Genomic DNA, 144,179 nt, shown 5'->3' with positions numbered 1-144,179 from the left:
GCCTGTTGACTTTCAGCCAGTGGGTGACCTTATTCTTTAGTTCCTGATGGTTTTCCCGCTGGGTACTCCCAATAGGGGGGACTTTCGTGAGGATGACAACATACGGGTGGCACTCAGGGGGGAGGTTAACTGGGGGGCACTTGCGTCTACTGTTCTGAGGAGGACCCAAAGGGAGCCGATTTATAGGTGGGACGGGAATAAATGCAACCTTAGGGGTTGATGCAACACCACCAGTTGCATCAGATATAGCAACCCCAGGTTGCGAAGCAGGGCCCGTCCCTCCCTTCTTGTGTTGACTTGGGGCCTGGGTAGCCACCGTGGATATTGCTGCTGGGGGAAGGGTAGCATGCACGTGGGCAACATAAGTGGAAGCCTTCGGCTTTATCTGTCTAGGACCAACCTTAGGAGCAGCCAAGATCGTATTCCCAGGTGCAGGGAGCTTGGGCGGCTGCATCAGTTGGTCTCCCAGGGGGGGTGTCTCTGGGACCTCTATCCTATTGGACTCATCTGACCTATCAGTCCTATCCTTACTGGGCTTTGGCTGGTGCTTGAGAAGGGTCTTTAGGGCAAAGAAGTTGTCCCTAGTAGCCTGCTCAAAGCAGTCAAGCCTTTCCCCCAACCTCTTGACCTGGTCTATAAGTGGCAACACAAGAGACTTGACCATCTTCTCAAACGCCTCCATAGAGTGACCCGCGTTGTCCTGAACAGGCGTTAGTGGGGCCGACAAGGAGGGTGGTACTGTATCGATAACAGTCGGGGCGCAAATGGCTGTCCCTGTGGATACCGGTCCTGCGGTGCTCTCGGGGAAGGGACCCCTCAGGGGCAGGTACCTGGGATGGTTAGTGGTCTTAAATGGGCAACCCTTTCTAGTGTGATGTGCCCTTTTCCCCTTCCTTTTGATAGTCTCCTGGATGGGTTGCTTTTTGGTCGGTGCTTGTGGGACGGGAGCAAGAACCTCAGGACAGTGTAGGGACTGAATGCCAGGTGCACCTACTAGAGAGAGCTCGTTGCATGGATCTATGAGCACGGCACATGGACTGGTACCGTGGACACCAGGCAATGAGCTTCCTACCCCCTCTAGACCACCCGTTGGAGGTGCAATAAGGGAATCCCCAGGTAAATCCCCAAGCAAGGGTGCAGGGGGAGTAGAATTTAGAGGGGACAACACTATTCCTGGCGATGGACTTTTGGCAGAAGGGAAGTCAAGTGAAAGGCGCCGTTCAGATATGGCAAGTTCATTGTCTATGACAGCCGCCACCCTTGTCAGGAATTTGTCCATAGAGCCAAACATAGCACCCCCGGGGGCACTCTCCCCGCAACCCCTCAAGGCCTTACCGGAGCGTGTTGACATGCTGAGATGCGGCACCACAAGTTGGAACCAGTACAATAGATGGAAATGGGGTGGCCCTGCCCTGCCTCCTCCTGCCCCGGACGGCCACAGACGGCCCGCCCTTTGCCCGGGCTTCGCTCGGCGTCCCGCTCGCGTCCCGCTGAGCGATGTGCTGGCCGTAAAGTAGACACGTTGCAAGCGGGGGGCGTGTCTGTTTGTGGGCGCGTCCGCTTGCACCTGGGGAAAGCAGGGACTCCTGGACTTCTGAGTCCCTGCAGAGCACCGACGTGGTGTTCTTCTCAGCGCCTCCTTCAGCACAGCGCTTGCACACTTTCCCCTAGCCGTGAAGCGGCACCCGCGGAGCGGGTGCGGCGAGAGGCGGCGGCGATGACAGAGCCCAGCACAGCAGACAGTCCCGAGGTCTCAGGGACAGACAACAGCCTTCTCGCTCCCAGGTGGGTCCCAGCAAGTAATGCTACACGCGCCCTTTTCACTCTGGCCAGGCGGGGGGCGTGTCTGTTTGTGGGCGCGTCCGCTTACACCTGGGGAAAGCAGGGACTCCTGGACTTCTGAGTCCCTGCAGAGCGCCGACGTGGTGTTCTTCTCAGCGCCTCCTTCAGCACAGCGCTTGCACACTTTCCCCTAGCCGTGAAGCGGCACCCGCGGAGCGGGTGCGGCGAGAGGCGGCGGCGATGACAGAGCCCAGCACAGCAGACAGTCCCGAGGTCTCAGGGACAGACAACAGCCTTCTCGCTCCCAGGTGGGTCCCAGCAAGTAATGCTACACGCGCCCTTTTCACTCTGGCCAGGCGGGGGGCGTGTCTGTTTGTGGGCGCGTCCGCTTGCACCTGGGGAAAGCAGGGACTCCTGGACTTCTGAGTCCCTGCAGAGCGCCGACGTGGTGTTCTTCTCAGCGCCTCCTTCAGCACAGCGCTTGCACACTTTCCCCTAGCCGTGAAGCGGCACCCGCGGAGCGGGTGCGGCGAGAGGCGGCGGCGATGACAGAGCCCAGCACAGCAGACAGTCCCGAGGTCTCAGGGACAGACAACAGCCTTCTCGCTCCCAGGTGGGTCCCCTGTTATATATTACCCATGCAGAAGCATTACAAATTGATGAATATTTTTATTGTACTTCTGACAACCTTCCTGATGCACTGATGTGATCACTGCTGACAATCTTATATGGGCGGTCACTACTACACTACCAATATTAGTAGCTCTGGTTGATTTTCATTAAACATTAGCAGCTCTTAGTACTGAAGAGGTTGGAGATACCTGAAATATACAGTAACAGACTCATTTATCAACTCCCTAAGTATTTAGGACGTTGACTAGAATCCCCCACAAGGACCTGATCTAATGTAATACTGACCACTCATTATGAAAGGATAGGAGGTTTTACTCCTTAAACCAGACTGCTGAGACTATGCTGAAGCATTTATGAGGTTTTGTTCAGAGAGTGCTGATCAGAAGGGAGAAAAACATATATTCAAGTCTTTGTGCCGCTGTACTATGGAAAGTTTAATCACTCTGCCCTTTAAATAGCCCTCTAAAGTGATAATCTGGTGAATATCATTATCATATCTCAGAACTCAAGTAGACGTCATCAAACAAAGGAACCTTTTAGAATGCTGATTCTTGGGGACTGTTAGTGATGCAGGACTTAGAGAACTTTAATTTTTCTCTTCACTGGATCGCCTCTTTATACATGTAATTCCAGCAGGTAGTGTATAGGTTTTGGTGGCTGATGCAGCCCGCCCCGTATTCCAGGTCGGTACCTGACTATCCGCTCCAGTCCTAGTTTGTGCTTCACATTTTGAGACTTTAGAAGATTTGGAGATTCACACACAAGGAACCATTGTCACACCTTGACGGAGTAGATTTGCCCATGTAATACCTGGACACAAGCTTCATATTATCTTGGCGATAGTCTGTAAATACTAGCTCATCAGCCAGTTTAGGGTTGCTTTACTCCTTTAGCGCCTGAGATCCACTCATAAATTACCACACGATTTGTCTGCAAACAACTAAAGCATTCACAGCCCTGAGGAGAGGTAAACGCACAGGAGTGTGTAAAGCAATAATACGTAAGACATTGACCAGACAGGTGATGCTACCTGAGAATTTATTGTGACATTAAACCAATTCTCTCCTCCTTTCTGCCTCAAATTTAAATTTTCGTTTTTAGGATCAGCTGATTTTGGGTTTCCACATATGGGCACACACTGAACAATGTAAAGGTGTTTGCTGTAGAGTTGAGAGGCGAGTAATTCAGTTTTCTTGTAATGTCAGCAGTCAAGGGGGTATGTGACACCTGTATGGATGGGGAAGAGAAGGAAACTACCTCTTACCATCCTATGGTATGGGCACCTTCTTGTACAAAAAAAATCCTGAGAGGCATCTTCCTTTTTCTATGTGTGCTGCAGAATGCGAAGAGAAATAAATAGATTTGTCTTCGTTACAACTCACCTCACCTCGGAAGGTGGAAGGTGTTGTCACATCTCTAGGTTTACATGGTTTTGAGAATTTGGGGAAGTGTCAAAATCGATGGGTGTTGTGTGGGAACACCACAGCAATGTCCATGGAACACCTCCCTAGCTCCGAGTAAGGCAGCACAGTGATCTGCACTGTCTTGCCTTACTCCATATGAAAGTGGCTTGGCGTGGCCGCATAGATGTGATTTTATAGCTTGCGCCGCCAGAACATCCCAAAGAGTGATGCTCGAGGTACAAGGGGCTCATGAATTTGTTCTTAGGGATTTAACCTATTAGGTTTGATTGCATTCTGTGAACTACAGGGTACACGTGGACTCTTCAGCCAGCAATAAATGCATTACTTGTCTTACCGATTTTGGAAAATATCACACACCGGACATACCCACAATTCTGCAGGTGAATTAACCCTCAGGTATCTTATGAAATTGTACTTTCCAAATTGCAGGTTGCCACAGTTTTCTTTACCAGGTATTTGAACCTCCTGAGTCATGTTATGTGACCTGGAGTCTGTGACATGCTGGTTACACTCAGGTCTCAACTAAAGGTGCAATAGCTAAGATAATATGTCACTGTAGGACTACATTTTGATTCTGCTGAATACTGCTCCAGAGCTATATGGAGACTGGGACCTGCAAGTTATATACACATATATCTGCAGAATGTGGTCAGTTCACTCACATACCTAACCAGCGTATTTTAGCCTCTGGTCACACAAAGCACACATTATTTCTCTAGGACTGGAAGTTTAAAAAAGGGGTCACCAACCTTTTCTGCAACAAGTACTATTTATGTTCGGTGAAAGCCTTTGTGAGCTAATCATTTTTATAGTGTTGCAGTTGTGACCACACTGGACGAGAATACATTGGTGGCCACCATATGCAAGTTTACTAGCAGTGATCACCTCAGTGCATCAGGCAGGGTTTCTTGCAATAATGTAAACAAAGATTTTGTCAATTTCAAATGACTTGGTATGGGTAATACATTATCCGATGCCCTAGGTACCAAGTTTGTGGTAATAATAACCGGTCTGTTCAATACCACACGCTTTATCACTCAAATACCAGTTTTAAATATATTTTGGAAATTTTGAAAAAAAAATTCCATGGGTTCTGAAAACGCACACATTTAAGTCTTCAATATACACTCTCAGTTTCATTATACATAGATTAATTTAGTCAAGGAAATGTTTCTTATTTAATAGGCTTGGCTGCACACATGAGAGCTACCAGTACTCACAAGCTACTGGTTGGAAGAGCCTAATGTAGTGTGTGTGCTTCAAAATACATTTCTTTTTCAAAGAAAAAGCGCTGACTGAACAATGATTTAGTGAGTGTAATTTTGTGCATTGCCCAGTTTTCAGTTTCTTACTCAAAGCATCTACCTAAGTAAGCCTCAGACTCCTCTGTCTTGCTGTGCTGAAAGTCACATGCTCAAGCAGGTTCTTGGTTTCCGGTTCGAGGGTTTGTGGTATGGAGGCCCCATTGCACCTGAGATGATAAGAGAAAAGACCCCGGCTAACACAATCGGGCCTACTAGCTTAGATTACCTGGGCACCTCCAGAAATGGGTTTCTCACACCCACCATCTCTCGTGGCATTTGCTCATACAGTCCAATGCCAGGCAGAAGTAGTTTGATTTGATAACCTGATAACAAAAAGGTATCTCAACTGGCTGATGGGTGACTCACTGTTGCAAAGTAATCCTGTGCCATGGGCACTCCCCCAACTTTTTCCTGAATGTTACTGGTGGTAACTGATTTTGACTGACCCTGGTCTCTGCCTAACCAGGCCCAGGGCCAGTGCTATGCTGAAAGAGACACATTATAATACAGTTAAAACACCTACATGCACTAGGGTACACAATGGTATGATGGGGTACCCCTGTGATTGGCATGACACCCCCTATAGGCCCCTAGTATATAATAGGGCAGGGGGATTGAAACTACCTAGAAGTCCCCAGTACACTGGGGCATAGCAGTTTAGAGGTCAGCAGCCTTTTCTGCACTTGCCTTTGTGCACTGCTGAAGCCTGAGGTCAGTTTAAAAACAGGCCAGGGTGCCAGGACTGCGTTTAAAAAGGAAATTGTGTTCAAACTCGACTTTGGTGTATGGAGCACTTACAAATGTTTTGGCATATTAGGGACCCCCAGTGTCTCCCCTAGGTATCCCAGGGGTGGGGGTCAGGTATTTATATGGTACACCCTTATAAAATGAGTTTTGATATGCCTGGGTAAAGTGAAATTTCACATTTCACTCCCCACATTGTGGTAAAGTGCTGCTCAAATTCGACTTTGATGCTAGGAGCACTGTGGAGGGAGGGTTTGCAATATTTCTACAGATTCAGAACCCCTAAGGTTGCACCTGGGGTGGGGGTCCTTTAGATATAAGCAAAGTACTTATTAAATATGTTTCTGTAAGTCCTAGTGCTGGAATAATGGCCCAAGTCATTTTTCCCATTGCAAACCCCCTGCTACATAGGTTAATGATGTAGGGGAAAGATGCAACGTAGACTAAGGAGTTACAAAAGGGATATAGTATATTTATTTAAGAGCTACAGAGATCAGCTGGTGTCCCTCTCCAGGTTAGCAGGCAACTGCCACACCAGATACAGAGAAAGAACACATCAGCAATGAAGGATCTAAAAAGAATGCAGATGTCAAAGGAACAGAGCGAAGAATAAGAAATACAATTAAAACAAGATACAACAGTTAACATGGTAGGAAGTTATTGATTAATAACTCTTGATAGGAGAGGGATAGAAGTGCCATTTAAAGACTTTCCTGAATGGTATTAATAAATTCAACAATATGATACTGTTGAATTTCTCCTAAAGTGTACATACAAGAAGTTATACGACTTGAAAGTAAGTCCAGATTCAGCCTTCCAGTTGTCTGCCCTGATTGGTCAGAGTTAAGTGGATTAGTCAGGCTGCCTTGAAGAGGTGATAAAGAGGCCATGGGGCCAGCCAGCTCTGCTGGCAGGGCAGTGTGCTGTTCCATAGGAATGCCATGCCAGGGAGAGGGAGAGTTGTAAACTATGTTCTTCAAAGCACAGAGCAGAGAACAGTTTCAGTTACAACTCTGAACTTCCCACCTTAGGCAGATGGCAGGATTAAGGAAGGTATGAGCAGATGCCCCTTTGCTGGGGCAGCTTTCGCGCTTTATAAGACACGATAACATAACATGCAGGGGAGAGTCTAAGCAAATTAGCCATTCTAGGGGTGTGTTTAGCCAGCTCTTACCTCCATGCTGGAAAATCAGCTATTATGGATTTGGAGGATTTGATGCACTCTGGGACAGAATAATGCCACACCCTACAGGATGTGGTCATATCTTGGAGGAGTTAACCTGCTCCCATTGGTCAGAAGTGACCTCCTGCTTAACCCAGAGAACTGGGAATAAGTATATGAGAGAGCAGAGCCCTCCAGATCTGCTGCTTGAAACTTACTGAAGCAAGAAGTGCCCTGTTGAGAAGTTTTGCTGTGCAAATATTTCTAAGGCCTAACCTCTGAATACTACACCACCTGAAACTACAGCCCTGTGGATTATCTTGCTGAAAAAGAACTAAAGAGTGGACTCCCTGAAAGCTACAGGTTAAAAGAAGATCATCTGGAACATTACCAACTAAATCCGCACCTTGGAGAACCACCAGTGGATTTGCAAGAATTTTGTACCAGTGGATTGTGGGAACTGGGGTCCTCAACTTTCAAGGACCATCTTGGAGCTTCCAGACCCTTGGAGTGAGTTTCAGACACTTTGGGACCTCTTGAGGAACTTCAGGAAGAAGTTCAAGAAGTTTGGAGAACTTTGAAGCAACTTTGAAAAAAAGCTCCATAGAGGGACTTACTCAACTTGGGCAGCCAGGCCGCCTGCCTTCAACCGCGAGCTGGCCAAGACAACCAGGTTTGTCTTGCTAAAAGCTCCTTTGCTCCAACTTCCAGAGATTGACCGGGACTAGAAGAAAACTGAAGCCAGCGAACTTTCACCAGATCCGGCTACATGAGGAGCATCGAGAGACCCAGAGAGAAAAAGCTCCAGAAAAGTTTCTAAGTTCACTCGTAGAAAAGGTGAACAGGAGCAACTGCAAAAGCCAAGCCGCCTGCCTTCCATCGCGTGCCGGCTAGGATTCCTGGGTTGCCCAGCTGAAGCGATTTTGAGAAATTTTACAAGTCCGCTCCAGGGAAGTTGACCGGGACCTCGTCACAAGTCAAGCTGGCGAACCCTCCAGAATCCAGACTGGCTGGTATCTTCAAGAGGCCTCGAGATTCGAGAAGAAAAGCTCCAGAAAAGTTTCTTAGTGTGAAGGTAGAACCTGAGACCGGGATCTGCCGCGAGCTGAAGCCACTCAGGGCTCCATCGCACCCGGCCTGAACCTTTGACTTTGGCCCGGTATATCACAATATGCTATATTTTATTAAATCTTGGAAAATGCATATCTCAGGTGCCCTACATTGGATATTTGTTGTGTTGGTGTCATTTTAAAGATACAAATATTTCCTATTTTTATAAATTGGTGTTGGATTTTTATTATGTGTTGTGTCTTAAATATTTACTGAAATGGTGTTTTTAAATGCTTTACATACCAGTGTTTGAAGTTAAGCCTGTCTGCTCGCAGCCACGTTACCTAGAGTTGAGCATGGGAATAATGTTCTAAGACATATGCTGAGTCCTACCATATGTTAGTAGCCTTATTGCCAGTGGCAGACCCACATTTGCCCCTACCAATAACCCACTTTCCAACACTCACTTTCTGCGATGTTAAGAAATTCCCTTCATTTCTGGCTCCAGGTTGAGGAATACCTTATATAATATTCAACAGCCTATTAAGAGGATTTATTAAGAATTATCCTTCCTTTCTCCAATTTTTCTTGCCTATACTATGGGATATGGATTGGCATGTCTCAGTAATTCCAGTGACGGATGTCTTTGACACCGTGGAGTATGTGCATTTCCCATCATTTTGCTCCCTATTTGCTTCAGTAGGAGCTCGGTTAATGGATGCACTTCTTAAACTCTGGACCCTGGCTCTGATCTGTGCTCTCCTCCTGAGTTCCCCCTTATGCCTTAGCTTCTCTCCTGTATCAAGAGAAAAAGGCCACTTGTTTGAGCAGTTGAACTGCTCTAGAGGATTTCTCCTCCCTCAGCTGATGGTGGTATCCCAGGAATGGAAACTGCCATTTCTAAACTCACATCCATTTGCAGTTGATCTACCACAAGGTTATTGGGAGACTTTGGCTGTTAGTGTGGAGGGTAAGAAGGTGAGGTCTACCTAGGTTTATTGACTATCTGTATTGGACATATTGTTGTATGATTAGGTCCTGGGCTGGTGCAGAAGGCAGTGTCTAAATTCTATAGAGAAGAGGCAGTTCTGCTCATTGTGTTTTTTCTAAACTCACCTTGCCAAAGGAGGAGAAAAGTGGCGTCCTTTATCTGTCAGGGCATTTTATAGGGTTGTGCCCTACTATATGGGTAGAACAGAAAGCCTTCTGATTACATTTTAGCCTGGTAGAAGTGGGGGACTTTGACTATGAATCATTGAGTCAGAGTATTGGTACCCATGGTTTGTTCTACAGTTGGCAAGTTCTCTCTTGTGGTATTCATTGTTGTTCTACCGGTGGTAATTGCTTCCTAAGTCAAGGTATTGTGCACTTCCTTTTCAAATATCTATAGTATGGTAGCCTTGCTTTCTGCTTTGCCCTTTTTCAGCTGGAAATGTGGAACTCAAGGAAGGTAGAGTATGAAACAATGCTTCTAACAGCTGTGACTCAGAGTGAGGTGCTCTTTAATAAAGCCAGCACTGACTGGGTGTTTGCTGGATAGATGTTATCACAAATGAATGTTTCAACCTTGATATAACCTTGACAGGTTAGGAGGAGGAAAAGAAGAGGAGCATCAGAGCATTACTAGTGATGGTTGAAATCAGAAGTTGGAGTAGATGCCATATGCGTGTTCTGGTTGAGTGCATTGGTGCCAATATTGCTGTTATTCACATGTGTTACACGGACATGTGAGGGAGGTGGCGTTCATATGTGCACGCATACCACACACTCTAGAAATACTGCCTTGTGGATGCTTTTTTTGTTTGATATTACAGGAAACATGCCTGTATAACATTGTGGGTGCTTATATTAGGGGTGGGCGGAATTTGCGAAATTGACTTTTGCAAATTATTGCGTAATTGCTCAAAATCTCCGCGAGCACTCAAAACTTTCGCGAAGATGCGGAGATTGCTTTCCCCACCCGTTTGCGATGTGTTTTTGCGTGCTCGTGGGGAAATTTATCTCTAACTTGCCCATGCGGTCGCTAATGGGCGCGGCCATCTTGCTCGTGATGCTTATTTCCTGTTCCGGGTCTAATGACGTGTTTGCAATTGCAAACTCACGTAGGATAGCGCGACCGCTACCAACAATCCAACATCTCGTGGCACACAAGAACAGATAGGAAAACTCGTTGGCGAATGCAGGGACCCAGTAAGTCGCTACCGCGCGCGTGAGAACGCATTTATAAAGCGCGAACAAGAAAATACTTCCGTTTTGCTGCAGATTGCGAAAGTTTTGACATTTTCGCGCTCTCCACAGAAAGCAAAAATGTAACAATATCGCAAATTCCGCAAGCTGAACGAAATTTACCGTCCAGGCCTAGCTTATATGCTTATTAGCAACGTTAGAAATCCGTTTCCTTCCTGTGTTCTGCGTACACTGTAAGGACATGCAAAACTCGCTCTCAGTACGGGATCCTTATTAGAATCCTTGCTGTGTTCTGACCATTTTTAAATTGCTTTGGACATTTGTGACTCCAGAGTGCAGTAAAACATTTTTAGGAATATATTCAGAAATTAAGTGGCTATATTCATACTGAGGACCAGATGTATCAAGCATTTTTTGGGTTGAAAACGGACCGATTGGCAAAATGAGCTATTTCCGACTAGAAAAATTGAGTTTTGTATGTATCATTCCCAAATTGTGATTCGGTAACGTGTTACCAAATTGCAATTTGGAATTGCAAATACATACTGATTAGGCATTAGGAAGGGGTGTGTTTAGGGCATCTCTTCCTAATACCAAATAGCAGTGGTATATAGGAATGTTTAGCGACCGAAATGTCTTTGCTCAACATTCGCATTTTACCACCTATTGCAAGTAGGTGGTCACCCATTCGCAAACTGGATCAATTTGCGACATCCGTACCTGAATGATTTAATTGGCGAACGCTCAATGAGAAAGCATATTTTAACTACAAGTATCTTTTTTAATGTTCCCTAAACCGGATAGACACTTTAGGGCATATTTACAAGCCCCTATCGCCACAGGAGCATCACTTTTTTTGACGTTCCTTTGGCAATATGGGTGTTGCCTTATTTATAAGGCAGTATTAAGCCACTTAAGTGGCTTAACGCTGTCTTGTAAATAAGGCACCCTCACACGCTATACTTAGCGTGAAAGGGGTGGGCAATGGGTGTTGCGATGGGCGTTTGGCCGCAACACCTATTAATTTTGACTCTGTCCCATATTTACAAGCGTGGAGTAAATATGCGGCAGTGCCAAAATTAAGACCAAAAAATCCTGGTCTTAACTTGGCGCAACAAGAGGAAATGCTTTATATGTTCTTGTTATTTCTCGCCCTACTCAACGCACATGCGTTGCATATGAGGGAACCTCATGTAATTGACTTGCTTTTTGGGCCAAAAAACTTGCACGCATTGCATTGCCATCAATGGCAACGTGTGCACGTGAGGCGATCTACTTGCCGGAGCATGCGCCGCATTTTCCAGGAATTATCGCTCCCGCAAGTGCAGGCCCCTCCTCCACCCTGCTGCCTCGCCTCCTCCTGCTGACGCGCAACCTTGTTTAAGTTTGGACTGTTTGTTGCAGTCGCGAGTATTTGATTTATAGACATAACATACCATTTCCCCCTCTGCTTTTTATAGACATTTCTGTATTTAATGCGCCTTAAATCATTTTCAATATGTCGTAGGCTGTTAAATTAAATTTCACAGGAAATCTTGTACATCGTGAATGTCAAAATCATTCTGGTAGCCATAGTTTACTTGCTATAAGGCGCCAGTAGATGACGCTAGTTCATAACTTTTACGTTGTTTGTGCTAGACCCTCAACTTTTTCTCCAGCCATCGGTATCTTCAACAGATTCCGGTAAGATCCTCCGGAGCTTTACACTGACAGTGGGACCTACTTCTATATTGTGTTGTCATTTAAATTGCTTGCGTTTTCCTATCCTTTCCGAAGACAATTTTTGGGGTATCTCCTCCACATTTGTTTTGCATGATTCTGTGAAAGTGGGGTTTGGATATGTCAAAGGGTTTGTTGTGCATGGCCTAGCACTATGTTGCATGAAGTAGGGAGCAAAAGAGAGAGAGGTGGATGCAAGGAATTCTTTGCTGCCAAGCCAGGCTCTACAAAAGGGGTTGGGAGATACAGCAGTAAGGTATTCCAGCGCTTGAGGTTCCACCTTTGTTGCTAGAACCTGGGGGCATATTATCAAGGGGGTTTATCTCCGCTTTTTTGGCTTTAAAAGCCAAGAAAGCGGAGATAAAATTATCTCCCTATTACCTAGCTGTCGCTAACACCAGTTAGCGACAGCTAGTAGGAGATAGCGACCATCTTGGGCCCCACTTTGCATGTCAGTGATATTAATCACTAATGACATGCAAAGTGGGCGTACCAAGATGTTAGCGACTGAAAACAGTCGCTAACATCGCTATCTCCTATTACCAACTTTTGGAGATATTCGCGCTAAGCGCGAATATCTCCAAAAGCTAACACCTGCCCTGAGCAGTTCTTAGCCATGTTATCCAATGGGAGGTGGATAACATGGCTAAGAGCATTAGCTCGGTAATGCATGAATATCGCTGACTTTTCAGCGATATTCATGCATTGCAGCCGATTTGTATCGCATTTGCGATAAACCTTGGTAATACCAAGGTTTATTTGCGTTAAAAATCACCGCAGCTCTGCAGTAAATTTTTGTCTCTAACCAAGCAATAGCGATAATTATCGCTATTGCTTGGTAATATGGCCCAATGTGATCCTATAGAATAGGTCATGTCCCTTAAAAGTCCTAACAGGCGAAGCTTTGAACCAGATGCCTCTAGGAACAGGGAATTTGACGGTAGAGATGTGTAGTTAGTTGTGTCTGCTCAGGTTAGTATTTGTCTAGCCACAGTTTTCTGGATTTGTTGTGTTCGGCTCTTTCTCGCAGGCTAGGATCCCCAGGAGAGGCTGTTGCAAAGTTGAGGTGTGAAAGAGCTGGAACCGACCCAGATCTGTCCATGGAAGCTTTTGGCCCATGACTCTGGGTCGAAGATGGAATTAGCGAACAGCCCTCGGAGGACCCAGTTTGCTCTAACTGAAAGGAGTCAAGGCTGCTGCACTTCTTTCATTATATGTAGTATTTGTGAATGATGCCAGTGAACAGGGGAGAGTGATGGGCAGCTTGTTTGCAGTGCTCATTCCAGGTGATGTGGCTAGTTCCAGTAACTGTAGTCTCTTCTTAGGAGGAAATACTTGCATCAAGAGTTTTGGCAGGAGAGTTTTTGGTGGACGTCGTGACCTTCGAAGTTAGTGATAAGCGATGTAGTGTAGTGCAGTTCAGGTTTAACGAGGAGCGAATATTTTGTGGAAGTGGTTGCTCCTAAATTAGCACATTTTCGGGAAGAGTCTTAAGGGCTTTAAAAATGTATGTACTTCAGCACGATCACCCTTCCCCCGCCATCTCAATGAAATTATCTTGCTCCAGTGTTTGTGAATTTTACTTCTTCAACTTTGCAAGAAAGGCACAATGGATCATAAATATTAAATTGCCTCCAAAAAATCAAATGGGAGTTGCCAGAGCATCGCTGTGTCTTATGAGACCATTTGTGCTGTATAATCCTGACCACTTGATCAAGTTTGATATCAATTGGTGCATATCTGCTATGATCCGAACCACTGGAATTATGTAGCAGGTTTGTAAATAAATTTATATAGAGCTTACAATCCCTGATGAGGGACTGAAGCGCCCCTCATCAGCGACTAGCACACAACTACCTAATCCAAGTTAAGTAGATAGGTTAGTTTCTAAAATTAATATGCCCTTGTGAATTCTCTTAGAAGCCCAGGTTAACACCAGAACCTAGGCTTCTATGGGAATTCACAAGGGCATATTATCAAGCCCATTATCGCCTCTTTAGCAGCAGTTTCCTGCCAATAAAATCAGCGATAATGTAGTGCCCTTTTTGATAACATGGCCCAATGTTTTATTTGGGGGGTTAAAAATTAGATTATGCAGCAGATGACTGTTTGTGTGGCAAATCCATAAATATGCGGAAAACATGGCTGCTGGAAAAATGCACAATTTGTGTGAATCTGTTTACTGGTTTTCAAAATATTTACATAACCTAAAGATGCTGGGCTAGAGTCGAATAATTATTTGTAATGATAATGTGCAAATTATTTGCAGATCCGAGGATGAATTTAAAAAGAAAATTGGGATTGGTCAATGAAGCATATGCTTCAATCCAGCCTTTTAGCAACTGTAGTAATTTGATTGGCTGGCTGTGACTGAGAAATTGTTTTGCCACCATTTTGGTGATTTATGGTGTTCCTGGAAAGTTGCTGATCCTGCGTCGCAGACAAACTATTCGGTGCAAGTACGAGGAGGAGTATAAGGGCTCAACCATCCTACGAACAACTGAGGATCGTGTATCATGCCCTCAAAATAAAACAAGCATTGGCATAGCCAATAGGTCTCGCCTTTGGGACCTTATAAATGCTTAGCCATGCAATACTTGATGTTGTTGCAACAAGGATATTGCGCTTTATAACTAAAAACGTATAAGTTCCCAAAGGCGAGATCTATTGGCTATGCCAATGCTTGTTTTTTTTCTCTTTTTCTATGTGTGCTGCTTTGGGCAGCACACTGAAAAACAGCCAAACACCATGCATGATTGTTTATGTGCAGGAAGGCTTACCTTCCTGAACATAAACAATCATTTTAAAAATGATGAGTTGCAACTTCAATGTGTGCTGCACAAAGCAGCAAACATAGACGTTACAAATCACCATTTAGGATTGTTATGTGCAGGAAGGCAGGGTCGGATTGGGATTGAAAATCGGCCCGGGCACACAAAAAAAATCGGCCCCCATTTGCATAATGCCTGTCTTCAAATCACAGCTTCAGCGTAAGTGCATTGAAAAGAAGGAGGGGGGGCTTAAAAAAAATGCACGCATTAGTTTACACTAGTGAAACACACCTGACAGCAAGTGAGGCCACTTCTACTGAGGCCCCCTGCTCCGCTCAGTATCTGCATACATTAAGGGGCCGGCCAGCGAGACAAAGGGAGTGATAGCTCTGCCTGTTGCTAAACCAGGGGTTGGGGACCGGCGGTGTTGGTGGCAGGGGGGGAAGGTGGTAATGAGCGCCTATCTGCCTGCAGAAAGGCCACTCAGCCACCCACTGGGCCTCTGGCTGTATTCCGAAAATAGAGACACCGGCCAAATCGCCCCCAGACTGCTCAAAAAGCAGCCCACAGCAGGAACTCAGACACCGGCCCCTCGGGCATTGCCCGAGTGCCCGCGTTACCAATCCGAGGCTGCAGGAAGGGACACCTTCCTGCACATAAACAATCATTCCCACAACGCAGTCATCCTTGCATTATGATGCAAGGGGTGCCTGTGTTGGCGCTAGGCAGCTGTAATTTGCTCCAGTGCTAGGGGAAAAGGAGGAGTGCACCGTATTGTTGTAAATACGGGGCACGCCTGCGTTTCAAAAGTGTCGAGGCTGCGTTAAGCCAAGATGCTAACGCCGTGCTCCATCACTTCTTTGTACATATGCACCGTTCTTTTTAGAAGGTGCACTGTAAGCTAAAATGCCTTTCGGCGCTGTCATTGCATTGCAATTAAGAGATAAATGCAGGAGGCACCTATAGTATTTCATCCAAGATCACAGTTTTGAAACGCAAAACCTATATTTGAAATTGTATATATTTTCTGAAAAGGAATTTGTTTAGTTATAGCGCCACATCTCATCTCTTTAGGATGTGTGACAGAGATGTCTATTTTACAGAGCTTAGAAACGCCATTAAATGCCTCTATGAAGTGCTAATTAAAAATGATGTTTTCCCGGATTGTCAGGGCTGGCAGTTATCTCCGTGATAGCCCTCAGATGCATGCAGTGTTTTTTTGTTTGGATCACTGTTGTACCACAGAGCGGCTGGTGGATGAAATGCTGCCGAGGCTCCTGGAAGAGCTTTCATTAACATTAAATATCAGCCATCTGCTCGCGCCCTCCGCGCCTCGAGAGTTAACATGCGAAAGGCATGCTGGGACTCTGCAATGGCTCGCGCCTGTCAGGGGGGCGCTGGCTGCGCGCGCGGCTATTCTGATCTGCTGTGACATAATACAAACCAGCATTTATTGTCTGGGTAATCCAAGCAGCTCTTCAGAATTCATGAGGTTTAAGACCAGATAATTACATTTATTGATCCCTGCTGTGCGCAGAACAGGTCCAATCTGAAGAGAGTGCTTACATGTGGAAACAGGAATCAGCATATCTCGGAATTTTGCGCACAGTTTTTTCTCTCATGGCATTAAAGCAGCTTTAGTTAAATCAAGAGGCCTACAAATCACAGGGTTGTGAGGTGTTGTGACTCAAATATGAGTACCCTGGGCACGATTCACAATTTGCGCTTGTCTTCACACTAATGTACTTTACACCACCTCCTCGTTACACAACTACTGGTTGGTCTAGTTGGGGTAAACCTGCACAGAAGCGGGAACACTTCGTTGTCTGTGTTAAGTGTATCAGGGACACACTGCATACTGTGTATTGTCCTGTACTTACATTTAAATAAGTCTTCATCCCAGGTGTGGTCGCATTGTGTGTCACATGGAGCTGTGCTCCAGCATGCATTAGGGCAACCAGGAGACACTCATCCTTACATACCAGTGTTGTGAGTGTTTGAAAGAGGGCTGATTCTAAGTCTGGAATTCGTGGTAAGTGGTATAGTTTCATGCTATGCTGCTGCCTGTATCTGCGCATGAGTACCTATGTGTATGTGTGGAGTGGAGCAAAGAGGGAGAGGGGGCTGTGCATGTGGTTGTGACTACCATTCTCATGTGGGGATTGGCTCTGGTACTTGGATGGAAACAATCCTGAATTATCTCATGTGGGAGAGCCAGGTGTATGCCGTCTTATAGATTCCAAGTAATCTTTGATGTTTCTCGCCATTGCCAGGTGGTAAGGACATATTTTGCTGCCTGTACAGAGAACAAGTGTAGTAAGGACACATGAGAGAGCGCAAACTGAACAAAATGTATGAGTACACCAAAGTTACAAGTAGTACACTCAAATTATAAGAGAAATGCTATGAGTGCTGAAAATATATTCACCTATATTTCGAATGTGTAGTTAATCTAGAGATTTCATACAGGAGTGGAACTAATGCAGAAATGTGTGAAAATGTATAACCTTATTAGACGTGATTAATCATGATCCATGTTATGTAGCTGCTAAAAGAAGAATGTCAGGTTGCAAGGCATAGAAGGGAACGGGCCTTATGGCTAGGCCAGAAGGGTTTAGAAACGTATATACCTTTGCATTGATATGGATTGCACTAATACTATAATGATTTGGTTTATTCGTTGGATTTATATTCCATAGATGTGTTTTTATTAATTAACAATAAGATGCTAACATGTTATTTTAGTTTGACTTTTGCGAGAATTGTTGTAGGCCTGAAGTGATGAAAGGGTTTCTGATTTGCACATACTGGTACAGGCCGAGCTGTGTCAGGAAATAAGTTGCGATTTCTGTTAGAAGTCTATGGGAATGGAGATTCAGCTACGGATGTCTCTCTGCATATGTGAGGGGGATCCAATTAATAATTGGATGAATAGAGTTCTGTTCAAGAGACTGGTGCAGACATGGAGGAGGGTTCAGGAATGCTTTAGGGGGTATCGGCGGGCCGGAGAAGAGTCTGAGAAGCAAGGTCAACGCTAACGCACGAGGCCCAGAGAAAGATCATCATGGAAAAAGCCAGAATCGACACCACGTGAGGGGCGTCTCACGAGGGGCGTCTCAAATGTTGTTGTGTTTTGTATTAGGGTCAGCACCCCGGGGTGGAGTTAGAGCAGATGCCTGAGGACCCTTCAGAGAGCGGATGGGTAGGCAGAGAGGGGTCATGACTGGAGATCATAGGTTTTCACTCAGAGACTAAGAGTGGGTGATCTTCTTAGGAAGTCATTCACAGCTGACACCTTTTGATAGGTTGGGACTCTGTTAAGTAGGGATACCATCTAGAGCAGGGTAGGGACAGCCTAACCTGAAACCTTCCCTCCTCCTGTAAATGACGGAGAGATCACAATTTGTGTCTATGCTTGCAGCCCTGTTAATTTTGGAACTAGTCCTAGTTGTGTTCTTTGCTCGCCTGAGGGCCTTTCGAGAGCACATGTTTGTAGTGGTGCCCATATATCTTTTGAATCTCATTTTGAGATGTCTGTACTTGCAGTTATCCTTGACTCTGTAATAAATCTTTAAAAGCTAGAAGTGGTTTGTGGTTTTTCTGAGTCGAGTCCATCATTAGCAAAGTTAACCTGGTATTGGATGCACTTTCTTTCCTTAATGACAGGCAATAAAGGTTCAGCCGACCAGAACGGGGTTTAGATCTAGAGTGATAAGATAGAGATCTAAAATCTCGCCCTTGCAGTTGGTAGCTATAGAGGATGGTTGCCTTCTTGAGGAAGGTGATCTAGGCCAGGTTAGATTACCCCAAGGCCCCTAGAGATCGATGACCGGAAGAACCGCCCACCGAAGAAGGTCCGGATGACGTGAGACAGAAAAGCAGCAGTATCGGTCGAGAGTGAGTATAAAGGGTCATGCGTGTTAGATTGCGGTGTTTTTGTGTTGTATCTATGTTGTAATGTCTGGCGGAGTTGAATGCCTGTAGAGTGACTGCGGAACAGGTTGTGAGCGCGCGCAACCGGTGCAAATCTTAAGTTCAAGGAGAGCTTAAGTGGTTGGGTGTATCGGACATCCAGAGTAATTGTCAACCAGTGTGAAGGGGGTCATGAGGTACCATTGATCGCCCGCAGGACCGAGATAGGGGGAACGTAAGAGCGAGTGCGTGAGTAACGGACGCTGGTCGGAAGTTACTGTGTGTAAGCAACCTATCAGAGAGACGGAAGACATTTCGTCAGTTGTGGTGACAATTACAGATAGACTGTGGACGTACAGTCAAGAGAAGTGACGGCTTGGTCGGAAGTAGTCATTTTTCGGTGTATGAATGGGACGCATGTGTGCCCGGGAGACGAGCTGAGAAAGGAGGGGTGCTGCTGCGAAGCAGAGATGAGTGACGTCAGAAAGTGCCGCGCTGGGATTGGCCGGCCGGAGCAAGACCGCGCTGTGATAGGCCAGCTAGCAAAGCCGCGCTAGGATTGGTGGATTGTCATCAGGAAGTAAACAGAATAGCGAGGCTAGAAATTGTACGTTAATCATGAAATGTTTTAAATGGCTAAGAGCAGCGTTTAAAAGAGAGAGGCGGAGATCTTATGATGGGGAAGAAGCCCCGCCGGAGGGTACGCCGGCTTATTATATGGCGACAAATGTTGGATTACACACTATATTGTGGATTTCAGAGTGGAGTAAGATTACAGAAGGAAATGAGGAACTGACGTTTCCAAAGTACGGGACGTTCAGATTAGAGGTGCTACACCGATTAAAAGCAGTCATGACCTCAATGAGACCTATGCCCAGACCGACCCAGTTTGAAGCTCTCAATGCATGGATTAGGGCTGCGCACGAGAGGAATCTGAATAGACGACAAGAAAGGGTGAAACGATCGGTAAGAGCAGTGCAGGATGCCAAATGGGATGCGGATGCCAAAAGATGGAGAGTGCATAACCTTGAAGTAAACAAACTGTACCCAGTATTAGAGGTGACAGGAAATAAGAGCCCATTCGAGGAGGACGATGAGAGCGAGACAGAGGACAGCCTGATAAATAGGTTACTAACAGACAGGCCGCCCCCGTACAATAAAGAGACAGGAAATGTCGAGCCATGCAGAGAAGGGGGACCTGGGATAGGGGAGTATGGACCGCTTCCCACTACAGATTGGGATCCCACGGCAAGTAAAGAGTTGTCTCAACCTAGTCCGGTGCAGAAGGTAGTCGGAAGGTTTGTGGTACAAAGGGTGCCAGAGACGGAGTGTGCCACTTCTTACGCACTGCCAGATGCCCTGCAAGTACCTGTTACTATAGGTCCTATAGTATCGATTTATGATCCAGAAAGAGCCAGAGGGGAGGAACAGGTACGACTGGACAGGGAGAGAGCAGAAATGACAAGGAGGAATGATACAATCAATTCCCCAAGTCAGTTGACAAGACCGAGAGATTGGAGCACCCCAGTACATACAGCAGTAGAACCACCAGGAGATCCGGGGGGCCCTAGATGGCCGAAGGATCTGAGGGGAGCAGAGCCGAAATCCTTTCAGGAACTAAGTGAGTACATGAAGAAATGGGATGAGGCAGTAGAGATTCACAAGAGCATCATAGCAGCGGAAGCTGGAAGGGAAAGCCAGGACAGCAGGACCCGGACTCACTGTGGGGCTGACGAAAGCAGTCCGGAGTGGGACGGGAAGGGTCAGGATGGTAGCGGAGACACTCGTCATACCAGGAGGGGAAGTAGACCAGACCTGGAAAACAGGAACCCTGAGTGGGGGGGGGTGTCCCGCCCAATTCTCAGCGAAGGGGATAGGAGAACGCAGGAGTACAGGAACAGTTTTAAGTGCGCCCACTATGCGTCTGGCAATAGTGGACAGAACGAGAGTTGCGAGAGGCCTCGCCATAACCCCTGTGACTACGGACAAGAACGCAGTCCTGGGGAGATGGGGAGCCGAGAAGGCTCTTACCAGATACTGAGTGACACTAGGCAACGAGAGAAAAGCGACAGGGTGGAGAATGGCAGAGAATCCGGCCATGGAGCAAGGGAGGCCAGAGAGAATGGACAGACTGGAATTGGGGGAAACAGGCCCGTGTTTCACCACCTTCCAAGGCAGGATGGCCGAGCATGGGACTTAGAAAGATGGGAACAAGGGAGGACTCTCCTTAACTCCCCCGAGCCTAAGCGTAGGGCTCGAAGCTGGGACGGAAGGGAGACAGATGAGCACCCTAAGAAAGACATATTGAGAGCCGAGATAAAAGCCAAGAGACTTGATGTTGCCAGCTTAAAATCAGACCTAGATGGCATGGTAGATGGTACCTTGCCCTTAGAGAGAATGGACATGTATGAGCAGGACGAGATACTGTTCATGGCAAAGGACATCACTCGGAAAGCGAGAGCGGCACATGAAAAATTAGTCGAACTGGCAGGAAAATATATGGTAGACCTGTCAAGGACCAAAGCATTACAGGGTAACCATAGGCTACATTATTCAGATCAGGACCTAGATGAGAGAAGAACCATAGGACTAAAAACACACATAAGGGAACTGATCATGGGAATAAGGACATGGAGAGCGCTGGATAAATGGGAAGAAAGGTGGTCCAAGAAAGGGACCGTTAGGAGAAGCATGCTTGGGATGACCCAAGAGGGAGGACTGCAGAGAGTAGAGGCATACCCTTTGCGTGAGGTTGCAAACGGGAACTATGTGCATGTGCCATGGAGTAGGGGGGACTTAGCAGCCTTTACCAACTCCTTCCCTAAATTGAGGGAGAATCCAGTTGAATGGTACAAACAGGTGGAGAGGTTTGTAAAGATCTCCAAAGTACTATGGATAGATCTGAATACACTGTTAGACATTGTAGTACCAGGAGACTTGTGGACAGCATGTAAGGTTAGTGCTGAGTGGCCCACAGCAGAACCAGAGAGAGATGCACGGACCAATGGACCGTCCGAGACAGTAATGGTAAAATACGAGAGAGTGATGACTTGGCTGAAAGAAAAAGTGCCAATGCAGGACATAGATTGGGTCAAAATAGATCGAACTAGGCAGGAACCCAAAGAGACAGTTCATGAATATTATGAGAGACTGCTGAAGGCGTTTAAACAATATAGCGGGTTGGATGTAATGGACCCAAAAGACATAGGGCAGTTTGTGTCTAAGTTTGTCTTGGGTTTGAGACCGGATATTAGTTTAATGATTCAGCAACACTTGATTTGTTGGCAAAATAAACCTTTGGATGAAATTCTGAGATATGCTAGGTACTGCTGTGATGAGATAGACTCAAAGGCAAAGAAGCTAAAAGAAAAACTGATGGTGGTGCAGATGCAGTCAGCTGGTAAGGGTGGACAACAGCAACAGCAACAGGGAACAGGGACTGGGGGCAAGAAACAGTATAGTCAGAACAAGAGCAATGAGGAGAACTCCACCTTTAGACCTAGGGTAGACATTGCGGCATTGAAAAAGACGACCCGGTGCCACCAGTGTAACGAGGTGGGGCATTGGAAACGCGAGTGTCCCTACAACGTTGAAATTGGGGAACAAGAAGTAGAGGAGGAAGAGGTTCAAAGCACTCCAGGAAGCGGGGTAACGCCGTACCAAGGAAAGGTGGTCAAAGGGGGGACTCCAGCTCCGCGAGCCCAGTTCCCGCAACCACCCAGAATAGGGACAACGGGAAAGACCTATAGACAGATGCCTCTTTTCGTAGGAGGAGAGGAATGCTATTACGTTGATCCTTTAACAGGACAGAGAGTAGAGAGAGAAGACTGTACCCTCGGGGCAGCCTTAGATGTGGACCAAAGGGGACCCTATGTTGAGGCCGAAGTAGCAGGGTGCCCCACGACATTTTTAGTAGACACAGGAGCCACCCGATCCACGATAAGATCAGCCGCAGTTCCAGGCCTGCCTATGTCTGGAGAGACAATCCAAGTGGTGGGGGTCGCGAACAGGAGAATAACAAGCCCATTGACAGAACCAGTACAGGTGAAAATAGGGAAATACAGCGATGAGCATCAGTTTGTGGTTTGCGATTCTAGTCCTGTATGTTTATTGGGAAGAGACCTTTTGTGTAAATTAAATTGTACAATATACTGCACCCCGCAGGGAGTGGAGGTATTAACTAATGACGATGATGCTGACTTCAAAGTCGCAAACTCAAGAATATGTGTGGAACTGTATCCCACTTTGACAGTGGATGAGCTCCCATGGGATCTAAGGGAGACCGTGGCACCAGAAGTGTGGGACTTCACTGGGGAAGAGATTGGACTGGTCAAAGGAGTGGACCCAGTGAAAATCATAGTAAAACCGCATGCTGAGTTTCCGAGAACACCACAATATAAACTGACTCCAGAAATGATTGCAGGTATAAAACCCGTGATCGAGTCCATGATTAAGCAGGGAATACTGAAAGAAATCGTGGGTAGTCCGTGTAACTCCCTGATTATGGGTTTGCAGAAACCTAATGGGAAATTCAGGATAGTGCAGGATCTTCGAAAGATTAATAACATAGTTGTCTCATGTTGTCCAGTGGTACCGAATCCATCAGTGATATTGTTTCAGATACCGTTCCAAGCTGAATGGTTCACTGTGATAGATCTTTGCCAGGCTTTCTTTTCGATCCCTCTGGACGAGGAGAGCCATTTTCTTTTCGCATTTAAGCTGGAAGGTCGCGTACTAACATGGTGTCGTATCCCCCAGGGGTATACAGAGAGCCCATCGATCTTTAACCAGCTGTTGAAGAGAAATCTTGAAAGTCTAGTGCTGCCCCAGAAGTCAGTTCTGGTCCAGTACATAGACGACCTTCTGGTGGCGTCAGAAACTGAAGAAGCTTGCAGGGAGGACTCCATTGCTTTGCTAAATCACTTAGCTGCAAATGGGCACAAGGTGTCCCCGGGAAAATTACAGTACTGCCTGACAGAAGTGCAGTACTTGGGGCACAGAATAGAGAAGGGGAAACGGAAGGTGTCCCCAAACAGAATAGAGGCAATCATGAAGATGAATGCGCCTAAAACACAGAGAGAGGTTAGGATGTTCCTAGGGATGGTGGGGTATTGCCGACAGTGGATAGCGAACTTCTCACTGAAAGCAAAACCCTTGCAAAAACTGACGCACAAGGAGGTGAGTGATCCGGTACCCTGGGACAAGGACTGTTTGATGGCGTTCCTACAGCTGAGAGAGGACCTGTGTCGTGCTCCTGCTCTGGGAATGCCTGATTACGATAAAATATTCTTGCTTTACTGTTGTGAAAGAGAGGGTTGTGCTTTGTCTGTCCTGGTCCAAATCCATGGGAATGCCCGTAGACCAGTTGCCTACTTCTCGGCTACCTTAGACCCAGTAGCCGCAGCGTTGCCTGGATGTCTCAAATCCGTTGCTGCAACAGGTGTCAGTATCGAACGTTGCGAAAACATAGTTATGGGACACCAGTTAGAGGTGTATGTGCCGCATTCTGTTGAACTGTTAATGACCAGGACCAAAACACAGCATCTGACCAATAGCAGGCTCACGCGCTATGAGCAAGTCATTCTTGCTGCAGAGAACGTGACCCTCAAGAGATGCTCTGTTTTGAACCCTGCCACCTTGATGCCACTCCCAGGTGACGTTGATGATGATGTATGTACAGACCATGATTGCCTTGATGTGACTGAACTATGCACCAAACCAAGACCCGACATCGTGGATGAGCCACTGACTGACCCCGATGAAGTTTTCTTTGTCGATGGCTCATGTGTAAGAGACGAAGTTGGGCAGTTGAGAGCAGCTTATGCTGTTTGTACAATTACTGGAGTTGTGGAAGCCGGATGCCTGGAAGGAGTACACTCCGCTCAGGTAGCTGAAATTATTGCATTAACGCGTGCCTGCCTGGCAAGCAACCAAATTCGAGTCACCATATACACCGACAGCCAATATGGTTACGGGGTAGTTCATGATTACGGGCAATTATGGTCTCAAAGAGGTTACATGACTTCTTCAGGTTCACCCATTCATAATGGAGAGTTTGTACGTTTGCTGTTAGAAGCTTTGCAATGTCCAGCAGGTATTGCAGTTGTAAAATGTACTGCCCACACTAGGAATATGGACTTCGTGTCACAAGGTAATAGGTATGCCGACGAAGTCGCGAGGTATTGTGCAGAACAAGGATACTCTTTCACGGAGGTGGAAGTGGGCGGAATAAATGTAAGAACTGAATTAGCCATGATATTGGAAACTGTAGACACTTGGGATGAGTTAAAATGTATGCAAGAAAATGCACCCGATTTTGAAAAGCAAACTTGGGAAACTGCAGGATGTGTGATAGGTGAGGCGCATTTCTGGGTTTCAGCAGATGGAAGAGCAGTGTTGCCCAATGAGATGGTGAGCCCAATGGCCAGACAGATACACGGTCCTGTACATCTAGGGAGATATGCCATGCTGAGAGTATTTAGACAAACCTGGTACAACCCTAAGTTCAGAGTAGCAGCAGAAGCAGTGTGCCAGCGTTGTGTGACCTGTCAGCAGTTGAACATAGGAAAAAGAACACCAGTTGCATTGAGTCACATAGGGAGGTCTGGAGGTCCGTTCAATAGGATGCAAATCGACTTTATTGAAATGCCAAGGTGCAACCGCCTTCGTTATGTCCTGGTGGTTGTTTGCATATTTTCCAGATGGGTCGAGGCATACCCTACACGCAGGTGTGACACCCTCACAGTAGCCAAGTTATTGCTTAGGGAACTCATTCCGCGTTTCGGGGTACCGGCCTCTTTGGAATCAGATAGGGGGACACATTTCAACAGCGAGCTTGTGAAGATGATTTGTGCGGCCCTGAACATAGATCAGAAATTGCATTGTAGTTATCGACCAGAAGCATCAGGAATTGTGGAGCAGATAAACAGCACCATCAAATCTCGAATTGCCAAAATGTGTTCATCAACGTCCCTGAGTTGGCCTGATGCTCTGCCATTGGTCCTTATGAGTATCCGTAGTACCCCAGACAGAAGAACGGGACTATCACCGCACGAGGTGTTAATGGGGAGGGCAATGAGATTGCCATCAGTACCAACTGCTGCACTGTTAAACATCACAGATGATATGATCCTGGACTATTGTAAGGGGCTGTCTGACGCCATTCATTCTGTGTCCCTTCAGGTGCAGGCTGCCGAGGTTCCATCGTGCCAGGACCTGTGCCATGACCTGTGCCCTGGAGATTGGGTACTTGTGAAGAAGCACGTAAGAAGAAGCTGCCTAGATGTTCGTTGGCGTGGGCCCTACCAGATCATCCTGATCACGAACACTGCTGTGAAGGTGGGAGGCCTGCCCAACTGGATCCACGCGTCTCATACGCGGAGAGTTCCAGCACCTCTGGAAGAAACAGCTCCTCTCTCGGATGGAAGTCCAGCTGCGAACCGAGAAGCCATAGAGGGGGACAGCCAAGCTGTAGAGGTGCAAGAAGAAGCTGGGAACGTGTCTGACCAAGCCGAGGACGGTCAGTACAACAGCGAAACGGATGACGCTACAGAAGGAGGAAGCAGCTGGGAGTACGAATCAGACTCCGACCAGGCTGAAAGAGAGCGTGAGCAAAACAGAAGGACAAGGAGCAGAAGGGTAAGGCGTGGAGAAGCCAGTTGGCCGCAAAGAAGGAGTTCTAGCCTGAGGTCAACTCCAGAGAGAACCCTTGCTCCAATATCTGAAGACTCAGACCCGGATGAAGGTGCTCAGGGCTCTGAAGCACCGGATCTAAGAAGGTCAAGGAGAGTACGTGTGCCTAACAGAAGATACGCCACTCCTGAGTGGTCATATCTGGTGACAAATGTCTTGGGAACGAGTGACAGGGAGGATACGAGCGGTGCTGGTGACCAGCTCTGAACCCATCCATACAGTGGAAGTACAGCTGTTAGTACCCGGAGTCGAAGCGGAAGGGTCACTAACGTTCACACTCCCCAACCCTCCCCGCCTAAGCAAGTTAAAGCACATGTTTTTCACCAAATTGCAATTCCCCGACTTTGGAACGAAGATAACAAGCCATGAAGAGCACATTCTTCGTCTGGAAATATTGAACTATGCTATCCAAGCCGCAGGCCCAAGCCTCATCGTAGATGCTTAAAGACTTTGTAAATAAGCAAGAAAAAGAAGATTACCTAGCGCCTAGGAAGCAGAGAATCTTAGGGACCTTCCTATAAGTTGACGGAGAAGGGCTAGGGTTGTCTGTGTTAAAACATAAAACAAGACTTTGCAAAAGGAGATTGCCAGCTTCCGATTGTGTGGTTCTAAAGACTGAAGGATCAAAAGAGACTGTAAAGGAACAGAGAAGAAAAGAATTTTGAGTTGAAATAGAAGGAAAGGACCATACTGTCTGAAGAAATGGAGGCCGGTAGCCCGAATCGTAGAGCCAAATGTATAATAGGCACACTAATAGTAGGAGTGATACTTCTAATAGCTTTAGTCGTTACTGTATCATATGTAAGGGGACATGAGAGTGAGGCAAGGGTAACAGATGAGAAGTCTGTAGTGACACCAAAACCCACTGTTGCTGGTATGAAAGGGGAAAACATACAGGAGAAAGCGCTATTAGCAGCAGAAGCCCGTAGGTTACACATGGATGAGTCCCAAGGCGACTATAGGTCAAATGCTTATGCCAAACTTTTGTATGAATACGTGGATGCCATGGAGGTCAAGGATTGCTACGTCTGCATGCAACTGCCGGCGTCTGTAGATGAAGGCATTAGATATCATCACCTCCCGTTGACATATGACATTACATGTAGCTTATTGCTTAGCATATTTTACGGAAGAGATAGTTTTGAGTATTATTTCTCTAACTATGATTCTGTGTTACCAGAAGTCCCAAATTATAAGCAGATGAATAAGTGGGACTACTGGAAGAGTGAAGACAGATTGGCCAAGTTCTTCATCCCTTGGGTTACCTTAGATACGTCACATGCCCGCAGAAATAACCTGACATGCAAAGTGTCAGAAGTTGAAAAGAAGTTTATAGGGCAGGTGGATGATCGATATAGAAGGCAAAAGATTTTGAAAAAATCAGGACAATGGAAAACAGATTGGACCGAGGAAGAAAAGGCACATAAGAGAAAGGGTAGTAGTGGTCCAATTGCGTTGGATAAAACGCAGAGAGGGAAGTTATGTCTTCACAGAAGCAAAACGTACTATGAAAATGTATTCGTAGGGGAAGTCAGTTGTGAACATGCTTTCAAATTAGAATATTACACAAAGGATTTCTTGAAAGGAATGCAAGTGATTCCAAATGTATATTTTGTATGTGGAAGAAATGCTTACGTGAGACTACCTGACAATTGGTATGGATCATGTTACTTGGCGATTGTCTTTCCCAAAATATACCATGCTCAAGACTTAGAGATCATCGAGGGCAAGGCCTCGACAAGAGGGAGAAGAGACCTAGGAGATGCTGAATTAGTTGGAGATGTATTTGGAGCTGCATTTCCTCTCTTAGGACTGATCCTCAATGATGTTAAAATCAGGCGACTGGCAACAGTCGTAGATAGGTTGTCTGCCAGCACTGCTAGATCCTTAATGCTGGTGGAAGGAGAGATGCAATCGATAAGGGCCATGGTGCTTCAGAACCGTCTTGCATTAGACGTTCTACTAGCCAAATAAGGCGGAGTCTGTAAGGCTTTGAAGGTCCAGGAATGTTGCACTTACATTCCAGACAATTCAAAACCTCTTGAGAAGGTTATTATGAATATAACTAATATTCACAAAGAGATCGAAGACCTAACTAAAGTAAATGTTTGGGAAAAAGTGGGTCATGGAATGGGGGAAGTTGGAGGTTGGTTCGCCAACCTAGGGAAGAGTTTTGTATGGTATGTACTGAAACCTATCATCATAATAGTGATCTGTGTGATCATGTTGTGGGGATTGGTGAGGTCGTATCAATGGTACAGATCGAATAGGTTGGAGAGATCTAGGAGAGAGCAGTTACAGAGATTGGCTGCAATGCAAGACAATCAGTACCGGAGTCTGAGGGCTCTAGAAACGCAGAAACGAGGGGCATTAGCAATTAGTTCAGTTTAAATGTTGGTGATGACCCCTAGAGGTCATCAAAGGGGGGAACTGAGAGAGCGCAAACTGAACAAAATGTATGAGTACACCAAAGTTACAAGTAGTACGCTCAAATTATAAGAGAAATGCTATGAGTGCTGAAAATATATTCACCTATATTTCGAATGTGTAGTTAATCTAGAGATTTCATACAGGAGTGGAACTAATGCAGAAATGTGTGAAAATGTATAACCTTATTAGACGTGATTAATCATGATCCATGTTATGTAGCTGCTAAAAGAAGAATGTCAGGTTGCAAGGCATAGAAGGGAACGGGCCTTATGGCTAGGCCAGAAGGGTTTAGAAACGTATATACCTTTGCATTGATATGGATTGCACTAATACTATAATGATTTGGTTTATTCGTTGGATTTATATTCCATAGATGTGTTTTTATTAATTAACAATAAGATGCTAACATGTTATTTTAGTTTGACTTTTGCGAGAATTGTTGTAGGCCTGAAGTGATGAAAGGGTTTCTGATTTGCACATACTGGTACAGGCCGAGCTGTGTCAGGAAATAAGTTGCGATTTCTATTAGAAGTCTATGGGAATGGAGATTCAGCTACGGATGTCTGTCTGCATATGTGAGGGGGATCCAATTAATAATTGGATGAATAGAGTTCTGTTCAAGAGACTGGTGCAGACATGGAGGAGGGTTCAGGAATGTTTTAGGGGGTATCGGCGGGCCGGAGAAGAGTCTGAGAAGCAAGGTCAACGCTAACGCACGAGGCCCAGAGGAAGATCATCATGGAAAAAGCCAGAATCGACACCACGTGAGGGGCGTCTCACGAGGGGCGTCTCAAATGTTGTTGTGTTTTGTATTAGGGTCAGCACCCCGGGGTGGAGTTAGAGCAGATGCCTGAGGACCCTTCAGAGAGCGGATGGGTAGGCAGAGAGGGGTCATGACTGGAGATCATAGGTTTTCACTTAGAGACTAAGAGTGGGTGATCTTCTTAGGAAGTCATTCACAGCTGACACCTTTTGATAGGTTGGGACTCTGTTAAGTAGGGATACCATCTAGAGCAGGGTAGGGACAGCCTAACCTGAAACCTTCCCTCCTCCTGTAAATGACGGAGAGATCACAATTTGTGTCTATGCTTGCAGCCTGTTAATTTTGGAACTAGTCCTAGTTGTGTTCTTTGCTCGCCTGAGGGCCTTTCGAGAGCACATGTTTGTAGTGGTGCCCATATATCTTTTGAATCTCATTTTGAGATGTCTGTACTTGCAGTTATCCTTGACTCTGTAATAAATCTTTAAAAGCTAGAAGTGGTTTGTGGTTTTTCTGAGTCGAGTCCATCATTAGCAAAGTTAACCTGGTATTGGATGCACTTTCTTTCCTTAATGACAGGCAATAAAGGTTCAGCCGACCAGAACGGGGTTTAGATCTAGAGTGATAAGATAGAGATCTGAAATCTCGCCCTTGCACACACGCAATGTAGAATTGGAAGTAAAGATGTATTCCAAATGAGGACCAGATGAGGACCAGAGCAGCCTTTCAAGAGCAAGTTCGGAAAGTAACTGACCGCTGAAATGACTACAACTGTCACGTAAGTACAAACACTTAAACCTATACATTCTGTGCTGCGCAAGCACAACCACTTGAATGATAACATTACCTCCTCGTCCTGTCTCCCTGTCCCATTCCTTACAAGTGAGCAGCTAGTCTGCTCCACAGAACCCCTAGCCTAGCTGAGCTGTTTGCACTTCCCCCAATATGGCGCCACCATTCCGGTGAGGATAAAGGAGGAAGTGCGTCATAGAACATCCTGTTCTTTTTTTTTCTGCACCAGTTCCTGTTGCCTGGCTGTGCTGTGCTCTTAGGAGTTTGCCTCGTCTTCTGGTGAGTTCCTTTTTGTTTTTACTTCTTGTTGGGCGGCCTGCTTTAGCGGCCTCCCCTTGTTTCTTGCTGTTTGTTCCCCTGCGCTGCCTCTGCCGGCGGTCTGCCTTTTCTCAAGCGGTTCGCGTTACCGGCCGTTTTACTTTGTCCGCTCTTACCTGGTTGCTCGGCTAGCTTCAGCAGCCATTTCTGGGTGGTTTTCTGGATTCCCCATGTGCCCTGCTTTAGCGGGCTGGGGTTTTCGGTGTGTGGAGGCGCGCCGCTCGTGCTTACACAATGTTTTTGGGGGCGAATTTGGTAGCTGCCTGTGCCTTGTGTACCAGCCCAATTTTACAGCTCTCATGGGACTTCGTGTCCTCGGGACTTAGTGTCCTTTATTTGGGGTCCTTCCTGGCTGTTTTTTTGTCCTTGCTTCTGCCTGTTATTGTTTTTTTGGACTCAGCTGGTTGCTGGCTTGGATTCCGAGGCTTCTTCCTCTACTGCCCCTCTTGTTGCCCCTCTTGTTGCCCTGCGCCTCATTTTTGATGAGGCTGTGGCTGCTGCTGACAGTTGGGAGAGCGTTAGACTGGAGATCTGAAGGTCCCTGGTTCAATCCTGTGCTTCGACGCAGTTGAGAGGTTCCTTGCTTCTAACAATGGTCCTGATGATGATGAGGGTGTGCGTGGTCGATTTGTTCAGGGTGCTGAGCTCGCTGGACTGTTCACCCATGTGCGGTCCAATTTGGACTTCTCTCCTCCTACTGGCTCCTTTCCTTTGCATGGGGCGGTACGCAATGTGCTGTCTCACGATTGGTAGGAGGTGGACGTGTCTGCTTTTCCTCGTTTCCTGTCCAGGCGTTACCCTCTTGAGGGTTTTGCTACTGAGTTCCCTCAGGCTGTGACAGTTGGCATTTGATTTGATGGCTGACCTTTCCTCTCGGGGTTTGGTCGTTTCTAAGGTCACAAATCCTGCGGACGCTGTGGATAAGCGTGTTGAGGGGGCGGTGTAGCGTTCCTATGCTGCTTCTAATTTTTCTGTCCGGGCGACTGAGTTTTCTGTCTTTATAGTTCAGTCGCTCCTTAAGGTTTTCCGTTCCCTCTCGGTTCTGCTGTACGATGGCGAGGATGCTTCGCCTCTTTGTCTCTGATGGGTTGATTTTGGGGGCGGCGGCGGCTGCTTCTGGTGCTTCCATTGCTGCCCGTCGTCGTCTTTGGATGCGTTCCTGGATGGCAGGCTCTTCCCAGGAATCGGTCCTGCTTAAGTTGCCCTTTGATGGTTCCGAGGTGTTCGGTCCTCTGCTGGGGTTATGGTCAAGCATGGGCCCCTGGAAGTGCCGAGCCCCGGGCCTCTGCCGGTGTTGCCACCCCCACTTCCTCCTCTTCCCAGTGGCTGTCTGCCTTTGCCGGTTGGTGGTCGCCTCCGGTCCTTCCGCGCCCAGTGGTTGTCGATTCCGGATGCCTGGGCAGTTCGGACTGTTTCAGTCCTCCGGGTTTTGTTCAGACTCCCCTGCCCCGTCTTCCTCTGTGACGAGATGCTTTCTTGTCAGGTGTGCGGCTCCTGTTGGAGAAGAGGGCTATTGTGGTGGTTCCTCCTCTGGAGTGGGGCAGGGGTTGCTGTTCATTTCTCTTTCTAGTCTCCATGAAAGTCACTTTGGATCTTCGTCCTGTTTTGGATCTGAAGCGGGTCGATCACTTCGTTGTCCACCGTCCGTTCGGGATGGTGACGCTCCAGTCCATCCTGCCTCTGATCCTGCCGGGGGGCTTCCTGGCATCCCTGGATCGGATGGATGCGTGTTTGTGCGTTCCTGTCCACCCGGAAGTCCGGCGTTTTCTCCAATTTGCTGTGGGGGCCATACACTGTCAGTTATGGGTGCTCCTTTTCGGCCTTTCTTTGGCGCCTGGGGTGTTCACCGGGCTCTTGGCCCCTCTGGTGGGTTTCCTTCATTCCAGGGGTTTGCTGGTATTTCCATGCCTGGATGGCTGGTTGTTTGTCTCTCCTTCTTTTTCACTGGCTCTGTCGGATGTGGATCGGGTGTGTCTTCTGCTGGGTTCCTTTGGGTTCCTTCTCTACCGCAGGATGTCCTCCCTGGTGCCCTCCCAGTCCCTGAAGTTCCTGGGGGCTCTCTTCCGCGTGGACATGGCCATGGTTTTTCTCTCGCAGGGGCGCTAGTTGTCTTTGTTTCATCACCTTTCCTGGCTTCTGTCCCGGTCCCGGGTGTATGCCCGTCTCTGGTTACGGAGTCAGGGGGAGTTGGCGTCCACTTTGCGTCTCCTTCCTTGGGCCAGGCTGAGGTTGCCTGTTGTCTCCAGCTTTCTCGGCGTCCTTCCACCTTGGAGTCGTATGTCTGGCACTGGAAGCATTTCTCCTCCTTGTGTCTTGTGAGGGGTCTCTCTTCTGCCTCCTGTGAGGCCATGGTGGTTTTGGACTTCTTGCAGGATGGTTTCGTCTTGGGACTTGCGGTTTCTTCCCTTCGGGCCCAGTCGGCTGCCATTCTTGCTTTCCGGGGTTCTTCTGTTTCCTCTGTCTCCCCGTTGGTGGCTCGCCTTCTGCGGAGTTTCTTGCTTCAGCGCCATGTCTCTCGTTCTCCTGTGCCTCCTTGGGATCTTCCCTTGGTTCTCCGGGCTTTGTCGGGTCCTCCTTTCGAGCCTTTGGACTCCGTGGCCCTGAAATTCCTTTCTGCTAAGGTTATTTTCCTGGTGGCCATTACTTCTGGGCGGAGGGTTGGTGAGATTGGGGCGCTGATGGCTTCCCCTCCCTTCTTGCGCTTTTGCGATGATAAGGTCATTCTCCGTCCGAGCCAGTTCTTTCTTCCTAAGGTGGTGTCTTCCTTTCACTGTCAGGAGGATTTTGTTCTCCCGGTGTTTTTTCCGGCTCCTGCCTCTCCTGAAGAGGTGCACCTCCATTCATTGGATGTGCTGCGGGCTCTCCGCATCTACTTGGAGCATACGGCTGGCTTCAGGAAGGTTGATTCCCTGTTCGTCACCTATGGCCTCTCGGGGCTGGGGCTTCGTCCTTCCTTGTCCACTTTGTCTCGGTGGGTCAGGGGTGCTGTGGTTTCTGCTTACAACTCTGCCCACTGTCCTCTGCCTTCTTGTGTTCAGGGTCGGTCGACTCGGAGTGTGTCGTCCTCCTGGGCCATGTTCAAGGGGGTCTCGTTAAGGGACACATGCAATGCTGCCACTTGGGCTTCTCCACATTCTTTTGTTGCCCATTGTCGACTTCTGTTGGGGATGGCGGCCTCTGCTGCCTTTGGGGCTCGTGTCCTGTCTGCGGTACATGTTTTGTGATATGTACTGTTTTCTGTTTGATTCAAATGGACCTGTTTCCTCGCACTTTTTGGTCTGTTTTTTTCTTACAATCACCGTGTGCTTGGGTATGGGCTCACTTGTAAGGAATGGGACGGGGAGACAGGACGAGGAGGTAATGCCCAGTTACTCACCGATAATATCCATTACTCCGAGTCCTGGTCTCCACGTCCCATTCCTGAGCCCTTCCCTCCCTCCCTGGTTTGGGTTTTCTTTGGGTGATTGTCTGTTTCGTTCTGGTTTTCTTTGGTATTCTCAGGATGTTCTATGACGCACTTCCTCCTTCATCCTCACCGGATTGGTGGCGCCATATTGGGGGAAGTGCAAACAGCTCAGCTAGGCTAGGGGTTCTGTGGAGCAGACTAGCTGCTCACTTGTAAGGAATGGGACGGGGAGACCAGGACTCGGAGTAATGGATATTACCGGTGAGTAACCGGGCATTCCTTGCATTCCTGCTATTCCTCATTAGGACTCGTGCGAGAATCCTCACGAGGAAGAGAAAGAAAAGAAAAGAAACACTACACATCCCCCCTTCCTTATAAACAAAACAAAGTATGAGTACATCAATTACAGATATAATCTTTCAAAATGACCGGACGTTTGATGACCCTGTTTCCAAGGTTGCCAAAGTCGTTGGTGTCTTCCTTGTGAGACACATCCTGGGGAATGACAAATTTGCTGCTGCCGTCTGAACCCTGTGGGGAATCAGAGATGTCATTCAAAACAGGTGGTACATTTTCAACAGGATCACAAACAACAGGAGAATCATAAGTAGGTTGTTTACACAATGCTACTCTTTTAATATTCCAGCATTTACCATCCTCCAAAATGACAGCATTTTTTAAGTGCAGTAATACATTGAGGTTCAAAAAAGGTAAAAAAAATGTACTTTCATTTTTTGAAATAAATCCAGGTTTTTTAATTCTAACCCATTGACCAACAGATACATTCACATCCTAGGTATTATGTTTCCTTTCATAAAACTCTTTGTATTGATCATGTTTAGTGCATAAACTGTTAATAGCATCAACAGACGACCAACTTACATCCCCAAATCCTTTGATCTAACCTGGAAACCATTTAGCTCTAGGTTTCCCTCCCCTCATAAGTTCAAAAGGGGACAATTTGGTGGAATCAAACACAGAAACCCTATAAGACCACAGGGTTTTGAATAATTGAGTTTCCCAAGGAACTGTGGGGCATATTACCAAGGGGGACGATAGGCAATTATCGCCGATTTAGCGGCCGTTTTTGGCCGCTAAGCGGCGATAATTCTATTGCCCTATTAGCAAGCTGGCGCTAACTAATGTTAATGACAGCTTTTACGCGATAGCGAGCGGTTTGCATGTCAGCGATGTTTATCGCTAATGACATGCAAAGTGGGCGTACCCAACCAGTTAGCGACTGAAAGTAGTTGCTAACGTCGCTATCGCCTATTAGCAAGGCAGGCGTAGCGTTGGAAATATTCCCGCTAAGCGCGAATATCTCCAAATACTAACACCTGCCCAGACCAGTTCTTAGCCATGTTATCCAATGGGAGGTGGATAACATAGCTAAGAGCTTTTCGTCGCTAATGCGTGAATATCGTTGTATTCTCAGCGATATTCACGCATTTCGCCGCTATCGCTGGATATTTTAGCACAATAGAGAAAAAAGTTGCTAATAGCATGTTTTCTCCGGTAACATATCCAGCGATAGGCAGCAATAAAAAAATCGTCGCTAAGCCTAATTAGCGATAAATATTGCTACTTGTTGGTAATATGCCCCATTGTTTTTAAAAGCCAATTGAATGGCACCTTTTAAAACTCTGTTGTACCTTTCCACTAAACCGTTGGGTTGTACAACGAGGTGGTCTTGTTCTGAGAGCCACATATAGGGTCATGACTTCGGAGGTAAATTGCACCCCATTATCACTAATAATGAGGGAAGGAGTCCTTTCACTAAGCAAAACCTCACCAAAAAACTTTATAACAGTGTCTGTGTCTAATTTTTCAATGACCTTGACTACAGGCCACTTCGAAAACACGTCCATAACAGAAATAATATATTTACCTGAACTTCCCACGGGCCCATAATATCCACAGCGATATGCTCCCAAAGATACTCCGGACACATAAAATCACTCATGGGTGGTTTTAGGGTTTTGAGTGATTTGTCAGCTGAACACAAAGTCCACAATCTCTTACTGCTCTCTCCACCTCCATATCCAAACCAGGCAACCAAAATCTGCTCTTAATAATAGATTTAGTTTTGTATATTCCTAAATGACCATCAGGACATGACGTTATAATCCTACTAGAAAGTGCAACCGGCTTATCACCCCTGATAAGATTAGCATCAAAATAGGATAACTCGTTTCTGACCTCCGAGAAAGCCTTCAATTCTTTAATTTCTGTTTTACGTGGCCAACCCGAACTCACAAATTCCAACACCTTTCTCAAATTTTCATCTTTTTCTTGAGCTTCTATCCATTACGCTTTTTGAATTGAGTCAACACCGTGGTCCCACAACCATGCAACAGAAACATCATCCATGAGATCATCCTGATTTTCTATCAATTGGATTGGTAAACGGGAAAGAAAATCTGCAACAGCATTCTCTTTACCACTTTATGAAGATAATCCAAGAGCCTCATGGAAATTCTTGCTAATCTAGCAGTAACATTTATCATTCCCATATTTGATAATACCTTCGCAAGAGGTTTCTGATCACATTTGATAATTACTTATTTTCCCCAAACAAATGTTCGAAAATGCTCCAAAGCCGAAGGGCACGAAAGTGCTTCACACTCAATTACAGCGTACTTACATTCTACAGGGGATAATGACCTTGAGGCGTATACAACAATGTACTCATAACCTTTTTCATCCTCTTGTAAATGTAAATGTGTTGTACTTGTATAGCACACAGCTACACCGGACCGGGGTCTCCCAGCGATTGTACTCATACCGCTAAGGAACCCTTCCTGGCTTTTCCCTGTGAAATGTCCACTCCTGGGCATCCCCAAGGTGAAGCCAGGCATCCCAGCGCTGGTGGGGCCATTGTGGAGATTAAGCAAGCTATTGCCCAGAGTTGCAGAGTGGAACCCATGATTAGAATAGGCATTGAGGTGAGAATATCAGGTCCAAGGAATTTAAGCCCAATAACCGCCGAGGCGGGAATCGAATCCTGGTCCCGGGCCAGAGCTCTGCATCAAGGTCTGCCGCTCTAACCATTGAGCCACACTTCTCTTGTGAAAGGACCACACCAATGCCAGTAGCACTGGCATCAGTAGTAATAATGTTTTTTCCACTAGGATCAAATCCCTGAAGAGCAGGAACTGATGCAATTGCATTCTTAATATCATCAAATTCTTCTTGACAAGAACTAGACATGCTTTAAGGAGTTGTCTGATATGAAATGTTCTGCTAGAGAAGTTTTAAAAAATTTTGAAAAAAACTCTACCATTCCCAAAAAAGATTTAACTTCATCCTTGCTTTTAGGATAAGGGGCTTCTGTTATGGAAGAAACTAACTTGGTTTTAGGTCGAATACTAATAACGCTAATTTGATCACCTAAATAATTCACACTGGTGGCAGCAATCTTGCATTTGGAGAACTCTACAGTTAAACCAAATTTATTTAACAGAGAAAGCACATGGATAAGTTTGGTTTTGAGGTCCAAGTTGTCCCTTCCCATAATAGATATGCATCCTTCAGATCCAGGCGAACCATCCAGTCGCCCTCCTGAAGCAGGTCCTGCAGAAGATGGATGCCCTCCATCTTGAAATGACGGTACACACTCCGCCGTTGAACTCCTTTAAGTTGAGGACCAACCGAGACCCTCCCCCTTTTTTCTCGACGAGAAAAACATTGCTGACGAATCCTTGGGGATGAGGAATCGTGGAGACGATGGCTCCTTTGGTCAGAAGAGAAGCGATCTCCGCGGACTTCCTGATCGTGTTGGGAAAAAACAAGAGGCTGAGGCCGATGATGTTGGTGAGGGTGAGCGTAAAACTCTATTTTGTACCCCTGCACCATCTCCAACACACAGGCATCGTTCGAGATCAATCGCCAATTGTGGAGAAAAAATTGCAACCTGCCCCCCAAAACCACATCGGAAGCAAGAATTAAGCTCACCTGAGGTGGAAGAATCCTGACGTCCTCCTTGGCTACCGTTGTAACCTCCTTTGCCATACTGTCCTCTGCCCTTTTTGGAAGGATAGAAATTGGATTTACCGGAGGAATAACCTTGACCACTCCTTTGGGACTTGTTTCCACGTTGAGAGTTGGAATCTGATCCACGGCCGAACGAACGTCCCCTTCGTCCGGCCCTGACAAAAATTGGGCGAAATGCCCGGCGAAGATTCGATTGGGCTTTATCCAAACCGCTGAATGTGGACACAAATTTTGTAAGCTCTTTAAGGAAAGGGGAACCAAACAGTAAACTCTGGGCTAGAGGCCCCGACTCGGAAGAAGCCAAGTCTGTGAGGCTAGGATCCAGCTTCATCAAGATAGAGCGACGACGCTCCGAAGACAGGGCACCGTTGGCATTGCCCAAAATGCAAACAGCTCGCTGGGACCACCCCACCAATTCGTCTGGATCAATAAGGGCTCCAGTCTCTTTGACCCGATATAGCCCAAGTCAGGAATTTTGGTTAGAGGACCAAGCAAATCCAAATAATTTGTTTTGGCAGGACCGCCAGGAGCGATCTAATCCCTTCTTCGGATCTTTGGAATATTTTTTCATATAAGCGACCATAGTAGGGTCTACTTCAGGGGTGTCGGCAAGTTTGTCAGCGAGGTCCGGGCGAGGACACTCCGAGCGCAAACGCGCTCTCACATCTTTCTCAAAAAAGGATGGCGTATGTGGGACTGGACATACTCCGCCACCTCTGGGGAGGGCAACCAGGATGAGGAATTTGGGTGAATAATGTCTGAAGGGTCAAAAGTAAGCAACTAGGGCGTAGGTGAGGCATCCACAAAATGTTCCTTACGTGCCTTCTTAGAAGGAGGAGGCTTAGCAGGTTCCGAGGACGAAGTAGAAGAAGAAGAGCCATCATCAGAATTGGAAGGAGGAGAAGATCGGCCAGGCGCAGCACGTTTCTTGGCTGAAGGAACAGAAGACAAAATCTTTGCCAATTTAACAAAATCAGAGTGATGGGGAGTCTTGGGAGACTTTTTGCTGCGACCAGAAGAGGGAGGCAACCATCCCTGTTGCGCAGCGTACTCAGAAAGATGTCTCTTCAAAGGAGCAATGGCCTGCAACAGTGCCTGACCCTGAAATCTTCAACAGAACCAGAAGGCTCCCCTTCATCTAGTAATACCCTTCCTCTTCATAAAAATCTCCCATGGCGACAGAAATCCGCCAATTGTTATTGTTATTGTTATTGTTATTGTTATTTTTGATTTGTAACGCGCTCAATCACCTGCAGGCCTCTAAGCGCTCGGAAATCGATGGTACAAACAACAACTTTAGCAACACAGAGAGGCATCCACTAGCCTAGATGGCACTCAAGGACCTCCTAAACAGCAGCGTTTTCAACCCCTTTCTAAAGCGTAGGAGGTTCTCTTCCCTGCGCAGCGGCTCAGGTAGTGTGTTCCATAACTGAGGAACCAACACCGAGAAGGCTCTTCCACCCTTGGTGACAAGTTTGTACCGAGGGCAGACCAATAATTGAGAGTCTGAAGATCTGAGAGTTCTCTTTGGGCTGTACACCGCCACACGGTCTTTGATGTATGCGGGCGCCATGCCATAGATGGCTTTGTGGGCTATACACAAACTTTTAAATTCCACTCGCTCCTTAATGGGGAGCCAATGGAGGCTCTGTAACAGGGGGGATGCTTTGGTTCGTCTTGGCAGTCTAAAAATGAGACGAGCAGCATCGTTCATCACAACCTGTAGCCTATTTGTCAGGATTTTTGGCAGGCCAAGGTAGAGGGCATTTCCGTAGTCTATCCTTGAGATCACGGTGGCTGCGACAATGGAGCGTAACATGGATTGGGAGATGACGGGTACTAGCTTCCGTAGCTGTCGGATAATGTTGGTGCAGCTACCCACCACTGAAGAGATTTGGTTAACCATAGATAGGTCACAATCTAATTTCATCCCCAGGCTCTTCACGTTCAGGCTGGGTTTTGGAGCCGGGCCTAACTCTGCGGGCCAGAAGAGGTCACACCATGATGAGGTGGCGGATGGAATCACCAGTACCTCAGTCTTATCTGGGTTGATTTTTAGAAGATTTCCTGTCATCCATTGGACCGTGTATCTCAAGATGTTCTGAGTATGCCCACAGGGAGGAGAATAAAATTGTACAGCCAAGGCCAATTCAGGGGGAGTGGAACCGCAAGTGCAAGCCAATAAGCAGGTAAAAACCTGTCAAAAATAAATAAATAGTGGAGGGAGGGCTTGCACAGCAACAAATCAATATGCCACTCTAGGCAGAGCCTATACAAATTTTACAACCCTCTAATTAAATTACCAAAGGGCGTGAATGGAGACAAACGACAGGCAAAAGGGCACGCTTTCTGAAAAGCAGTCTAAATATCTCTCTGAGGCAAGCGCCAGTATAGGAAAAACGAGCCTGACAGAGCTCGCATTGATAACGCTGACGCGCATGCGCGAACAGCCGCCTGCCGAAAAATGGGAGACGCGCGAGACACACGCGCGTCTCCCGTGCTCCTATCTCCCGCTCCACTGAAATGAAAAACAGACACTGACAACACGCATCTGCACCGGGAAGTGCCACACGTTCCCAAGCCACACCAGCAAGAGCCGGGAACACTGCCCAGACGCGCCGAAGCCGAAGCGCGGAACGAGCACAACGAACGCCTGAAAGCGGCCGAAGGCAAACAAAGTAAGCGCACAAAGCGGCAGAAGTAGCAATAGAAGCAGCGCACAAAGCGGCAAAATAACAATAGAATTAGCGCACAAAGCGGCAGAAAAGTCAATACAGATAGCGTAATACACTAATGTTAAAGAAAAGAAATATGCACTTAACTGGCTGCGAAGCAGCAAAGAAAGAGGAAGTTGTGACCTCTATGACTCTATATATACTGTTTATGTACTCTATGGTTACCCAGGGTTCATGGGTAACGTAGTTTTTCGTTTTCTTTACTGTATGCTGATTGGCTGCTGTGTTTTCAGTAAAGAAATAGAGAAAGCATAATCGGAGCCTCCGTCCTGACATAGAATTTATTGCGTGAACTCGGCAACGTAGCTTCGGATTTGTCAGCAGTGAAGCAAAACGGAAGTTGCATAGTAGAAATCATTGAAATTTGGTTGAAATTAACCACATGAGTTGCACAGTAGCGATTGGTGCAGAGTTGAAGAAAATGGCCAGTAGCATTGCGAAATATGAAACTATTCCGGTCGAAAAGGAAGAGTTAACTGCTTTGAGCCAATCGGGTGAGCAGTAACTGCCGAAAAAATCAGGTGATGAAAAGTGAGGAAATCCATCGAAAATATACACAGTGGGCTTGATCGTCTGGCCAGGATCGTCGCCAAATTCGTGTAGTGAAGACACACACGATGTAGAATTAGAAATAAAGATTTATTTCAAATGAGGACCAGAGCAGCCGTTTAAGAGCAGGTTTAGAAAGTAACTGACCGCTGAAATGACTACAACTGTCACATAAGTACAAACACTTAAACCTATCATTCTGTGCTGCGCAAGCACAACCATTTGAATGATAGCATTCTTTGCATTCCTGCCATTCTTCATGAGGATTCGTGCAAGAATCCTCATGAGGAAGAGAAAGAAAAGGAAAGAAGCTCTACATCAAGGTTCAATCGATGTGTAACTTGTTAAAAGGTGGGATTGTCAGCAAAAGTTAAACTCTGGAGCAATTGGTTCTATTCCGTAGGTATGTTTGAAGTTGTACTTGAGTTAGGAATGGTCTAGTGGCATACAAGACCATGCAGGCATTACAGAATTTCCTGAGGGCAGAACATCAGACCATGGGTGGCCAATGATGTATATAGAGAATTGAAGTGACATGGTCACATTGGCATATATGTACATAGGCGTTGTCTGACTGCTGTGTTTTGCACTCCTTGACGTCTTTGGAGCAGGGAGAGTGGTGCACTTAGATAGAGGCAATGGTAGCCTGGACCCTTTCTGAAAAACCTATTTGTTGGAAGATGCATCAATGTGTTTCCATGCTGAAGAAAACACTGCATGGTTCATTCAGTGGAGGAGTAGTAGGATGCAGTCCATGGCTACTTGCAGGATTCATACTTAAGTAGATGTTCTTAGAAGGGGGTCGAGTTCCTAGGGCAATTTGGCCATGGGTTTATAGTTTATCTATTTTCTGTAGGTTAGCATCTCAGTTTTGGAAATGCTCTGTTTCAAGTGGTTCCCTACCAGCTCGGAGACAATGATTTAGTCCTGTATGGGTCAATTGGCTTTTATGAATATTTTGTGTTACATCGGTGTAGCTGTAGCAATTCAAGTAGAAGAATTTCGTGAGGTTTAGTTGGTGCTGAGGTAGGCACTAAAGAGGAGTGGACTGATGATTGACCCCCAAAGTTGGTGCAGGAGGAATCTGATGTGAAAGGAGGGAGTGAGATGAAGCTTCATCTTTTAGAAAGTTAGACGAGATCCATTCTATAATGGCTGCCTGGAGGATACATTTCTTTCATCTCAGTTGGAGGGAGGGGCAGAGAACTATGTCATAAGTAAAAGAAGGATCCATCGGTAATTGGGTAGCAACTCCATACCTGCCAAGAGTGGCTGTCCGATCATCACAGATGGTAATATGGGTGAATTCATTATCTTTTCCAGGATGGAAGTCAATTTGATAGTTGTAGAGTAACTTGCTTTCTTCCATGAAGATAGGAAGTTAAGTGAAAACTTCCCTTACAGTGATACATGATATGTCTGATGTTCAAGGTCTTGATTTTGTTTCATGATTATATGTCTGATGCTCAAGGTGACCTGTCCCTTCTTGGCGGACCTGTCGCTCCACGCGCCGCATGGCTCCCCCGTGTGTGCCAGGACCCCTGACCCCTCCGCTGCTGCTTCGCTACAGCCGTGTGCCTGGAGTGCTGCTGCCAGTATCTTTAGCCTGCGACTTAGCCCTTGCCCCTGTGTTAGTATTGGTATTTTGTATTTATTTGTGCCATAGCCTGTGCCCCTGTATTGCCAGTCTACTGTTCTGTTTTCGCCGTCTCCGTGCACCTTCCCGCCGCTTCTCCCCCTCCCCGCCGCTGCTCCCATGCGGCCCGCCCACTTTTCTTTTGTGTATTCCGCCCATTGGTCACCCCTCTCCCACCTCCCAGCTGCTCCTCCCTCCCACTTTGCCATTTATGGAGGTCGCCGCACGGGAGCGCAGCGGGCGCGCCGATTTTGCGCCGAAGGCGCGCCTAAGGAAAGCCCGTCTACGCCCGTCCGTGCCTGGACCGCGCCCAGCGCCAGGACCCCTGGCCCCCGAGGATGCCAGCCCATGCAACGGACCTACGCCGCCTCCACCCTCAATGCACTCAAACCTGGCCGGAAACCCTCCTCCTGCCGAGCCCCCCCGAAACGCACCCACGTACCCTTCACCTGCCAAACCTGCAAGTTCACCTGCATCCAGACCTGCACCGCACCCGACAAGCCGAGCAGCAACCACCTCAAGTGCATCCTGCTCAACACCCGCTCCGTTCACAGACACGCCGTCGAACTCTGGAACCTGCTCGACACAACATCACCAGACGTCGCCTTCCTTACAGAAACCTGGATGAACGCCTCCTCAGCGCTTGACATCGCCATAGCCATCCCGGACGGATACAAGATCACCCGGAAGGACCGCATCAACCAGACTGGAGGAGGCATAGTCATCGTACACAAGAACACCATCCACATCACGACCAACCCCGACCACACCTTCACCGCCGCCGAACACCACCACTTCCAGATACACACCGATCCCAAGACCACCCTCAGAGGCACCCTCATCTACAGACCCCTGGGACCATGCACCCAATTCAGCGAAGACATCGCAAACTTCATCAGCCCGTACGCACTCTCCTCTGCCGACTACATCCTCCTAGGGGACCTCAACTTCCACCTGGAGAACAACAAGGACAGCAACACCACCACCCTACTGGACAACCTCGCCAACCTCGGACTCAAGCAACTGGTGAACACCCCCACCCACTACGCCGGCCACACGCTTGACCCCGCCTTCTCCTCCAGCAAGCACATCTCCTTCAACCACTCCACCAGACTCCACTGAACTCACCACAGCTGCATTCACTTCAGCTTCAGAAGAACGACGACCCACCACCACCCGCAACAGATTCCTCACAGAAACTGGAGCAAGATCACCACCGAGCAGCTCACCACCTCCCTCCGCCAGAACCCTCCCACCAGCACAACGGACCCCAACGAAGCAGCCAGCAACCTCACACAGTGGCTCACCAACTGCGTAAATGACCTTGCACCACTGAAGAACCCTCCCAGCAGACCCGGCAGCAAGAAAGCCTCCTGTTTCACCGACGAACTCAAGAACTCCAAGAAGAACTGCCGCACCCTCGAGAAAGCCTGGCACCACGACCAGACCACAGACAACATGACTGCCCTCAAGCATGCCACCCGCAAACACCACCAGCTGATCCGCTCCACCAAGAAGACAGCATTCACAAAACGACTGGACAACAACGCCCACAACAGCAAGGAACTCTTCAGCATCGTCAAAGAGTTCTCCAACCCCAGCGCCGGAAACAACAACATCACCCCCTCTCAAGACCTCTGCGACTCACTCGCCTCGTTCTTCCACCGCAAGATCACCGATATACACAACAGCTTCAGCTCATCTACCACGCACCCAACCACCAAACCAACGCCACCCACTACCACCCTCTGCGCCTGGATCCCAATCAGCACCGAAGACACCACCCGCACGATGTAAACCATCCACTCCGGATCACCAACCGACCCCTGCACCCCACCACGTCTTCAACAAGGCCGACTCCATCATCGCACCCCAACTCCGGGACGTCATCACACCTCCTTCAACACCGCCACCTTCCTGGAGACCTGGAAGCACGCCGAGCTCAGCACCCTCCTGAAGAAACCAACTGCAGACCCCATCGACCTCAAGAACTACCGCCCCATCTCGCTCCTTCCTTTTCCTGCCAAAGTAATTGAGAAGACGGTCAACAGACAGCTTGCCGCCTTCCTCGAGACAAATGGATCCCTCTACCCCTTGCAGTCCGGTTTTCGAGCCAACCACAGCACAGAGACCGCCCTCATTGCAGCCACTGTCGACATCAGATCCCTGCTTGACAACGGGGAAACAGCGGCCCTCATCCTCCTAGACCTCTCTGCAGCATTCGACACTGTCTGCCACCGCACCCTAGTGCAGCACCTCAGCAACATCGGAGTCCAAGAGAAAGCACTAGAGTGGATCATCTCGTTCCTCACCGGAAGAACCCAGAGGGTCCGCCTACCCCCGTTCAGATCCGAGGCCACCAAAGTCATCTGCGGCGTACCACAAGGATCATCACTCAGCCCAACCCTCTTCAACGTCTACATGAGCCCTCTCGCAGCCATCGCACGCAAACACAACCTCCACATCATCTCCTACGCCGACGACACCCAGCTGATCCTATCCCTCACCAACGACCCCGCCACCGCCAGAACCAGCCTACACGAAGGGATGAAAGACGTCGCCGAGTGGATGAAGAACAGTCGCCTGAAACTGAACTCAGACATGACGAAAGTCCTCATCCTGGGATCATCGCCCTCCGCCTGGGACGACTCCTGGTGGCCCCCTGCCCTGGGCACCACTCCCAAGCCAATGGACCACGCACGCAACCTGGGCTTCATCTTGGACTCCTCCCTCTCGATGACCAGACAAGTCAACGCCGTATCATCATCATGCTTCAACACCCTGCGCATGCTCCGTAAGATCTTCCGATGGATCCCCACCGAAACCAGGAAGACAGTTACCCAGGCACTCGTCACCAGCCGACTGGACTACGGAACACCCTCTATGCCGGAACCACAGCCAAACTTCAGAAAAGACTCCAGCGCATCCAGAATGCCTCTGCACGACTCATCCTGGACGTCCCCCGACACAGCCACATCTCCGGCCACCTGAGAGACCTGCACTGGCTCCCCATCAGCAATAGGATCACGTTCAGGCTCCTCACCCACACACACAAGGCCCTCTATGACCTGGGCCCCAAATACCTCAACAACCGCCTGACCTTCTACGCACCCACCCGCCAGCTACGATCGACCAGCCTCGCCCTCGCCGCCGTACCACGCATCCGCAGAGCCACCGCCGGGGGAAGATCCTTCTCCTACCTGGCGGCCAAGACATGGAACTCCCTCCCCATCCACCTTCGACTGACCCAGGATCACCTTTCATTCAGGAAGCTCCTCAAGACCTGGCTCTTCGAGCAGTAGCGGACCCCTCCCCCCAGCGCCTTGAGACCCTACCGGGTGAGTAGCGCGCTATACAAATGTCCATGATTGATTGATTGAAGGTATAGATTTTGGTGGGCATGTGACTTAGGTCTGAGAGGTGTTGACAATGGTTTTTGTTCGGATGGCTTCATTTGTGACAAGTCCTTGACGCTTTGTGAAAGCCAGAGGTCCACAAGGAAGCCTGTAGAAGTTGTGTTGGATGGCAGGGTATCTTGCTTCTGTGATGTTGTGCCAGGACTGTTGCTTTTGAAACAAGGGGCTCTTCAATAGGTGTCCCAGTAGGCTTACAAATGAGAGGTCTTTGTGGAAAGTGCAGCTGGATTGTGGAATTCATTGAGGATCTTGTGTAGTTAATTTGATTGACATTTGGTTTGGATCTTGGCTGGGAATAGTCAAGTCTTTTTGCTGTCTTGATCAAAGAGTCATAGATGCTGGTGGAACAATGAATGCATAGTTGTCATTTTGGTTATTTGATTTCCTGTTTGAATATTAATCATTAGTTGGAGGGATGTGTATCCTCCCTTTTAAGAGGCTCAGACAGGTTGACTGTGGTAGGAACTTTATTTAAGTTCATATGGAACAACCCCTAGACACGTCCTCTTCAGCAACTGACAGCTCTCCTCTGCCTGTGGCTAGGCCGTTCGGGCTGGACTGTTCCCATGAGGCACAGGGTCAGACTGATTTGCATATGGCCATGTCTGAACTGGGGTCGTGTGGAGTGCAAAAAAACGATGCATTTAGGCCCAGATCTCTGTACTGGGGTGAATGTATGGCATTGTTCTGCATTCTGTCCATCAACTGTGGTTTTTGCTGCTCTCTGCCTGGCATTCTCCAGAACTCTAAACACATTCTAGTTGCCAAGGCAGGAATGCAGAGCATGTTGCTAAGCTACACTATCAAGATACAACACATCTTCTTTCCTTAATTATAAATACAATATCAGAAACAGAAGTTATATAGGTTACAGCAATAAGGAAATATAGGTTACAGCAATAAGGAAAATAAATGAAAAAGAAAAGTGAAGACTGCATCAAAAACAGCATTACATATAAAACAGAATAATGCAATGTGTTAAAAGGGAACACAGGAAATTAATGAGTAACATAATCACTGTGCCATTTTGGAACTTTCCAAATATGTTTGTTTTCTCTACCATCATCATTGCTTTTCACCAAATGACCAATACCAGTTTTCCTTTCCCAAGCGTGTAATTCAGTATTGTTGCACATGGTGACACTTCAAATATTCCACACCTTGCCATCACTTATCCAAACATTGTTACCAGCAACTTTGGTTATTTGTTTGGGTATTGACCATTTAGATAGACCTCTTCTTTGAGTACCCACACAGTATGTCCTCACCCAATCTCCAGCAACAAATACACGTGTGTTCCTTTTCAAATTGTCATTTTGCCTTTGCACATATTTCTCTTGGTATTTTTTGACTCTACACTCTAGACTCCTCTTGTTTAATGGTCGCAATTGACCCTTGAGCATCCATCCTGGAGCAACTCTAGTTCCAGGTTGTCTGCCTTTGAGAAGGCTGAATGGAGATTCATTGGTGACCGAATCTGTGTTGTTCGGTAACTCCACACATTTCCTTCACTGCTTTTTTTGCAGTCTCTACCACACCCTTCAGATAGTTGGATACATTCTTTCAACACTCTATTAAACCGCTCAACGAGACCGTTTTCACTGGGATTGTACACAGCCATAATCTGGTGGATGATTCCCATATTGGACAAGTATGTTTTGTATTCCTCCGCTATGAACTGGGGTCCATTATCCGTGACTAACATAGCAGGACACCCTTCCCTGCGAAAACTTTGGTCACAATATTCGATAATATTAGTGGCCTTAATATCTCCAGTAAATGCTACCTCAGGCCATTTTGAATGGTAGTCAATCAAAACTAAGGCATACTTATTGACAATTCCCTAGGATGTAAATGGACCATAGATATCCATAACTACCTTTTCCCATGGTCTGTTTGGAAAATTGGTGGATGAAATATGTGAATCCTCAACCCAGTGAGTTTTATCACTGCACATGCACTCCTCACACCTACTTACATGTCTAATGTATGTGTCAGTGTAGAATCGAAATTTGCCTAGCATAGTAACGGTAAGTTTCAATTCTATTAAGGACACGGAGGCGAGGATAATGCTTTTCTCTCTTTGCTGTTTATTTCACAATACCACATAGCAGCAAGAAAAGCAACTTATTTTCTTTGAAAAAATATATGTCAAGCACCCAACACAGGGTTAAACATATCAAACATGAGACAAAACACATGGGATAAACCACAACTCCCATCAGTCAATGAACCATAGTCCTTTCATAGTGTCCATGACATTTAGGTAGGGCGTTTATCTTATGCTCCCTTCCTCTTTCTTTGCGCGAGACACACCACCTCAACCTCGGTCCTGTTTTGCCTCGTTACCTAGTAGGAAAAAACAACCACAGCGTCAGCGGTGTAAAGTCCACTGGACAGTAATCAACTCAGACAATGCATAGGCAAAGGTATAGACAAACCATCACCAGTCAACAAAATTGTTTACTTACACCAATACGGAGAGGGAAATTCCGTAGGAAAAATAGGGTGGGATAATCCTCGCCTCCGTGTCCTTAATAGAATTGAAACTTACTGTTACTATGCTAGGCAAATTTCGATTCTATGTCAGGACCGGAGGCTTCAGATTATGCTTGTTTAAAGCTGACCGACCACCAGACTCGCAATATCCGCCACTGGTTTAAAGTAAAACCGTTTGAATGTGGAGTCTGCGGACCAATCCGCAGCACGCATTAGGTCCTCCAAACGCGCTCCCAAAGAGAAAGCCTTCGATGCCATGGCCCCTCTGGCCGAATGTGCTCCAAACTGTTTGGTATCAATACCAGTCTCCTGCAGCACCCACCGCACCCAGCGGGCTATGGTGGGAGAAGACACCGCTTTATGCGATTTACGCAAAGCAATCAGGAGTTGCCGTTTGCCCGGAGGACGAAGTTCCAATGTCGCATCTTCATACGCTTTCAGACACTGAACAACACAAAGCTTGGGGACGTCCGCAAAGGCCGGATAAGATATAGATCTCGTCGCGGACTTTGTACGACGACCCACCGTAAAGGTAACCCCATCCGGGGAAAATACTCTCGCTGATATGTCCAAAACTCGGACGTCAGATACTCTGCGACAAGATATTAGGCACAAGAGCATGGCTAGTTTCGCTGATAGTTCTTTCAAAGAAAGGTATCTGTTCTGTTGCCACGACAGAAAGAGATTCAGAACCACATTAACATCCCACAGTACGGAGTATCTCGGTTCTGGGGGTAGACTAAGGCGTACTCCTCTAAGGAGCCTACAAACCAAAGGGTGTTCTCCTACCGGGTTTCCATCTAACGGCTCGTGCGCCGCCGAAATCGCTGAGCGTATAGCATTGATGGTCCGGTATGCCAGGCCACTCGCCACCAGCTCCGCCAGGAATTTCAAAATGTGAACAACGCCTGCAACCAGGGGATCCAGGTCCCGTCGAACACACCAACGAACCCTTTGGACCATGCTGACGGGTATCTCTTCGTGGTACTATTAGCCCATGCCTTTGATAGGAAGGATTCAGCCGAGCCCGAAAGTCCCGGGAGCGACCAGCGTCTCCGGAAAGTCTCCACGCCATGAGGCGGAGAGAGCCCTGCGTTATCAGGTGATGTGGGATCCCTTCCGGATTGAGAAGAAGGTGAGGGAGCTGGGGGAGTAGGATTGGAGTATCCCAAGAAAGTTCCAGAAGAACTGGAAACCACACTTGTGACCTCCACCACGGCGTCACCATCACCACCTCCGCCTGCTGGCGGCGAAGAAGGGCCGCCGATCTCCTTAAAATGGAAAAAGGGGGGAAGGCATAGGGCCGCCCCTGGCTCCAGTCCTGGAGGAACGCATCCGTCGCCTCCACCAGGGGGTCCGGCCTCCAATTGAAGAACCTCGGTAGCTGGAAGTCGAGGCGAGACGCAAAGAGGTCCACTGAGAACGGGCCCCATATGGTTTTCAACCAATGGAACACCCGAGTGTCCAGCTTCCACAGACTCGAGTCCCTCAGGTATCTCGAGTGCCAATCCGCCACTTGATTGGCTCGACCTGGCAGGTATTCCACCGTCATTGAAACTTGGTGGGCGAGACAGTAATCCCAGAAATCTTTCGCCAGGTTCGCCAAGGCTCTGGACCGAGATCCGCCCAGATGGCTGACATAGTGGACCGCCGAAATGTTGTCCATCCTCAGAAGGACGCACAACGTCGCTGTGTCTTTGGTCCAACAACGAACCGCCTAAGGAGCCTGAGAGGAGCTCCAGACAATTGATATGGAGTTGCTGCTCCTCGGATGACCAGCCTCCGCCTGTGGAGAAGTTGCCGCAACGGGCGCCCCAGCCCGATCTGCTGGCATCTGATTCTATGATTAAGTCCGGCACCGATCCGAAAATAGCTCGACCGTTCCAGGCCTCCATATGGTTGAGCCACCAGGACATTTCCTCCTTCACCTCGTCGCATAGTGGAACCAACTGGTTGTAGGACAGGCCTCGTCTGAGGTGATACGCTTTTAGGCGTTGAAGGGCCCGGTAATGCAACGGACCCGGGAAGATCGCTTGGATGGACGACGAGAGAAGGCCCACTATCCTGGCAATCTGACGTAGGGAAGTGTGAGATTTGGCGATTGTCTGTCGGAGCTCGTGTTTTATCTTGGCCATCTTCCGCGTCGGGAGACTCAAAGTGGCCCGTACAGAGTCCACTTGGAACCCCAAAAACACCATCTGCTGAGAAGGAGTCAAAACAGACTTGTCCTGATTGACAATGAACCCCAGGTCTTGCAGAAAGTTTATCGTTTGGTTGAGCTGAAGGGCCAATTTTTTGGGACATTGCGCCATTAGGAGGATGTCGTCCAGGTAGACAATCATCCGAATGCCCTGACTCCGAAGGACCTCCACCACTGGGCACAACAGTTTGGTGAAACACCACGGGGCCGAGGAGAGTCCGAAAGGAAGGGCTGTGAACTCGTAGACCTGCTCCCGCCAGAGGAATTGAAGGAATCGCCTGTGCGGCGGGAGGATCGGAACCACCAAGTAAGCATCTTTGAGGTCCAGGCGGACCATCCAGTTGTTGGTCAGGAGTATGTCCCTCAAAAGATGGATGCCTTCCATCTTGAAGTGGTTGTAGACCAACCAACCGTTGAACTCCCGGAGATTTATCACCGGTCTCTTTCCCCCGTCCGTCTTTTCCACTAGGAAAATATTGCTGAGGAAACCTGCAGCATGTCTTGTCGACCGACAGATGGCCCCTTTTCGGCATAGCGACGAGACCTCCTCGTAGATCAACTGGGCATCCTCCTGGGAAAAAAGAACGGGACGTGGATCCCTTAATTGACATGGCTGGTCGTAGAAGTCTATATGGAAACCGCGCACGGTTTGAAGAACCCATGCATCGTTCGTGAGCGATGACCAAGCGTCTGGAAAACAAGCCAGCCTCCCCCCTATTCGGACATTGTCCGCTGGGATTACACTCACCGTGGGAATTGCCGCTTCCTGCGTCATTCCTGTAGTTGCCGCAGCCTCCTCTGAAATGTTGCCCTCTGGAAGGGTAGAAATTGTTGTAACTGGCGGAGGAATTGTATCGGCCTCTGCCGGAGCCTTGCCCTTTGTTCTGCTGGTTCTGACCACCACGGCCGGTCGTGAGGCCCCTACCACGACCGGCCCCCCTGGAAAAACGCTGGCTAAACACCCTCTTAATGGTGGATTGGGCTTTATCCAGGGACGAGAAGGTGGAGACGAACTTCCCCAGTTCTTTTATGAAAGGGTCTCCAAATAGACCGCCCTGTGCCACCGCTCCTGCCTCCGAGGAGGCCAAATCCCCTAATTTGGTAACCAACTTGATCAGCAGGGAGCGTCTACGCTTAGTTGAGAGGGCGCAATTAGCATTCCCCAAAAAGATCACAGCTCTCTGCGCCCAATTGGATAGGATCTCTGGGGAAATGGCGGAACCTGAGACCTTGGCTTCTTCCGCCATATCGAGAATTTTGGGTAAAGGGCCTATGTTGTCTAGCAATTTATCTTGGCATGAACACCACGAGCGATCAATGCCCTTGCGGGGGTCCTTGACGAACTTGGCCATAAAGGTGGCCATTTTGCCGTCCAACTCCGGGGTCAAGGCCACTTTGCCCTCCAGCGTAGGCCGCGGACACTCTCCCCTTAGGCAAGCACGTGCCTCTTTCTCCAGCGGCTTACGTAGACGACCCGCCACGAACTTCGCGACTTTGTCGCCCGGCGCCCAGGCCGCCGACCTCGGATGAATTATATCATCCGGATCAAGCATCCCTGAAGCGTCGTGGGGTAACTCAGTCGCTGATCTGGATGGACGCCACGAGCGCACCGAATCGCCATCATCATCGTCCGTGTCCACTGGGGAGAGCCCTCCCGGAGAGGAAGGGGCTGTCGCTGTTGACGCTGAGGGACCCGGGGTCGGGAGCGACCCAAAGGGTTCAGGTCCGGTCGCCTTAGCAAGGAACGCGTCTCTGAGGCGTTCAAAGGCGTCCTTATCCACGCCCAGTGAGGCCCCCGAACCACCGTCCTTACATGCTCTTTTAGGTGAGGGGGCTTTCCCCTCAGCAGAGGAGGGAGAAGCCTCGTGGGCCGCAAGGGGAACCGGGGCCAACTTAGCACACTCCTCAACTATACGGGCCGAGAGTCTATCCTCCATCAGGCCCACAATTTCCTGAACACACCTATAAATGGACTGGTCAACAGCCTCGTAAAATTCATCGTCCCCCAGGTACTGGTGGGTCCCCTCCTCCTCCACGTAGAAACCCTCTGCCATGGCCAAGGTCGAGGTTAGGGGGAGGATTTCGGAACTGGTTCCAGGTACCAGAAGGTATGGGCCAACCCAAGGCTAGCAAAGCTTTTCGAATCTGGGAACCCAGAAAGTAAGAGGCAGCACCCCTCTGATAGCGCGTAGGACCTCTTAGAAAAAACCGGGCCTTCTGCCGCCTCCCTAGCGCGCTTGAAGAAAAACTGCAGGAATCCGCCATCCAACGGCAAGTGCTGAGGGTAGAGCCCGTAGGCGTCAGTAGCGGTAACCCACTGGTACAGACCCCACACGGGGCGTCAAGAGGTAATGGGGCAATACAACCCGGGATCGGGCGTCACGGTGAGGCGGCAATCAAAGGCTCCAACGCTGTCGCTCTCCTCAGCGCGACTCCCGTCAGGGGGAAATCGCGCGCGAGCCGCAACCCCGGGGACAGTCGCGTCACGGGCGAGAATGTCCCCGCGACAAAAGTAAAAAATTACGGGGCTCTGTGAAAGGAAAACACACATGTGAAACCCACAAGGAAGAGTCCCCGTTTAACCCAAGAAATAACCACACAGTGCCACCCCTAAACAATCCCACTACAGAATTATGAGTGGAGAAAGGGAAAAAGGCACTTAACTGGCTGCGAAGCAGCGAAGAAAGAGGAGGGAGCATAAGATGGACGCCCTACCTTAATGTCATGGACACTATGAAAGGACTATGGTTCATGGACTGATGGGAGTTGTGGTTTATCCAATGTGTTTTTTCTCATGTTTGATATGTTTAACCCTGTGTTGGGTGCTTGACATATATTTTTTCAAAGAAAATAAGTTGCTTTTCTGGCTGCTATGTGGTTTTGTGAAATAAACAGCGAAGAGAGAAAAGCATAATCTGGAGCCTCCGGTCCTGACATAGAATTGTATTCAGCATGATTGGTTCCCCACACTAGCACATCATCTTGAAAAACTAACACCTTGAGTAGTCCCGCCAACAACTTGCACATTACTCCTGTCCATTCCTGGCCACCAAAATGTTTCTCTGGCTTTTCTCTTCATTCCAGACATACCACCATGCCCTTCGTGAAGTTAATTAAGTAACCTAGGCTGTAAGCTGGCCGGCACAACTAATCTGCCACTTCTGCCCATTACAACATCCACTACAGACAGTTCTGTCCAGACTTTCCGAAACTCTCAAAATTCCTTCCTGAGAACAAAATTGGGCCCGAAGGATTGAACAGTTCAATCATTTGTTATGGCATCTTTCCATTCATCAATGGAGATGGCACCATCACACGACTCTGTCACACTAGCTACCAGACAATCATCATTGGAGTCAACATCATCATCATCACATATCAAAAGGTAACTGAGATAGACAGTCAGCATTTACGTTGCGCATGCCTGGGACATACTGTAGTGAGAAGTCATATCCTTGAAGTCTGTATAACCAGTTGGCAATTCTGGGAGTTGCTTTAGCAGCCCCCTTAGCGGTGAACAATTCCATTAGGGGTTTATGGTCTGACCTTATTTCAAAGCGAGTTCCCCAGATGTATGTTTTGAAATAGTTCACTCCCCACCAGCATACAAATTCCTCTTTCTCAATGACCTAGTAAGTGGCCTCTGCCCCTTTGAGGGTGCCAGATGCAAATGCAACTACACCTACCTGTCCCATATATTTTTACATGAGTACTGCTCCTAGGCCATAAGCACTAGCATCCACTACGATTATGCTGTGATGTGACAGATTATAAGTCTTCAAGACTACTGCCTTGACTAGTTGTTCTTTAATGGAAATGAAAACTTTTTGACATTCATCTGTCCACTCAGTGTTCAGCACGATTTGTTCTCCACACTAGCACATCATCTTGAAAAACTAACACCTTGGGTATTCCCGCTAACAACTTGCACATTACTCCTGTTCAGTCCTGGCCACCAAAATGTTTCTCTGGCTTTTCTCTTCATTCCAGACATACCACCGTGCCCTTCGTGAAGTAAATTAAGAAACCTATGCTGTAAGCTGGCCGGCACAACTAATCTGCCACTTCTGCCCATTACATCATCCACTACAGACAGTTCTGTCCAGACTGTCCAAAACTCTCCAAATTCCTTCCTGAGAACAAAACTGGGGCCCTTAGGATTGAACAGTTCAACCATAATTTCCTTGATAGTGGAATCATTCGTTATGGCATCTTTCCATTCATCAATGGAGATGGCACCATCACACGACTCTGTCACACTAGCTACCAGAAAATCATCATTGGAGTCAACATCATCATCATCGCATTCCAAAGGTAACTGAGATAGACAGTAAGCACTGACGTTGCGCATGCCTGGGAAATACTGTAGCCGGAAGCCATATCCTTGAAGTCTGTATAACCAGTTGGCAATTCTGGGCGTTGCTTTAGCAGCCCCCTTAGTGGTGACCAATTCCATTAGGGGTTTCTGGTCTGATCTTATTTCAAAGCGAGTACCCCAGATGTATGTTTTGAAATAGTTCACTTCCCACCAGCATGCAAGTGCCTCTTTCTCAGTGAACGAGTAAGTGGCCTCTGCCCCTTTGAGGTTGCGAAATGCAAATGCAACTACACGTACATGTCCCATATATTTTTGCATGAGTAGTGCTCCTAGGCCATTAGCACTAGCATCCACTATGATTATGCTATTATGTGATGGATTAAAAGGCTTCAAGGCTACTGCCTTGACTATTTGTTATTTAATGGAAATGAAAACGTTTTGACATTCATCCGTCCACTCAACCTAACACCTCTTTTATTAATATTCTGAGAATATGGACCTTATCAGCAAAATGCTGAACAAACTTGGAATAAAATTCTGCGATCCCCAGGAATGAGCGCAACTGCTACTTGTCACACAGTGAAGGTGCATTAGTAATAGCATTTAGTAACTTTTTTTCTGGTTTTACACCATCCTTAGATAAGGTGTGTCCTAAATAATCAACTTGTTTGACACCAAATTTGCATTTCATGACCCCTACAGTTGGACCTGCCTTTTGCAATTTGTCTAATGTTTGTGTCAGTGTAGAATCGTGTTCAGCGCGATTGGTTCCCCACACTAGCACATCATCTTTAAAAACTAACACCTTGGGTAGTCCCGCTATCAACTTGCACAATATTCGGGGGGCGTGGCTAGCAGGACATGTGAACGGACGGGCACCGCTAGAGCTCCGGCGCTGATCGGGGCATAATCCGATCAAAACTACCCTGGGGGCCCCAGGGTGGATGAGTTAGTTGGCGGAATACAGTACTCGGCCCCCGCTGCCCTCGGAGACGGCCGTTTGATGCGAGGAAATCTCGAAACACGGGGTTAACAGCGGTGAGGCCTGCAGAGGGAGTGCGCGGGCAGGAACCAGGACCCACAGTGGGAAGCAAGGCCGATCAGCCCGCGGCCGGCGATACCGGAAGTGGCCGGAGGCTTGGTTCCGAGAACAACCCTGAGGCACCGGAGGCCCAGCTCGAGCCGGGAAGTCGCAGAGGAGTGGCCATTTTTGTGGTGCATAGGCGGTGCGAGCTGCGGGGACTGCGGGAGCCGGCAGAGGGGGCAGCGCACCAGTAACCACGTGGAGGTGAACAAGAGTGGTAGGGACGCCCCGGAGCAATATACACGGGACGAGGAGGGGGGCCGGCCAGAGACTCAGGTGGACGGCACGGACATTGCCCAAGTTACAGGGCCCCCCCTTTTTCTTTTTTCTTTTTTCACTTCGTCTTCCCCCCCTCCACGCTAGTCCTCCCAACACCTTCGGCGAGAGCGGGAAGCGAGGTGCCGTTAGCTGTGCAGGAAGAACCACCCTGGACTCCCCCCCTTTTTGATTTGTGCTACGGTGATCCGGAGGAGCCTCGGTGCGCCGAGTGGGGACTGCTACACCTGGGAGGCTGAGGACCCCGACGGGGCGGGCCATGGTGTTCCCCGCCGGGACTGCCTGCTTGTGGTGATCAGGACTGTTGCTGAGCAAACAGAGAGACGCCGTGAGAGCTCCCACAATCCCTCCCACCCCCTCTCCTCAATAATTGCAAGGAGCACCGGACCTTCCCTGCGGCGCACCCAAACCCCCTCAAGGTGGACCGCGTAAAGGGGGTGCGCAAGAAATCTGGGGGTACCCTCTGACTACACTATCTGCGGGCAGCTGGGCACCCCACCCAGGCTTGGGTCCTGGCAGACGGGGTGTCACCAGGTAAGGTCATTCTCCTGGGAGTTTGCTGCTAAGGGGTTCACGGGGCTGTCCACAAGGACTGTGAGCATTGCAAACAATGGTTCGCAAGGGTGTGAAGACGGCGGAAGGCTCGGAAGGATTAACGACGGATCGCACGATGTCGCCCACGGACGGAGAGGGGGCATCGCTGATGTCCTCAACACAGCATCAAGTGGAAGGGCAACAGATGGATAAGCTGGACATCATACTGCAGGAAATAAGAGACTCTAGAGTGGTGCTGGAACAACAGATGGGCATCCTGATGACAAATTTGTCCGTGCTGAAGGCGGACCACAGAAAACTGGCGGACAGAGTGAAAGACCAGGGCCTGTCAATCAGCGAGATCACGGCAACTGTGACGGAGCACACTGTCTCCATCCAACAACTCCAAACGCAGGTTGCCTTGCTCATGGACCGGGTGGAGGACGTGGAAGGCCGCAATCGCCGTAATAACATCCGCGTCATAGGCCTTCCGGAACGTTGTGAAGGGACCCAAGCCGCGGATTTCATGGAACAGTGGTTTCGTGACCATGTCGCCAACGACGGCCTATCACCACATTTCTGTGTGGAGAGAGCGCACAGGATCCCGATGGGCAGACCCAGCCCTGGGCACCCCCTGCGCCCCCTCATAGTGCGAATCCTTAACTACCGAGACAGGGATGTCTTACTACAGAAAGCGCGGGAGAAGTCCCTTATCCAATATGACAACCATAAAATCTCCCTCTACCCGGATTACACCAACACCGTTCAAAAACAGTGCTCATCCTATCTGGAGGTAAAAAGGAAATTGCAAAAAACCAACCTCAAGTACGCATTGCTGTTTCCGGCCTGTCTGAAAATCATACATGATAGGAAAACACACTTTTTTGAGAGTCCTACGGATGTTGAGGAATGGCTGGAAGTAATGGGCATAGATGGGAGCCAGGGATCTTCACAAGAACCTAATACCGATGGACCGAGTGGCACACAGGACAGGAGAGCGGCGGAGGCCCCCAAGCCGAAACTTGGTGGACGAAGACTAGGACCTTCACGGGAACAACAAAAGGAGAAGCAGCTGGACGCTTTGGCGATGGCAGGCACCTTCAGGGAGGACCCCAGAAAGATAACAACGGACTCGGAGGACAGCACGATTCACTCTGACTCGGACCATAGTGTAATCCTGTTCCCCACTGTCACGCCCCGTACAGCAGATAATGTGAGGGACAACTGTGGGAGAGAAGACCTGACCGGAAGTAGCTGATCTGCCTCCAAACCGTATTGTATTTCCTATTACTTGATTCTGCCATGTAATGTACTGGTGTGGTGGGATTGTGGATGGGGGAGGATGCTGCACATGTGTGTGCCGATACTGCCCGGGCAAGTATAATGTTGCTACACTTGTTAAGACACTGCCGCACTTCGACATATATGTAAGACATGGGTGACTTATGTTTCTTTTTTCCCTTTACGCATTGGTAACATTGGGGCATATTACCAAGCAATAGCGATAAAAAGTGCTATTTCTTGGTTAGAGACAAAAATTTACCGCTGAGCTGCGGCGATTTTTATCACAGATAAACCTTGATATTACCAAGGTTTATCGCAAATGCGATAAAAATCGTCCGCAATGCATGAATATCGCTGAAAAGTCAGCGATATTCATGCATTACCGAGCTAATGCTCTTAGCCTTGTTATCCACCTCCCATTGGATAACATGGCTAAGAACTGCTCAGGGCAGGTGTTAGCTTTTGGAGATATTCGCGCTTAGCGCGAATATCTCCAAAAGTTGGTAATAGGAGATAGCGATGTTAGTGACTGTTTCCAGTCGCTAACATCTTGGCATGCCCACTTTGCATGTCATTAGTGATAAATATCACTGACATGCAAAGTGGGGCCCAAGATGGTCGCTATCTCCTACTAGCTGTCGCTAACTGGTGTTAGCGACAGCTAGGTAATAGGGAGATAATTTTATCTCCGCTTTCTTGGCTTTTAAAGCCAAAAAAGCGGAGATAAACCCCCTTGATAATATGCCCCATTGTCCCTAAAGACAACTTGCCGTAGAGCCAGCGGAGCCCGATAGGCTGAAAGCGAAGACTGTCATGGTGTTCGGCCGCCCCCGATGGCGAATGCACTAGACTTTCAGTCCTTTTGAGACTTGTTCTGTTGTTGGGCCCAGCTTTGTTCTTATGCTGCGCCGTTATTGTTCTTTTTTGTGAGTGGGGTTGGGGGTGGGCTGTCTCCTGGTGATTGGTACATAGAATTCAAGTTGGAGGGCTCTGGCGGCCGCAGAACATGTACACATATGATTATGGCTGATACCGTGGAATGTAAGGGGTCTGGGGGCGATACAGAAGAGACACAGAATACCCTCCTTCCTGATAAGGCACCACCCCCCACATGCATCATCCCGGCCGTTTGCGAATTCTAAATTGCGAAAAATAGCGAAACGCAATTTAGAATTCGCAAAACGGGATGCATGATCAATTTCTAATAATATTAGCGATTCGGTAAAATTCGCATTTTTTACCGAATCGCTAATATTATGCGACTTCTATTCGCATTTCCCATTGATTCCTATGGCCCAAAAGGCCCATAGGAATCAATGGAAATTGCGAGTGGCACTTAGAAAATTTCATGGGTGCAGGGGGGGGTCCAAAGGATCCCCCCATGCACCCCTGAAATGTATTTTTCGCATCATGTTTCACACACACATGTCCTAAGGACATGTGTGTGTGAAACATGAATGTTGAAAAAAAAACATTTTCGGCTGTTTAAACACTTTTTCCAAATTTACCGAGTGGTTCAACCACTCGGTAAATTTGGCTCCCTATTAGCGAATTTTCAATTTCAAAAACATTGATGCATTGCTTTTAAGAAATCGCACATCTGCGACTTCTTAAAAGCACCCGCAATTTTAGAACTCGCAATAAATGTTGCGAATTCTAAAATTGCTTCATGCATCCCAAAAAGCATTTTTGCATTCGCAAACGGCCGATTTTAAGGAATCGCACCGTTTGCGACTACAAAAATGCTTGATGCATGTGGGGGCACATGCAGATCGCTTTCATCCAGGAATCCCACCTCACTGCTTCAGAAGCTCTTAAAATGAGAAAAAAATGGAGGGGCACGATTTTCTCCACAACGTATTCTGCCTTCTCTAGGGGAGCAACAATCTGGGTCAGACACGGCACGCCGTTTTTGGAGGTGGGGAGGAGGGTGGACGAGCAAGGGCATTACATATTAGTGAGGGGCGCATTAGACGGTACACCAGTGGTGCTCGGCTGTATCTACGCACCGAATTTTGACCAGGACAAGTTTTTGCAGAGAGTAGGACTGGCGCTGGTGGACTGGACAGATATTTCCTGGGTACTGGGGGGAGACTGGAACATGGTCATGGATCTTGATCGGGACAGGTCACATCCCCCCCTGCAGGTGGCTGGGGTATCCCGACTGATGGAGCTATTCCACACATGGGTGGCGGGATGGGGCTTGAGAGACGTCTGGCGTGCACTACACCCGGAGAGTAGAGAATATTCTCATTATTCATAGATACACATGCTTCACACTAGGATTGACAGGTTCCTGTGCTCTGAATCACTGGTTTCGAGAGTTGAGAACCCAGAATATTTAGCAAAAACCTTTTCTGACCATAGGCCCCATAACACTCAACCTTCTATGGGGCAAGGTTCCAACCCCGGTCCCCTCTTGGCGCTTAGACTTGCTCCTGCTAGAGGGTGGTCCCTTCAGAGCATCCTTGTCCGGGACACAGGACAAATATTTCGACATAGCCTCCACAAATCTGGTGGTCTGGTATTCCATGAAGGTAGTGGTGCGCGGCGCAGCGATTGGACAACTGGTTGGAGCTAGGCAAGAAATACATCGGAAATTCTGAGATATAGAAGACAGATTACAAACACTAGAACGGGAAGCGGGGGTCGACCCTACAAAGAAGGATGAATAACAGATAGAGAATATAGAACATGCTGACACTCTAGAGACACTACGAGTCATAGATCACAAGGAATACCTCCGCCGACAACACATGGAGGCTGACAGGTCGGGAGCTCTACTTGCTCGTTTGGTCCGGGAACACCCAGATATCCCGGTGATAACTAGGATACGGACGAGTGACGGACATCTAGTTGACACACAAACTGAGATCAACAGGGCATTCTGTGACCACCTGACTGCTTTATATGCCCGGCCTGCGTGCGCCAACCCAGGTCGAATTTCGGACTTTCTGGCTGTCCTCCCATTCCCAACACTAACCGCTGATGCCCAAAGAGACCTCGAGGGTCCCATCACACAACATGAAATACGGGCAGCCATCAAATCCCTGAACCGCAATAAAACCCCTGGCATGGACAGACTCCCGGTGTAATTCTATGCGACCTACTCAGACACCCTGGTACCAATATTAGAAAAGGTGTACCGGACGGTACTGGAAGAGAGCCGTCTGCCTGATTCCACGATACAGGCACTTGTTGTCTCGTTACCGAAACCCGGTAGGGATAGTCTGGATATGACAAATTATAGGCCTTTATCAATGCTTTCCACAGAATACAAAATACTTAGCAAAGCTATAGCTCTAAGACTGCAGACATATCTCCATGCCCTGATCCAGAGAGACCAATGTGGATTTCTTCCAGGTAGGAGCACCTCCATGAATACACGAAGACTACATGCACTCATGGCATCCACTCCACAGACTCTCCCTAGAGCGGGTTGCATAGCCTTAGACCTTAGACAGGCATTTGATTCCTTGTCTTGGCCATTTGTGTTCCTAACCTTAGAGAAGTTTGGGCTTCCGGCCTCCTTCTTGGCATGGATTAGATTGTTATATACCGCGCCCTCGGTGAGGGCGCGCACAGGGCGACATATATCTGACACATACACAATCCACCGTGGTACTAGACAGGGTTGCCCCTGTCCCCACTGCTATTTGTCCTTGCCCTGGAACCTCTGGCCATAGCCCTACGGATCGGGTGGAGCAGAGAGGCATCCCAAGCAGTGGCATTCGTCACCTGATATCGATATATGCGGACGATATTTTACTGTACCTCCAAGATCTGGAGGTGGACCACGCTGCTATATATGAGATCTTCGAGCGCTTCACTGAATTCTCTGGCCTGGCCATAAACCCTGATAAGTCGAACGGCTTCTATTTCCGGGATACTCCAAACCCGGGTTTCATACCCTTTGGCGCCCACCTTAACTCGGTAGCTCCCATTACATTTAAATACCTGGGGATCCAGGTGTATAGACAGCAGGAGGACCAGATAGATGGGAACATCAAAATAGCTATCACGCGTCTCCGCACTTCTGTGGGGTTTTGGATGACGCTGCCCTTATCTGTCGTGGGCAGTATTGCGATCTCCAAAATGGTAATGCTCCCCCGTATTTTGTACTTCTTTGTTAACCTCCCTGTAGTCCTGCCGCAGTCAATCTTTGATACACTCAGTTCACTTCTAACCACCTTATTTTGGGGGGTTGGGAGGCGACGGATAGGGCTCTGAAATCTACAGCTGGGGACCAGAGCCGGGGGGTTGGGTGCCCCAGACTTTAAAGGATACTATTATGCTAGCCAGCTGCAGTGGCTCTCCTACTGGACGGCGGGACGGAACCTTCACGAAATTGACTACACGGCTGAAAGACTGAGGCGGGGAGAACTACACGCCCTGCTACTCCCACGGAGCCGCATTCCCGTGGATTGCCACCCGCATGGCCCTGATGTGCATCATCGACCGGGGCGTACGCGGCAAATATCCCTCTGATGGGTATCCCGACGCCACAAGGCAGACTTACAGATAGAGTACTGCGCCCATGGCAGGAGGTAGGTGTAGTGGGAGTGGGTGATTTCTTCGGAGATGACAACCTACTTACTCATGAGGCCTTCTTGCAGGCCACTGGCGCCCCTCCCCGACTGTATCTGTTACATGTCACTGTTACACACTATATACAACACAGATGGGCACCTCAACGCTTCCAACCCTCCAACATGAATTAGTCCACTTATTGTATTACATGGGACCGGGAGGACATCTAGTGCCACGCCTGTATACGGGCGTCAGGGCACACGCTGCAGTCTCGCTCACTGCACTTATGCACACTTGGGCTCAAGACACGGACAGGGTGCTGTCGGAGAAGGACTGGCACACGATATTAGAACATCCCAGGCGTGTATCATGCAACGTTAGGTTCAGATTTATACAAGTGATGGTGTTACACAGAGCATACCTGACCCCTAAACGGCTACATAAAATGTTCCCGGACTCTCCCCACAGCTGTCCGTGTTGTGGAGAGGAAGAGGCCGGATTCCTCCATATGATATGGTCATGTCTGCGACTTTGTGAGTATTGGTCGGAGGTGTGCCGGACGCTACGGAAGATCACGAACCTGCCGGTGCTGGAAGAAGCGGTGCCCTGCCTACTGGGGTTGCGCAGACGACCTAAGACACTGAAAGCCCAATGGAAATTACTGGACTTAGCACTCTTATTGGCACTTAGGACAATAACGATGAGATGGAAATCCCCTAGACCACCAGGGACACACCTATGGCAGGCAGAGGTGCTTAAGGTGGGAAGGGCAGAGGGGACAGCACTTAGATGGGAAGAAGAACGGGGCCACCGGAAATTCCCCATTTCCCAAGACTGGGAGGTTATGCTCATAACGCTGGAGAACGTGGACCTAGCCCAGGCATCAGGCCACGGACCATAGGACTGGGAAGGAGAGGCCAAGGGCGGTACTGCGTGAGTCTGAAGGTCCCAGATACCCTTACACCATACCTTATACCATACCATGACTCCGCACGCACTTGAATACACAACAGCCAGAGGAGTCCGAATCTAGATGGATGAAGTTGCTAAACCGCCAGGAGAGGGGTATATGGGGTTAACAAGAGGGTGGGGGAGGTGGGTGGGTGAGGGGAAGATTGGACAGTTTTATTGTTTACTCCCATAATGTAGATGCTTGCATGAATATGCAGAATGTACAGGATATCAGTACCATTGAAGGTTTTATGTTGGAAACAATATTGTGAGATGGGAAGTTATGTACAAGGGCGAAAATACAAAACACCGGCTGAAGTACTGCGAATACCTACTGTAATGTTATATCTCCTATGATACAGCTGTGAATAAAGTTTAAAAAAAAAAAAACTTGCACATTACTCACTGGAAAACCGCCAAGGCGGACGCCAAACCAAAAGGCATTCTAATAAACTGGAAGGCTCCTTCAGGGGTGATGACTGAGGTGAGGTGCCTTGAAGAGGGATGCAGTTTGGTTTGGTGGTTAGCGATGGACAGGTTAATCAACAAAAAGTAGGAAGCATCAGCTACAGAAGACACCATTTCATTAACCTGAGGTAATGGATATCGGTCAACTAGGATATTCCTTTTAAGATCATTCAAATCAATGCACATGCGCAGGTTACCGTTGGGTTTTCCTGCTTAAACCACTGGACTAAGCCATTCAGATGATTCAATGGGTTTAATTACCTGTGCATCACATAGTCTCTGCAACTCTGATTTTAACTTTTCTCTGAGAGTAAATTCAACATTCCTTGCTTTCTGCACACATGGAATGTTATTCGGCTTTAACACAATGTGATGTTCAAATTCTTCTAAACAACCCAACTTTTCTTCAAACAGTTTTGAAAATTTGGTGCTCCACTTGCCTTTCTCAATATCTTCAGTGACCAAAACTTGTTGGGGATGATTAGGGTCCAAAATTATGCCCAACATTTTTTGTTCATACCAACCCAATAATGCTCCCCTTTTTCCACAACATATACCTTGCTCATAGCTACTTTCCCTTTGTTGGATAACGTGCACTTGAAAAAACCTAACAATGGAAGTTTTACACCACAGCATCCTACAGGTTCAACATCTGGCCCATTTAACTGCTGACATCCTACTTTTTCTCACATGTTTATGTCTATTATTGTATAAGGGAAGCAAGAGTCTTCCCAAACTGTAATTTTGGTTCCATTGATACCTGAATCACATTTAGGTGGGTTTTAGCATTCTGATACATTGTTGATAACATTATCACAAATGACCATGACCTCAACCTCCCCATCATTGTCAGAATTATCGTCATCAGAATTTTCTCTAATAGCATTCACTGGGCGTTTCCATTTTTGGGTGGGTAATCATCCAACCTTACACATGCTTGCTAAATGTCCAACACTTTTACATTTATAACATTTTTCCTTAACTGTATAACATTTGTCCGAATCAGCAGTGTGTCCAGTACTGCCACATCTATAACATGCTCTGTTATTTTTGGGCATACTAGTTTTGGTATTACCTTCTTTCTTTTTGGGGGGATTTTTCTCAATGGCACATACTTTAGTAACACTAGTCTTTTCCGAGTTTAGTTCTTTAACGTACTTGGAAGTATTCTCAACAAGTCAAGCTACTTGAATAGTTTTCTGTAAAGAGGGTTCTTTCATTTCTTGCAATCTTTCTTGAATTTTGGCATTGTTGGTTTTATTTATGAATTGGTCTCTTATGATTTCTTCGTGAAGGTCTCTGAATTTACAAGTGGAAGCAAACGTTCTCAAAATAGAAATGTATGTATTTCTACTACTAAACTAACCTTTTTGCCGTAGTTTTCCTCTAGTGCTTTGATTACCTCAGTGTATTCATCAGTAAAAATGACTTCATCATACTGTAAACTAACATCCACATCTTTTCTCTTACTAGTCTCCTCGCCCTTTTCTTTATTCTCATTTTTGCTAGTATTCTCTTTAATAATTATTTGTTTCTGGTCTATGCCAATGGGAAGTGTTTTCAATACCTTCCTACTTTCTACTCCTAAATTATGTTTAAGTAATGCCCCTTTGCGGGAAGCTATGAAATCCTCTCCCCCAATAGCTTCCAAATACGTTTCCAACGATTCTATCGAGTCTTCCATATGGTAAAATGCGTTCTCCAGGATTTTGTAAGAATTTAGGTGGTGCTGTTACGGATGACATGTCCATATCTGCAAAAATATAATTGTGTCTCACAATAGTATTTCAATCCACAAAATGAGGTAAATACTCAATATACTATTTTCCTAGACAATAACCAATAAGAGTATTGATGGTGCTGGAAGTAATCAGTTATTGATATTAAACCACCTGCAAAAAAATGGATTAATAATGAAAAAATAAATTAACACAATTAAAGTAGCCACCGTTGTCACTAAAGTTAAAGACTGGAATCTGTGACCATGTGATGTTGCTCTTTACTTCCTAATGTTAGCACCAAAAATTCAGTTCCCTTTCAATGTATTTGTGCTCCTGTGGTGTTGCTCCTTACTTTCTTACGTAAGCGCCAATAATTCAGTTCCCCTTTAATGTATTTGTGCTCCTAACATGTCAACTTCTTTCATGCGATCGCGTTATGGCACAGTTATTGGTTGTTATGGTAACATCAAGCTTCTGTTGCTGTGCGTCATGCATCAATCACGTTGCATGTCACAACACAATGCAGTTTCCCATACTGCACCACGCACAATTGACGTGTGGCAGGTTCCGTAGGTTGTCAATCAATCAATCAATCAATAAATTTATAGAGCGCGCTACTCACCCGTAAGGGTCTCAAGGCGCTGAAGGGAGGGGGGTGCTGCTACTGCTCGAAGAGCCAGGTCTTGAGGTGTTTCCTGAAGTGAGATGCTCCTGGGTCAGTCATAGGTGGGCGGGGAGGGAGTTCCACGTCTTGGCAGCCAGGTAGGAGAATGATCTTCCTCCGGTGGGGGTTCTGCGAATCCGTGGGACGGTGGCGAGGGCGAGGTTGGCAGAGCGAAGCTTGCGGGTTGGAGTGTGGAACGTGAGGCAGTTGTTGAGGTATTTGGGACCTATGTCGTGGAGCGCTTTGTGTGCGTAGGTGAGGAGCCTGAACGTGATCCTTTCGCTGACTGGGAACCAGTGCAGGTCTCTCAGGTGGGCAGATATGTGACTGTGGCAAGGGATGTTGAGGATGAGTCGTGCGGATGCGTTCTGTATGGTATGCGCTGGAGCCTTTTCTGAAGTTTGACTGTGGTTCCTGCATATAGGGGGGGTCCCGTAGTCTAGTCGGCTGGTGACGAGGGCCTGGGTGACCGTCTATCTAGTTCCGGTAGGGATCCACCGGAAGATCTTTTGGAGCATGCGCAGGGTGTTGAAACATGAGGATGAGATGGTGTTGACTTGCTTGGTCATCGTGAGAGAGGAGTCCAGGATGAATCCCAGGTTGTGTGCGTGGTCCGTGGGTGTCGGTGCAGTGCCCAGTGCTGTGGGCCACCAGGAGTCGTCCCGGGCGGATGGGGACGCCACCCCTTCGACATCACACCATCGCGAGACCTTTGCAACTCCCTCGCCACGTTCTTTCACCGCAAGAACGCTGATATACATGACAGCTTTGGCACCCAGACTCCGCCCCCAGCCACCGAACCAACGCCCCCTACAACCACCCTCAGTGCTTGGACTCCCATCAGCACTGAAGACAGGGGTTAAACAACCCTTGCTTTGAAGTTCCAAAAGTTCAAAGCAAGTCTTCCAAAACCATAAAGCAAGAATCTTTTTTCTTTTTTCTTTTTTCGGGTCAAAACCCTTTATCAGGGGAATCTTTCTCTGAAAATAAAAATGGATCACTGATTCAAGGGCTTGAAACCTCCAATGAGATTTATAATTGTTAATCGTCGTGACCATTGAAATGCATTGGGAATATGGAAATGCCTTGTATATAAAACAGTTTTCACCATGAAATTTTCTTGAAGGCAATAACATGATCATATTCACATGTGAGAAACAACATTGTGAGTTATAAAAAAGAAAAAAATAAAGAAGGTTCTTGCTTTAACGTTTTGAAAGAATTGCTTTGAACTTTTTGAACTTCATAGCAAGGGTTGCTTATCCCCTCGGAGTGCAACGTGGGGACACTATGTAGCGTTTAAACAGTGCTCATCAATTACTATAAAGTTCTACTCCCTCAGGACAGAGGGAGATACCCACTTGCACCCAAATAGAAAATCTTTGAACAAGAACTTTATTGTTACTATTTGGATTAACTAGTGTGCCACACCAGTCTCAATTTACTGCTGTGGATAATCTCAGAGCGGGACCAACCTAAATCTTAGGCTCAGAGGCAACACACATTTGACTTGGTTGACTTGGTAGGTTAGTATCAGTCTTCTGTCCATTCTCCATGCAATAATCTTTGCAAACATTTCTAAGTCCCAGCTTTTATGATTGGGTAGGAAGACCCCAGGACCTTAGGAACACCACTAGGGGGTCAGGTCTCACTTGGGGGGAAGCAACCAGCAGGGTCCATGGCAGGTTCAGTTGGAACTGGTCAGCTGGGATCTTCAGAAAGTTGGGCTTCTTCCAGCTTTTATGCCCTTGCAGCTTAACATGAGGTCAGCCGACTGATCCTTAGAGTTCACTTCTCCGACATAGGTGCAAATGGGAGCAGGCCTAGATCTTGTGGTTTCTATCCACATGTTCAGCAGCAGTTGCAGTCCTTCTCTGTCTTCCACAGATCCAGATGTGTTCTGAAGGGAGTACTGAAGGTGCCGCATTTATGCACAGTGCCAGTCTGTTGGTGGGGAAAACTCCTGACCACTCCCTAACCAATGGAGTAAAAGTTCCAAGGGGTGCCAGTACTCAGTTTTGCAGCATTTCCTATGTGTTTTACTGTAAACTATCCCACAGTGCCCCTGTTTACCTAAAGACAACATGGCATACATTTTCTTCCCTTGTGCAGAGCTCCCGGTGTGAACTCGGAGGTGTGGTTCTGGTAATGCCAATTCTTCCCTTGTGGCCACTCAACACAGGTCCTGGGGCAACCTCTTCCCCATTGGGAATGGTGAATGACAATCATGAGGGCAGGCCTAGGTGCCACTTACTTCTGTCTGTGATAGGGTAGATACCTTTAGAAGTTTGATTTCGTTTCTGGACAAAGCCTATGTGGCCATCCTGTTAGGGAGAAAGTCCCCACACCCAACCCCTTTGTCCACTGTCTGAGAGCAATACACATCTCACCAAAGGAGCTCCATTAACAGTCAGTTAACACTGACCACTGGTCGACCTATGAATGACATATAAATATTAAAAAGGAAGGTTTATTTTGCCAGGTCGAATCTGCAGTTATTAAATCTACTCATCCAGGCTTAAAGTGCAGGCCTGAAAATATGCTTTGTGTTGTCACTTTAGCGGTGGCACATTATGTGCTACAGTCCAATAGTAACAATTAACTTACAGGCCCTGGGCACCATACACTAGGGACATAGAGGTAAGTTAAATGTACCAATCAAGGTTTGTAACCAATTCGACAAGGTTTTGATAGTCCAAGGACTGGAATCCTCCCAACCATCCAGGGGCCATACACTGGACGGTTGGGAGGATTCCAGTGTACAGAGTTTAAAACCCAACAGCATCAGTCCAAATGGGGGTGATCATGCAAAAAGAGAAATTTCTCACAATTTCCATTGGCGTTGTAGTGCACAGATTTCTGGGTTCAGCTTCTTGTGCAGTGGTCTATAGTTATGATGTGATTAGGGCTTGAGTGGTATCAGTCTGTTGAAACCTATTGTTTGGTCACCAAACATGTGCTAAGTTAGAATTCAAATATGGTGAGGTGGAATGTGTACCATTATTTGTAGAAATTCTTGTTAATGTTGTTTTAATAAACTGTTGTTGTGTGTATTTAGATAAAGGAGGAGATGAGGTGGGGTCACTCCAGTGGACGGAGAGGATTCTGGTTACAGGGATGAGTCCTCACAGAGAGAAGATTGCACATAGAGTCTGCCAAGATGGGTGTGTATGTCTATGAACTAGTTGGAAGAGGTGAACAAGGGATCTTGTTTAAATACGGTCATTCCAGTATTAGGTTGTGAAAATGTGCAAGCCTTCCAACAAATAATAATAATAATAATAATAATAATAATAATAATAATAATAACTGAATTTATAAAGTGCCTGGTTACACTAGGCTAGTGTGTCCCCGGCCTGCAGTGCAGCTTTAACCAGAGCACCTCAAACTCATATTTCATCCCACCCACCCGCTACCTAGCCCAGGCCTACTCTTTGGGAAAGAGGTAAGTTGTCTGCTTTTTGCAGAACACCAACTCTGACGTCTCCAGCCGGAGTCTTAGAGGGAGTCTGTTCCAGTGTTGAGCTGCCGGAACGCGAAAGGAGCGCCCTCCCATCCTCGCTCTTCTGAATTTTGGAACCTGGACCTGCCCCGTCCTGCTGGATCTAAACTGCCGGGTAGGCTTGTATAGGGTTAGCAGGTTATGGAGATAGATTGGCCCTTTGCCCTATGTGATTCGGTGACTAACACATAAGGCTTTAAACAGCACACGTTCCCTGATCGGAAGCCAGTGTAGTGTTTTCAGCGCCCTCTTCGAAGGGGCTCTCTTAGGCAGCATCAGGACCAAGCGTGCCTCCGCATTCTGTATACGCTGCAGCCTCTGAGTACACTTGGCATTAGCACCCAAATAGAGGACATTCCCATAGTACAGCCTTGATGTATTAAGGCATTGAACATGGTTCTCCTGGCTGTCGTTGGCAATAGGTCCAGTGTCTTCCTGAGACCCCTCAGGATGCCAAAACATGTGCCTGCCACCCGTCTTGTTTGGTGCTCAAATGAGATCTTAGTATTGAGCCATACCCCCAGATTCCTAACTTGTTTGCTAGGTGAGGATAGAGGGCGCAGCACTTGAGGCCACCAAGCCGAGGTCCACACTGATGGAGCCTTCCCAACAATCAGCACCTCCATCTTATTTCCATTTAGTTTGTGGCAATTGTTCCCCATCCAAACCGCCAGTTCCTGCAGACAAGTACTGAAATTGCTGGCTACCTGCTCCTCTGGTTGTGTCAAAGCCACAACGTGTTGAGTGTCATCTGCGTAGGACATGACTTCCACCCCAAATTTTTCCGTGATCTCCGCCACAGGTGCTACATAAAGATTAAAAAGAGTTGGGCTGAGACTGGACCCTTGTGGCACCCCCTGTTTCAGGCTGATGTCTTTGGACCGGTAAGGTCCCTGTGCCACTTGAAAACTGCGGTTTTGCAGAAAGGACTCCAGACATTCCCACGCTTTACCCACCACTCCTCCCCTTTTTAGACACTGCAGCAACGTGTGGTGAGCTACAGTGTCAAATACGGCACTTAAATCCAGCAGAATCAGTGCCGCCGTTTGACCCTCGTCCACAAATTTCCGTAAGGTCTCTGTAGACAGGAGCAGTGCTGACTCTGTCGAATGGAGTGACCGGAAGCCTGATTGGGTGGGATGGAGCAGCTTAAGAGCCTCAATGTGGGCTGTCAGCTGATTATTAACAGCCTTCTCCGCGATCTTAGCGAAGTAATGTAGAAGTGAGATAGGACGCAGGTTATCTAATTGCTCCATGCTGACATTAGGCTTTTTTTTCAAAGGGAGCATCACTGCCTCCTTCCAAGTTTTCAGCAGCTTTCCTGAGTTAGAAGAGAGCTCTAGTAGGTGTCTGATGTAAGGCTCTAGGATCTCCACACTACCTCTCAATACTTTAGGTCAGTGGTTCCCAATCTTTTGACTCCTGCGGACCCCCATTAAGTCACCACTGGAAGCCGGGGGCCCCCACACAATTTGTAGGATTTACAATTCAAACATTAAAACAGTAATTCGAAAAATATAAACACACGTGTGCACACAAAACAAATACTCGGATAAGCAAGTATTTTAGGGGCATATTTCCACCCTATCACCATGAGAATGTCACTTTCTGCGACGTTCCCATGGCGACAGGGGCTTCGCTTTATTTACAATGCAGCATTAAGCCACTTAACATGGCTTAACGCTGGCTAGTAAATAACATCCCCTTTCACCCAATGCTTAGCGTGAAAGGGGTGGGCAGTGGGTGTTGCGGTGGGCGTTACACTTCAACACCCGTTGATTTTGACACTGCCCCCTATTAACAAGGGCAGCGTACATGGGAGGCAGCGAACGCCTTTGATTGTTTATGTTCAGGAAGATGACCCTTCCTGCACATAAACAATCTTTTAAAAAAATGACATTTTGTTACTTCCATTTGTGCTGCATTAAGCAGCACATATAGAAGTGACAAAACTGCATTTCAAAATTGTTTATGTGCAGGAAGGGGCACCTTACTGTACATAAACAATCTTCCCCTGCACACAGACACACTTGCACTATGGTGCAAGGGTGCCTGTGTTGGTGCCACAATGTTAAGTTTAGCATGAGCGTCGGGGAAACACAGGGCTGCATCATACTCTTGTTAATATAGGTGCAGCCCTGCGTTTCTGAAGTGGCGGAGTGTGTCGTTAAGCCATGGAGGCCAACGATTCTCTCTGCCACTTCTGTTGAATAATGAAAGAATTCGGAAAAAATGAAGAAAATTGATGGGAAGGTTGGTGCTTCATCTCTGTGACTAACTTTTAAATGGTTGGTTTTATTTCGCAGTTGGAGGCTCTTGCTCCTGCCAGGGCCAGACTGGAAACCCAAAGCAGCCATGGCAAATGTTTTCAGACCAGTCCACTCACTGCACCAAGTGCAGTGAGTAAGCCTGACCACTACAAAGAGGGCTTTGGAATTCTCCCCCCAAAAACATTTAGGAAACAATGGTGCAGTCTAAAACACAGTTATCATTACATATTGAATTGTATTAGCATTTAAAGAATAATAAATTAAGTCCTTACTATGCACCAGATTACGACAATCTTTTTTGGGGTTCTTCAATGATTCCCCCACTATCACCCTCCAACAGTACCTCTCATCTCTCCATAGCCCCTCTGTCACATGTATTAAAGTTTTTATAGCATCTCTCATACCATTGTATGAGAGAGAGCACTTTACATCACACACATATAGAGACAGTGAATCATACATGTAAATCAGTGTATAGAAAATGTCACATAAGGCAAAGGGGACTACAAGGTGCAGAATTCACGTCATTCATACTGGTAGGCATTTTTAAATAGTGCTTAGTCTGGCAAAGCACAAAATCAGGATTCAGAACATAACACAGTGGTTAGCATTGACTTTAACAATAAAAATGTATTTCCACCCAAATAAACCTTTTTAGCACTATCAAGATAATGAAAGACTGGGAAAGACAGGTCACTAACTTGTACCTTGCAGTTTGCAAGCAGCTCTTTCATTACAGTTGATAGGTCATTGTGATAGATTACGATTGTCACTTATGAACTGCACAGCACCAAAATATTCTCTGTTTTTTAAAATGCATTATACATGTTCTTTGCAGTAGGCATGTTAACCCTCTGTGCTACTTTAGATAATTCAAAGCTGCCACTGGACAAACTCTCATCTCTCCCCAGCAGGTACATTAATCACTGGTGTTATCTTGACACTTTTATTTTTGTTCGAAAACTGCTAATTATACAAGATACTTTCAAGTGCTTTTTAAACTGCTGCCTGCGGACCCCTTGGGAATGTGTCACGGACCCCTGGGGGTCCGCGGACCACAGTTTGGGAAACACTGCTTTAGGTGATGCAGGATCTTTAGGGGAACCCAATTTGATTTTAGCAGCTATTATGCATAAGGCGTCCCGATAAGGGACCCTGTAGGTCGTTAGACACTCTGTTCCCTTTAAGTTGATAGGAGTCTCCTCTACCATGCAACCTTCTCTGGCCGCATCCGGGAAGGAGTAGATCCTCTCCACCTTGTCAGCAAAGAACTCTGCCACCCGATTACAGGATTCCTCGGAGCAACAGTGCTTGAAAGTTCAGATATTTCTTCAAATACGGAGAACAGCTCCTTCACTGAGTTATCTGCTCCCTCTATCCTCCTACTGTATTAGGGCGCCCGGGTCTTTCTAATTAGGGCATGGTATCCCTAAAGACTATTTTTATATTCACTCCTGTCTGTCGCTGAAAAACCTCTCCTCCAGCGTCTCTCAAGGTGCTTGAATGCCGCTTTCTCCTTCCGAAGTTCAGCCTCGAACCATGGGGCAGATTTTGTTTGTCTCCTGGTCCTTTACTCGACCAGGGCGCAGTGCTATCAAGTGCCTCCATAATGCGCCTGTCTGGAGCCTCACAAGTTGACTCTATCTCAAGACCACCCAGAGGCCCACTCTGGCCTACAAATATGCCTACAATAGAAATTCACTCACAAGCTGACCTGTTGCCATAATTCTTGATTAATTAGAAAGGAATCTAAGAAGCAGGGCAAAATGCAGGAACAAGCAAAGGTTTCAGAAAGCCACGCTCAGCCACTCAGGTAGACATATAAACAATTCAGTGACTCACATATATGTTAGTGATGTAGTTATCATACCCCTTACTCGATAAAGCCATCCTAAGCATGCTACTCTGAAGACCTTGCGAACAACAAATGCTTAATCTATAGACAGAAATGAAAATGCAAGAAAAAGAGAAATTCCTGATGTTGTCACACTAATGAAAACATCAGCACTGGTCTAGCAAGAAATCCATGGGTCCTAATGCAAATAAGGAAAGTAGGCCCCCAACCCCTGGTTTTGGAGTAACAAAAACCATGAATTAGTGAGTCCCTCCAAACCCTGGGCCGTGGTGTCACTGTGTCTGCTGCACTATTGATAACTATGCTCCTAATCCCTAGGCCTGGGCAGTAAATTCTGTTCCACTCACGGCATTTGGGTAATTTAGAGTTCCCCGGAGAATGCAGAATTGCCAAAAATTCTGCGATCCACGACTTGGAGGAATTTTTTGCTTGTTCGCGCTTTCAGAATGCGTGTTTGCAACATATTTCTCCCAGAGCACGGAAACAGCGTTTGCGAACAGGAAAAAAGTATCGCGAATGGGCGGAACAAGCAATCCTGCATGTTCGCGGAACCTTTGTGTGCTCGCAGAGATTTTTTACTGCTACGCAAATTCCGCCCACCCCTATCTCCATGCAACAGGTAGACAACCCATCACATCAACCAATTCCAAGTACTGTACCAACACCATCAATAAAACTGCCAACAGAAACAAAACACTCTTTAAATCAATCAACCAAGTCCCCTGAAGGCAGTTTCCTGCACCCTCCGCCTCTGCACAGCTATCTCCCTGTGGCGGAGCGTACTGGCCGGGGTCCCCCCAGTGTGGGTTCCGGCTGCCATCTCGACTGGGCGCCCACGGCTTGCTGTGCCCGGACCGACCCGCCATTTTGTCGTCTGTGGCGCTGGTCCCCGCTCTTGCCGGGAGCTCCCCATAGCGAGTACTTGCTGGTGGTTGGACATTCCCCGGAGCGGTCGGGCCTGTGCCCGCTCTTCACTTGAGGCTCTTGGAATGTCTGGAAGAGGTGGCTCGAGGAAGGGGGACCGCACCCTGCCGGATATGCTTGGCAGGGCCCAGCAGCAACGGGACAGAGCACAACCGTCGCCGGGGTCTTCCCGGGCCTCGGCGGACGCGCCCGGGGGAGAACCCCCTGTAACGAGATCTTTTATGGAAGAGCTGTTCAGTTCCCTTAAGGAGGACTTCCAGACGCTGAAGCGGGAAGTGGCTAGTGAGGTCCGTGAGGTCCGCAGAGAGGTGGAGGGCCTCGGTGAACGGGTTGAGACGGTGGAGACGGCGGCCCAACGCCGGGACGACGAGATTGTCCACTTACAACAGGACGTTCTCCGTCTCCGGGAGCAATCCGTTGAGCTCCAGGCCCACTCCGAGGACCTTGAGAACAGGTCAAGGAGAAATAACATTCGAGTGCGTGGTGTGCAGTCTGCGGACGAAGGGACTGACCTGGTGGGCTATCTGCAGGACTTGTTCCGGGAGATCCTGGGGGAGGCTGCGGACTTTCCTATCTGCATTGATAGAGCTCACAGAGTTGGACGACAGCGCCAGTCATCGGCGCCCCCGCCAGACATCTTAGCTTTCCTGCCCGACTTCCCGCTGAAGGAGCGCATCATGTCTGAAGCCCGTAGGAAACAGCCACTGACTTTCCGGGAGCGGCCTGTGGCGCTCTATCAGGACCTGTCCGCCATCACGCTGCAGAAGCGCAGGTCCTTCAGGATTGCCACTGACTTCTTGCGCGAACATGAGACGCCGTACTCCTGGGGGCACCCCTTTCGCTTGATCTTTCGTTGGAACGGAGTGCTGCATCAGCTACGCTCCTTGCAAGACGTTTGCGGTGTCCTGGGGCTCACGGCTACAGAGGAGGATGGAGCCACGCCGTCCTGGAGGCGATCAGAGAGAGGGGGCCGACGGGGGTCAGCGAGGAGACGATCGACGGCGAGCGCTGGGCGTCCTGATTCCCCTACCATCAGGGCGGATAGGGCCAGTGCCTTGAAGGCGGCGGCCGGGGACTCGGCCGGCTCCAACGGCGTGGCCTTGACGGCCTAGACTCACTCCGGGGGGAGATGACCATAGCTTCTTCGACGCCAGGTTTGGGGCTGGGGGGGTCGGGGGAGAGCGGGTGGAGGTGAGTGGCCGGACGTCCACTTTTCTATCTTCTACGGACTTGCCCGTTTTGGGGCTTGACTGAGACAATGGGTTGTTTGAGTTGGCATTTGGCTAGTTGCCGTGGGTGTGTTTGGGGTGGGGTTGGGTGTTGTTCTAGAGTTGGGGTAGTCCCGTCCGATGTTGTCCATGCCCACGCTTGGCCTGCTCTGGCCTGTCCCGCCCGGTTGCCCCGCGCCCCCCCCCCTCTGGTTCCTTGCCCGCAGCATAGCGTTCCTGGTCCCTGGGAGACATGTCGTCCCTGAAGGTGGTGACCCTTAATGTTAAGGGACTGAATAATCCTGTTAAGCGCAGGGCGATTTTGTCTCTGCTTGAGGGGACGCAGGCTGACATCTGCCTTTTGCAGGAGACCCACTTGTTGTCCCGTGACTGCCATAGATTGCGCTCTGCTAAGTTCCCCACCCAGTTTTTCTCCTCTGCAGCGACCAAAACCGCGGGGGTGGCCATTCTCATAGCGAGCTCCTTCAGGGGGGAAGTGCTATATAAATATGCTGAGCAGAAGGGGAGGCTTCTGGCATACCGCCTCCGCCTGGGAGGTATAGCGTTTACAGTTGGCTCTGTCTATAGCCCGAATGACCACCAGGAACGCTTCTTGGACTCAGTACTGGTGGATGTCACTGCCTCTCCTGACCGACATGTTATTCTAGGGGGGGACCTTAATATCGTCTTTGATTCAATATTGGATAGATCAGCGCAGCGGTTTCCACAGACTGGAGAACTTTCCCAGGCTGTGAAAGCCCGGATTGCGGACATGGATTTACACGACCTTTGGCGCTCCATGCACCCCACGGATAGGGACTACTCCTATTTTTCTCATGCGCACCGAACCTACGCACGTTTGGACTATCTTTTGGTTAGTGGGCCGATGCGCGCCGCTGCTACGGTGGCGGACGTTGGGGTCCTGACTCTGTCTGACCATGCGCCGGTTACTGGCGCGTTTGCATGGCCGGCGGCCTCCCCCTCTCGGGGGGTGTGGCGCCTTCGGGACACCCTTTTGCACAAGAAAACGGTGGTGAAACGTATCGGAGAGGCCATACAGGACTATCAGACACACAATAGTAATACAGACACTTCACTAGCGACACAGTGGGCTGCATTGAAGGCGGTTCTTCGGGGGGAGTTCATCTCCATCTCCTCGGCGGAAAATAGGGAGCGGCAACGGAAGAGGGATGAGCTGACTACTCAGGTTCGGGAGCTTGAGCAGGTCCACCGCCGTACGGGTGCTCCGAGGGTTTGGAGGCAGCTGAAGGCGGCAAGGAAGCTCCTGTCGGCGCTGGACCTGGATAGAGCCGAATACGCTGCCTTGCGCTTGAAACATGCCTACTACACAGGGGGGGACAGGTGCGGCAAGCTCCTGGCGCATCGGCTTCGGGTCGCGCAACAGCGTAACGTAGTGAAGGAACTCTTGAGTACAGACGGAGTGGCCGTTTCCGGGGACGCGGAGGTGGCGGAAACCTTCTGCAGTTTCTATGAGGAGCTGTACACTGGGGAGCCCTCCTCGCCGCGAGACACCGAGGAATATCTAGAGTCGGTGCCCCTTCCGGCGCTGGATCCCGTTCAGGCGGAATATCTGGAGCGGGATATTCACGTTGAGGAGGTGATTTCCGCTATAGCTAGGTTGAAGCACGGGAAGGCCCCGGGCCCGGACGGTTACACGTCCCTGTTTTATAAGACCTTTTGCCCGGCTGTGGCCCCTCTCTTAACTCGGCTATTTAACTCCTTCTCCGCCCCGGGAGCCATCCCACCGGATCTCCTGAGTGCGACGGTCTCGGTGATTCCGAAGCCCGGGAAGGACCGGGCTTTATGCGGCTCATATAGGCCCATCTCGCTCCTAAATGTCGACCTCAAGCTGTACACGGGGATTCTAGCGTCCAGGCTGGCCCTGCACCTCCCCGGTTTGGTTGAGGCGGACCAAGCTGGCTTTGTGCCTGGCAGGCAGACGGTCGACAATACCAAGCGAGTGACGCACGTTTTAGAGAAGGCTTCGCGGATTCCGGGGGAGCGGATGTTGCTGGCAGTGGACGCTGAGAAGGCCTTTGATAGAGTTCATTGGCCGTATCTCGAGCTGGTCCTCAGGAAACTGGGAATTGGTGATAAATTCCGCACAATGGTCTTCAACTGCTATAAGTATCCTTCAGCGTCGGTGCGAGTCAACGGGTGCAGCTCCCGTAGCTTTGCAATCGAGCGCGGCACGAGGCAGGGTTGCCCCCTCTCTCCACTCCTCTTTGCTCTCTACATGGAGCCATTCGCCCAGAGGATCCGCCACAATTCGGATGCTATCGGGATCAGGATGGGCCAATATGTCCACACGGTCAGCCTCTATGCGGATGATGTCCTGCTGACCCTGGACGACCCTAAGAGGTCCTTACCCGCCTGCATCCACGAGTTGGATGCCTTTTCACGTGTGGCCGGCTTTAAAATGAACATGAGCAAGTCGGTGGCTTTAGATGTGTCTTTGGCTGCGGACACTAGGAGGGACCTTCAGCGACTCTTCCCTATGCAGTGGTCATCATCCCTTGTACCATACTTAGGGATCCTACTGGCACCCACGTTGCCAGCGATGGTGACGGCCAATTACACTTCTCTCAGTAAAAAGATCAGGGAGGAGCTCGGCCGCTGGAATAAGGGCCTACTATCCTGGCTGGGAAGGATCGCGGTGGTTAAGATGACGGTATTGCCCCAGATACTATATCTTTTCCGAGCCCTACCCCTCCAGCCTCCAGTGGGCTGGATTAGACAAACGCAGGCCGACATCTCCCGCTTTGTCTGGCAAGGCCGCAAGCCGCGGATGAAGAGGGTTCTCTCCACGCTTGCCCCGGAGGCGGGAGGCCTTGGTATTCCGGACCTCCGTAAGTACTTTCAGGCGGCGCAGCTACGATATCTTGTGGAGTGGAGCAGGTGGGAGTCCGATAAACATTGGCTTTTTCAGGACCAGGCGGTGGCGGGCCGCACCCTACAGGAGGTTCCATTCTTGCGCCGTGCTCACCGCCCCCCAACCTTTACGCTTCTTTCGTTACGCGGGTTCCCTTGAGGGTGTGGGACGCAGTCTGCGAGGCCCGGGACCTTACCACTTTCCCTTCACCATTCACAACCATAGTGGATAATCCTGACTTCTCCCCGGGGATGGAGCCGGGCGCTTTCTCCCACTGGAGGACTGCGGGCTCCCGGGCGCTCTTTCAGGTCTATGGGCCGGAAGGCGTGGCTCCCTTTCAGCAGCTTCAGCAGGAGTTCGGCCTGACAGAGTCGGATAGACTATGTTACATGCAGGTCCGACATTGGGCCCTCCAGCCCCAGGTGCGTGACACCGCTGATCGTCAAAATGCACCGTATGAGCGGTGGCTGGTGACCCGAACCTCTGATGCTAAATTGATTACTGATCTTTATAAGCATCTACAGCCCCCACCGTTCCACTATTATAACCCGGGGAGGGAACGATGGCACAGGGAACTGGGCAGGACACTCAGCCACATGGAATGGGACCAGATCGCACACCGGGCAAGACACTCTGCGTACCATACCGGCCTTACGGAGACATTTACCAAGGTGTCCACTTACTGGTACTACACCCCAGAGAGACTGTATGAGATGAATAGGCACATTGATAAGGGGTGCTGGAGAGGTTGCAGGCAGGTGGGGACCCTCTCACATATTCTTTGGGATTGTCCCTTGCTGGCCGCCTATTGGAAGGAGGTTCTGGATGAGGTGGATAAGCACTTTGACATTGAGCTCCCGCGCTTCCCGGCGTATGTATTGCTGGGCCTCCCTAATGGCCTAATGTATCCGCTGAAGTCCCGTAGGGGCAGGCAGATCGCAATCGGGCTGGGGTCTGCGGTCCAGAATATCCTCATCCATTGGCGCACTACCACTGTCCCCTCCATCACGGGTTGGTTACATAGACTCTGGCACGTGTTGGGAATGGAGAAACTGTCGCTCACGGTGGCGGGGGAGATAGATCAATTTGATGAACTGTGGCAACCCTTCCTTGCGCTGTTAACCACCGAATTCAGGGAGCTCACCTGCCCGAGGTACCTCAGGCTTCTGAGGCTGACGCCGCCGGCGACTCCGGCAGACTAGAATGAGTGGGGGGCGGGTTCTTAGTGAGGGGGGGGTGGCTCTGGGGCGGGTAGTACTGGTGATGGGTCATTGGACGGGGGGTTGGGGGGAGTTGGGGTGTTGTTTTTTTTCTTTGGGGCGGGGGTTCTAGAGGGGGATGGGCTGTGCTTTTTTGTGTCAATTTCATTGCCTTCTTTGATCAGATTTGGGGTGCTGGATATGCGCAGAGTGGAGATATAAATTGCATTTCATTTTTTCATCTGTTATTGCTTCTCCTCTGGCCTAACGGACTGTTCCACGAGCACGCTCCTGATACTACGATTTTTCTCTTATTGTATGGTATGTAACCCTAACCTCCTGTTCCCTCTCCCCGTGTTCTTTTGTCTTAATAAAATGCTTTAACCCTAAATCAATCAACCACTCACTAGCCCCTTTACCGACCTTCCTATCCAAAAATCCACAGTTAAGTACTGTCACAGAAAACACATCGGCCTATCATGGCTGCCACCAAAGGTGTCAGTGGGCAAAGGAGAGAAAGGACTGAACTTGGCACATGTGAATAGGCACACAGGCAAAGTGCTGAGATGGTGAACAGAAAGCTGTGAGAAAGCAATAGAAAACCGTTTGAAGGCTGTTGCTAGTGGCAACATAGTCTGCAGTAGAAAAGTAGTTTATATCCCAGGATATCTCTAAATGAAACGTCTCCTTTCCTACGTATACCCACTGTAAGAAATTGGCTAATAGTTCAGAGATGTGAGAGCGCGACTCAAACAAACACAGTCCTTGTCAGGGTGAACCGCAAAAGTCACTAAATAAGCCTGTGCTAAACCCTCTGGTAGCCTGGCACAAAGCAGTCAGGCTTAACTTTGAGGCAATGTATATAGTATTTATGCAGCAGTCAAACAGCAATAAAGTTAAAACACAAGACAAGAAAAATCTCAAACCAATTTAGTAAAATAGAGTCACATTTAATAAATAAAAGGAGTCAAAATGTGCACTGGTCAGAGCTTCACATAGGTATGAAACACGGAGTGGTTGTTGTTAGGGTGAAGAGCACCGTGCAGCAGAAGTTTTGCAGCATGTACCCAGGGAAGTCGCATCTGCAGTCAGGTGCACGTGAAGTCTGCTTGTGTTCCAGAGGAAAATGGGTACAATTCTTTTTTCCGGCAAAGACCGCAGACCCTCTCCATTTTCACCTGGAATCAAATACTTGCAGTTTGTAGTTTGGAGAGTACACACTGACATCAGCTAAGGGTTCAGGACCTAGGAAGGCACTTGTTAGGGGTCAGGTGTCACTACATGAGAGGCCAGCAGCAGGGTCCAGGCAGGTCCAGTTGGTGATGGTCATCTGGACAATGCCAGAGAAGACCCCTGGAAGCTTGTTATATCCCTGCATCTGAAACATGAGGTCTGCCAACTGACCTGGGAGATACTTCTTAGATCAAAGGTTAAAGGCAAGCAGATACAGTCTCCCTTCTTTAGACAGCAGGAAAGTAATTCTTTAGAATTCTCTCAAGTCCAGGAATGTTCTGATGAGAGGTTCTGAGAATGCCACTTTTATACCCTGTGGCAGCTTGTTTTTGAGGGCCGTCCCTTGTCTAACTCTAACTGGTTCTGGTCAGTTCCTCCCCTTCCCCTGGGTCTGAATGCAACCCACGTTGGGTAGCAAAGGTCAGGGGCAGGCTTGTTGTCAAGTTGCTTTGTACGTGCTGTACGCAGGGTCTTTTCAACTATAATCAGGGCAAGAAACCACTCCTCGCCAGCCATTCCCTCTACATCAGGCCCCTTTTTGTTCGTATGGAAGGAATACACATCACACCATAGAAGAGCAATTAACAGTCGTGGCCCTGGACACTGGCATAAAAACACATTTGTTTAGGTAGAAAAATGGCAACTTTCTAAAAGTTCTTAAAAGTAAATGGGGAACCCAATTAACCCTTGACAGCTTGGGCAAACAAATATTAGGCCGCATTCCGACTGGCCGATGAGCTCTCCGAGCACGTCAGAAGCCAGCAGGAATGACCAGTTGGATTCCTTTCCAACTGCCTCCATCGTAATGAGGTGGTCAGAAAGGAATCCAAACAGCATATTACTATGAGGTCGGAACCTTTTACGATGGCATCATAATTATTATTATTATTGATTAAATTTATTCAGTGCAACAGCTACCCGAAGGTTTCCCGGCCCTAGGAATGCAAAAATGAAAAGAACAGAAAGCTCAGTGCAGAAGGAGAATCTATTGATTAAAAAGCCAAGTTTTTAAGTCCTTGCAGAACTTCTGATACTGTGACTCAATGCGAAGCAAAAAAGGCATAGAATTCCAAAGTACTGGAGCCAGATGGGAAAATGAGCGTCCACCCATTCTGGTTCTTTTAATTCTCGGAATTGGCCCCATAAAAAGGGATAACTTTAGTTTAGGAGCAGTTAGAGAAATACTGCTTCCACTTCTTTAAATTTTAATTTAAAATCCTGGGTAATGGTAAAGTCAGATTTTTTGTTAGAATCCTGAAAATGCCACTTTTAGAACGTTAGTGGGTAAATGTGCCTACAAGAGATTTACTCAATCGAATGTTCATTTAGTTATCCAAATCAATGTTAGACAAACTTAATCAAAGTAGTTTGAAATTCACAACTTTCAAAAACAAATTATAATAAACATATAATCAAAATTATCAAAGAAAGATTTATCACACTGGTGTATATATATAAAAAAACTTTTATATTAATTAAGGTTCATTTAAAAAGTGTACAAGACCATACAAAATACAAAGCAACACGAAGTTACAATAATATGTATCCTCCTGTATTTACAGTTGTGTACACCGTTTTTCAAGTAGTTACAAGCAATGTAACCAAATCTTGCAGACAACTTTGCCTTTGATACAGTGATCTGTGAAATCGGTGTGAATGTCGACTTTTCGGTCTATAACTGTTTACATCAAGTAGTCCATCTTCAGGAATTAATTTAAAAATTACAGATGAATGACCCCTGCATAGACACGGAAAAGATAATAATGACTGTGTCATCATAGAACATATTTTAATGAAACATTTTAAACGTGTGAAAGGAAATGAAAGATGAAATGTGTTTAGAAAGACAGATAAGACTCTAATCCAGACTCTATCCTTTTTTGTGTGAAAATCCTAAAGTAAAACAATCTGAAAGAAGCAAATCAAAAAGAAATTATTTTGAAAAAACTTTATTTATACCACTTATTTCAATGATATTAAGATTAGTTATGATGATTCGGATCCAGACCGATATACCGTGGCACCAGGGCTGATAGCACAAAGCGCCACTAGTGGTTATCTGATTGTGCGAGACCAGGTAAAAGTCACAAAGTCAGGCCGAACGGGATGGAACTTGGGCCAGATAGGTTAGTCTGGCTGAAAAAGTTACTTTCTAAAGTGTAGCGTGAAGAGCTCCGTTCATGGTAGAGGATGCTGCAAGTAGTAGGCAAAGCGCAACAGAGGGTCATTGCTGTAGCGCTAAGAGCAGGCTGGGCATTGTAGACGGTTCATTGCTAGAGTCTTGTGTTGGTGGTCAATGTGGGCTGCTGATGCTGTAGCAAGAAGAGTTGGGTTCACAGGAGCTTTGCTTTGGCAGTTGGCATGGATGCAAAATCTTGACACATACGGGCCTGCTCGCGGTCCTGATGAGGCTGAAAGTTCAGGATTTCTGCTTTTCTTTAAGGAATAGTTTAACTGATGCCACACCAAGGCTCCATGACCTGAGAGCCATATCTTGGGATCAAGAACTCACTTCAGCAGAGTCCAGCAGGGCTCAGACAGGTCGATTTAAGTCCAGGCAGGTTCAGTGCAGCAGGTTAGCTGATAAGTTGCAGGGAGTTCTTTGGAGCTGTTAAGTTCCTGTAGCTCCAGCCGCCACCCGTGCAGGCAAGAGCGGTGGGGTGGTGAGGCTGGAAGGGTGGGATTTCGAGAGTTGACGATGAGGGAAAATCAAATAAATAATTATTTTTCCCTCGTCATCATCTGTCAAAATCCCCACCACCCGCTCCCACCGCTCCACCACATTTACCTACACAAGCTGCGGCTGTGTAGCTCAGAGGTTACTCAGCTGATCCGTGGAGTCACTTCAGACTGGGATTAAAGGTGCTGGTCCAATCTTCCTTCTCAGCAAGTAGGGCAACAGGGTGTCCTTCATCTGTAGTGCCCACAGGACCAGGAGTGTACTGAAGAGTGGGTTTGAGGGTCCTCTTTTTCTACCTGGAGCTCACTTCTGGAGTTTTCCCCTACAAAGGTGTCTGGAGTTTCCTGTCCTGGCCCCAGTTTGTCTGGGAGCACAATAGGCTAGTGTAAAGTCCTTCAAGTGTTAGCTGAGCAGTGCCTTTGAAGTGTAAGTGTGGTAGGTGACATCTCTGTCTCCCAATCGAGTCAGAGATGGCCTATCCTGCCAATACCCAGACCCTCCTTTTTGATACTTTATAGGAAAAATACACAAAGGCCAACAACACATAGTCATGTGACCCTGGAAGAGGCTGCAGGCACCACATGTGTAGGACAAGAAAATATCAACTTCCTAAAAGTGTAATTTTCATAATTGTACTTAAAATGTGATTTTACCATTAAAGAAGGTTTTAAATGACAATTCCCAGTCACCAATTATGACACTCCTACCTACTCTCAATCAAAAGGTATCACTTACGAAAGGAAATAAGGTAATCCAACGTTATCCAATGGGAGAGGTAGGCCTCCCATTAGTGATTTTTTTAATGAGTTCCTCACTACCAGGATATGTAAAACTTAAAAGAACATGTTCAACTTTTAAAGTACAATGCACTCTGCCTGTTGAGCTGTTTTGGCCTTCTTTAGGAATGACCTATATGCATTAAAAAGAGATACTTGGGCCTGGCAAAAGGTTTAATTTGTGGAGGTTGTAATGACAGTTTAAAAGTGCACACACAGGCTGCAATGGCAGGCCTTAGACATGTTTTATAAGGCTACCCAAGTAGGTTGCACAATCTGTGCTGCAGGCCCACTAGTAGCATTTAATTTACAGGCCCTGGGTACTTGTAGTACCCCCTTACTAGGGACCTACACATAAATTAAATATACCAATTGTGTGTAAACCAATTTCGCCATGTTTAACGTAGAGAGCATAAGCACTTTAGCACTGGTTAGCAGTGGTACAGTCAGCAGAGTCCTGGGCCAACATAAATTGATTGAGCAAAACAGGTTTGAAGGCAGTTTGGGGACCATCTCTTTAAGGATGTCAGGTCTAACAGATCATATGAGTTCCTCCAGATCCTAGAAGACCCCTATCACCTCTCTAGTCCCCCACTGCTCCATTCACTCCCCCATCATCTTCAGCAGGTCATTGAGGCTTTATTCACTGATAAAAGCCTCAAAATGCACCAACATGCTATTCTACAATTCTAATTGCACGGCTCCTCCACCCCAGATACACAACACCTTCACTTCTGCCTGCTCCTAAACTAGATCCTATTATAACAATTATCATTGCACACAAATAGAAAATTTCCTCTTATAACAAATTTGTGGGGACAACATTGTTCAAATTTAAATTCACGCAAATGTGGTACTGAAAATCTTTTCCTCAGATCTTTATCAAAGTTATGCCTAGTGTATTCATCCAACACTTTGTTACAGGGGCATTTAATATGTGTTTTAGACCAATCATTAACAGTTGGAAAAGTTACCAATCGCTGAAAGATATCCATTCTAACCCCAGTTAAAAAGAATCTATGTCTCGTGTTAATACAGCATCATCAGCTTCTTTGGGATGCTTGGTTTAGTCAACTCTGTGGTCATTCTAAGATCTGCAAACAGAGAGAGACAAGCCTCTTTCAAATCTTTGCTTCTGATCATCATCATAACGTCAGGAGAATTAAAATACTCATGGTGTCCCAGGTCTGAACACTGATTCTTAAAATACTTCAACCAAGGGATTTGCAAAGCGAAACATGGCTTAAGCCAATCTCTAATAATATCACAAGTAAGAATGGTAGCCTCCGTGGTCCAGATTTTGTGCCAGAGGGGAACTGGCCCTGATCTAGCGTCATCAGATTGAAAGAGGCTATTTTGGCATTTTGAGTGACAAACTTCACAGAGCAACTTTGGGGGACAGACAAAAAATTCCTAAAAAAATATTATTTCACCATTTGTAAAGCTTGACTGACAGTGTAATGCCTCACTCCAGCCCTGTATACTGTGGTCAACAGGCGTTGTTAAATGACTTACATTTCCTTAAGTGGCTTCCTCCCTAATTTAATTGCAAAATTTGTCAGTGCAGCAATGGCCTTCATTAAATGTAGCTTTCAGGTGTTGATCTCTGGTTTCCAGGTTCCATCGTAGTCAAACATGATGCCCAGATATGGGAAAGTAGTAGTAAAATTGAGCTTGGTCTTCCCAATCATTATGACATGGCATTTCACATGCCTCCTGCTACACTTCATAATACAGGTTTTCCCTATTTTAACTAGAAGCCATAGGCCCACATGCATCAAGCATTTTTGTAGTCGCAAACGGTGCGATTTCTTAAAATCGGCCGTTTGCGAATGCAAAAGTGCTTTTTGGGATGCATGAAGCAATTTTAGAATTCGTAACATGTTTGCGAGTTCTAAAATTGCGGGTGCTTTTAAGAAGTCGCAGATGTGCGATTTCTTAAAAGCAATGCATCATTATTTTAAAAAGTGAAAATTCGCAAATAGGGTGCCAAATTTACCGAGTGGTTGAACCACTCGGTAAATTTGGAAAAAGTGTTTAAAATGTTGAAAATGCTTTTTTTTCAACATTCATGTTACGGACACACATGTCCTTAGGACATGGGTCCTTTGGACCCCCCCCTGCACCCATGAAATTTTCTAAGTGCCACTCGCAATTTGCATTGACTCCTATGGGCCTTTTGGCCCATAGGAATCAATGGGAATTGCGAAAATTAACTTAAGAATTTGGTATTTCTTTGGGATTCGGTAAAAATTGCGATTTTTACCGAATCACAAAGAAATACCGAAAAAAATGATGCATAGCATTTTGCACTTCTTAATTTGCGATTCCTTATTTTTCGCAAATTAGGAAGTGCAAAATGTCACAATGATGCATGTGGGCCATAGTTTCTGCATGTTGTTTCCAAAAAAAGGAAAATATCCATTGCAGGGCCAAGGTTTTGCATGCCATTAAGACGTTGTTGTTTGCGTACAGGAGAGACAGAATCGGATGATGGATAATCTGGGGGAGGTCTATACAAGTCTCTGAGCTTTGTATAAACTATTAATGTATACAGTGAACAAGAAAGGAGCAAGAACGCACCCCTGTTTACCCCTTTCTCCACACTAAAAAAAATGGTGCATTCCCCCATCAATCCATATCAGACCCTGGCCCTGCTCTCCAAATACAACTCCCTCAGAAACTGATTGATGGGCAGGTCTACTCCAAGCAGTGTTATAATTGTCCACAGTTTGACATACATGACAATATCAAATGTGCTGGATAATTCGACAAAGGCTACAAACAAGCTACTCTCTTTAATCTGAGTGTACTCACCAATTATTAAATTCAAATTAAGTCCCTGTTCAATTGTCCTGAGCCAGCCACGAAAGCGGTATTGCAGCCCAGTCTTCTAATCTGGCCAAAATAATATGACCAGTCACTTTCACCAGGAAATCAAGCAGTGAAATTGGATGGTAGTAGGAATGGTCTCTCTTCTTAAAGATGAGGATAATCAAATCAGGGACTCTGACCAAGTACTCAGGAAGCCGATAGTGCAGGATGCATGCTAATCTTGGGTCAGTAAAGGGCCCCAGAGGGGTACATTGCTTTTAAAGTAGGGATGGGCGTAGTTTGCGAAGTAGCGCTAACGTAGATACGCGAAGTGAACTTCGCACTACGCGAGCTACGCGTAGCACTACGCGAACTGCGTAGTAGCAAGTTTGCACTGTGAAATATGCCGTTTTCAATGATTGTGTAGTAAGGGAGCAGGATACAATTGATGTCTTGAGAAGTTTATTTGATGGTTACATGGATGATGAGCCAGCTTCAACCCAACCAGCTTTAACAGACACCAACTCAAGAATGAATAGTGGACATTCCAATGTATCTAAGGCACATAGAATGTTCTTAAAGAAACACTACACAAGAAAAGAACAAATGCTTAAAACTACAGGTTACTACATTACCTTCCCTTCTCATTACAACAAAACATATTTAAACAGAAGAAATAAAAATGACAAAACAAAATCCCATTACCTGAACCTTACAGGTTGAATAATAGTCCGTGAACTTTTCCTGCAAGCTCCAGGCCCATTCTTCATTTTGGAAGCAGCATTCAGATTAATCTTTAGCAATGACATTAGGTTAGAAGGTTGAACTTTAGCTACCTTGTTCAAGTTCCACCAACAACCACCGTCAACTTGAATAGCATTCCCAACAATTTTAACAACCGTGACAGGTGGACCAAATTTACTTTCACCTTTGTTGACATGAACAGATTTCTTTATTTTGACTGTGTCACCAACCTTCAGGATGGACATTTCAGACCCCATCTTGGAGTCAAAACTAAGCTTTTGCTTGGCTTGAGTGATAGAAGAATTCTCTGTCACAAAAGACATTAGTTTTTGTACATCAGACTTAGTGTTAAGTCACTTGGAAATCCACCCTGGACGGAAAGAGGTAATAGGCTTCCTTCCCCTCATCAGTTCAAAAGGAGACACTTTTGTTGAGGAATGAGGGGTGGTTCTATAAAACCATATCATGCTGTTAATTTGTTTTACAACATCTTTGTTACTAGCTTTCGCCCATTTCACACAATCCCCTACAACCCGATTCATCCTCTCAACCAGACCATTTCCTTGAGGGTGATAAAGAGAACTTTTAATGTGCCTAACACCATGAGTAGACAAAAAGGATTCAAAATCTTTGCTGACAAATTGCTTACCATTGTCAGAGACAAGCATCTCTGGAAAACCTTCTCTAGACCAAACTTCGCTCAAAAATTCTATAATGGCATTTGTGTCAGCTTCTCTAACTAATTTGTATTCTGGCCCTTTAGAAGTATAATCAACTAAAACTAAAATTAATCTAGAACTCCCACTGAGAGTAACATAAGGTCCCTTGACATCTACACCAACTTTCACCCAGGGACACTCAGGACACTCTACAAGAATACGCAGAGGCACAGAGGTTTTAAGGCACTTGTCAGAAGACTTGCAAATTTCACAATCCATAACAAATTTGTCAATTTCTAAGTCCATACCCGGCCACCAAAATGTGTCTTGGATGCGACGCTTGGTAAACGAAGCACCCAAATGTCCTTCATGGGGTCTAACGATGATCCCCTTCCTGAAAGAATGTGGAGGAATGAGTTTGTCATTACGTAATAAAATCTCATCCTCCACAGATAACTCATCTTCAATTTTTGCAAACGGTTGAGGAGCGGGAGACAAAACCTTTTCCCTGGGCCATCCATAACTAATGAACTTGCAAACATCTTGGAGAACACAATCTTTGGCAAAAGCTAACTTCCACTCTTCCTCAGAACAGAACCTTAACTCAGGGATGTCCACACCAGCTACAAAACAATCTTCACAATCCTCATCGATGAGGTCTGAGAAAGAAACATCCTCTTCATGGGAGTCTATAGAAGGAAACCGAGAGAGAAAATCCGCTCTCTTATTCTTTCCTCCCGAGATGTGTCTGATATCAAAATGGTACTGGAGTAATTTACTAACCATTCTCATGATTCTTGGACGACAACATTTAGTGAGGGTTCCACCCACAATATTTACTAGTGGTTATGATCAGTTTGAAGCAAGAACCGTTTTCCCCATACATATGATCGAAATTTCTCAATGGCCCATGCACAAGCTAGCAATTCCATTTCTATTACTGAGTATTGTGACTCAGGTGATCTCAATTCTCTAGAGGCAAAACCTATTGTTCTTTCTACTCCATTCTCAACTTGCGTAAGTGTAGCCCCATTAACCAACTTGACGTAACAGTTAAACAACATGGTAGGCTCGGGTCAAAGGGTTTGAGTACCGAACTCTCACCTAAGAGATTTTTAAACTCTTGGAAAGCCAAAGTACATTCATTGTTCCACTCAAACTTGATTCCCTTTTTTAAGAAGTTGCTGATGGGACGAACTATCGTAGCATAATGTGGAATAAATCTGGAATAGTACTCGCACGGTCCCAAAAGAGATTTGACTCCAGTTTTGTCTGTGGGAGTAGAAGCATTGGAGATCGCTTCTAAAAGACCAGGCCTGGGCTTCATACCATCTTGGGTGACAATATGACCTAGATATTCCACTTCTGTGCAAAAAACTTACATTTTTCTAATTTGAGAACGACACCATGTTCTTGAAATAAGCTCAATACTTTGTATAAGATAAGGTCATGTGAAGCAGTATCTTTCGCAAAAATGAGCACGTCATCCTGAAAAACCAAAACTCCGTCCACCCCTCTGAGGATGTTGTTCATGACTCTTCAAAATACCAGCGCAGCAGACGCCAACCCAAAGGGCATGCGTCGATATTGGAACGTCCCCAGAGGAGAGACGAAGGCGATGAGATGACGTGACTCAGGGTGCAACTCAACCTGATGATAAGCGCTGGCCAGGTTGAGTTTTGTGAAAAACTTAGCACCGTTGGTTGATGCAAAAAGAACATGTGTTTTGGGGAGAGGGTGCGAGTCAACCCAGATCCTCTTATTTAGGGATCTTAAGTCAACACAGACTCTTAGTTTGCCACACCTCTTCCTAGCTACAACTAAAGGAGAAAGCCATAGTGAAGATTCTGCTGGCTCGATAACTCCATTCTCACAAAGTTACCTTAATTCCTTCTCTAAATCTTCCCTGACACTATAGGGTACCCCCCTAAGTTTGCGTTTTAGAGGCTGGGCTCCATCTTTGACTATTATCCTGTGCTTGAAACCTTTAATTTTACCAAGCACAGAGCTGAAAACAGGGTGAAATTTTTCTTGAAGAGCTTGGACTTCATTAAGACAACCTACGACCTTGGTTCCAGGTTTAAGGATCATCCCAAAAAGTCTTTGGTGGAACCACCCTAAAATATTAAGTCCTTTGACAGCAACGTAGATTTTTCCTCTAATTCTCCATCCTCGTCACCAATAAAATGTAGGAAGGAAGCAGGATACAATTGATGTCTTGAGAGGTTTATATGATGGTTACATGGATGATGAGCCACCTTCAACCCAACCAGCTTTAACAGACACCAAGAATGAATAGTGGACATTCCAATGTATCTAAGGCACAAAGAAACACTACACAAGAAAAGAACAAATGCTAAAAAATATAGGTTACTACATTTTGCACAGTGCGGACAAGCATCCGGCACTGTGCAATAATTGAACACGGCATCTTGCACTGTGTGAGCTGTACTTTTCTGACGCTCGAGTAGATTTTTACTCGAGCTACAGCTTTCTCAACGTGGACTGGTAGTTTCTCATCGCGAGGGGTCGCGAGCATGCGCAACCACTCACAATGAGAAACCTGACATCCCCGCGTTGAGAATCTCGCCGGGAGGTTTATTTTCCATGCTTGCGATCGGCAACTTGATGTTGCTGATCGCGAACAAGGAAAAAGTATTGCGAGGATGTAATTTTGCTTGCTCACGGTCACCAACTTGACAATGAGGACTGCGAGCAAGCAAAATATGACCGCTGCACTACGCTATGCTACGCTACGCATGTTTTCACTGTGCTACGTGCAGTTCGCGTAGTGCGAAGTTGCGCAAACTTCGCAAACTACGCGAGCGTAGCGTAGTGCTTTGCCCAGCGTTATTTTAAAGAAGTTGCCAGGAATCCCATCCAGGCCTCGTGCTTTCCCACTTAGAGCCAGATTGACCTCCTCCAGATGTAGTCACAATTAGCGCCCTCACCTATCTGGCTGACAAACTCACCATCTCCAGTTACTTCAGGCACAGCCACTGCCAGAGCACCATCAGACTGGATACAAAGAAGTACAAAAAAAAGAAAAAAAACAAGGCAACAGGCCTTCACTTAAGTTACCTGGATCTAGAACATTATGTTTGTGTCACTCAGGACCCACTCATCCCAGTTCTAATTTAGGAAAAAGCTGGACACATTTCTTTAAAGAACACTGTGTGACAATACAATACTAGTCAACGTCTCAGCCACGCTAGTTCTTCTATCATTTGTTGACTTTACCTTTGCCTTTGACCCTGCACAGCATCCATACCCTTTTAGCTAAGTTTACCAACACAGAGGGGATTTCCTGATAGGATGACTTCGAGAAGTGTCTCACATCTAATCTGGGCAATAACTAAATAGGCAGGAAATCACATCTAATCATGTGAGCAGGTGTGGGCTGCCCGCCCCACATCTTTTCTCCCTCATTGCTAAACCTTTGCATCATGTTCTGCCAGTGATTCCTGTATGTGAAAGCCACTCAGCAATAGATGTGGGTCGAGTACATGTTGGTAAAATCTCTCTCTCGCAATCTCAGTATTCTCCCAGTGTAAAGTGGCTTGCCCTCAATTTGTCCATTGGGTTGGTAACCCTTATGGTGACTCACTTTGAGTTGCCCACTCATTGCCTACCCGTGATTGTGAGTTACAGTCCAAGAACATTTCTCCCACCACAACACCTGATTTTACATTCCGAGGCTAGGCAGCTCGAGGACATGGAGAAGACCTTTTGGAATCTGCCTGCCAGAGGCTTGACCAGACATAATGGTGGTTCCTCAAGCCCAGCTCCTCTTTCTCTCTGGCAGGAAGACCAGCGATAATATGCTTCACCCCCCACGTTTGGTGTCAGATCATAGCCAGCCATGCCTGGTATGATAAGGCAGAGACACCACTGGCTGTCCTGTGGTCTGGCTGGCCTCATGAGTGCTGATCTGCTCTCTTCAGGGCCTGCTCGTGGATCAACTAGCTTCTAAAAATGTAACTCACACAAATACTCCTGTAAACACAACCGTTCAATCAGACAGCAAGGGCTGCTACCAGGAATCCCAGAAACTCTTTACAGCATTCCTGCTTACATCATCCTTCTTGGAGGAGATACACTGTTAGCTTCCAAGAGCTTCTAAACACGTGGCTAACTTTGTGGACAGCTATCAATTCACTTGCTGCAGTTACATGGCTCTTATGTACACCTTACCACATACTGGTAGGGAAGATGGGTCCTCATAACATTGCCTTAAGTGCATGGCGACCTTCAAGTAAAAGTGCAAATTCACGTTCCTGAATAACAGTGATTTTGCACTTATAAATAGATTTGCTCACATGATCTGCTAGTGTGGTGGAAAACCTTTGTTAGCAAATGTACTCACAGGTGCCCTAGAGTACACGACAAAAGGTTGTCAACGCCCCCAAGCTCTCATATTGGATCATATAAGTTGCACTTGATCAGCTGTAACTTACCATGTGCATTAATCATGTTTTCTGAAGTAATCTCATTCACATTAATGTTTGAACCATGTACCACAAAGGTATCACTGTCATGAAATTGACTGCTGTGCTAAATGCCATTGTATGTTAATTAATCAATATACTCCCTTTAGAATGTTTGCCCCCATTGTGCTGCACATTGTCTTGGGCATCAACATTGTCTAAGCTCCATTTCCACCTTTTCCATCTTTCACATTTGTTTACTTTGGACCGCCTTTGTTCTAAATAGTACTTGCTGAAAGGAAGTTTTTTCTTAAATGAAAACTGGCATGTTATGCCCCTCAGGGATTTCACAGATATTACTGACTGTAACTGTTAATGACATAGCTTCTTTTTTAATTTGTTAATGTCCTGATAGTTGACAGGACTACTTTTTTTCCAAGTCGTGGTCTGCAGCTTAAAACTGTGCCACACTTTAATCACTGCTGACAACAATGAATGTTGCATGATATTGGACAGCTAATCTTTTATCTTAATATTCTAATACCGCCAACTAAAATGTGTTTATTTCATCAGGTGCAAGCATGCGTTCTAAAACATAACGTGCTGACTGGTAGATTAATGGATGTACATTGCCAGTGGTGATGGAAGCGACATCCCACACCCTTTGACCTCAGATGTCTTCACAGGAAGTGCTGACGAACTATTTTCGATCCCATGAGATCACAGAAAGTGATATTACTGACGTTAATAACTCTACAAAATGTGTAAGATTAATATGGTTCTGCTCAGAAGGGAGGTACATTTTGAAAACTTGTGATGCTTGTCCATTATGAAAATCACAATATATTTGTATTATGAGAGTTACTCAAATGTCTCCCTACTGGCATAAATAGCTGTTGATGTTGAAGTTCGAAATAGAGGTGCAGCCTGTACAATCTCTTGTCTCAGTGGTAGAATAGCAGTGCATGTTGCAAGTCACAACAGATATGTATATATATATTTGGTATAACGAGAGCACTAAGAATGTCTTTTTACTGCTCTATCAGAGCATGGTGCAAGTCGAAACATATATGAATCAAAATATATAATATATATATATCCTACAGCTGGGACTAACGTTATGCCCCACCAGCAACTTTGAGTTTGTAAAGACACAAATTGATGTCTTCAAACTGGTGAGGAAAATGAAAACTACATAAATTCTTCAAATTAAAGAACGCTAACACATCCGAAATCCCACAAACATCGAACCAGAACACTATAAATGAAAATAAGATGGAGCTCATGGCAATCATGGAAGATCTTAATTTGGAAGGCTTAACAGCCAGCCAAGAGGAACAAGACAACCTGGAAATGACTCTTAATACCTGTCAGAAATGACAAACAAGTCCATTCAAACCAGTCTCGAAATTTGTTCCACCAACCACCATGAATATGATTGATGTCTTTCACGAAAGGGTCATGCTTGAAAATCCAACGGAGAATAACAGACCAAAATGGAACTTGACATTTGATCAAAGAAATGCACTAAGGGATCTGGAAGCAGACAAGAATATCGTAATTAAACCCTCAGATAAGGGTGGCAATGTGGTGTTACAAATTCGGAAGAACTATTGTAATGAAGCACTCTTACAAATCAGTAATCGAGACAATTATGTACCTATCACCACAAGAGAATACTTTGAAAGTATTACACAATATGAGGCACTGACGCATAAATGGCACCTGAATGAAATGCTGTCAGTAGAGGAATTCAAATTTTTGCAAGTTCCTAATCCAAGGATACCCACCTTTTATCATCTGCCGAAGGTGCATAAGGACCCCACTAAACCCCCAGGGCATCCGATAATTTCATCCATTGGGGGCTTGTTGGAGAACATGTCAAAGTTCATAGACTTCTATCTCTTTCCATTTGTGGAGGAACTGTCCAGTTACACTAGAGATACCAAAGATTTCCTACGATATATTGAGGGAAGTCCATGGTAGTCTGATTTTCTAATGGTGACCCTGGATATAGACAATCTATACACGAGTATTTCTCACGAACAGGGTCTGGACGCTATCACTCAGATTTTGCAGCAAAGACCATCCAAATACAGAGAACACAGTGAGATGTTAATTGACTTTCTTCGCTTCTGCCTGTTTAATAACATTTTTATGTTTCAGGAGCAGATCTATCGACAGAAATGGGGGACGGCCATGGGAGCCTGCTTCGCCCCCAGCTACGCGAACTTGTTCGTTGGCTGGTGGGAGAAGCAGGCGGCCTGGCCGGACAAGACTATAATTTGGAGGCGTTACATTGATGACCACTTTTTGGTCTGGAGGGGCGATAGAGAGTCAGTAGAGGAATATATCAAACATCTCAACAGCAATGATTTAAATTTGAAGTTCTCTGGGGAAATCAGCAATACTGAGGTTACCTATCTAGATGTCAGAATTTTTGTCACAGAGAACAAATTACAAACAGCACCCTTTAGGAAGCCTACTGTGGGAAACTCAGTGCTACATGCAGGTAGTAGTCATCCCACAAGTCTCAAGAACAGTATCCCCTATGGGGAACTTTTGCGCATTAAACGCAATAGCTCTAGGCCAAGAGACTTCAATCAAGCTGGTGCCTGAATAGATTCAGAGAATGTGGCTAAAAAAGAAAGAGTACTGAGTGAAGCATGGAAAAAAGCCCAGGGCAGGAGTAGAACAGATTTAATCAAGGAAAATCCTAAAGATAAGACTGCAGGTAACAACAATCTCAGGCTCATCACTAACTTTTCTAATGCTGCCAAGAGCTTGAAGAAAATCATATTTTCCAATTGGAATATATTAAGATCCGATCCTATTATTGGTCGTGATATTCCTGCACAACCATCTGTTACTTTTCGTAAGACCAGATCACTAAAGGACCAACTAGTACAGAGCCATTTAGCACCGATCAACAGAGGCATACAGGGTCTAGGAGGATTCCATCCCTGCAATAAGTGCAAGGCATGCGCAGATAGCAAGAGAATCACATGCTATCATGTGCCTGGTAGGAGTGACCCAGTGACTATTAAGAAATTCATGAACTGTCTGACACCATTTGTAGTATATTGTCTGAGCTGCCCGTGTGGCCTTAGATATATAGGGAGTACAAAACATCCAGCCAAGATCTGCATTCTGGAACATCAAAGGGCTATACAAAACAATGATAGTAACTATCCGGTAGCGCACCATTTTCACACCCATCACAATATTAAACGCAAACTTCTGAGTTATTTCTGTCTAGACCATGTAGCTAGAGACTCCAGAGGTGGAGATCGAGAAAAACGCCTCAGGAGAATGGAGTCTTGCTACATTATTGATTTGGCGACCAAAACCCCTTTGGGTCTGAATATGGGGGAGGAATTGAAAGTACACCTGTAAACATTGTATGAATTGTAAATAACATTTGACAATAACTTTTTTACCTCACACTGGGACCTAAGGCCAAAAGAGATGAATTGAATTTCTAAATTTCTAAATTGAGGATGTATTTGCAATTATTAGTTTTGAATTGAATTATTTTCATTGGAGATGATTAGTAACATGTTGACAATTTAACCTTTGAATTGTGTACAACAATCTTTTCATTTGATATTGTGTTTTATTTGCCCATCCGAGGGCTTTATCAGTTTTTTGGTTCAGACCGGGATTGACCGAGCCAATAAGCATTTGCTTATTGAAATTTTGTGAAACGTCAATGAACGAGCTAATTGGTCTCCCGAAACTAGAACCAAGCATATCTATGCTATGTACACATTTATTTCATTGCTATATTAATTGGGCAATTTTGTTTACTTAACTCCAATGCCAGTAAGTTGTTTACTTTACGCCGATATCGATGTTGCCTGACTTTGAAATGGCGTCTCAGAGAGACAGATCCCGTGAGATTGTGTTAGGAAACATTGTTTATATTTTGTAGCGTCACGGCGGCCGCCTGATATATATATATATATATATATATATATATATATATATATATATATATATATATATATATATATATATATATATACTAGCAGCCCGCCCCGGCCTTGCCCGGGGCAGAAAGGGGGCAGGGGCTGGGGGCAGCATTGCAGCAGGAGAGGCGCAGCAAAGCGGCCGCTTCTGCCCACGCTTTGTTTCCCCCGATGTCCCGACTTTGTGCTCACTCTCTGTTCATGGCCCCCGCCTGTACCTCGCTGCGCACCCGCGGCTGCTTGACTTACCTCATCCGCCGCTCCTCCCCGCGCTGCTGTGTTTACCGCTCCACTGCTCCTCCGCTTCTCGCCGCTGCTGACCGCTTGTCCGCTACCTCATCCGCCGCTCCTCCCCGCGCTGCCACATCTCCTCCGCTTCTCGCCGCTCCTTTTCACTTGTCCTCCGCAGCTCCTCCCCGCGCTCATGTCCTCCGCTCTTCCTGTTGCTCCTGAACACCGCTCCTCCCCGCGTTCCCGATGTCATCACGCAGACGTCGCGGCCGGCGCTACTTTCTAGGGACTACTTTATTTTTATTCATAAATGTTTTAAATAACGTATATTTTTAATTTCTATATCGCCTATGTCCTTCTGATTGCCCTGAGGCTTTCATAGATGTCTTGGGTGTTTAGATTGATGGTGTACTTTTCGAGTTTACCTGGCTCAAAGGACAGACTTCTGTCTTTATAATAGTAGTATATATATATATATATATATATATATATATATATATATATATATATATATATATATATATATATATATATATATTCAATCATAACAGGTAGCCTTAAGCGAAGCACTGTCACACGAAGTTTTTCAATGAGCACGTTTATTTGAATCCATTTCACTGCTCGCTCCCAGCTGTTTTCAGAGTCTCCTTCGAACATAAAAGCCTGACGCGTTTCAGGGATGACCCTTTCCTCAGAGGCAATGTTCGTGAAGGTAAATCAAACAGTTTCTGGTAGTGTCTACTCAAATAGCTCTCACCTGCCTCTATGGGCGTGTCTCAGGCGCACTGCATCCTGGGCTTTGTAGTACACTGTCCTTTAACCCACAGTGGGGCTGCTTCTTCAACCTTGCAATTTGAAACCAATGTTCTCCCAGTGGAGCGAGGAGGGCACTGGAACCTTCCTGGAAGCGCACTTGCAGCAGTGAATTCGTGTCCAAGGCAGCACCACCTGCGTTGGCGCTGCGCCTGCCTTCGTTCCATGACTGGAAGCTCCTACCAAAAGCCTGCATGGACCCTCATTCAAGGTGGGACTTGCTTCTCGACTGGGCAACAGCCGAAAATATTCAATCATAACAGGTAGCCTTAAGCAAAGCACTGCCACACGAAGTTTTTCAATGAGCACGTTTATTTGAATCCATTTCACTGCTCGCTCCCCAGCAGATTTCAGAGTCTCCTTCGAACATAAAAGCCTGACACGTTTCAGGGATGACCCTTTCCTCAGAGGCAATGTTCGTGAAGGTCAATCAAACAGTTTCTGGTAGTGTCTACTCAAATAGCTCTCACCTGCCTCTATGGGCGTGTCTCAGGCGCACTGCATCCTGGGCTTTGTAGTACACTGTCCTTTAACCCACAGTGGGGCTGCTTCTTCAACCTTGCAATTTGAAACCAAAGTTTTCCCAGTGGAGCGAGGAGGGCACTGGAACCTGACTGGAAGCGCACTTGCAGCAGTGAATTCGTGTCCAAGACAGTACCACCTGTGTTGGCGCTGCGCCTGCCTTCGTTCCATGACTGGATGTCTGCCAACTGTTTAAAGTTGAACGGGAGCAAGACCGAAGTGCTCGTGGTGGGGGGTGTACCGTCGGCGTGGTCGTCGGCGTGGTGGCCACCCTGTTTGGGGGAAGTCCCCGCTCCCTGCCGTGAGGCTAGGAATCTGGGCGTGTGGGTCGATAAGGACCTCACCTTTGGCCCACATATCGGTCGGGTGGCGGGGTTATGCTTCAGCGTTCTGAGAGCTCTTAGGAAAGTCTTAGACCTGCTTCCAATTTCTGCTCGTCGGACGCTGGTGCATGCCTTGGTCACCTCCCGACTTGATTACGGGAACCTGCTTTATCTGGGGGCCACAGGCAGGGTCATCGGTCGCCTGCAGGTTCTTCAAAACGCGGCAGCGCGGTTGGTCCTCAGACTCCCCAGAAGATCTTCCGCCAAGCCAGCCTTGCAAGCGCTCCACTGGCTCCCCATTGAGAGGAGAGTAAAGTTTAAGGCCCTTTCCACCTGCCACCGTATTCTGTACGGCAAGGCACCTCTCCCGCTCCAGAGCCTAGTAGCCTACTACGAGCCTACACGCAGTCTTCGGTCCTCGCAGGTCGGGCTGTTAAAAGTACCAAGAATATCTAAAGCTCGTATGGGAGGCAGGTCTTTCAGATACCTTGCTCCCAAATGCTGGAACAAACTGCCACTGGAACTTCGGCTTGAGCCTTCCGAAATCCAGTTTAGGAAAAAACTTAAAACTTATCTTTTTCAGTAGACAGCTGGGTTAGGAGGAGGGGGGACAGTCATTTCACTTACCATAGCGCGGGGACACGCCAGTGGCGTAACCAGGCGCTTAATAAATGTCCAATAATAATAATAATAATAATGACTGCAAGCTCCTACCAAAAGCCTGCATGGACCCTCATTCAAGGTGGGACTTGCTTCTCGACTGGGCAACAGCCGAAAATAATCAATCATAACAGGTAGCCTTAAACTTTGTATAAACAAATATAGTAAAGGTTATTCGAGTGCTCTAAATTAAATAAACAATATTGACATTCTGTGCTGGAATGAACACAGGTTGACCAGACGATCTATGCAATTTGATTCATTGCACGCACCGCTTCATCATTCTAGGAAAAAAGTGGGTATTTCATCCTTAAGTTCAGAGTTGTAATTCATAGCATTTTTCTAAAGAGTTCCATTGTCCGTAAATTAATACACAGTCAAAACACAGTGCAGTAAACAACTATACATCTTCATTCTCAAGTGAATTTTATAGGTGTCCCTATTTAGCGACATACTGTGTTGTTTCACGGTGCCTATATATTCTAATCACAATGCCAAGAACAATTATATAGAGCAATGAAAAATATATCATCAATTGTTTAAACAAAAGGAAACCGTGTTGTGTTTCCTTTAGTAAAAGGGCACCTCACACGAGCCTCTTCTCCTAGTGGAGTAAGGTAAGTTAATACTCACACGAGCCTCTACTCCTGGTGGAGTTTAAGTTAATCCATATATTCAAACATTGTTTGCACAATTATTACTGCATGAACCACTGAATATATACTGCGTTGGTGGGTTATGTTGTATAACTCTTTATATGTATATATTATGTAACTCACTCATAGGTTTTCAAAAATTAATCATGTGTCAAAAACATAACGTGACTAATCATACAGCTAAAAAACAAAAGTATTTACATGTATTAGGTTGCAGATATGTTACTGGAGTGGATCTCGGATTAGAAAGAGGTATTTGCTGGTTTATAAGTACACTGTTAGCGCTTCGTTCGAGTTTAAACCATTGGGGATCTTGGAATCTAGTAAGATAATATATCTAGATTCAAGGCGTCTAAGGGCCAGTCTGCGATTCCCCCCTCTGGGATTCTTGGGGACACTGTTAATTACAAAATAGGAGAGATGTTTGATGTTCCCTTCATGTAGTGTATTAATGTGGCGGGCCACTGGGTACGTTTGTCGTCGTTAGTAATCGCACGTAGATGCTGTAGGATCCTAATATGAACTTGATGAATCGTGCTACCCACGTAACGCTTCCCACAGCTGCAAACAAGTACGTAGACGGCGTACTCGGCTTACAGGAGTAGCCGCCTCTAATGATGTAAGGTTTGATTCTGAAGGGCACTGTTACCTCTTTGGTATTTACACCTTGTTTGCACACTTTGCATTTTGTGCACTTTCTAAAGCCTTTCTGGCTCGGAGGCCATGTTACTGGTTTGACAAATGTCGGTGCATTGCAGACCAGTTGGCTCCACATTGACTTCGCCTTCCGGAATGTGATTGAAGGTTTGTTGCCACTCAACTGTCCTATCACTGGGTCATTGCGTACTAATGGCCAATGTTTCTGCAGGATTCTCCTAACATGGTTGTGATATGTGTTGTATCCCGTTATCATCCTGGGGATGTTGGATGTGGACTTAGATTGTTTATCTTTGTTTGCCTCTGTACTGGCAAATAAAAGATCCTTCCTGTTCTTAGTTTTGCATTTCTGTTCCGCCTTCACCAGTGTTTGGGGTTTATATCCTCTCTTTCCTAGTCTTTCAAACAGATCGGCTTTTGCCTTCTCTGCGCCTGCTTCTGTACTGTAGTTGTGGGTCATGCGTAGACACTCTGCATAAGGAATAGATTCCTTGAGTCTGACAGGGTGAAAACTTTGTGCATGAAGCACTGCATTCCCCGCTGTAGGTTTTCTGTATGTTCTGGTTTGTATTTTGTCATGTTCTACATACAGTTCTAGGTCTAGGAATTGGATCTTCTCTTTGCTTGTGGAGCATGTAAATCTGAGATTTAGAGCATTCTCATTTAATTCAATGGCAAAAGCTTCAGCACTGCCTATTGACCCTTTCCATAAGATGAAAATATCATCTATGTAGCGCTTGTAGAGTATTACGTGTTCTGACATGTTGATTGCCTGGGTGGTTGCCAGTACTTGCTCCTCCCAACAGCCCATATGCAAATTAGCATAACTGGGGGAGAAGCAAGTACCCATAGCTGAACCTTGTTGTTGTTTATAGTGCAGTTTGTCAAACAAAAATGTGTTATGGTGATATAGGTCTTTTGTTCAGGTAATGTTGTAACGCTTTTAAATCATCTGTGGGTCGAATGCTTGTATATAATGACTGGACGTCCAAGGTCATAAAAACGAATTAATCATTCCAATCAAAATCATACAATTTTATCAGAAAATACCCACTATCTTGTATGTAATCTGGTAAGTCTTTCACAAAAGGCTGTAAGAAATGGTCCACATATGTACTGGTATTCTCGAACAGGCCGCCAATGGCCGAGATAATTGGTCTGCCTGATGGTCTATTTGGGTTTTTGTGTACTTTTGGTATCAAGTATAATTGGGGTGTGGTGGGATAGTTGTTTTTCAAAAAATTAAGTTCTTGCTTATTTATTAAGCCCAAGTTTCTCCACCTGTATAGTTCGGCATGATACCGTTCTTGTATTCCAACAATCAAAGTGGGGCTCACTCTACAGTAACATTTGTGATCCTGCAGCTGTAACATAGCTTCTTCATTGTACAGTTTGAGCGGCCATAACACAATGTTCCCACCTTTATCGGACCATCTCACTACAATATCAGTTCTGGCTTGAATTTTGGATATAAGAGCATTATATTCTTGTCTCTGGTTTGAATTTTTAGTACAAAAGTTTCTTGTGCTTAGAAGCGACAACTCCTTTAATTCCTTTATTACATTCTCGGAAAAAAGGTCTAGGCCATCTTTCAACAAAATAGGCATGAACACGGATCTTGGTTTAAAGTGCGTTTCTGATGTCTGGTATGTATTCAAATTTGCTTGGCCAGCTATCTCACCCGGCGTCAATTGACTTGATGATTCCTCATATTCCAGAGCACTCATGTCACCTAGGATTGCCATATCCGTGGTAGATAAAATATTCTCTATATCTGGACCGGACTCTTTACCAGTTGTTTTTTTAGTGGTACAATTCAAAAAATGTTTTTGTAATTTTAATTTTCGTACAAAATGAAATAAATCCATTCTGGTTTGGGCATAGTCAAAATTTGTCGCAGTACAGTAAGTTAGCCTTAGTGAAAGAATTTTTGTTTCTTGGGGGGTTAAAACCAGGTCAGTTAGATTGATAACCGTATTGTCCAAATTACTCTTAGGGTCCTCATCCATTAACGTTTCTTGTTTTTTCTGTATTTTGGCTTCGTTTGTTTCGTGGTATCGCTTCCCCAAGCGTCTGTCTTTTCTTCGTCTGCTTTTTTTTTTCTGTCTTGATTTAATTTGCCTTTGTTCCACTCCTGCCTTGATTTTATCCGAGGCCGTAAGGTTTTGAGGCTCTGTAAACAAAAATAAGCTAGTTCTTGCGCTGGATTTGGGATTGGGCCCATTGCTCCCAAGGAATTGTTTCTGTCTAAGTCTTATTCTACTGATGTACTTAGGTCTGTACCACTCGTTGCCGGTGTCGTTTCTAATCCACTTGCTGTGGCTGAAAGTTGCTGCCTCTTAATGTTGTCGAATTTCCTAGCAAACATATAAATTCTTCCATTAATGTAATCATTCCGGTCTCTTTGGAATTTTATTGCCTTGCGTTCTTTAATTTCTTCTTCGTGCTTCAAAAGTCTGTTTTTTTATCTCTTTAAGCGCATTGGCTATTTCTTCTTTATTTTCCCTTGAATCCAAGTCTTTTAAGATTTCTTCAATTCTTGATATCAGCTTATCTCGGTCACTCGCTGCATACTTAATCAGTATTTTGAGCATATTCTGAGATGCTTGTGCATTGTTATCTGCCCAATCCTGCAGCATGGCCGGGTCCGGGTTTTTGTATGTTGGGGCTACTAATATTCGGAGTCCTCGTGGGACCCTCCCCACATCGAGATACCGTTGTAGGGACTTGATTTCCCACCATTTAGCCACTTCCTTCTTGCGCAATTTCCCTAGTTCTGCACATAGATTTTTTGTACTATTGTCTTTGTCAGATATTATGATTGTAGCCGATTTTTTGCCTTTGGCAGACGTGCCTGTATCTGCATCCACAAATATATCCAGCGCGGCCTCTTCCCGCTCCTTCTCCCACTCCGCAGTCATGTTTTAATTTAAGAAATAAAATGTTGCTTGGGGAATTCACTGCCCGATCTATCTGATTTTACAGATCGGGACTACCTCTCCTACAAACCCTTGCGATATTGCTGATTACTAGTACAACAGACTTTCACCTTCTTACCTGAACACCCGCAATTGCCCTCCAGCCTTCGCAGGAATTCGGCCAGTCAGTTACCAGTCCGTGCACAGTTTCATCAGTCTCTCCACAGATATCGGTTTCGGGGGGCGCTGCGTTTCTCTCTCCTCAAGAGTTAAACCAAAGAAATGTTCCGGAGGCACAGCGCAGCCAAAGCGAGGAAGGTCAGTGTAAGGATTCCCAGGAACACGAATCCTTCGTATTGTTTACCAATCCAGTTCCCAAACGATTGAAGGAAGGCACTGACACCGTGAATTCTACTCAAAAAAGGTATTTATTTCATCATGCTGCACAGACGCGTTTCGGCGGAAGCCTCCGCCTTTCTCACCCACTCTGCAAAAAGTGACACTGCCATTATATAAGCAGTACTGACACATTGCAACAACACTATGGCGTGACTGGTGGTTTGTTGCCATAGGTACTATGAGTCATGCTGTTTACCAAGATGGACATAGAAGAGTTTAACAATGTAAGCATACTTCTAGTAACACATCGTGTTTAACCACTTGAGCAAAATGAAATAAACTTTGTATAAACAAATATAGTAAAGGTTATTCGAGTGCTCTAAATTAAATAAACAATATTGACATTCTGTGCTGGAATGAACACAGGTTGACCATACGATCTATGCAATTTGATTCATTGCACGCACCGCTTCATCATTCTAGGAAAAAAGTGGTTATTTCATCCTTAAGTTCAGAGTTGTAATTCATAGCATTTTTCTAAAGAGTTCCATTGTCCGTAAATTAATACACAGTCAAAACACAGTGCAGTAAACAACTATACATCTTCATTCTGAAGTGAATTTTATAGGTGTCCCTAGTTAGCGACATACTGTGTGGTTTCACGGTGCCTATATATTCTAATCACAATGCCAAGAACAATTATATATAGCAATGAAAAATATATCATCAATTGTTTAAACAAAAGGAAACCGTGTTGTGTTTCCTGTAGTAAAAGGGCACCTCACACGAGCCTCTTCACTTAGTGGAGTAAGGTAAGTTAATACTCACACGAGCCTCTACTCCTGGTGGAGTTTAAGTTAATCCATATATTCAAACATTGTTTCCACAATTATTACTGGATGAACCACTGAATATCTACTGCGTTGGTGGGTTATGTTGTATTACTCTTTATATGTATATATTATGTAACTCATAGGTTTTCAAAAATTAATCATGTGTCAAAAACATAACGTGACTAATCATACAGCTAAAAAACAAAAGTATTTACATGTATTAGGTTGCAGATATGTTACTGGAGTGGATCTCGGATTAGAAAGAGGCATTTGCTGGTTTATAAGTGCACTGTTAGCGCTTCGTCCGAGTTTAAACCATTGGGGATCTTGGAATCTAGTAAGATAATATATCTAGATTCAAGGCGTCTAAGGGCCAGTCTGCGATTCCCCCCTCTGGGATTCTTGGGGACACTGTCAATTACAAAATAGGAGAGATGTTTGATGTTCCCTTCATGTAGTGTATTAATGTGGCGGGCCACTGGGTACGTTTGGTCATCGTTAGTAATCGCACGTAGATGCTGTAGGATCCTAATATGTTATGTTATGTTATGTTATGGGTTTTATAGAGCGCGCAGCTGCTCCAGCAAAGGGGCGTCCCGGCGCTGATCCTAAACAAAACACAACAGACACAGAAAACCGGAATTATTAAGGAAACAGAAAAGTTTTGATGGCCTTCCTAAATTGGTACAGATCATTAATTTCTCGCAAGTTGGAAGGGAGGGCATTCCAGAGCTTGGCTGCCAGATAACGGAAAGAGCGTCCCCCAGCCCTAGCACGATTGAAACGGGGGATTTTAACCAGATTCTGTTTGGCTGAGCGAAGGGCTCGCGTAGGCACATACATCCTTAGGAGGGGTTTTAACATTTTAGGATTAGGATGTTTTAAGATTTTAAAGGAGATGCATAGCGCTTTAAATTGTATTTGTTGGGCTACTGGGAGCCAGTGTAGCTTACGAATAGTGTTAGAGGTAGAACTAAAGCGGGGCAGGCCTACTACAGCTCTTGCAGCTGCATTCTGGACGCGCTGGAGGCGAGCCGTTTCTGCTTTATTAGTCCCAAGGAGCAAAGAGGACGCATAGTCCAATCTAGACAATATCATTGACTGAACGATAAGTTGTCTGGTATCAGAGTCAAAAAATTTCAGAATGGTTCTTAAGCTCCGTAGAATACCGAAACATACGGCGGCCACCTTTTTAGTTTGAGTAATAAAACTAAGGGAAGGGTCTATCCAGACTCCCAGGTTTTTAACTTCTAGTTTCGGTTTAGGAGTCACTCCCAAGTTGGAGGGCCACCAATGATCTCCCCATTGTTCTGGATTTTTTCCCACCAGTAGTACCTCCGTCTTAGAGGCATTGAGCTGTAGACAGTTGGCCGTGAGCCATTCTGCTACAGCCGCCAGGCCTGAACTGAATTTGAGAGGGTCCCTTTCGTTTCCATCCGATAAGGCAACGGCTAGCTGCGTATCGTCAGCGTAGGACACGATGTTAAGGTCCCACGCTTTGGCGACAGCGGCCAGCGGCTGAACATAAAGATTGAACAGGGTGGGGCTCAGGGCAGAGCCCTGTGGAACCCCCTGTCCAATTGAGTGCGCCTTTGAAAGGAAAGGTGGAGTTGACACTCGAAAGGACCTGCCGGTTAAAAAGTAACGAAACCAGGCAAGGGCCATATCAGTAACCCCAGCTTCTTCAAGCCGGCGAAGCAGGATCTGATGGGACACAGTGTCAAACGCGGCACTCAGGTCTAATAGGATGAGTGCCGCTGTTTGACCACGGTCAAGGGAGTCCCGAAGGTGCTCTATCATAGCCAGGAGCGCGGTCTCTGTGCTATGGCCAGCACGGAAGCCGTGCTGAGTGTCATTCAGAATGTTGTTGATGTTAAGGACACTGGTAAGAGTGGTGTTAACATGGGCCTCCGCGATCTTCGTGGCCCAGGGGAGCAATGATATGGGCCTATAATTTTCGGGCTTCTGGGGATCTAAGGTGGGCTTTTTTAGTATGGGGGAAACCCATGCCTGTTTCCATTTGTCAGGCACAATTCCGGTGGAAAAGGAGGCGTTGATGATATCACGTAAAGGATCAAAACAGTGCAAGGAGGAGTCGCGGAATTGAGCCGGCTTCAGAGGGTCCATCGGGGAGCCTGATTTAATAAGTTTAGTAAGTTGGTCAAATCTTTCAGTGGATATTTCAGGGATAATAGATAGACTTGACACAGAGCAGGGAGTAACCTCTACTCCATTGCTGAGCTGGATTTCAGCATTAAAGGCTGAATAAATGGTCTGGATTTTTTCCACAAAGAAGGAGGCAATTTTCTCACATTGGACTGCTGAGGTAGTTGTGTTGCCAGAGGATTTCTTTGTACTAAGTTCTTTTAAAATTCTAAAAATCACTTTAGCAGGATTGGGGTTAGTTTTTATCTCAGTGGCATAGTATGCTGCTCGAGTTCTACAGATAGCTTTGTGATAGATTTTAAGCTGTATGAGATATTCAGCTTTTTTTTCAGGGCAGTATTCTTTCCTCCAATTACGTTCATGACGTTTACAGGTCTTTTTAAGGCCTGCCAAATTAGCGTCATACCAGGGATTGGCGTCCTGAGTTCGTTTTGTACACAAAGTTTCAGGAATGAGCTTGTCAAGGGCCTGGGTAAGCCAGGAACAAAACGAGTCATATCCTGAATTAGCATCAGAAAAGGCGTTAAAAGAGTCACTTTCTAGAAGGGAGTGAAATTCTGAGAGGCGAAGTTTGCGCCATGGTCTCTTGCGTATGACTGTCTGGGGTTTATGGTTATTGGAGGTAGATATGGAGAGAGATAGTGTAACCATTAGGTGGTCCGACCAGGCAATAGGCATTGGAGCAGGGCAATGTGGCGAGTCAATATTCGTAAAAATAGGGTCTAGCGTATGGCCACCAACGTGCGTGGGGCCTATCACTAGTTGAGTAAGCTGGAAGGCAGCCAGGTCCGCCAGCAGAGTGCGGATCATTGGTTCATTTTCCAACTCAAAATGGAGGTTGAGGTCACCCACTATGTTAAAATTGGCAGATCTCATAGCGCAGGCTTCCACAATCTCCAAAAGGGACGTATTAAAGCCACCCATGGGGCCAGGGGGCCTATAAATAAGTAACCCTGAGAAAGTAAAGTGTGCATTAATAGAAATGTTAAAGTAGCCACATTCCGCCCCTTTAAGATTAAGTTTCTCGAAAGAGCAGGAATACATAGTTTTGGTAATAACAGCAATACCGCCTCCGCTTGAGGCTCTATTAATCAGCATGATCGAGAAACCGGGTGGAAGGGCTAGATTAGAAATAGTCATTAAATCATCACACATCCAGGTTTCAGTGATAAAAAATATGTCAGGGGATTCATCTACTAACAAATCAAATAATTCTGCATGGTGCTTGGGCAATGATCTAACATTCAATTGAAGAATTTTCAAATGATGCAGTGATGCCTGAGGATTAGATGCAGCTATGCTAGTAGGAGCCGGAAGGCTAAATAGATTACAGGTACAAGTTACAGGGCCGCTCAAAGGTTCAAGTAGGGGATGACAGTCCTTTCTTATAGTGGGGCGAAGACTAAGCAGCTCAGCCCTCGAATAGACTTGCTTACCTGGACTGATTGCAGCAGCATGTCTGGCGAGAGGCGCAGGACTGGCGCGGACGGGCACAGACGGGCTTGCCTTAGGCGCGCCCGCTGCGCCCGCCCGCTGCGCGGTCGGGGCCCTCTGCACATTTATAGATCGTGAGGAGGGTGGGAAGGATGACAGCTAGTCCGCAACCCTCCAGTTACACCCAAGATGTCGGCCCGCCCTTCCAAAGTCCGACGTCAGCAAGCAATCTGCTGCGCCAGGACAGGGGATCGAGAACACAGAGGAGCAAGGGCAGATCAGCCCCTAAAGCAATTACCATGCGCCAGGCACTTCATAAATTTTAAAAACAAGAGAACAGTAAAATTACAATAGCGAGCACAGAGTCTCCCGGCTTCCGCCTCAGGAGCGCTTTACTAAGGATCTGCGCGCGAACGCTAGGAGCTGGGTTTTAACTTCCTGGGAGGGCGGGAAGGATGACAGCTAGTCCGCAACCCTCCAGTTACACCCAAGATGTCGGCCCGCCCCTCCAAAGTCCGGCGTCAGCAAGCAATCTGCTGCGCCAGGACAGGGGATCGAGAACACAGAGGAGCAAGGGCAGATCAGCCCCTAAAGCAATTACCATGCGCCAGGCACTTCATAAATTTTAAAAACAAGAGAACAGTAAAATTACAATAGCGAGCACAGAGTCTCCCGGCTTCCGCCTCAGGAGCACTTTACTAAGGATCTTGATGAATCGTGCTGCCCACGTAACGCTTTGTATATATATATATATATTTATATATATGTATATATATTTGAATGCTTTAGTTTCTCAAATGTTGTGGTATAATAACCCATATAGCACATGGAACCTTGAAATATTTCAGGGTTCTGTGTGAAAAAATGGAATTTATCACAAGAGTGAGAGCTCCCCAAACCACTCTCCAGTGCGTTACTATTGTCATGACTACAAGGAATTTCTGACATAAATGTCCAGATTATGGGACACGGTTATCTAAATTGTGCAGCAAGAAAGAAAAATTATGTGGCACATTTTCTAGCAGTGTTATTTTCATCTATTTGAGCTAGAAGCACCATTTTTATGAAGTCTGGAAATGATAAAAGTTAGTTGTCGAATTATGAGGTAGATCCATAATTGTGTGGTAAATGCTGCAGTCACATAAATCCAGTGATCCTCACCATTATCCATTGTTTTACCAACAATTTATAAATGAAAGATAAACTTAAGTATTATAATTCCAATTGGTGCCCATTAACATGAACACTTCATAAGGCCACTACTCCACTATAAACCCAATATGATAAATACATAATGGGTTACATGTGATATGGTCCTTTATTGCCAGCTCGGGGTTTAGTGACATTTACACTCGGCCTTCAGTCTTGAGGTTTATCAGGTCTCCTGAACCACTCAAGGCAATATTGTAACTTAATATACGGTTACCTGTGATGCACCTTCTACACATAAGAGAAGCCAATCAACGTCATTTAGTGCCCTGAATAAATGTAACGTAGGAGATTAAGGATGAAAAGGTATTGAACAATTTTGCTATTTTGAGTGTGTTATCATTAACTTGTGAATTCTTAGCTTGTAAGGCCCAAAACATCAGTATAAACTTAAAAGATGTATTAAGAAACACCAAAAATATAAAAAAAAGATTACAAGCAGAACATCCAGATGTGAAAGAAACAGATGAAATAGCCGAAAAAAACATAGAGCACACATTGGAGTCTGTGAAGCAGATGGGAAACAAAGAATACGTACAGTTAATATTAGTTCAGACATATACACAATAAACAAATAGAAGGAGCATGTAAGTGCTGTGAGATGATCCAGAGGGTAAAATAAACTAAGCGTATGAAGTTTCGGAGTGAGAATGTTAAGCAAGACTCAAAAAGGGTGCCTTTAGCACACATCTGTACTCTCGATGTATTGTTTACCAAGTGCTATAAATACCACATAGACCAAGTTAACGCGTCAAAATCATAATACAGTGGATGCAGTATTCACCCCAATAAATGTTGCATTTTTGCCTCTTTTCAGTGCATTTTCACCTGAGAAATTTCAGCAGGTATACACAGGGTCAAATTCAGTGGCAACTGGCATACAGGGAGGGCAGGGGGGGGCAAAAATAAAAGTAATAACAAGTTAAAAAAATGTAATCCCACTTAGCCGTCCTCCTCCTCGCTTGAGTCTTCTCCAGGCTGGCAGGTAAGCCCCAGAAAAGTGCAGTAACCAATGGATTGAAGGGAGCGGCTTCTCTCCTGAGGACACTGGAGCCCTATGCTGTCTCTAAACCAGCTGTTTGAGACAACTGGGTTAGAGAAGTTTAAAATGTGCATGCCTGGCTCGCCGTTGCAAGTCCCCTGGCCAAAAAGACATGCACATTTTAAACTTAAAGTGCCCTGCCCATCACTGCTTTATGCTGCTGCTTGACTGACACCAGCGGAAATCAGAAAGCCCCGCCCCATGTCCTGACGCTCTGCTCGGGTGGGGTTTTGAAAAATACAATGGTAATAAATGAACTTTTATTACCACTTTATTTTTCCATCTCTGGGGGGAATTTTTTAGTGGAGCAATGCTCCTCCGCCTTAAAGGTAATATTGCAGAAGGTGTGGTAATTACGTCACGATCAAATACCTCACTTCCGAGTAAAATACCTCAAGCAGTAATCACTGCATTGCTTATAATTCTAATCCCCGTGTAAAACTCCTTTCGGTGCTAAAATCACAATTGTGCCCTGCACTGGTAAGACATGGCATGCAAGGAATTCAATTTGTTGTAACGGCTTAGTTGTCATTATGTCAAGATGGGCAAGTATTAAAATTCAGGAGAAGTGTGAATGGTAGAGGAACCTGACAGAAAAATGCACGTTTTAATATTGCAATTGGTGTTGGCAGGTTAGAATTAAAATTAGTTTCTTTATTGCTGTTTAGGTTACAACCTATTTCGGTGTCATAACATTGTAAATAATAAATACAGTCGTGCATATAAATAACAGCAAAGAAAGTTAAACACACAATCACCTGCAAAACAGAATAATATCACTGACTGCAAGCCTGCTACAATTAAAATGTAATTATAGATTATAAACTCAATAAAACTCTTCTAGATGAACTACTGACTTTTTAACCCTCGATTCAGAAGCTTGAGTTAATAGTTAGTCCCTTCCAGCAAAAAAGCTAGATACTAACTGAGCATGTTTACAAATGATTTGGTTTAATACAACTGGAGCTCATATGTAGCCAACAACCTAATCAAGGGACAAAAACAACACTGTTAGGTTACCATTTCATGTCAACAGGAACACATAGGGACATATTTACAAAGAAATGGCGCAGCACTGCAAGCAATTTTGCTGTGCCGTGATGTGTCATTTAAAAAAACAGAGGGATGCACAGTATTCACAAGAATACAATGCACCCCTGTGTTTCCCTTGCGCCAGCACCAATGCAGACACCCTAGCTCCATGGGGCAAGGGTGTCTGCATTGCAGGGACGATTGTTTATGTGCAGAAGGGGACACCTTCTTGCACAGAAACAATCACTAAAGGTGATTTGCTCCATGTATATGTGCTGCAGAATTCAGCACACATAGAAAGAGCACAAAACGAAGAGAAATAAAAGTATTTCTTCTCGTTGCGCCACTCTAAGGCCTACTTTTCAAATAAAAAAGTTTTTGGCACTGCCTCAGATTTGCAGATCTTTGTAAGAAGCAGCATAAAAAAAATGGGTATTGCAGTGGAACGCCGACAGCAGCACCCATTGCACGCCCCTTTCACACAAGGTGATGCGTGAAAAGGGCTGTATTCACAAGGCCATGAGAAGCCATGCAAGGTGGCTATTCGTGGCCTTGTGAATATGGGCCAGCACACAGAGCCATCAGATCGTCAAAAAAAAGTATTCTACCGGTGGCACAAGAGGTTTGTAAATATGCCCCATAGTGCATCATGGTAAGTGTCCGAGGCCAGCACCTTGAAAGCCTGCACCAATGGAGGTACTGGCAGCCCCAGCAATTCTGGGAGTGCGGAATTAGCACTCATCCTGAGTGGCAGTTATTCTGTGTATTTTCCTGTTCTCCCCACAGCTGAACAGTTTGAGAAAAACAAAATCAGGGAGGCAAAAACACGAGAAAAATCACCGGAAAAAACATTTGAGTGGTGATAGATGTCTAATTGTCAAAATTACAAAACGGACAACACAAGATACATAAGATTAAATCAGAATAGTTGAAGCATGTGTTTTTGAATACAAGGTCAGCCTGAAGTTTGAGGGATTATATGGATTTAAGGGATTTGAATAAGAATATTTGAGTGTAAAGGAATCCTCAATCAAATGTAAGAGAAAAGATGATCATCATTGGATTTTGTGTGGTAGATTTATTGTCAATACAAAAGGGGATGAAGGACGGAGCGTTTGAGCAAATCAAACACTCACCCCCAGTCAACAGATCTGGGTTTAATCCATCACTATTCTTTAGCTCACTCCGCCACCCCAGTTCAGACATGGTCATATGCAAATCAGTCTGACCCTATGCCTCATGGGAACAGTCCAGCTCGAACTGCCAAGCCATGTTTTCCCTGGACCGTAAACAAGCATCCTGGGACCGGTTTCGGGTTCATAACCTTCATCAGCCAGGCTATCCTGAATCCAGTGGCAAAGTGAGCAAGGGACTCACGTCTGAGCATACCCTGCCAATTTAGGGCGAACAAAGCGATACAAAAGGGGATGATGGACGGAGCGTTTGAGCAAATCAAACACTCACTCCCAGTCAACAGATCTGGGTTTAATCCATCACCATTCTTTAGCTCATTCCGCCACCCCAGTTCAGACGTGGCCATATGCAAATCAGTCTGACCCTATGCCTCATGGGAACAGTCCAGCTCGAACTGCCAAGCCATGTTTTCCCTGGACCGTAAACAAGCATCCTGGGACCGGTTTCGGGTTCATAACCTTCATCAGCCAGGCTATCCTGAATCCAGTGGCAAAGTGAGCAAGGGACTCACGTCTGAGCATACCCTGCCAATTTAGGGCGAACAAAGCGATACAAAAGGGGATGATGGACGGAGCGTTTGAGCAAATCAAACACTCACTCCCAGTCAACAGATCTGGGTTTAATCCATCACCATTCTTTAGCTCATTCCGCCACCCCAGTTCAGACGTGGCCATATGCAAATCAGTCTGACCCTGTGCCTCATGGGAACAGTCCAGCCCGAACTGCCAAGACTATTTTTGCATGTAGATTTATTGTCAGCACACCATCAGGAGAGACTGCATACTAATTAGAATCATTTATCTCAATGAATGAATGAATGAATCAATCGATCAAATAGGATTTATAAAGTGCGGCTAATCACCCGATAGGGTATCCAGGCGCTTGCAGGTCACAGAGGTTTTATCGGAACAGCCAGGTCTTAAGGGCCATTCAGAATTGTGGAAGTGAGGTGATTGTCCGGAGGTGCGTGGGGGCACTGGTCCAGGTCTTTGCTGAGATGTGGGAGAAAAAGCATCCTCCACTTGTGCTTCGGTAGATGTGGGGTGTATGGGCAAGTGATGCTGCTAGGAGCCATAGATGTATGAGAAAGCCATTTCAATTGGCATACACAGGTGTCACATTACAACTCCTCATATAAAAGGTTGTTAGTGGGTTGCCATGTGTCAGGTTTATCTGGGATACCATTCTTGCACATGGGACTCTAAAGAAGAACATATTAGTAGTGTGCATGAACAAGTTAATTTGAAGAACATGGATTAATCATCACGAGTGAGAAATTTTACACCAGAGTGATCTAAGAACGTGGTTGCATAGGGAGGATGTGTGTCATGGACTGGTGTTTGTATACACTTAGAGAAGCACTTTGACTCAGGGCTAACACTTATGGTGGTAGTGATAGAAGTAATGATAGATTTGTTTGTTTCCCAGAGCACGAGTGGTGTAACCCAGCATGAGAAAGACACTGAAGGGTTAACGGTGTTATTAAGAACGTAGCATGATTCTGCAGCCCAGCATGGATTTGATGCTCCTAGAGCGCCTTGGGAGCATCGTCTAGCATCCTTTAGATAAGATGCAAAAGGCCAGCAGGAGAAGCCGGGAACTAGTCCTAAACAAAACATTTGTGTATTGAATGGTGAATCGCCACAGAGGAGGAGTGAGTGCAAAGGTGCACATTCACATGCTAGTTTAACAAAAGGCAGTCTTGGGAACTAGCCCTTCCAGCCTTAGCAAGAATGAGAAGGCAGACTGTGTGCTGCGTGGAAAGGTGATACGTGGGAGAGTGCACGGAAGGGCCTGGAAGGTTCTTGAGTGAGAAAGTTCTCAAGTGAACATTTACCAGTGTATCAGGGTAGCAGGGGTAAGGGGTCGTTATCGCCCCCACTTGTACACTGCTGAATTGCGAGAATTCTTTTCATCATGCCATCGTGCATTAACTGCCTTTTACCATTGTTATCCTGATCAGGGCTCCGATTCAGGATATTATTCCCACGGTGGACTAGGTCCCTTTCCTAGTCATCCAATTTTAACTACTCCACAGTCTTTTCATCACACCATTGTACGTTAACGACCGCTTACCCCCGCTACCCTGATACGGGGTCTAATTAAGGACGTACTTACCAAGGCAGATTGTTCCCCTTCCCCGCCGCCACTTCAACCGGCGTGCAGCAACCAACCGCCCCACCACTCCGACCCCTGGTCTTGCAGCGCTCGCCCCAGTAGCACCCACTACTTCGCACCCTCTCCCTCCTAAAACAATGACTTTCACACAGGCTATCACACGGGCATTATACCTTATGTCCTGATGATGATCCCCCCATTCTAGTGGGGATCGAAACGTCGTCGACCGTTGCATCTTGACTCTAAACTGCCTTACCTGATTTCTTATGGAGCTGTCTAATATTTGTATCCCTTTACAATGTCACAATGCACTTTTAATGCCTGAGGCCTGGAAATCTTCTGACTTCTAACCTTTGACCCCCGTAACTTTATATATATTGTGTTTTTTGTTCTTCAATTGTTTTATATTCAATAAAAGTACTGTATCTCCACCGGAGAGCATCATCACAGGGCTCATTGTAGGTCTGTGTCGTATTGTTCATATACCCTTCCTGAAGGGACCAATGTTCCTTATAATGCTATGCATACCCTAGGTCCCTTCTGACTTACAGGGTTCCCTTGTTTCTTTACATATATACCGTGCTTTAAATGGGCCGGTACTCACCGGTACTGAGTATCGGCACTTCTTATTTTAATCCCTTCAAGTACCGGCACTTCTCCCCCGCCAAGAAGAGTACCGGTATTATAATCTGATGCATTGCTCATTGCTAATTCTGTGGAGGTAGGGTGGCGCCTGCCTCTGATATTCTGACAGCCAAAGTGCCCCTGTAGCCCTGTGCTGAGCCGCTGCGGAATCGAAACTGTTCATCAGCAGCTCAGTTGCATTATGTCTGTGACTTGTAGGTGTCGATAATTTCACCTTCACGCTGAGCTTGACAGAGCAGTGTCCATACCATTCAGACACTGCTCTGTCAATCACATTTACACTTTGATGTGCATTGTGCGCACCCTGGAATCCAGGTGACCCACTGAGAGTGGCAATTAAGGAAGCCACGGGAGGTAAGGAGGTAAACGTTTCCTTCATCCTGTGAGCCTTTTGTGTGAGTGTGTGACGGATTGTTAGTGTTTAACGGCTTGTGAGTGTGCCTTTAGGTCTAAAGAGGAAGATATAGAATCTGGGCAGTCCAAGACGATGTTTTAAAAATTGTGTGCGGACTGCTTTGTACATGCATGTGTGCTCGGGCCTGTGTGATTGTGTGCTCGGGCCTGTGTGAGTGTGTCTGCACACGAAAATTTGAGTACTAAGCACAATGCAAATAAATAATATTAATCAGAAGCACTGTAATTATGCATCAGGGTTGATACATTTATGCAGCAAGAAAGGGCAACTTATGCTGCGTAATGCGGAATAGTTCCTGATTGTATTATATCATTATTTTGTAATTTGTATACTTGTTAACACTGTCTGGGCGTAGGTTGCACTTCAGTTTAAACATTGCAATAAGCAACAGGAAGGTGAGAAGTCAACTTTTGGAAAGGGCCTTCCACTGCGCAGAAGCACGTGTTGGTATGATTTTACTAACTTTTGAACTGTTTGTGGTAGATGATGTGGCAAATGCAGTAGATCCATAATTTATGTGAAAAGTAATCGCATAATTCCACTTTCCTGACAATAACAATGAAGTATCAAGAAGCTGAATTAGATAAACAAGTATTGGCAAAAACATTAGCTGTGGTCTTGGTAACGCTGGTGCAATTGTTAAATCAAAAAAGATTTTTGCCCTAATATGCCACAAAAAAAGAAAACATGCCTCCTATATGTGGTGAGCTTAAGCATACAAAAATATATTTAAATAGAAAATGATTTACCATTGCATATAATTTAACAGTATCAGTGCCCCCTATCAGGCATGTCACTTAGAATTGTTTTTTGATTGGGGCAGGGAGTTTTATACAACGCAGCTAGGCTCCAAGGTATTAGAGCACTTTACATGAGCACCAGTTATGTTACGGATGGACACATTAATTCTTCTGCAAGGCACATGGAGATTCATTGATTTACCCAGAATCACAGAATGTTCAATCAATCAAGCATTTATAAAGCGCCCTACATACCCGTGAGGGTCTCAAGGCGCTGGGGGGGGGGTGTGGGGGGGGGGGGCTGCTACTGATCGAAGAGCCAGGTCTTGAGAAGTCTTCTGAAGGCCAGCAGGTCCTGGGTCTGTCGTAAGCTGGTAGGGAGATTGTTCCAGGTCTTGGCGGCGAGGTAGAAGAAGGATCTGCCGCCGCTGGTTGTTTTTCGGATACGGGGGACTGTGGCGAGGGTGAGGATGGCGGAGCGGAGGTTGCCGGTGGGGGTGTGGCAGATGAGTCGGTTGTTGAGGTATGATGGTCCGGTGTTGTGTAGCGCCCTGTGTGCATGGAGGAGGAGCTTGAAGGTGATCCTCTTGTTGACTGGGAGCCAGTGCAGGCCTCTCAGGTGGGGTGTGATGTGGCTGCGTCGGGGGACGTCGAGGATCAGTCGTGCCGAGGTGTTCTGGATTCGTTGTAGTCGTCTCAGGAGCTTTGATGTTGTTCCTGAGTAGAGGGCGTTTCCGTAGTCAAGTCTGTTGGTGATGAGGGCCTGGGTGACTGTTTTTCTTGTGTCGGGAGGGATCCACTTGAAGATCCTGCGGAGCATTAGGAGGATGTTGAAGCAGGATGCAGAGACGGCGTTGTCTTGCTTGGTCATGGAGAGGGAGGAGTCGAGAATGAAGCCCAGGTTGCGTGCGTGGTTGGTGGGTTCCGGTGGTGTGCCTATTTATTATTTATTTATTTTTTTTACTTGTATGGCGCAACAGCTATCCTGAGGATTTCCCGGCGCCTTGGATTCGTATGCAATCATGAGGAGAATAAGCCTATGCAACATTATTGGTTAAAAAGCCAGGCCTTGATGCCTTTCGGAATTTTTCTGTAGCTTGGTTCTAGACGTAAATGTAGCGGGAGTGAGTTCCATAGCGTAGGTGCTATGTAGGTGAATGAGCGGCCGCTCATTCGCGCGCGTTTGAATCTAGGGATAATGAATCTCGCCTGATTTAGAGAGCGCAGGTTGTGGGATGAGGTATATTTCCGCACCAGCTTACATAGGTAGTCTGGGGCTTCCGCCGTATTTATCCTGAACATAAAACACAGTGCTTTAAATTTACATCGACTTCCCATCCTAAGCCAGTGTAGATTGTGCAGCTGATCAGAGATATGTGCTCGCTTAGGGAGGCGTAAAAGAACTCTGCCTGCCGCATTTTGAACGACCTGTAACTGCCGTATTATCTCTTTGTTAGTTCCTAGATAAAGAATATTTCCGTAGTCTTATCTAGAACCAATGAGGGCCTGGATCACTGTTTTTTGGACCCCCTCAGGGAGCTGCCAAATCATTTTCCTCAGCCATTTTAGAATGGCAAAGCAAATGGATGCCGTTTTGACTACTTGTGGTCGCATCAACAGTTTTTCGGTAATTACAACCCCCAAATTTCGAGCAGATTGAACTGGTGACGGGATAGGACCCATTTCCATAGGCCAATGAGCCTAGCGACGTGGGCCAGCAGGAGTCGTCCCAGGCTGATGGGGTGGGTTCGAGGATGAGGACCTCCGTTTTGTCTGAATTCAGCTTCAGTCTGCTGTCCTTCATCCAGTCGGCAACGACCTTCATTCCTCTGTGGAGGTTGGCTTAGGCGGTGTGGTGGTCTTCGGTGAGGGATATGATCAGCTGGGTGTCATCGGCGTAGGAGATGATGTTGAGGCTATGTTGTCGTGCGACGTGGGCGAGTGGAGCCATGTAGATATTGAACAGCATTGGGCTGAGGGAGGATCCCTGTGGGACGCCGCAGATGATCTCTGTGGTTTTTGAGAGGTAAGGAGGGAGGCGGACGCTCTGGGTTCTGCCAGAGAGGATGGATGTGGTCCAGGCTAGGGCCTTCTCTTGAATTCCAGCATCATGGAGGCGTGCTGATAGGGTGCGGTGGCAGACCTTGTCGAAGGCAGCTGATAGGTCCAGGAGGATGAGGGCGGCTGTTTCTCCTTTGTCCATCAAGATCCTGATGTCGTCGGTGGTGGCGATGAGGGCGGTCTCGGTGCTGTGGTTGCTGCGGAAGCCTGATTGGGATGGGTCCAGGAGGTTGTTGTCTTCGAGGTAACGGGTTACCTGTTTGTTGACAATCTTCTCTGTCACTTTTGCCGAGGACGGGAGCAGGGAGATCGGCCGGAAGTTCTTGAGATCCTTGGGGTTCACCTTGGGCTTCTTTAGGAGGGCGTTGATCTCGGCGTGCTTCCAGCTTTCCAGGAAGGTTGCTGTCTCGAAGGAGCTGTTGATAGTTTTCCGGAGATGGGGTGCGATGGTTGTGCCGGCTTTGTTGAAGATGTGGTGAGGGCAGGGGTCGGATGGGGATCCGGAGTGGATGGAGTTCATGGTTTTGATGGTGTCTTCGTCGTTGACGTGAGACCAGGCGGTCAAGCGGCATGTGCGGGTGGTAGTCGCAGGGGTGGTGTAATTGTTGGTGGGTGAGGGGGTGTTGGAGTTGAAGCTGTCGTGGATGTCGATGATCTTGCGGTTGAAGAAAGTGGCCAGGGAGTCGCACAGGTCTTGTGATGGTGAGATGTCGTTGGTGTTGGAACCGGGGTTGGAGAGTTCTTTCACAATGCTGAAGAGTTCTTTGGTGTTGTGTGCGTTGTTGTCTAGTCGGTCCTTGAAGGCAGTCCTCTTGGCAGTCCTCTTGGCAGTCCTGATCAGTTGGTGGTGTTTGCGGGTGGCATTTTTGTGGGCTGTGTGGCTGTCTTGGGTTCGGTAGCTTAGCCATTTCTTCTCCAGCTTCCCACAAGTGCGCTTGGAGGTCCGGAGGTCTTCGGTGAACCAGGCGGCTTTCATGTTGGTGTGGTTAGTTGTGGAGGTCTTGAGAGGGGCGAGGGTGTTGGCGCAGTTGTTGATCCATTGTTTGAGGTTGGTTGTGGCGGTGTCCGGGTCGGTGGGGTCGGCGGGTAGTCTCAGGGCGAGGGTGGTAGTCAGTTGGTCCTTGGTGACCTTGCCCCAGCAGCGGTGTGGTAGCTGTTGGGTGCGGTGGTGTGTGATGGGTTTCCTGAAGGTGAAGTGGGCGCATCTGTGGTCGGTCCAGTGGGGTTCGGTGGTGTGTTTGAAGGAGACGTGGGGGCTTGGGGAGAAAATGGGATCCAGTGTGTGTCCAGCGGCGTGGGTGGGTGACGTTACGAGTTGTTCGAGTCCGAGGTTGACAAGGGTTTCGATCAGGGCGGTGGAGTTGGCGTTGTTGTTGTTCTCGAGGTGGAAGTTCAGGTCCCCGAGGAGGATATAGTCTGTGGAGGCGAGGGCGTGGGTGCTGACAAGGTCAACGATGGTGTCGCAGAACTGTGGCCGTGGTCCAGGTGGTCTGTAGACGAGGGTTCCTCTGAGGGTGGTGTTGGGGTCAGTGTGGATCTGGAAGTGCATGTGCTCAGCGGCGGTGAGGGTGTAGTCGGTGTTGGTTGAGACTCTGAGGGTGTCCTTGTGGATGATGGCGATTCCCCCTCCAGCTCCGCGGGATATCTTGTAGCCCTGTGGAATGGCTATGGCAATGTCTGGTGCTGAGGTGGCATTCAGCCAGGTCTCCGTCAAGAAGGCCACGCAGGGGGTGGAGTCCAGGAGGTCCCAGAGTTCGATGGCGTGCTTGCGGGCGGAGCGGGTGTTGAGGAGGATGCAGCAGAGGTGGTTGGGTTCGCTGGCTGGTGGTTTGTAGGGCTAGATGCTGGTGTACCTGCAGTTCCAGCAGGCGAAGGGCCCTTGAGTGCGCTTTGGGGTGGCCCAGTAGCAGGGGTGGTCTCGTTCGGTGTTGAGTGCGTGGAGGGTGCTGGAGTCGTAGTGTAGTCCGGTGTTGCGGGGGGTACGTGGTCCAGGGGTTCTGGCACTGGGCGCGGTCCATGCGCGGACGGGCGCAGACGAGCTTGCCTTTGGTGCGCCAGCAGCGCGCCCGCTGCACGCGTCCACTGCGCTTCCGTACGGCGCCCTCCATAAGAGGCGAAGTGGGAGGAGGAGCAGCTGGGAGGCGGGAGCAGGGTGGCCAATGGGCGACTGGCATGGGGCACAGAAGGCAAAAGGGGGCGGGCCGCAGGGGAGAAGCTGCGGGAAGTGGGGAGCGGGGGGGCACAGAGGGCGAGGGCACAAAACGGGCAGCAAACAGAGGGGCAACCAACAATTAAAACAGGGTAACAATCAGAAATAAAAAAGAAACAAACAGCAGAGACAGGTACCAGGGCACACCAGCGGCGAACCCTTGGCAGCAGCAGCAGGGGCAGACACAGGCAGTCACGGGCAACCAGGGGGAGCCTTGCGGCGTGGGGAGTGACCAGAGGTCAGATGTTGAGCATCCTTGTCGAGACTTGAACCCGGTTCTCCAGCTTCAAGGTCAACTGCTCTAGTTTTTCAGCAACATCCTCTCCTCAACTGGTTTAGAACCCCTTTTTAGTTTTAATACACATCTCATGGAAGTATGATTCTTATTGGTGCAAGGAAAAGCTACATTGGCCCTTTATTACTGTGTTCTGGAGACCTATTTTAAACAAACACAATGACTAAAAATTGATGAAAATGGGGAAGAAAAAAAGAATTGCCAAACTAAAGTACTGGCCCACCAGCATGGCAGTGAAGTGCACTTTTTACGGCAAATTTGCCCATGTGATTAGGAAAAATGTCGTCACTCACAGTGCAAGGTGGTTAGTTGCCTTCATGGGCTGCCGCTGTACCCCATGCTATTTGCTTTGTGAGTGGAAGCAGAATATGAAGGATAGCTGAACAGACCCAGGGATGAAGACGATTGAGTGAAATTCCCCTCTACGTGTGTATTCTCTATTCATGGAAATTAATTTCAGAAGGCTGATGAGACAGCTAAAGCTGTCTCTGTCCAAACCTTAAAATGAAAAGAGGGTTAGCTGGGCTTCATTTTCCTGCAGGATCTGAAAGAGGATTGATCTGTGATATTCTTTTGCTGCATTTATTGTTTTCTATTGTCCCAAGTTAAGATGAGAGAGGACTAGGGGCGTATGTGTGTGCAGGATGATGGGTAGGGGACAGCAATTATTAGAATCTGGCATGGCTGTATAAAATGCATTACAAAAGATTCAGTAGGCTGTAAGAGAAGGATCCTCTGCTCTTTATTATCATTGTACCAATCGTTAAGATGGGGAATGGATGAATTGGGTATAATTCCAAGACATGTCCAGTAAGCAGAGAGACTTGCAGAATGCGTCTGTTGTACTTAGTGAGTTCTTTTAGGCTGTCCTTTCACTGTAGGCAACACAACCTTTTTAAATCACCGTTCTGAAAAGGAAATGTGGGTTGTGAGCTGAGATTCCTTCAGATCCAGAAGACACCACAAGCCAGTCGGTCTCAAACATATTTCCATGTGTTACGTAGGATAGGTAGAACTAGATACTTGTTGTCTTCAAGCAGAGGGTGGCAGACGCTAAGTATTCTAAAGTGTGGTGGCAGTAATGCATGAATAGTAATACTGTGCATAGTGTTACAAAGAATCTGCCCTAGAATATTTATCTACTCACCTTCTGACACCAACTAACAACGATGTAAGAAGACCAGGTGTGAGGGAGACACGATTACACATCTGCCTTCATGCTTGGCTGTGCCACGCCTGGGCTGGTGGATTCCTGACACATAAAGAGGGATGTTTGAGATGTTTGACATCCCCCTTCCAGACGCTCACAATGTTTGTAATCGATTTGTTTCCATAGTGCTTAAAAACCATGAACTAACACAGGTCCCACCCATCACTGCCTCTACTCTGCCCCGCAAACCCGCTCCAGACCCAGTATGACAGTGCCAAATTAACATATTAAACAAACAACACCCAGTACCCCCATAGTGCTGAGATCTTATTGCATATAAGAGGGAATGAGGATAAGCCCTTTAAATTAGGATCTCTTGAAAACTATGGTGCTAAAGGAGGGACGATGCCCAGGACTGTACAAATACGGTTTGGTGTTACCTAGTTTAAAAAAAAAACAATGGTAAAGCAGTAGTCTAGGACTGTGCATATTGATGCTGCTGTGCCAGGGTTTTCCCCTGCAATCTCCTTTCATGTAGTAAAGATAAGTGGAAGGATCATGGCCACTTACATTACCCTTGAGATGTGTATGTTTTAAAAAAAATGAAAAAACCTAGAATGATTTTTAATGAAAGTCTCCGTAGGAAATAGTAAAGGCACAAACTGACTATGGGTAGTAAAAGCAGCCAACTTCAATGGATGTTTCTCTAGTATGGTGTAAAGTCCTGTGATGTAGAAAACAACCCTGCAATGATCTTCTCTAATATAAAGAAACATTGTTTCTGATAGTATGAAGAAAGTCAATAAGCTAAATGTTTTTTCATTTTTAAATATTTTTTGCATATACAGAAATTATCAATTCAATTGAAGGAAGTAACCCCTTAAGAAACAGTGTCCTGAAGAAGTTAGCACCACATCCAATGGTTTAAGCCACCAAAACGCGTCGGCGCCCATGCCAAAAAGAATCCAAAAAAAGCCTGGGAACCTGTAGATACATGGGAATTCCTGTATTGAGTGTCCCATAGAAAACATATAGTGCTTTTGGATCAAATTAAGGATTATCAAAAGAATTACAATGATTTAGTGAGAAGGGGTAAATACAGTGGTCTATGGCTTTATGTCATGTTTTTTGTTTAAATGTATATGTAGTAGACATTTTTCTTGTTGATATGAAATGAAGTGTTTTTTTGAAAAATCTTTTAACTAGAAACTTTTTTATATGTACTTTTTCGGGAATATTTCTGAAATTTTAATGTCATGATAAAGAACGTTTTATACTAATAAAAAAACACATTGTAAGCGCTACATTTTAGTCTGAATATATTGGGAATAGAAGTTGACCAAACAAGAGTCCTTGAAGTAAGAATGAGAGAGTGATGTGAGAACTTATATAGCTTTTTTCTAGGGATTTCCCCTTAGGCTTAATTTACACTTACATTACAGACCACCAATGTAAACATGTCAACATATTGGTAAAACCTAATAGTTATTAGAGAGATACATTCCAATTTTATTTTCTGTTAGCTTTCTTGAGAATGAAAGAAAAAGGATGAGAAAGTTAAATTATAATTTAAAGCTAAAAGTCTCCCCTGTTTCACAGGTTTTTCACGCATGCCATTATGGACTAAGTGCTATTCTTTGTGAGCCCATCCTGATCTTTTCGTGGTCTGTGTTCTCTGTGAAAAACAAGGTACTGAGCAAAGATCTGAAAGTTCAGAATCAAGGTCTGATAGGGCTGAACCAGGACCCCACATCACTGACACAAGATAGTACAGTGGTGGCCCAACATCACTCAGTGCTGGCCTAAATCACACCAATGGCTCATGATCAGACAAGGAAGGTTTAAAAATCACAGTGTTGAGCAGTGTGAAAACATTTCTGGTCAAAGACTACACAGAATATGTGAAGAACACTTTAGTTACTTATTTTAGTGGGTCATAACAGCAAAATGGCTATCAATTACTAAGAATGTATTATGTCACATGTGCAGAAGGAATCTGTACATATAGGGAATTTAAGAGTACTAACAAGGACAATTCAAGTACAAAATGAATACATATCAGATGGAAGAAGTGCCATGCATCATATCCCATCCCTAGCCCCACCCTTTGCCCCGCCCACTAGCCACACCCCTAACTCAATTTGATGAGTACCTGTACTTATTTCTTTCCATTTAGAGCACTGCATATATATATATATATATATATTCACTGAAAAAACCATAGGTTTCACACCAGTTATAGTTAGGAATTAGCATTTAAAAAACCTATCAAATTCACTGAAAAAACCATAGGTTTCACACCAGTTATAGTTACCTGGAAATTTTACTGACATAAAACCATTGAAATTCCCACGTTATAGTTAGTTGCACTCACTATAACTTGCGCGTGTAATGCACTGCTGATGACATCACATATTACATCACTCATGACATGGTCAGTGACATCACTCATGACATCACTGATGACACCATCCAGTGAATGTGTGTCTTTCTGAAAAATAAATATGTTTTATATATGTATATGTAAAGGTCGATGGAAGAATAAATATTTAAATAAATGTTTTAATGAATGTTTTAAAAAAAAAATGATTGGTTAACTGGCTTATTAAGTGTATCTTAGTGAATACATATATTAGCGAGTAATGTTTAAATATTTAAATATATGTATCAGTGTTTCACTTTGTGTATAATTGGCTACATGGGTTGGTGAGTAGCTACATGTGTGTGTATATGGGTTATTAGATGTTTTTTTAGTATCAGTATGAGTGTCTGTATGGTTTGGTGGGGGTGTTACTTAGCACACTGATGCATAAATGACTGACTCACTGTTTGTATGTGTTTTGAAGACAGCATATGTGCCAGACTGTATGGGTGAGTGAGTGTGTATATGTATGTGTTAGTAAGTGAATGACTGTCTCACTACTGTCTTTATCAGTAACTACATATGTTTTAATCTAGTATATGTGAGTATTGGTGTATATAAGTGAGTATATGTGAGAGTGAGAGATTGAAAGAGTTCTTGTTTTAATAAGTATGTGTTTCTATAAGTGATTGTTTAAGAGAGTAAGTATGTGTAAGTTTCCTTAGAAGTAAGGTGGTAGTGTGTGTATAGCTGTATATGCAAATAAATGGATGTTCAAAAGTTTATTTGCATGTGTGAGTATGTGTGTGAGCAACTTTTGGAAGACTGTCGGTGTATTAACGGATGTATAGGTGTCTCACTACATATGATGAGTGAGTATATGTATGAGTGACTATATAGAAGTGTTGGTGAGTGAGTGGATGTGTATATAAATGGTGGAATTACTGAATTGGTTGTTGTAACTGGTATAGGTATGTCCACTTTTTTAAAAAAGTTAGTTTTATTTTTCAAAATGTGTTTCAAGGGTTACTTTACAGTGAAAGTAGGTCAGTCTCTCTGTCATAAGGATGGTGTCATCAGTGATGTCATGAGTGATGTCACTGACCATGTCATGAGTGATGTAATATGTGATGTCATCAGCAGTGCATTACACGCACAAGTTATAGTGAGTCCAACTAACTATAACGTGGGAATTTCAATGGTTTTATGTCAGTAAAATTTCCAGGTAACTATAACTGGTGTGAAACCTATGGTTTTTTCAGTGAATTTGATAGGTTTTTTAAATGCTAATTCCTAACTATAACTGGTGTGAAACCTATGGTTTTTTCAGTGAATTTCATAGGTTTTTAAAATGCTAATTCCTTTCTATATCGAGTTTCTAACCTATGTTTTTTTTTACAATTTGCTGTTTTGTGTAAGTATTAATTATTTTTTTTTAATCATTTTTTCCCGGGGCGCTCTAGGTGCGCGCTCCGGTAAGCTCTCCGGTAAGCTCTCCGGAAAGCGCACCCAGAGCGCTACTTTCGTTCGTGAAAAAAATATGAATGAAAAGTTAATAAAAACGCAAAACATTTCGTACCATACAAATAGAAGCAGTTTTTTTTTTATAAGGAAATGAAAATGATTTTGCATTTCCGTAAAACTATGATGACATCACTTCAGCGCGCAACGTAAGCGCCCCCGGAAGCGCCTACGTTCGCGCCGCGTATGCGCCCCCGGAAGCGCCTACGTTCATGCCGCGTATGCGCCCCCGGAAGCGCCTACGTTCGCACCGCGTATGCGCCCCAGAAGCGCTCCGGTGCGCGCAGCGTCAGCGCGTCAAGTCATGTGACCTTAAAATAACACTTTTCATTGGTTGCTTACATTTTATTTTACAAATAATGAAATCCCCACCCATTTCCTTCACTTCTTCTTTCACTTTTGTGACTGAAAGACCTGTTTTTTGCTCCTGGATCTTTCTTGGTTTACCATGGCTGCCAGAGAATCCAGCAGTGATGAAGAACCTGAATTCATCAATGAAGATGCCTCCTCAACGAAAGGTGAAGGAACATTTTATTTGGAAATTTTTTAAAATACCACCTAACCAAAAAAAGGTGAATGCTCCAAAAGTGGAGTGCAGGATCTGCAAAGAAGTCCTGTCACGGGGTAACCCCTTAAAAAAATACTCATTTGGAAACTTTACGATGATCCGGCATGTGGAGAGGAAGCACCCCCAGAATTTTGCCCGGGAAAGTGTCAGGGCTCTGGCACACAGGTTCCCAGTGATGGGGCCTCTACATCCACCGGAGGAGCAACTACTTCTGGGAGAGGGCAATCGCAGGAGCTCGTGCCAAATATTCAACCTGCTTTTAACCATGGTGTCCTCAGATGCAGATACTGCAATCAACTCCTTACCTTTGGGGAACAAAGTGTCCTGCTCATGGTTCGAGCATTGGAAAACCATCGCTGCCCTTTCCACCCCTAATTTTTTTTGTTCTTTTTGCTCCTGTTGAGCAGTTTCCATTCCCTGTTTTTGTTCCTGTTTTGAAAAAAGAAGAAAACAAAAAGTTCTTTTCAGAACTACCTCCAATTTTCATCAAAGAGCTATGTTCTTTAAAAAATGAAAAAGAGTAAGTGAAATGGAGTGCATTGATAATGGAAAGGAAAATGAGTAAGAAAGAACAGAAAGGTATGAGAGGAGAAAGGAAGTGAAGTAGGGGGACTGAAATAAGGTGAATGTTGGGAAGAAATGTAAGGAGAAGAAGAGTGAATATAGGGAATGTTGATATTCAAAGAAAATGTTGAAAAGGAACGGGGGTGTGGAAGGGTAAGAAAAGATGCATTGCTGGAGTTGAAGGCTGAAGGCCTCATTTATGAAGCCATGCGTCACCTTAACACCACCAGAGCGTCACTTTTTGTGACGCATCAGTCCAGTAAAAAATGCACCTTATTTATTCATATTTACAAAGTGGCGCATCTAGGTAGATGCGTCACTTTGTAAGCCCCTGCGCCACATTATTCCTACGTCAGGTGTAATGTATGCAAAAGGGACGTATTGACGCAAGAAAGGGTCGTAGAGGTGACGCAGTGAAATCTATGAGATATCACTGCATCACTTTTATGACGCTGTTGCGTCCAAATCTTATGCCTGTTTCACAGCAGGCGTGCAGGCCCTTTCACATGGGGCTTGGCCCCATGTGAAAGGATACATTGCTGGAGTTGCTTCATTTTTGTGATACACTCCAGCAATGCTTCACTTTTGCGCTTACAGATACGTCTGAAATACTAACGTATCTAAAAGAACTTACAACATAATACGTCATAAAGTTAATATGACGCATGAGTAGAAGACTGAAGGACTCATTTATGAGGCCATGCGTCACTTTAACGCCACGGATGCGTTACTTTTTTTGACGCACCAGTGCTGTAAAAAATGCACCTTATTCAGTCATATTTACAAAGTGACACAGCTAGGTAGTTGCGTCACTTTGTAAGCCCCTGCACCACATTATTCCTACGTCAGGTGTAATGTATGCAAAAGGGACGTATTGACGCAAGAAAGGGTCGTAGAGGTGACACAGTGAATAAACTGGAGGCCTCATTTCTGAAAAGTGACGCATCGCTGCGTGAAAACAGCGGTGCGTCACTTTTCTGTGCGCACTCCTTACGACATTCCAGATGCGTCATATTTAATGTATGACGAATCATGTCGCAAGGAGTTACAGATACGTCAGTATTTCTGACGTATCTGTAAACACAAAAGTGACGCATTGCTGGAGTGTGTCACAAAAGTGACGCAACTCCAGTAATGCGTCCTTTCACATGGGGAAAGCCCCATGTGAAAGGTCTTGCGTCAGTCTTACGCCTGCTGTGAGGCAGGCGCAAGATTTTGACACAACAGCATCCTAAAAGTGACGCAGTGAAATCTCATAGGTTTCACTGCGTCACTATTACGAAGCTTTTTGCGGGGTAACGCCCCCTCTGCATACATTATACCTGACGCAGGTATAATGTGGCGCAGGGTTTTAAAAAGTGACCCATCTACCTAGATGCGTCACTTTTTAAATATAGCGCAACGAGGCGCATTTTTTTACACTACTGGTGCATCACAAAAAGTGACGCACAGGCGGCGCAAAACTGTCGCAAGGCCTTCATAAATAAGGCCCTGGATTTTCCCCATGCTTCGCTCCTCGGTGCGCTCCCCGGTGCGCATCCCGGTGCGCTTCCCGGTGCGCGTACCGGGCGCTCCCCCCGCGCAAATCGAAAAAAAATATCTTTTTAAAATGCCCAGCGAGACCCTATTTTAGCCCCCACATCAAACCTAGGGGGTCAGGATGGGGTCTACCCTGCCCCCTTATAGTAATTTCTCCCTTTTTTTATGTCACCTCTTGTGTCTCGATCCTACCGAGACACAAGATGGCAGCCGCTCCGGACTGTTTCGAATGTTTACAGACACCCGTGAGCCAATCAGCTTTCCGCGCGCAAGTCACGTGTCGCGCCCGGTGCGCTCCCCGGTGCGCGCACCGGAGCGCGCCTATAGATATATATATTTTTTTGAGCCTAAATTACTCAAAATCCACTGGAGCACATATCTTGAGACATAGCAAAGGCACATCGGGCTACCAGTCCCTACAATTTTGCCAAGCTTGGTGGAAATCCATTCAGCCGTTCTGGCTAAAAGTGAGGTCGACCGCCCTATGGAAATTAACATGGGGAAAACGCGTTTTGGGACCCCCATTTATGAGGCCATGCGTCACTTTTACGCCACCGGAGCGTCACTTTTTGTGACGCACCAGTGCTGTAAAAAATGCACCTTATTCATTCATATTTACAAAGTGACACATCTAGGTAGATGCGTCACTTTGTAAGCCCCTGCGCCACATTATTCCTACGTCTGGTGTAATGTATGCAAAAGGGACGTATTGACGCAAGAAAGGGTCTTAGAGGTGACGCAGTGAAATCTATGAGATATCACTGCGTCAATTTTATGACTTTTTGGCCAGGCCCCATGTGAAAGGGCCTGCACGCCTGCTGCGAAACAGGCGTAATATTTGGACGCAACAGCGTCATAAAAGTGACGCAGTGATATCTCATAGATTTCACTGCGTCACCTCTAAGATCCTTTCTTGCGTCAATACGTCCCTTTTGCATACATTACACCTGACGTAGGAATAATGTGGCGCAGAGGCTTACAAAGTGACGCATCTACCTAGATGCGTCACTTTGTAAATATGACTGAATAAGGTGCATTTTTTACAGCACTGGTGCGTCACAAAAAGTGACGCTCCGGTGGCGTAAAAGTGACACATGGCCTCATAAATGAGGCCTTCAGTCTTCTACTCATGCGTCATATTAAATATATGACGCATTATGTCGCAAGTACTTACAGATACGTCAGTATTTCAGATGTATCTGTAAGCGCAAAAGTGATGCATTGCTGGAGTGTGTCTCAAAAATGAAGCAACTCCAGCAATGCATCCTTTCACATGGGGCCAGGCCCCATGTGAAAGGGTTTGCACGCCTGCTGTGAAACAGGCGTAATATTTGGACGCAACAGCGTCATAAAAGTGACGCAGTGATATCTCATAGATTTCACTGCGTCACCTTTAAGACCCTTTCTTGCCTCAATACGTCCCTTTTGCATAAATTACACCTGACGTAGGAATAATGTGGCGCAGGGGCTTACAAAGTGTCGCATCTACCTAGATGCGTCACTTTGTAAATATGACTGAATAAGGTGCATTTTTTACAGCACTGGTGCGTCACAAAAAGTGACGCTCTGGTGGCGTAAAAGTGACGCATGGCCTCATAAATGAGGCCTTCAGTCTTCAACTCCAGCAATGCATCTTTTCTTACCCTTCCACACCCCTGTTCCTTTTCAACATTTTCTTTGAATATCCACATTCCCCATATTCACTCTCCTTCTCCTTTCTTTCCTTCCCAACACTCACCTTCTTTCAGCCCCCCTACTTCACTTCCTTTCTCCTCTCATACTTTTCTGTTCTTTCATACTCATTTTCCTTTCCATTATCAATGCACTCCACTTCACTTACTCTTTTTCTTTTTTTTAAAAAATTTAAGGGCCCGATGTAGGTAGGGCTTTACCGATCGGTATCGGCCGAAAATACCGATTTTTGGCCCTTACCGATCGGTAAACAGCCATCGAGATGTAGGGGACCAAAAACAGAACGAATCGGATAGAAAACCGATTCGGAATGTGTACCGAATGTGAAAGAATCCGATACGTACATACCGAAAATCGGATATGTAACGAATCGGAAAAACACCGATTCGGTTACAAAGACCGAATCGGTCCATGTACCGAATCGTTAGTGACACCGAATCGGAAAATCACCGATTCGGTCCCACTACCGATTCGTTAGCGACACCGAATCGGAAAATCACCGATTCGGTCCCACTACCGATTCGTTAGCGACACCGATTCGGAAAATCACCGATTCGGTCCCACTACCGAATCGTTAGTGACACCGAATCGGAAAATCACCGATTCGGTCCCACTACCGATTCGTTAGCGACACCGAATCGGAAAATCACCGATTCGGTCCCACTACCGATTCGTTAGCGACACCGATTCGGAAAATCACCGATTCGGTCCCACTACCGAATCGTTAGTGACACCGAATCGGAAAATCACCGATTCGGTCCATGTACCGAATCGGAAAAAATACCGATTCGGACATGATCCGATTCGGAAAACATGCCGATTCGTATAAATCTCCGATCGGGAAATTCCCCGATTCCGACAGTTGGGGAGATGTAGGGAGGCACAGAAACACCGAAATCGGCTCAAAATCGGTAGAATTCACTCGGTATTTACCATGGATTGCAATCAGGTGGTAACCAACTCCAACCCATATAAACAGTCCCAAAATGCATTGCAACTTGCAGGATGGCAGCTTTCTATGTCATTGCGAGGCGGCTACGGCTACAGCAGGAAGGACTGAGGGAATGGCTAAGAAATGAACAGGTCTACAGACAGAGGATAACCCTGTTCATGCTCACTGAGGCTGAGATCCTACAGAGATACAGGCTGGACTCTGACACCATACTTGAGCTCATCAGGGACCTTAAGCCATACTTGGACCACCACACCCCAAGGGCACACGCCATCCCTGCGCACGTCCAGGTGCTATGCAGCCTACACCTGGTAGCGTCTGGCAGCTATCAAAGTGGAGTAGCAGCAGCAGGAGGGGTGAGCCAGAGCAGCCTGTCAAGGTTCTTCCACATATTCCTTGACGCCATGATAGACAGGATGGACCAATACATCTCATTCCCTGCAACCCACGCAGAACTGCTACAAACCAAAGCGGACTTCTACCAGATGGCACACTTTCCCCAAGTCATCGGTTGCATAGATGGCACGCATATTCCGATTTGCCCACCAGCGGACACCGAATACATATACCGCAATCGGAAATCGACACACACCATCAACGTGCAGGTGATCTGCAATGCCAAGTGCACCATCACAGACCTGGTAGCAAAATTTCCAGGGAGTACCCATGACTCCTATATATTCCAACAGAGCGGCATATATGCACGGCTGATGGCTGGCGATTTTGGAGAAGGATACCTCCTAGGTGAGCCACATCATCAGACCCCCATAACACATAGTAGGTAGGTGTAATACATGTATGCATGTGTCTAATGTGACCCCTTTCTCTTCCAGGCGACAGTGCATATGCCCTCCGCTCATTCATACTCACCCCCTACCTCAACCCCTCCACACCCAGCCAAAGGAGGTATAACCGGGCCCACATACGCACAAGGAATGTTGTTGAACGGACCTTTGGCATCTGGAAAAGTAGATTCAGATGCCTGCACAAGAGTGGAGGTGCAAGGCAGTATACCCCCATCACCTGCTGCAAGATCATAGCTGTATGTGCAATGTTACACAACCTTGCGGTCAAGAAGGGCACTGAGGTGGAGTTGTCTGACTACGAGGACTATGACGACGACGAAGCTGTGCCACTGACACAGCCAGCTGGGGTGTGTACGCCATGTGATGGCAGATACAGACGTGAGGAGATCACTGAGAACTATTTCTGACTGAGTACAGATGCAAAGACAGCTAAATGTTGCTTGGAAAATAAACTTTTTAATAGTGATGCACCACAGTTACATCACTGAAGTGCATAGAAAAATGGAGTCTGTCAAAACAAATAAAGTCCAGGGTTCTGGTATGATCATCCCCCCTTGCCAGCCTATTTTTTGGCCCGCTTTCCAGACCCACTGGGGTGTCCCTCGGCCCCCTCCGAATGGCCAGCAGCATCAGCGGAGCGCCTGGTGCTCCTCCTTGGCTCTGATGCAGCGCTGGCCGGGCTGCTGCGGCTGCTGCTGTCACCAGCATCACCCAGGTCCAGGGCAGGATTGGAGGCGGCGTTTGATATTAACATGGCCTCCATGGCCGTGGTGATCCTGGCCATCCCCCTGGTCAGCTCAGCAGTATGCTGACTCTGCACCGACTCCTGATTTGCGCTACGATGGCACAGCTGTGCAGTCGCCGCTGCAAGGCGGGCCATGGCCCGGTTGAGCACCCGGGCATCCCTCCTGCGCGCAACCTCATGCTCCTCCTGCCTGGCAGAGGAGTGGGTGATGGCAGTGGTCAGCCTGCCCAACCCTGCTGCCACCTCCTTGTTGCTGTCCACAACAGCCTGGAACCCCTTCACCAACTCCCCCATCTGCAGGTTGTGCTGCAGGAGCTGGCGTTGGCAGGCCATGGTGGATCTGGCCTGTTGGCGCTGGATTTTGACCATCTGGCCCTCCAGGCCCAGGAACACACTGCCCTCCCGTGCTGGTGCAGCAGTGGTGGTGGTGGTGGTGGTGGTGGTGGCACGGCGTCTGGCACTGCTGCCTCCGGCCTGCTGAGTGGGCTGGGGTGCCACTGGTGGTGGTGTGGTGCTGGCCGGTCCCGGAGCCCCTGCTCCCAGGACAGGTAGGACGGGTGGCAAGGCCACGGTTGTGGCAGGAGATGTTGTCGGCGGAATGGTCTGCCTTGTTGGGGAGTTGTATGGGGAAAATTGCAAGGGGGGTGAGCTGGGCAGTACTGGGGAGTGCACTGCCTGGAAATCAATCACCAGGACTCCCTCCATTCCAAGCCCTGGGGTGTCTCCTTCCTCATCCTCTTCCTCCTCCTCCTGGCCAGGCTGGCTGGTGCTCGGCCCTGCCACTGCAGTATGTGATGTCGAAGCTCCCTCTGCTGCCACAGTGGTGCCGCCTGATGGTGCCCCTAGGTACAAAGAAGCATTTGTAAACTGAGTGCCGATGTATTACAGTCAGTACAATTATGGCATTCCACATGTCCTTGCATCTCCTTACACCGTGTCACACTGTTTCCTGTCTTGTGATTCTGCACTGACATATTTGGCTAACTCCTGCTGACTACATGTACCATGATGCTTGTCTCTTGTATGTTGGTGACAGTACAGTGCTGGTGTTTGCCTATGCATTGTGTCTAATGGGGAGGTGTCTGGTAGGGTGTGTCATGATGCGCATGCTTCTTACCTGTAGCTGTGGCCATCGCAGTGCTGTCCAGGGTCCCGATCCCTACAATGCTCTCCCTCTCGATGGTGCTGGAGACAATTTCCTCCAGCTCGGTGAGGGGTGGCGCCGGGTTCTTGCCTCCTCCGGTGAGTCCTGCCTGCCTTTGGAGGTCGGCCAGCTTCCTCTTGGTGAGGCTGCGGAGGTCATAGAACCTTTTCTTAAGTTCCTCAATGGACCTGGGGGTGACTCCAGCAGCATTGACCTTCTGGGCGATGTCTGCCCACAATCGCCTCTTGGTGCTGTCTGGCACGTTGAGGGACAGCTTGCCAAAGAGCTGGCGGTGCACCCTCACCACCTCCTCAACCAGCACCTGTAGTTCTGTGGTGGTGAATTTGGGCTTCCTCTTTTGGGAGGACTTCTGGCTTCCTGCCTGATCTGCCATATTCTCTTGCTCCTGCTCAGTCTGCAACCTCCTTCTCCCACTGCTGCTAACTGTGTGTTGGGCTCAGGCAGGCTTTCCAGAAACTTCTAGAAACTTCTTAATTGGCTGCACCTGCCAGGGTTGCCACTCCCTGTTTGGGTGGGGGAGGGGGAGCCACCTCATTGGCTGAATCGCCTATTGCCGAGTCTGCTTTTACCGATTCGGTAAAATCCGATTCGGTAAAATCCGATTCGGTAAAATCCGATTCGGTAAAATCCGAATCGGTATTATCCGAATCGGTAAAAGCCGAATCGGGTCATGCAATGCATTCCTATGGGCTTTTTCGCCATGGGTCTATGATTGCCGAATCGGTTTTTACCGAATCGGCTTTTACCGATTCGGTATTCGCCGAATCGGAAATATCCGATTCGGTGGTAGCCGATTCGGTATTTTCCGATTCGTTGTTGGCCGATTCGGTAATTTCCGATTCGGACCGAGCTGAATCGGAACGTACCGAATCTCATTACCGATGCCGACCGAATCGGTCTTCAGTCGGTATTTTTTTCCTACATCTCGTTTTCCGATTTCAGAATACCGATTCGGCCCGCCTCGGTATTTTGAAATCGGAAAATCCCGTTTACCTACATCGGGCCCTTAGCTCTTTGATGAGAATTGGAGGTAGTTCTGAAAAGAACTTTTTTTTTTCTTCTTTTTTTCTTTTTAAAGAACATAAACAAAAACAGGGAATGGAAACTGCTCAACAGGAGCAAAAAAAAAACAAACAAAATTAGGGGTGGGAACGGCAGTGATGGTTCTCCAATGCTCGAACCATGAGCAGGACACTTTGCTCCCCATAGGTAAGGAGTTGATCGCAGTATCTGCATTTCAGGACACCTTTGTTGAAAGCAGGTTGAATATTTGGAACCAGCTCCTGTGATCGCCCCCTCACAGCAGTAGTTGCTCCTCCATGGATGTAGAGGCCCCATCACTGGGAACCTCTTGTGCCAGAGCCCTGACACTTTCCCGGGCAAAATTCTGGGGGTGCCTCCTCTCCACATGCCGTATCATTGTGAAGTTCCCAAAAGAATATTTCTTTTTGGTGTCACCCCGTGACAGGACTTTTTTGCAGATCCTGCACTCCACTTTTGGAGCATTCGCCTTTTTCTGGTCAGGTGGTATTGAAAAAAATTTCCAAATGAAATGCTCCTTCACCTTCGGCTGAGGAGGCTCTTCATCGATGAATTCAGGCTCATCTTCACTGCTGGATGGTCTGGCAGCCATGATTAACCCAGAAAGATGCAAGAGCAAAAAGGCAGGTCTTTCATTCACAAAAGTGAAAGAAGAAGTGAAGGAAATGGGTGGGAATTTCATTCTTTGTAAAAAAAACTGTTAGCAACTAATGAAAAGTGTTATTTTAAGGTCACATGACTTGACGCGCTGACGCTGCGCGCACTGGAGCGCTTCCAGGTGCGCACACGCGGCGCGAACGTAGGCGCTTGCGGGGCGCATATGCGGCGCGAACGTAGGCGCTTTCGGGGGCGCTTAAGCGGCGCGCCGAAGTGACGTTTTGATAGTTTCACGAAAATGCAAAATCATTATAATTTCCTTATTATAAAAAAACTGCTTTTATATGTATGGTACTAAATGTCTTGCATTATTATTTACTTTTCATTCATATTTTTTTTTACGAACGAAAGTAGCGCTCTGGGTGCGCTTTCCGGAGAGCTTACCGGAGCGCGCACCCAGAGCGCCCCAGGAAAAAATTATTAAAAAAATAAATAAAATAAATAAAAAATTAATTAATACTTACTCAAAACAGCAAATTTATAAAAAAGATCGTAGGTTAGAACCTCGATATAGAAAGGAATTAGCATTTAAAAAACCTATGAACTTCACTGAAAAAACCATAGGTTTCACACCAGTTATAGTTAGGAATTAGCATTTAAAAAACCTATTAAATTCACTGAAAAAACCATAGGTTTCACACCAGTTATAGTTAGCTGGAAATTTTACTGACATAAAACCATTGAAATTCCACGTTATAGTTAGTTGGACTCACTATAACTTGCGCGTGTAATGCACTGCTGATGACGTCACATATTACTTCACTCATGACATGGTCAGTGACATCACTCATGACATCACTGATGACACCATCCTTGTGACAGAGTGACAGACCTCCTTTCACTGTAACACTTGAAACACATATTCAAAAATAGAAACTAAAATTTTCAAAAAAAAGGAGATACCCATACCAGTTACAACAACCAATTCAGTAATTCCACCATTTATATACACATCCACTAATTCACCAACAGTTCTATGTAGTCACTCATACATATACTCACTCATCATATGTAGTGATAGACCTATTCATCCTGTAACACATCGACAGTCTTCCAAAAGTTGCTCACACACATCCGAAAATAATTTTGTATACAAAAAAAGTATTTATTGATATTTTTCCAAATATTTTTGTACAGGACAGTGAATGCTATTTTATTCGGATATTTATTTTTGTATTTATACAGTAATCATTATGAATGCCCTAAAACTAGTTCATGTCCGATACTATTTAAGTGTGTTGTCTATGTCTCGGATTTTAAAACACTACCTCTCTGTATTGATAGCCAATGAAATGTCCTGTTTCTTTGCACTAGCACTTTAAATATTGCTCACTTCTCCCATTGCGTCATGTGACCAAGGCCTCTTGGTAGGCCGAAACGTCATGCCGACAAGGTGTGCCAAATAAAATACTCACCTGCATCCTGGGTCTTCTGTTCCTTCTTCTTGCGGCGTTTCCTGATTTAAGGGTGTGCTGGTGTTCGGAACTAACAGGTATATATATATATATATATATATATATATATATATATATATATATATATATATATATATATATATATATATATATATATATATATATATATATATATATATATATATATATATTCAAACTTGACTGCTCCTGCCACTTCTGACTCCCACACAGTGGCGGTACGGCGAAGAAGGAGGCGCAGACCCCACAGCAAATCGGGCAAGATCTTATTTATTTTCACGAACCAATACAACGCGTTTCAAGCTAAAAAACCCTTGTTCACGTGTAAAATGCCTACATGTCGTCTTAGTTTTTATTCTTACAATGGACACACCCCTTGACCTCCATTACAGGTCACATGGCCATGAATACAAAGAAAAGACTGCATTTAGGTGGATCGTTTCTTCTATAACTAAATCCACAAACATATTTTTACATCGCAAAAATTGTCACTTTCATAAAGCACATAGATATATTAAAATATAAATAAATATGTGCAAAAAAGATCTTTGTCTTTCATTAACATTTGTTTGGAGGCAAATAAATATGATTGGATAAACCCTTCATATGTGTACAGAATGCAGTCTTATTCAATATAATATCACCGGATAAATCCTCGTATGGTCATGTGTTAAACTGTATATGTGCAACATTGTTTTTTTATTTTTCTCTTTTTATTTGTGGAAAATGAAGTGCAAGGTGTGCAAAAAGTGTAAATGTAAAGTGCTCACATAGACCACATACAATTATATCTGATAAAGTACATTATTAATGCAAAAATATCTAAAACCCAATATATTAATAACAGTAAAATGCCAACAAAGGACATGATACTATTAAAAAGATCTATAAAAAAGTAATAAATTGCATTAAAAATAATCTTATATCACTACAATCAGATCATGAGGGAAAGAAAGGAAATCAAGATTTATCAAAATGTTATCGAGACTTACACAATGCTTTACTATCTTCATACAACCATAGGTTGATAGTGCAAATCAATATAAAATATCTAATTTCTGATTATAAAAAGTTATGCATATCATCTGTAGTGTTTAAACCATTAGGCCATTTACAGTCAAACTCTAAAATGAATTTTGTCTCCAACTGCGTAAGCTGATGTTCTTTATTGCCTCCTCTTCTAGATTTAGCAACAGCATTAACAACGTAGTATGAAAGGCAATTGAAATCATTAGCATGATTTCGCTTAAAGTGTCGAGCCACAGGATATGCTGGATCACTGTGGAGAATGGCTCTTATATGCTGCAATATTCTGACATGCACCTGCAGCTTCGTACTACCAATGTAGTTAAGGCCACAAGTGGACGTCAGGACACATACAGCATATTCGGTTTTGCAGTTGTATGAACCCTGAATTGAGAAAGGAGTTTAACTGAAGAGAGTGGAATATTCAGTCATATTATTGCCAAACTTACAAGCCCTGCAAGTTGCACACTTTCTAAACCCTTTGGACGGTTGTAGCCAAGACGTACCCTTTCTAGTTTCTGGTGAAACTTTGTCTAAAGTGGTGCCCATAGTACTCCCCCGTCTGAATGTAATGATTGGTGTATCAGCCAATTTATTTCTGAGGGTATTATCAGTGAGTACTATTGGCCAATGCTTATTCACAATAGATCTTATTTTACGCTCCTCCCTATTATATGTTGTAATTAGTCTGGGGGTATTCATAATTTTGTATATGGATGTAGATGTAGGGTCTTTTTTCTCTTTGTTTTGTTGATCAAAGAGGCTCATTCTAGATTGTGTTTTGGCCTTTTCTATTGCATCTGCAATTATTTTATCCGAATACCCTCTGACTTGTAATCTGCTCACCAGCTCAGACTGGCATGTGTTAAAATCCACCTCATTGCTGCAAATATGTTTTAGCCTTAAAATGTCTCCGTACGGAATGCTAGCAATGAGGTGTTTAGGGTGGCAGCTTGTAGCATGCAAAGTGATATTACCAGAAGTTGGTTTCCTATAAAGCGTACTTTCAATTGTACCATTATTGACATAGAGCCTTACGTCCAAAAATTGAAAAGTGAACTTAAGGTTCAAAGAGTTTTTGTTTATCTCATCTACAAAACTATAAGCCTCTTTTTCACCTCCCTTCCACAATATACAAAACATCGTCAATGTAACTCAAGTACGTCACAATATGGGATTCATAGAGCACCTGATGGGTGGTTTTGAGGACCTGCTCCTCCTACCAGCCAACATGCAAGCATGCATAGCTGGGGGAGAAGCAAGCCCCCATCGCCACACCCCTCACTTGTCTAAAAATATCTTTATCAAAAAGAAAAAAGTTGTTGTTTAAGCACCAACTTATAAGCTCAAGAATCACCTTGTTGTGTTCGTAAAATGTACTTGCCCTATTATCCAAAAAATGCTTGACCGCTCTCATTCCGTGTGTATGATCTATGCTTGTATATAGAGATTCTATATTGAGAGAAATCAAATACAGGTCACCTGTCCAATTGAATTTTTCAATCTTTTTAAGGAAATCGCCGATATATCTTACCTAGCTTGGCAACTCCTTTACCAGGCTCTGCAAAAAGAATTCTATGTACTGGCCAACATTTTCCCCTAAGCTGTTAATAGCCGAAATAATTGGCCTACCGGGAACAGGAAAAACATTTTTATGCAATTTAGGAATCAGGTATAAAACAGGTAGTACCGGAAACTCATTCTACATGAATTTATATATATATATATGAATATTGAGTATAAGATTATCCAGCACATCCAGAAATAATCAGCCGGCACTCCAAGGTAGATCTTCAAGACACTCGATCTACTTTATTTATGGCAAACTTTCAAACATCAAAGCGTTTCAGCAGTCTCATGCTGCCTTTGTCAAAGCGCCATTTTTTTCACATTAAAATACACATTCAGTAGTGAGTGACACTGACGAAGGACACAACATACCGCAAAAGAGGGCTCTACCTCTCGTAATCTGGCGGCCATATATAAATATATATACTGCATCACATACAAGTAGGCTAGGCTCGACCTAGACTTGGGAAACTGTGCTGTGTCAAATACCTGCTCTTCCTGGGGCGCACATCAGGGTCAAGCTGGACTTACCATTGGGTGGGTCTCTGTGCATCAACATGAACAAAGACATCGCAGCACCAGACTAAGTGGGAAGTATGTGGGTTCTTGTCTGTTATAACTTTGGTTGCAATGCCTCGTACATCATATATTATTATGTCTAGTTATACCATAATTCCCTTACATTATAACAGAGCCATGGTAAAACCACCACCGCGGTGTTTAGCATGGTTGCGTGAACTGGGATCTAGTAGACTACTTCTCCTTCACAAGGATTTTGTCAATCAAAGCTCAGACTGGTGTTGCCTGGTTGTGTTCATTTCTTAGTAACAGACACATACCGGATAGATATTTTGTTTCCTGACGTATTGGACCTTTGACCTCAAAGCACTGTCCATCACCTGCTCAAGAGGTAGCGAAACCACAGAATAAGGTGAGCATAATTTTCTAGATGCTTTAAGGCGAGGTCCTGAACCAATCTATTCAGAAAATCTGCAGCCGTTTCTGGGGCTCCTAATGTTTACCCTAAATGTGTGTAAGTGCTTGTGGAAATCGTGGCACCATTAATAGAGCATATTTCCGGAAGGATGTATTGAAACAATTTGAAAAGGTAAAAGCATAAATGTATTTCGCGCCACCTTTTCATATTAAAATTATGCAAACAGGATAACATAGACATAATCAGTTAGGATCTAGTTAAGCACAGTTGAATGATTGGAAGGAAATGTTGTTTTCACATTTTCATAGGCAGAGTTGAGCACAGTGAACAGTAACACACCACTAATTGAGAAGAAGGCTTTAGTGTTTCAATGGGTGACAGGCCATGTCTTGCTTTATGTGTGAGCCAGCCTTTTGTGGCGCACATGATCACAGTTCACTAGCGTATATTTGCACTTGCATGAGCAGGACCATACCTGAAGTGTCCAGACTAATGATGGGTGTGGCACATTTTGATTTTGTACTAAATGGAAACATTGCAAATAGTGGGAGAATGAGGAAAGTGAAAGTGAAAGCCAAAACATTATGAATGGCTGCAGAACGCAGTATATTGGCGGAGATACAGGACAGCTAATTTTTTAAGCTGAAGCTGATACTGTGACTGTGATGCCCAGCAGGAGATGGAGTGGAACACCTGTTTCCACAATAGGGATTCTGGGAAAAGAACTGTGTGTTCTCCTGTCCACTTCAGGGCTGCAAAAGCTATAGTGAAGATATGATGTGAATGAGTCACACCAGGGAAGACTAAGGAAGAGACATAGTTAGCAGAGGCGATGCGTCTCGCTTAGCATCCTCCATGTGGTAAGCGGCACCCCGGAGTGCCCACCTCTGCTGAAGCTCACCACAGAATGTAGAGGATGAGATCCGACAATGGACACTGACACTCTGCATCATGGGTGATTTGGAAATGTACTGACAGGGGGTTCTATTTACTGTGAAGAAGGGAATACTACGAATTGGTCCCCTTTTGGAGAAAACCTGGTGTAGGGCAATCTGCTGAGGTAATCCCTTGGAACTGATATATGAAAATTGTTGGAACCTATTTGCTGATTTGTTCACATGGCATATGTGCTGTCGATTAAATGGGTCCACTGGATGGACCGCATGCCTCCACTGTCAGGTACTCTCTTCTCGCCACAAATGGTCTTGACTACATTTTCTGGACTGGCCCTATGTGAGCCCTGATCACAATCTATATTGCGGCCCTGTAGGTGCTTGAGGTCTAGTGTCTGAGAGACTGTCCCTGCTTTTCTGGAAACAGTACTCCTGTGGATGCTGGTTTCTTCACGGGAGGTGACTTAGTGCAACCTCCCGTTATCAATACGCATACAGATTCTTAAATCATTCCCATTTTGTATTGTTTTGCTGTGATTGACATTCGGTATACTGTTGATGATTAATTCACCCATGTACAAACAGAAGGGGGGTGTTTTCACTGCTTGAGATATTTACTGCACTTTGAAACCGTCTTGTTAGTATCAAGAGGACACCTTGAACAACTTGGACCTCACTTTTCCTGTTACCTTGCTGATTTTTGGGGCCTTCTGATGTGGCAAGGGGAAATCTGCTTATCATATAAGACTAACACTTTGGATAGCTACCTTACAATGACAGGATATTTAGTCATTTATAAAGTTTTATATAGCGCAAACAAGATCCCAAGGGATATCAATTAAAGTGCTTCACAATAAAGATTTCCAGGCGTCAAATACAACTCAACGAGACAGTTACAAAGGGTGCCAAGTTACAGCTGATCAGGGATGTAGAGACGTCAAATACAAA

This window comes from Lissotriton vulgaris, chromosome 6, assembly GCF_964263255.1.
Source record: "Lissotriton vulgaris chromosome 6, aLisVul1.2, whole genome shotgun sequence".
NCBI lineage: Eukaryota > Metazoa > Chordata > Amphibia > Caudata > Salamandridae > Lissotriton > Lissotriton vulgaris.
The sequence above is the reverse complement of the archived record's forward strand: the minus strand, read 5'-3'. Positions refer to the sequence as shown.